The sequence below is a fragment of the Dipodomys ordii genome, unplaced genomic scaffold, assembly GCF_000151885.1.
Source record: "Dipodomys ordii isolate 6190 unplaced genomic scaffold, Dord_2.0 Scaffold17, whole genome shotgun sequence".
In the NCBI taxonomy this organism is placed as follows: Eukaryota; Metazoa; Chordata; class Mammalia; order Rodentia; family Heteromyidae; genus Dipodomys; species Dipodomys ordii.
The window spans coordinates 19,010,498-19,132,930 of record NW_012267233.1 but is presented as its reverse complement, the minus strand read 5'-3'; the positions used below and the strand labels follow the sequence as shown (position 1 = coordinate 19,132,930).

Here is a 122,433-nt window from a genome sequence, read left to right as displayed (position 1 = left end):
GCGGGAGCCGAGGCGGCGCCGGAAGGCGGCGGGAATGGACCGGAAGCGTCGCCCGCCGAACTTTCCACACCTCAGCGGCTCCCGGGAAATCCGGCCCCCGTTCCCCGCTCCTTCCCGCACTTACCGGGGGCCGGGGCCCTGAGCAACTTCCACATGGTTCCGGCGCCCTCGAGTCCCGGCGGAGCACAGCCGCGGATTCCCGGCCCTCCGCCGGGCGCGGGCTCACAACGCCCCGCTCCGAGACGTGCGCGCTCCGGAGAGCGGGCGAGCCCCGCGCAAACTGGGACGTGGTCGGCGTGCGACGTGGCCGCCAGGGCTCCCCCTGCTGGCAGGGGAGGAGCCCGCGCTCGGAGGCGGGGAGGGTGCGTCCGGATTCGCCGCGCCGAGGATTGCCTGCTACCGGCCGGGCTCCGCGGCCTCGGCCTGGAATCCCACCGGCTTAAAACTGGGCAGGATCTGAGTGCCGGGCCAGCCTGGCAAACTGAGGAGAGCTCCTTCCCCGCCAAAACAGAGTGTGGCGTTCTGGGGCCGTAATCCCAGCTACATTGGAGGCCATAGGTAGGAGGATTGAAATCCTCTAGGCCCTGAGCAAACCAGGCCAGACCCGACCCTACCTGAACCATAATCGAGAAGAAAAGACGTGCTGCGTTCACATGTTCAAGTGCTGTGCCCAAGTGCAGGCCCTGATTGAAACCCCAGGGCATCCACAAATAGTTTTCTGTAATTGTGACTGGAAGTTGGAAATCAGCTCCAAAGCAATCAAAGTTTCAAATTAACTACATTGAAATCTGACCACGTATGTAGTTGCATGAATGAATTTACAATGACTCAAATGGCAGTCATTCCTTTGTAATAATAACAGTGAAGATAAGCATTTCACCCCAAAGCCAACTCTTTTCCAAGTTGGAATCAACTTCTTCTAAGTTCTCTGTTTTGTCAGGTTCCATTCTAACAACATTCTAAACAGACTTTCCGGTATTCACCTGTGCCTTTAATAATCCAGCAGCCTCCAAGACATCACTACCCACTTCTCACATTGAATTTTTATTTTGATTGCTGCCTTCTGCCTGATGTTCCTGATACCACAATACCTTTTTGTTCTGTAGATGGAGTTTATCTCCTTGTTTTGTTTTTCCACTTATGGCTGTCATATCCTAATAACTGCCTTAAAAGCTTTCTCTTGTTCAGAACTGTGGGTGTCACTCAAATCTTGACATTCATTAGGATAATTGTACCTTTGTGGTGGTTAAGTGCTACTACTTAATTTCTATTACTTCAGTATTCTATCATCCCCACTTCTTTTATCATCAATTATGACCTACGGAAAAGAGCTACTATTAGCTACTCAGTGGTGCTGTTGCCCTTTTCATTTGGGAATTCTTGTCACTTTAAGATTCTGTAGGATCCAAATGAGAACTTTGGAGTTTCCAACTTTGCATGGTAGAACACTCTAGCACAATTACTTTGTGCTATATGGTATAGCACATGGTATAGTACATCTCTACTTCTTTTAGTGTGGCTTTAACACTTTTTCTTTAGTTTCTAAAAATCATAGAAGAATGACAGCAATGTTTCTCAGAGTTCCTTGCCAGGGTGTTTAATCCTCTAGCCCTGGAAAATGCTTTCAATTCATTAAACTTTTCCCTCATCCAAATTTATTTTCCTTTCACCTCTTGTACAGTATCCCCAGACTATCGTCCTGTATACTCTCCTTGTTTCTATCAATTCATTTTGGCTAGGTCCTGTCTTTTTTCAGGGGAAGAGTCACTGCCTTACTTTAGCAGTCCTAGTCCTTCCCAATAGTTTAACTTACCCTGTTTACTCTCTGGTTACCAGGTAGAAAGAGAGCAGTGGAGAATGATAAAGAAAAGTTGAAATCCCGTGCTTTCTATTTTTTCCTTGACAATAGCACAGACCTGTTGTCACAAACCAGTTGATTAGGGTACTGCTCTAGTGAGAGAGAATGTGGATAGATGAGAAGCTCTCCCAAATTTTCTTAGCCTTTAGTAGGTTTTTGTAATCCCAAGGAACAACAAAGATAAATAACAGCAAGAAATGAGAGGTTCAATCCTCTAGTCTTGCAGCTTCCATCCTCCTCTTTGGTGGTTGGGGTCTTGGGATTTTAGACATCTAGAACAGCAGCACTGTTTTGCATACTTGAAAGTGCTGGAGACCCAAGAATTTTCATGGCCTACAGAAAGGGCAAGAGTTACAACTCTCATATTCCACAAATGCTAGTTTCATTCTTGTTCCTGCTTTTGTTTCATTCTCTTTTGTCACATCCACTGCTGCTGCATGGATTGGCTACAGAGGCAAGCCCTGCTCCTGCTGCTTTGATCAGGCCCTGATGGTCCTGATACCATGGGAGGTGCAGTTGGTTGTCAATCCCCTGCTAATGCAAGTAGCCCAGGTCAGCTACTATCTGCTTCAATGCTGCTTCTGCTGGTGGCTCTTGCCACTAGGGAAGAGAGCTTGTCACCTCTCTTGATCTTGTTGGGATAATATCCACTACCCTGTTGCTGCTCCTACCTCCATTATTTGCACTTTTCTTCTTCTTATTTCCACTCTACTAATGTTGAAAATAAAAAGAAGACAAGGAAGATCATTTGATCAAAGGTTTTATTTTTGGGCCAGTCCTAGGACTTGAACTCAGCATCTAGGTTCTGGCCCTGAGCTTTTTTTTTTTTTTTTTCTCTCAAGGCTAATATTCTTCCATTTGGGCCACAGTTCTACTTCTGGCTTTTTTGGTAGTTCACTGTTGATAAGGGTCACATAGACTTCTCTTCCTAGTCTGGCTTTGAACTACAACCCTCAGATTTCAACCTCCTGACTAGCTAGGCTTATAGGCATGAATCACTGGTGCCTGGTTATTTACCACAGATTTTTATTGGACCTTATGTTGAGATATGGGGCATAAAGCAGCATAGGCGACTGTCCCTCAATGGATGCTTCAGTAGCTTGAAAGCAGGTGTGACAAGGACATCTATTTGTGCAAATGAAGGATTGTGCTTGTACCAATCATGGCACAGTCATTGCTATCAGTCAACCAATCATGACACCTATTTATGCAAATGAAGATCTATGTTTGCACCAGTCACAGACCTTCTGCTGGGCCACTAAGGGAGCCCTCTTTCTCTTTCATATGTGGAAATAGTTGCAAGGTCACTTAGAGTTTGATAACGTTTGTGCTGGGAGAAAGTCTGGTTCAAGCTGGTGCTGAGATAGCACGTTCAGGAGCTAGTAATAAACCCTGGTTTTCATACATCTTCCTCAAGATATCCAGGGAGTTGTTCAAAGTATCTAGTGCAGTCAAGCTGATAGTGCTTTGCTCAAGGCCACAAAGGCCCCAGGGAATGGTCTAGGAGCTGTTGATAAAGGAAGAAAACCACCCCAATATCTCAGCCTACGTAGGAAAAATTTAAAAAAATAAGGGGTTACAGTAGAGGCTTATCAGGAACAATTCCTTACCAGTATTTAACAGAGCACTGATAATGTTTAACTCCTGTCCTGGTTCCCCAGGGAGAGGTGGTTTTCTAATATCTGTTCCCTGGTAATTAAAGTCTAGAAACATTGGAAAATTTCACATTGGAAAATGTATCAGTCTCTATTTTCCTTGCTACCCAGACCAAATACCAGGATCAATGGCTTGATTGTTGTTTTGTTTTATACAGCTTATTTCCACACTGCATGTAGCTCACAGAACTGCTTTTACTCTCACATCTCTTAGTTCTCTCAATTATAGCTCAATTATCTACAAATCCAAACAAATTCTACAACAACCTTTTCTGCAAAGGTTCTCATTTGAAATCTCTGTCTTTGAAAATATGAAGCTAAAGTAAACCTATAAGCTGTAAAATCGGTTGTATTACAGACCAAAATTCATCAGTACTTTTTCCTACTTTTAAGAAAAACCATTATCTATCACCCTGATAAGTATTTTACATCTTTGTCAAGCTGCTTAAGTCTTGTTATCCTTTTCCTGCTAAGAATATGGTGCCAAAAATGTCCTTACAATTTCTGATCCTACTCTTCAAGATAAAGTTCTTTTAAAATCTAAACCCACTTCTCATCCTTGCTCTTATTTCTAGCTTTGGGATATGATTGGATTTTTAATTGCATGACTAATTCCTATTTATGCTTATATCATTATGTTCTTACTTCCCTTGATATTTTGCTTTATCAAATTCTCTCTAGTATATCTTCAATTCTTGTAATCTGATTAAGATCATTTGGAAGACTATCTTGTTCTCCCCCTAAACTGCTTCAGTCTTGCTAAAAATATCTAAAGTTTGGTTAATCTATAGGTTTAGTAGTGCCAAGATTTAATTGTTTCAAGATTATACAATGGCAGCTAACAAAAGTATCTCTTCCCCCGCCCCACCCCTTCTTTATAAGCAAGATTAAGCAATAGCTGCTTGGCAATATTATTGTTAGGATTAAGTGAAACACTATCACAGTAATCCTAGCTACTGTCACAGCAGTCACAAAATAATTACTAGTGCTTTTTTATTAAAAAAAAAAAACACCTTTCTTGAGGGTAGAAAGGAGTAGTTTGTAAGTTGTGGTGTTCCTAGTCTAATCACATTCCTATCTGTAATATCTGTCTGATTGATGGATGCATGGCAGGTATATAACTTTTCATTCAACTTTACTACTCATGGAACCTCTTTTACTTCTCTTCCTGATTGTTCTGTTGGAAGTGGAAGGTCTGGCAGAATGAGAGGCATGTGGAGAACCAATGTTCTTGTTGGAAGTGTGAATAAGAAAGTATAAAGGTTAGAAGCAGATAGAGAACAAACGTTGATCCAAGGCATAGTTTTTGAACTGAAACCCCAGTGAGTTAGCTAAGTCAAATTGGCTATTTGACCATACTTTATTTATTGTTATTATTACTGATGGGAATCTGCTTTGTTTTCATTATAGCATGTTGCTCCCTTCTTAGCCCAATTCTTTTTATGTATCAAAGACCCTATAGGAAGGACTTGCCCGTCCCCTCTTGGCCCACTCTTTCTGTGTATACAAAGATGGAATATGAAGGGTTGACTCCCACTCAGTTTTCCCAGGTGCACACAGATACCAGGCAACCCACCAAGGATAAGTGCAGACTGCCTGACTCCAGCAGGGCAATCTATCTAAGCCTGGCTGTAAACATTCCATTGTGGGCCCAACTGAAAAGCCCCCCACCGGGGGCTTTTCATTAAAACCTCTGCCTCCTTGCTCAGACCTCTTAAAAACCCAGCTCCTGTCCCAGCTCCCTTACACAGTCTCCAAGCCCAGGGGAAGGGAAGTCTGTGTCCCTCCCTGCTCTATCTCAATAAACAGTCCTTGCTTGTAGAAGATGAGTCCAGCCTGTTTCCTTCTTTTCTCCTCCATTTCCCTAACAATGATTATTATTATTTTGTCTGTTGTGGGGCTTGAACTCAGGGTGTGGGCCCTGTCCCTGAACTCTTTTGATCAAGGCTAATGCTCTACCACTTTGAACTACTGCTCCACTTCAGGTTTTGAGTAGTTAATTAAGATAAGAATTTCATGGGTGAGGACTCTTTTCTGCCGGGACTGGCTTCAAACTGTGATCCTCAGATCTCAGTTTCCTGAGTAGCTAGGACTACAGGTGTGAGCCACTGGCACCTGGCTACTTTATTTTTTAAATTGAAGATAAAATAATGTCAAATATCAAATAATAGACTGACTTCTTAGGATGAAAACAAGCCTTTGTAGTGGGATCATGAGTAAACTTTCAATGTAGAAGTCATTAGAAGAAGCTAATTAATTGATGCAAAGCATCTTAAGAACCAATGCATTCTAATGATCTAAAATGTGTAAATTAGATGAAGATTCAAACACCAAAGATCCATAAGACAGGTCAGTTATTTTATCTTAATAGCATATTTTGACTTCTTAGTACCACATTAGGTGGCCTATTATATTTCTTCAAACTATATTTTTAAATCACAAATTTTTAGAAATGCAGATTTAAAAAATTTATATCATTGCCCCAATTATAAAGGAAGCCAGTTTATAGTAGAGTCATAACAAGAACAAAATGAGAAGTTACCTGCGTTTCGGGGTAGCTCTCTGTGGTTGCCTTCAATCCCAGACTTGATGGAGTCTTTGGAGCAGTACTCTTGCTCAATCCCTGTTATGTGCAGCTCAGACAGAGAATGCTAGATCATAAACAACATCAAAATAAATAACTTTAACTTCCTTTTCTAATGCTTAGATGTGTATCTTAAATTTTTTATTGTTATTTTCATGGTGATGTACAGTTACATAAGTCAGGTAAAGAGTCAAATTCTTTTTGGACCATGTCACCCCTTTCCATGTTTTCCCATTTTTTCCCTCCCATCCCCACCCACAAATTATACAGGTCATAATTAATGTAGTATCCAGTGAGCACCACTGCTGAATTTTTCACCTAAAATGTGTACTTTTTTTTTTTTTTTTTTTGGTCCAGTCGTGGGGCCTGAACTCTGGGCCTGAGCGCTGTCCTTCAGCTCTTCAGCTCAAGGCTAGTGCTCTACCACTTGAGCCACAGCACCACTTGCGGCTTTTTTCTTTTTGCTTATGTGGTGCTGAGGAATCGAACCCAGGGCCTCAGGCATGCAAGGCAAGCGCTCTACCACTAAGCCACATTCTCAGCCCCTAAAATGTGTACTTTAAGGATACCACCAGTCTGACATTTCCTACTAGAAGTAATGTACTGCTGCCTTACAGCTAGGCTTTACTGATTATACCTCAGTTATGAGACAGAAACTAATCAAAGAATTCCTTGGTCACTTTATTCTCTCTCTACAGGGAATAGAGAATTGCTGTACATTTTTCTAGCCATTTTCAGAAGACATGGTTCTTCATTATCCAACTATCCAGGCAATGAGAACTACACAACTTAATACTAGGCACCAGAGTGTTTGCCTGAAGCTCAGTAATATTGAGAAAATAAAAATACAAAATCTCAAATTTCTCCAGAAAACCTTTCCACAAAGGTGGAAAAGAAACAGTTTTATTACTGAATAAGAATTGAGCCAGAATTTCACACTGTTAAAGAGATTGCAAAGATAGAAAAAGTGGTTTTTTTTTTTAATAGAAGCAGATAAAACATCTTTGATACATTCTTTTTTTTTTTTTTTTGTCGGTCGTGGGGCTTGAACTCTGGGCCTGGGTGCTGTCCCTCAGCTCTTCAGCTCAAGGCGAGCACTCTACCACTTGAGCTACAGCGCCACTTCCGGTTTTCTGGTGGTTAATTGGAGAAGGAGTCTCACAGTCTTTCCTGCCCTGGCTGGCTTTGAACTGCGATCCTCAGATCTCAGCCTCCTGAGTAGCTAGGATTACAGGCGTGAGCCACCGGCGCCCGGCTCTTTGATACATTCTTGTGAAAAGCAGCTCAAGGAAACTTTAAAACCCAATCTAGTTATTGCAGATAAGGGAAACCATGGGATCTTTGGGTTTGGCTTACTTCACTTATTTTTTCTGAGTCTTTCCATTTCCTAACAAATGGGGCTATATCATTCTTTCTGTGGAGGCATAGAATTCCATTTTGTGTGTGTGTGTATGTGTGTGTGTGTGTGTGTGTGTGTGTGTGTATGTGTATCACATTTTCTTGATCCATTCATCTACTGAGGGGCATCTGGGTTGGTTCCATATCTTAGCTATGGTGAATAATGCTGCAATAAACATAGTTGTGCTGGTAGCTTTAGTGTGGTCTTGTTTGTAAACATTTGGGTAAATGCCCAAGAGTGGGATTGCTGGGTCATAGGGGAGCTCTATGTGGAGTCTTTTGAGGAAACTCCATACTGCTTTCCAAAGTGGTTGAACAAGTTTACATTCCCACAACAATGCAGTAGGGTTCCCTTCTGGCCACATCCCCTCCAGCATCTGTTGTTATTAGAGTTCTTGATTATAGACATTCTAACTGGGGTGAGGTGGTGTCTCAATGTTGTTTTGATTTGCATTTCTTTTATGGCTAGTTAGGTTGAACATTTCTTCATATGTCTATTGGCCATTCTTATTTCCTCTTCACAGAAGTCTCTCTTTAAGTCTTTAGCCCACTTATTAATCGGGCACTTGTTTAAGGATTTGTTGTTGGGGAATTTAATTTTTTGTGTTCTAAGTATATTTTTAGATATGAGACTCTTTTCTGCTGTATGGCTAGTGAAGATCTTCTCCCAATCTGTGGGCTTCTATTGATCTTGCTTGCTATGTCCTTTGCCATACAGAAGCTCTGCGGTTTCATGCAATCCCATTTGTCCAACCTTTCTTTGATTTGTTGTGTTTCTGGGTCTAGTATATGTATAGGACATGCAGAAAAGGTCAAAAGCTATGTACATATGAGCATATAACCTGATGCTAAGTGAAATGAACCCCAAGATAGGGACACAAGAGATTTTATCTTTCTTGTTGTTCTTTTTAATGTACTCATAAAGTACTATGTGATTTTTTTTGTGTTTCTTTGTATGTTGTTCCCTATGGTACAACCTCTGTTGTCACTGTATTTGATTCCAGTGTCCTGCATCTTGTATATGCATTTTTCTAATTTGGGGAGGGGAAGGGAAATAACAAAATGCTGAAATAAGGATACAGATTGACCCATTGTAACAATGAGATGTACAAGACAGTATGCTGAATTCGAACTTTACAATTTTGTGGGGTGGGGGAGTGGAGAGAGAGGAGTTGGGGAGGTGGGAAGGAAAGGAATGGTAGGGGAAAAACAAAGGAGGAGGTAACAATGCTGGATAAGAATGTACTCATTACCTTGCTCATGTAATTGTAACCCCTCTATACAGTATCTTTACAGTAAAAAAATATATATAAAAAAACAATCTAGTAGTGCATGCCTGTCATCCCCATATTTGAGAAGCTGCAGCAAGAGGATTGTGGGGTCTAGCCTGCATAGTGAAACCCTGTCTCAAAAAATAAAAGAATAGGGTTGGGAAGGTGACTCAGTGGTAGAGTGTTTGCCTTGCATGCATGAGGCTCTGAGTTCAATTCCTCATCGCCACATAAGCAGAAACGGCCGAAAGTGGTACTGTGGCTCAAATGGTAGAGTGCTAGCTTTGAGCTGAAGAGCTGAGGGACAGTACACAGGCCCAGAGTTCAAGCCCCACAACCAACAAAAAAATATATATATATAAAACAAAAGTAAAAGAATAAAAAAGGGGTTATAGCAACATTTGTCATATATAATTTGCCTTAAATTCACATGGAATTGGAGTGACATTTGTGGTAGCTAATGGTTTGACCCAAAGGAAAATTAAAGTTCTCATATCTTTACGGAGGAGGTAACTTTGTAACTTGGAGCCAAGGAACATTAGGCTCTTATTCTTAAAGGAGATAGGGGTTCTATCTTCCTTTATGATTACATATAAAGGGATGGTTTTTAAGTCCTAATGAAGGTATCACACTGTGTTGCAAGCTGGCAGAGACTTACTTAGCCTTAAAAATATTTTTATACATTAAAGGCACAGAGAATTTACAACGAGAAGTAGTGTTATCCAGCTTTTCTTTACCTTAACAAAATACACAAGACAAATAGCTCATCAGAACAAACATTTATTTTGGCTCAGAGTGTCAGAACTTTCAGTTTGTGGTTGTTTGGCCCTGTTGCTGTGGGCCTGAAACTTAATAATCAACATAGTACTTAATAAAGGGAAACATGGCAGAAGATGACTGCTTACCAGTCATGGCATCAAAGAAGCAAGAAAGAGAGTCAAGAAGGTGTTAGGATACCAGTAGCTCCTTGAAGAGTTGGTGTTTGGTGACTTAAGTCTCACAAGGCCCCACTTCCAGTGCCACTACAGGCTGAGGACCAAGCTGTTGATAAATGGGCTTTGGGGACATGTAAAATTAAAAAACACAGTACAACTATCACAAAATACAGTTACATCCCCCACCTTCTTAAAATTGACAAGTCATGGGCCCTCAGTATCCACCAGGAATTTGTTCCAGCACCTCTGCGGATATTATGCTCTCAGAATGCTCAAGCCATAATCCATTCCTTATGGAATGGCCTTTTTTGTTTTTCTTTAGTCCTTAGTGGCTCCAGTCAATGTGAGGAGTTCTCCTCTAAGTTATTCTTTTTTTTTTTTCTTTGTTGGTCGTGGGGCTTGAACTCTGGGCTTGGGTGCTGTCCCTTCACTTTTCAGCTCAAGGCCAGTGCTCTACCGCTGGCCACTTCCGGTTTCTAGTGGTTTATTGGAGATAAGAGTCTCACAGACTTTTCTGCCCTGGCTGGTTTTGAACCACGATCCTCAGATCTCAGCTTCTTCAGTAGCTAGGATTACAGACGCCCAGCCTCTAAGTTATTCTTATGGTACCATATTTAGAAAATAGCATCAGCAGTGGTGTTTGTTCATTCATTGAATACGTTTGTTGAGGGATCACTATTATGCTAGATATGGTGAAAAGGAATAGTAAATTTAAAAGACAGTCCTATTTCCTCCAAACACTGTACTAATACCTACTATATACTGACAAAATAAACATCTGATTATCATATTCTCTGTGTATTATGTATTGCATACAGTAGGAGCTGAAGAACTAAGAAGTGAGAGATGCTATAGATTGTTTTAAAAGATACTTACCATCTGGGCTTACTGAAGGACAGATCCCTACAGCTGATTGTATGCAGCTCTTATTCAATACTGTGGCTTGACCTTCTCTTACATTTCACATGAAGGCAATGGCATGCTTATGATCTAACTTTTGATGAATTAAACTTTTAAAGGCATAATATCCCAAATAAGTACTAACCAAACCTTATCTTGCTTAGCTGCCAAAATCAGAGAAGATCCAGAACTGAACGGGTGGTCTGGCTATAGACTATAATTTTACTTATATTTTATATTTTACCTTACTAAGTGAACATACTCTTTTCACATTCGATATATACCTTTTCCTTCTATCTATCTTTTATTTCTTTCTGTGTTCCCAGAATACATTTATTTTATTTTTTATTTTTTGGTCGGTTGTGAGTGAGTCTGAACTCTGGGCTTGGGCGCTGTCCCTGTGCTCTTCAGCTCAAGGAGAGCGCCCTACTACTTGAGCCACAGGGCCACTTCCGGTTTTCTGGTCTCACGGACTTTTCTGCCCGGGCTGGCTTTGGACGGGGATCCCCAGCTCTCAGCCTCCTGAGTAGCTAGGATTATAGGTGAGAACCCGCTAGCGTACACTTTTTGGCAGGTCCCGGCCCCTCTTCCCCATCCCGCCCAGATCTCAAGTAAAAGACAAGTCCTTTAAGTGGACTCATGCATTTCCAACCCCTGTTCTTCAAGGGTGAATTGTTTAGGCGTCTGCTTTGGCTTTTGTAGGCGCTTAGCAAAGGGTGGACGGTCTGAGCCACAACTCGGCAATAGGCGGCGTTGTGTCCTTCCAAATCTCGAGGTCTGGGAGGGACGGCTTACCCGCCCCCCCCCCAACCCCCCACACACGGAGAAGCGAGGCCACGTTTAAATCCGAGATATTATCCGGGCACTAGGAGATGCTCTACTACATGGATTTAAGGCAAACATGAATTACTGCAAAGATGCACTAACCCTCGGTGGACGGCGCGCGTCACGTGTTCCTGCAATCTGGCAACTTAATAAGGCATCAAAGTGTCCCCACTCACAAGGACACCTTTCCCACCGCCCTCCAGCACTTGGGGCCCAGGGCGCCCAGGGGGAGCCGGCAGCAGTGGCTGGGCGGGGCCCGGGGCGGGCGGAGGGCGCGCCGCGTAGCCTCCCCGCCCCGTCCGCCTCCGAGAACTCTGTCCTTTCTGTCCCGCCTCCGGGCCTTGCAGCTTCTGCGGGCGACATGGCGCTGCGCGGCCTGGTCCTCTGTGCTCGGGTGTCCCAGCTGACTTGGGGCCTTAGTCCACAGCGGGTAAGGCGGCTGGAGAGGTTGGGGGCCCGGCCGGGACCCATGGTGCCAGGACCAAGGGGCTGGACGCAGAGCTCAGGGGTTGAAGAGCGGGTGTCCCGGGCGTGGAGAGCTGGGCTGGGACCCTAACTTCATCATTAGGGGAGAGATGGGGGCTTGGGCGCTGGGAGATTGCAGAGATCCAACTAGGAGGGGTGAGGCCCACGTGGGGAGCGAGGACGCCAGTTGGCGTCTGTGCTGTGTAGGAGATAGGTGCTTTTCTAAGTTTCTTATTACCCGCCTTCTCCCCCCTCCTCCAACTTTCAAAGCTGTGTGTAAATCGGTGGAAAGATAGGGAAAGAACAGGGAACGAAGGACAGGTCACAACTACTGCCTTGAAGACCAAGGGCTGGGCTGTGTGAACAGCTTTGTAGGTGAACGTGGGTCTTAACTGAAATCTTTTTTTTTTTAAATGAGGATTTACCTATGTGTTCGTGTCATTAATTCAAACTTCAGACTTAAAAATATAGAGATCAGTCTCCAATAGACATTTTGAATAAACAAGAGGATTTTAATCCTAGACATAAAGTCACAGGCTGAAGGGCCCCACAAAGTTATTCTGGAATGAAGTTCATTGGCACTTTGCCCACTTGTAGCTATTGACAAACGCTTATTGGCAGCAGTCAAAAGCTGGTCTTAAGGTCGAAGTGGGAAGTTCTGTAGTTGTTTGGAAAGAAAAATGTGTTCCAGAAGGAGCAGGTCATTTCTTCGGGTTGGGTCTGTGGTACAGTTCTCACAGCATGCATTTCTCCCTGCCCCTCAACTCCATCTCAGTGGATATGACACTATATGATTCCATTTGTATAATGAATTTTCACAAAACAAATCCACATAAAAAGGAAACAAAAGCAAAACCTAAGGGGTGAGCTGAGTGTCTCAGCTACTCTGGAGGTGGAGATGAGAGTGCGGGAAATCTGTTTGAGGTTAGCCCTGGCACAGCCAGATCTCACCTCAACCCACACATAGGTGGGAGGATCGTCCAAGGGCAGGCCCCAGCAAAAAGGGAAGACCTTATCTGAAAAACAGCCAAAGCAAAAATAAAAATATCTGGAAACATGGCTCACATGGCTGCCTGTCTAACAAGGGAAAGGCTTTGAATTATAAACCTCTCTGCCTGGTCTCAGGGAAGGAGGCTTCCTGGAATTTATCCTAGAACTGGCTTTTGAATCAGGAGTTGGATTTTATAGGTCCTTAAGTGTAGTCTAGACCTAAAGGATGGTATGTGTGTAGAAGTTAAAAAGCTTTGTTTTCTTTAACTGATTTGGTGTTATAGAGTATATGACATATTAGAGCATGTTTCCATAGTTAGATTTTTTAAAATGGCCATTTACTGTGTGTTATGTACTCAGGATGTGTATATGAGAAGCAAAACCTGATTTCTCCTTATAGCCTAATGACACCACAGGTCTTTTGATTTTGTGTGTGTATGTGACTTAAAACACAAAGCTCCTGGCCTTCCTGCTGGGCCCTGTGGTGGTTCGTGATCTTTCCTGGAAGATGGCTGTGGTGTCTGGTGGGGTCTGAGCCCTCTGTCCTGTCGAGATGCTTCAAAGCTTTATGAAAAATGTCTGGGTCCCCCTGAAACTACTACACCCAGGTTTACCAGGAGATCTGGGTAGGGATGGGGTTGATGGGCTTCATTGTGTATAAGATCAGGCGTGCTGATAAAAGAAGTAAGGCTTTAAAAAGTTCCACACCTGCAACTTGTCACGGCCATCATTAGCCAGGTCCTTTGAATGCACGAAGCGACACGCCAGTCTGCCTGCACGTTTAAGCAAGCTTTGTTAGATGGAACACAGAACATTGCTGTATATATACTTGTAGGAGCACCACTTCTTATGTGGCATGAATAAAATGTGTTTGTAAGATGCAAGAAACAAACAAAAACAAAGCACCTTGTTTTTAATCTGTAAAATGAATCCCAAGAATCACTTTTTTTTTTTTTTTTGGCCAGTCATGGTTTGAATTCTGGGCCTGGGCCTTGTCCCTGAGTGCTCAAAATCAATGCTCTACCATTTGAGCCTCAGCAAGAATCTTATGGACTTTCCTGCCAAGCCTGGCTTCTTAACCACAATCCTCAGATCTCAGTTTCCTGAATAGCTGGGTTCACAGGTGTGAGCCACCAGCACCTGCTCCTAAGTATCACTTTTTTTTTTCCTTTTTGTCTGTCTTGGTGCCTGAACTCAGGGCCTGGGCGTTGACCCTCAGCTCTTCAGCTTAAGGCTAGCTCTCTACCACTTGAGCCACAGTACCACTTCAGTCTTTTTCTGCTTATGTGGTGCTGAGGAATCGAACCCAGGACCTCATGCATGCACGGCAAGCACTCTACCACTGAGCCACCTTCTCAGTCCAGAATCACTTTTTTTTAAAGGACTTGTTCTTACAGCCAACTGGGTCTGTTATCTGGACATTGCCTCAATTTGGCAGCTTTGGCTTCTTAGGAAGAGTTTGCAACATTTTTCTCTGGGAACAGCTAGTTCCCAAGAGGCCATTTGTCTAAGCCCTAGTCCTCCGCAATGAGAGTAGATAGACTCTAAGTTTCTTAGTGAGTTCAACCATCTCTGTTGCAACAAGGTGGCAGAAAGAAGGTTTGAGTTCCTTAACTGAACTCCCCATCAGGACTGGGGAAGAAACAAGCACTGCCCCTTTAGGGATTGTTTGGTTTTCTAGGGGTATTTTTGGTATATGTTTAAGCTGTTATCAGACGATGAATAGGAGTTACCAAGGCTTAAGTAAGCTCTAGGTGGGGGAGTGGCCTGTGGAAGGCCCAGACTTGAGGTTTTTGGTAGCGAGAAAGCAGGTGGCATGAGACAGGTTATTGAACAGATTAGGGGTCCCATGAAGATATTAAAGCTTTATCTTGAGGTAGAGGAGTGGGTCAAAGTGGAAGTAAGTGGCAGACCTTTGATGATCCTTTTTCCATATGAGAAGTGAGGTGATTCTAACAAAAGTAGTATTGGTGTGGAGAGACTTTAAGTAGAATGATATTTAGGAGGTAACAGAAATCTTGGTGGATGGTTGAAGACAGAGGTTGTGAGAAGGAAAGACTGACCTGTGCTGGGTTGATACAGTGCCATGAAAATTATGAACAGGAGTTAGGTGTGATGACAGACCTGTCATCATAGCTACTGGAAGGCAAAGAAAGGATGATCACCATTAAGTTGGGGCAAAGCCGGAGACCCTATCTGAAAAGTCCCACCTGGAGAGCTGTGTAGGAGGTTTGGGGTGTGCAGAGACTGGAGGCTGGAGACCAGAGGAGATCCTCAGGATCTGTGAATGTTGTGAGGTAACAGACCTTTGAAATCAGTGGATCCAAAGGGAAAGACACTGTGTCATAAAAGGAGTGCTGAAACTGTAAGCTCTCACAATCACTCACATCATGAAATGCTGCTGCCATTTACCATTTGCCCTGATTTTTTCTTCATGCTTCAAAACGAATTACCTTAGATATTGCCATATGTATATTTTAGACAGGGTACTTCTAACAAAGAGCTCCTTATCCTCACTATGGGCTTCCTGTCTAGCAGTCATTTCATCGACAGTATCTTCCTCTTATTCATCACTTCTATGTACTGAGCATGTGTGTACAGGCTAATTTACATGATAGTTTTGTGTGTAGAATATGCTTTCCCCCCTCTTTATTTCTGCCACCCTCACCAGCTGTCATTTAGAGTAACGTCTTCTATTTGAAGTGTCTGTCACTCCTATGGTCTTGATCTTTTCAATGCACCAGAGATATGTTTATACACTTTTAGTGAAAAAGGTCAAAATTTTATAAGGTTGGGCTTCACTGAAGAAGAAGTATATGGAACTGGTCAATATTTTCCCAGTGATAATTCATTATATCCTCACTTTCAGGACCTTCCAAGTAACTTAGTTTGCCAATTTCCCACCACTTCCGTTGATAGCATCGAGGTTTAAGCTGTCATCTCTGTATGGCCTGATCTGCAAGTGCCACATTGTCTCCCTGTCTCTAGCTCTACTCCTCACATTCTGTTCTCAACACAGAATCCAGAATAATCCTCTAAGAACTTAAGGCAAATCCTGTTGAACTTCTGCCACCGGCGCCCAGTGCAAATGTTTCTTACTATGCATGTGTCTACTGTGGTGACTTTGGACTTCACGATCTGGTCCTCTTTGTCTTGTTGACTTCTCCTTCCCTCTTACTTCAGCCATACCACCTTCTTGCCATTTTTCCACTAGGCCCATTTTCTTCTTAGAGCTTCAATTCATATTCATCTCTTCCTGGGAACTGTGATTCATCCTTCACCTCTTTTAGTATTGTGCTGAAAATGTCACTGCCAGAGAAGCTTTCTCTGACCACCTATTTAATGTAGCAGTGTTCTATCCTTTTTGTTCTCAATGTTTTTTTTTCTCTTTTACTTGCAGCACATATCAGCTTTTAATATACTGTAAATTTCACTTTATTTGTTCCTTGTCTTTCCAGATAGAATCTTCCTGAGGGTTTAGTTATCTGTTTTTGCTCAATACTATATTGCCATTGCCTGAAACAGTGCTCAAGACACAGCAGATGCACAGTAAAAAGTTGAAATAAATAAAGGAAGGAATTCTGTACCTAATTATAATATTGTGTTTTCCTTAATATCTTCTCACAAAAGTAAATTCCCAAATAAAAAAGGGCAGAAGTTCTGGTTTTTGGTTCCCCCCCCCAAATCATGTAAGGTTTGACTCAGGTAACAGGGTATCAGAGAGAAGTGACTCACAAGGATGATGTTAGTGAAGACTGGTTAAATACCTTAAGTTGCCTCCTAATTTCTCTTCCTAGATTGCATACTATTGGGAAGAATCTGTTCAGTCTACATTTAACTGCAGACAGATAATAAGTATCATAAAAGTTGAAAGCACACCCTGTAGCACAGAGAAGCTACTTTTTCAAGGACCCTAGTTCATTGCTATATATCATTACACACAAATGTAATTTGGCCTTGCTACCAGCAACTGTGATTCAGACTAGGCATTTAGCTTGGAGTCCAGCGAGGCACTTTCTTTTATATTTGTTCTGCCTTACCTTCAAGTTGCTGTGGCAACGAGATCTGTGCTGTGCAGAAGCTTAGAATCTCAGCAGCCTGTGCAATGCCCCCTCTTTTAAGTTAAAGCATAGACATGGTCAGAAAATCCACAGATGAGAGCATGAGCTTAACGTGGCCTGTGTCTAGCCATGCATATGATAGTTTGGGCACTTCAGTTCTTTAACGTTTGCAAGAGCACTATTGGCATTTGGATTGAGGCAATTCTTCATTATCCAGTACTATTCTTTTCTGCACATTCACTAGAATATCCTCTATAGCTTTCCTTCCATGTTCAGATGCCTCCTGCTGGGAACCACCCCTTGTTAGAAGTGGCTATGGTCTGGGCATGAAAAGAAAGCATATATAGCACAAAGAAGTGACTTCTAGCATCTGGGCAAAATGAATTAGGAAATAGCTAGGGGAGGCTTAATATATAAGGAATATATATAGAAAAACATGAGGTGTTTTGGGAATTCAATAACTTGCATTCTTCAAACTCATCCTTTGAAAAATACAGTTTTCTGGTGTTTATTAACCTGACATGATAGTTAAGGCCTAGCCTGTGGAAGCTTTTACTCTGAAAGTTGTATAGTCACTTTGATCTAAAATAATTCATTTGACCCAAACCAATAGACACTGAGAATCTGTCTCTAAATAAATGTGGAAGTATATCATTGTCTATAAGTATACAGAAAATGTTGAAGATAAAGTATTTATACTTCAAGTAAGGTGCATATGTGTATGAAACTTATTCTATTCCATTTTTTCTTGTATAGCTTTGATTTCTTCTATACTCCTATATTGTGGCCTTACATATATGATTATTTTGTGTTAACTATTTTAGTGAAATACTAATTAAAGAATATGTTGAACACTCAAGCAGTATGAAAAGATCTCAAAAGATCTCAGTTGGCAAAAAGCCAACTGGTATTTTGATAAGGATATTGTTAAATCTCTAGGTCAATTTGGGAAATATTGGCCTCCACACAAAATGCAATTTTCTTAATAAATAAATAAATAGGTATATATAATTTTTTTTTGTTTATGTGGCCTGGCCTCATGCATGCTAGGCAAACATTCTAACACTAAGCTACATTCCTGGTCTCCAAAATGCAGTTTTCTAATTCATGCACACAATATATATTAATTTCTTTAGGCTTTTTTTTATATGTATTTGTAATACTGAGGGTTGAACTCAGAGTCTTGAACTTTCTAGGCAGGTGCTCTATACCAATTAATCCAATAAATCCATGCCCCCAAGCTTTTTTTTTTTTAAACTATACATATTGTTTTGGGTAGAGCTTCACACTTTTTGTCCAAGTGGGTCTCAAGGACCTTAATATCTCCAATCTCTATCTCATCTTGCATTATAGAGATTATAGGTGTATACCCACATGCCCAACTTCTTTAATTTCTTAATGATATTTTATAGTTTCAACAGATAAATATTGCATTTGCTTTATTAAATAATTAAAGCATGAATTTCTGGCTGAAGGGAAAGTTAAGGCAAAGGCTAGTAGGTAAAAGATTTTCCAGTTTGAGGAATGCTGAAGGATTAGTAAGTGCAGAGCTTATCTCTCTGTGGTAAATTTGAAAAGCCATGGAGTTATGAAGGTCGACTGGGAGCATTATATACTCAATTGAACATCTTCCTCAAGAATTGATTTTTTTTGTATTATTGACTGTAGAAGACATCAGTAGTTTATTAGGATGGATTTCATGACTAACCCAAATCCTAAAGTAATTTAAGTATAAATATCCTTGATACACAATTTTCATCTTCTAGGGAAGGAACAGGGTCAACACTTTCACATATTTCCACTTGAGAATTAGAAGCATGATAGCCACTTGCTAGTTTTGGTATTATACATTAGGGATATGTGAAGATAGAAGATACTGTTTATATGGTGTGGAGACTAATGAGTTACAGAGGTGGAGGTAGGTGAGAGCCAGTCTGCTTGAGGTGGGTTTAGAACTTCTAACACTAAAAATAAACATTGCTCAAATTGAAAGACTTAAAGCGAATTTTGAAAATTTTGTCACCAAAGATTTATGCAGAAATCAGTCTTGATATGAAGGGTATTGTTCCCATTTTTCAACAACTTATTTCTAGGCAAATTATTTCTAAAAAAGTCATCAAACAAGATTTAAACATTGTTGAAAGTGTATTTTAGTTTCATTCTTTAAAATTTAGAAACAAATGGCCAAATCAAACTGTGGATTTTTTAGTATGGCTTTTGGAGAACTAGAGAATCAAGTGTGGCATAATTCATTAAGGCCTGAGCATTTCTGTTGTCTTAATATTGAACAACTTTTAGACCAAAAGATAGCTGAATTTTTATTCATATATATGTTGTGAACTGTGAATTAAATAGTGTGTCAGATTTTTTTTTCACTTTTGGATTGGTAGGGAAGTAAAATCCTAAGATCAGTATTATTTGAATAAAATAAGGTAAATAGGTATGCCTCATGTAATGATCTTGTTACATTATAGGCACTAGGATTGTTGTTGCTATTAAATGTAATATATTTTGCATTAAATCCTATAGCAGTTAGGAGGTCAGAAGAAATACCTTTAAAAAACGTTTAACGGTTGTACATACATATATTGATTATCTCTCATAAAGCCTCACATCAAATTCTCTATACAAATTAGAACTGAATAAGTAAAAATTCATGATAGAGTCTATAAATTTAAATGCATTTTTTCATTATTATTAGGTAGTGACAAATTTACCAGCCTATTCTTGAAAACTTCCTGAATCATCATATTAAGTTAATAGTTCTGGGGGCGGGTGGCAGCCGTAAAACTGCCATTTATGTAGAAAAAGATTATTGTAGGTTGCTTGGATTATTATGCCAAAGCATAATAATGCCTTGTCAACATGAAGCTGTGAGAAATATGATGGCTGGCATGGAACATGACCAGATTTGCAAATTTATCTTCACCAGTTAATTTATATACATTCTAAAATTTTGTCCATTAATACTGTTATTTCCCAATTATGAAATAAACTATATTTATTGAGAAAAATTTTAAAAACACTAAAACCCAACTAAATGGAAACAACTAAATGGAAACAGGTAATTGTCTGTAATACCATCATTTAGAGGTAATAACCATAAAGGACAGACTGAAGTCAAACAAATTGTGGATTTGAGTCATTCTTCATGACTTAGTAAATGTTATTTGACTTTTCTCTACTCCAATTTCCTTTATAAAATGAAAGCAAAATTACCTTATTAAAAGTATTTTTATGTGATGAAAGATCATTGGGGACACTGGCATATGTTAAGATTCACTCTATTGCTTACTAGTATTTTCTTCTAGTCTTTTCCAATAATTTATTTCTATGTTAAAAACATGTTGCACGTTTCTTTTTTTTTCCAACCTTAGTTGCTATTACACACATTCTGAGCATTTTCTTGGGCAATTTCCAGTTAATTTATTCTGTCATTGTCCATGTTATTAGGGCAAATTTCTAGATAACCTGGATAAAGTGATGGTAGCTTATTTAACTTACAGAAATACTCTGGTAGGGACTGATAAACTGCAGAGCTTTGATTTTGCTACCATTAACTAACAGGGGACCTAACACAATTCCCTGGTGTAATGTTGTGATCATTAAGCTTTGCAAGTGCTCAGAGTATAGACATGGGCAATATGCAAGGTAGTTATAAGAAAACCCAGGAGCCTGCCAACCTATCTGTGAATGTTGGTCCTAAGCTTTTTCAGTGTTTTTGACTACTCTGAGTCCTTCTTGTGTAATGAAGTCAAAACATGCCTATTTCATGTAGTCACTGGATAATCTTGATGGTTATAGCACCTTAATAAATGTTAGGTCCTATTGTTTCTTATGGTCAACACTTAAAATTTGTTTTTGTAATTAAGATGGGAAAGAATATAAGTGATATTCAGAAGTAGTATGATATGGAAATATAAGTGTAAACCACCTGGATTCTTCTCAGATTTTACAAATGAAATTATTGCATTCTAAAAAAATAATTTTACAGTACAAAATACAGCAATATATTTTTTATTTAAAATAAATTGTTTTTCCTTTCTATTTTAGATATAACAGATATTTCATTGGTTCTAAATTGATTGGCATGAGTCAGGCATCTGTGGCTCACACTTGTAATCCTAGCTACTCAGGAGACTGAGATCTAAGGGTTGCCATTCAAAATTGTCCCAGTCAGATAAATCTAAGAGATTTTTTTTTATATCTCCAATAGCCAGTAAGAAGCCAGAAGTGTACTGTGGCCCAAGTGGTAGAGTGCTAGCCATGAGGGAAAAAAGTTAAGCAAGAGCACGAGGCCATGAGTTCAAGCCCCAGTGCTGATACAAAAGAAAAGGAAAAAAAAAGCAAGCCAACCTTTGATTTGATAAACTTTATAAAGGAATATTCTTTTTTAAATTTATTTATTCATTTTTTTGGGGGGGTCCAGTCATGGGGCCTGAACTCTGGGCCTGGGCGCTTCCCTCAGCTCTTCAGCTCAAGGCTAGCACTCTACCACTTGAGCCATAGTGCCACTTCCAGCTTTTTTCTTATGTGGTGCTGAGGAATCGAACCCAGGGCCTCGAGCATGCAAAGCAAGTGCTCTACCACTGGGCCACCTTCCCAGCCCTAAAGGAATATTCTTTTAACAGACAAAAATATTTTGTGTAAGTTTTTTTCCTCTGAAACTTTAAGCAAGATACATGTAAATCATTTATAGAGTGCTCAATATGTGCTATGTTATTTAACTTACATTAACATAGGTAGTCCTTACAGTATTCTATTAAGAAGGTTCTTTTATTGTCCTCATATTACAGATGAAAAAAACTGAGACACAGAGGTTAAATAGCTTGATGGTAGTTTATTATTATATGGAGGAAATTCTACCACTTCAGAGAGTAGAATTAATAGACTAGACAGAAAATCTCTCTTTCCATGCCTGCAAGCTCCTGAGTCTGTTCTTTTGTTTTGTCAATTATGGAGCTTGAACTCTTGGCCTGGACCCTGGACCCTTTCTCAAGTGCCCTACCATTTCAGCTACAGTGCCACTTCTGGTTTTCTGGGGGTTAATCGGAGATAAGAGTCTCACAGACTTCCCTGCCCAGGATGGCTTTAAAATCATGATCCTCAGATGTTAGCCTTCTAAGAAGCTAGGATTACAAGCGTGAGCCACCAGCACCTATCTTGGAGCCTGTTCTAAGCCACTTCCTCATGTTACTTAACACTGAAAAAAAGAATAATAATTGATTTTATAATATATAACATATCATCTATAATATGTAATAATTATATGCTTACAAAGAGTTTGCATTCATCCAAGAATTTGATTAATATTGAATTTGTGAATAAATCTTAAAATTTCATCTTACTTTTGGCAATATATGTATATGTTTTAATTCATTTTCTCTTCGTTTTAGTCTTTCAGTTATGGAACAAAAATACTATATCAAACTACCAATGCTCCACAGTCTAAATTTTTTCCACCACTTCAAAAACCTATGTTACCACCTAATAGTTTTCAAGGAAAAGTGGCATTCATTACGGGAGGAGGTACTGGTCTTGGCAAGGCAATGACAACTTTTCTATCCAGCCTGGGGGCTGAGTGTGTGATAGCCAGCCGGTAAGTGAATATCAGTGGGTACTTGAGGGTCTATTGGAAAAGTTCTCTACCACAATACTGAAGAAACTTCTTTGGGTTGTTTGATTTGTATCATATGCAAATGATGCAAATTTGCATGGTGCAAATCATGTATAAAATAGACAAATTAAAATGATAAATTATATAAGTATAATCTATAAATTTTATAAAATATTATACAGATTAAAATCTGTACAGTATTATACAGATTAAATAAATCTTTGAAAAAATCAGGTATTCATTTGAAACAAAAATAATGACAATTATCAAAGTGATGATGTTTACATTTAAAACCAGTGATAATGTTACAAAGTACAGTGAGGATGCTTTGTTTCTAGTGGTAGTGATTGTGATTATTGCTTTAATTGATAGTTAACCTTATACTAGGATAATGGCTATAATCCTTCTGTTTTCTTTAAGATGGCAGATATTTCAGAACATCTATTGTATTGAATGTAGGAAGGATAAGAGCATGTTAAGGAACTTCTTATTGAGGCATATCCTAATATCGGGTAACTATGTAAATCTAGAGCTTTAAAAGCTAGTCAAGAAATTTATCCCTCCCTCCAATTTTAAATAATGTACCTTTTTCACTGTGTCACACAGAAATGCAAATTGGCTAGAACATTTTTGTTTTCATATTGTAATGTTTTAAAACAGTATTTTTATTTTAATACTGTATAGTTTATATTTGTAGTTTATTTTTGTATTTCTTTAAAAACATTTTATTGTCAAGGTGATGTACCAGTGGGTTACAGTTACATGCTTAAGGTAGTATTTCTTTCAAGCACATGAGACTGAATGAATATAGGTTGTCTAACCTCTTAAGTTTAGGCTGAAACCTACTAATATTACAAATTGAAGGTTCAAAATGGCCTGGGTAAAAGAACAAATATAATGATTATTATTAAGTAAATATAGAAAATGCCCAAGTAACTGATGTAGAAATGACTAATTCACTGAATTAGTAACAGGTATATGAACATTATTTAAATTTTAACTTTTTTTGTGTGTGTGTTCGTACAGAGCTCTGGCACTGTTTCTTGAGTTTTTGTGCTCAAGGCTAGAGTTCTATCTCTTTGAGTCACAGTGCCATTTCTGGCTTTTTTGGTAGTTAATTGGGGATAAGAGTTTCATGAACTTCCCTGCCCAAGCTGGCTTTGAACCATGATCCTCAGGTCTCTGCTTCCTCAGTAGCTAAGATTACAGGTGTGAACTGATGCCTGGCCTGAATTTTAGCTTTTGAAAGATGCACTCATTGAAAGTGATTTGTGTGTAGATATAATTTTTCATGCTTTATCAAAAATGCCTTTCTTAAAGCTACAGATACTCTGTGTTCTTTAACTTACAAATTTAAAGTAAAAGTATAATGCAAAACTTATACAAAGTTCCATGTGTTTATTTCTAGGAAGATTGATGTTTTGAAAGCTGCTGCAGAAGAAATTTCTTCTCAGACTGGAAATAAGGTACATCAAGACACAGTCATCTAAGTTAAATTCAGGAGTTGTAATGTCTTTAAATAATTTATTCATGCTTTTGCTTTAGGAAGCCTGGAATATGTAGGGCTCTTTTTTCTTTGTTCTTTTGCAGGTTCATGCAATTCAGTGTGATGTAAGGGATCCTGATATGGTTCATGATGCTGTGTTGGAACTGATCAAAGTTGCAGGGCATCCTAATGTAAGTATAATGGAGAGGAAGCCAAAACACAAGCCTTTTGATGTTGAAAATACCCACCAAGATACAAAGGAAATAAACTACTGATGTGAGCAAGGGTTGCATTGAAAGGCACTTACTTTCTGGCTTTAGGAAAATCCCAACTTTGCTTAAGGCAGAGAAATGATCAGCTGGACTGCTACATCATTTCCTTTCAGAAATACTTCAAAAGCACATTTATAACCGTATAAGAAACTTGATTTTACTTTATTTAATAAGATTATGAAATAATGAGAGCAGTTATCTAAGAGCACAATATCTAGTTTAAATGATTGATGACTTGTGTGTCTTTTTTTAATAACTTTTGATTATTTCTTGTGGTGGTGGAGAATAATACAAACAAGGAAAATTGAGGGAAACGCCACATTTCTCCTTGTAAGACTTAAGACATGAATATTTTGCTGTTATTGGTTCATTTATTAGAAAGAGAAACCATTCTTCTAGTAATCTCAAGGAGAGCATTTTTCTGTTAAAGATTTTCAGACAGGCTAATTTTATGGAATCTGCCATAGGACTAAGCAGAATATTGTTAATGAAGTGGTCACTAATGAAGACTTTCACAACGTTAAAATGACACTGGAATTATAAGGTTTTGTTTCTTTTTAAAATTTTTTTCTGTACTGGGGCTTGAACTCAACCCAGGACCCAAGTGCTATCCCTTATTATTTAACTTTTTTGCTCAAGTCTGGGGCTCTGTCACTTGAGACACAGCTCTGCTTACAGCTTTATGGTAGTTAATTTGAGATAAGAGTCTCTATGACTTTCCTACCTGGGTTATTTTGGAACCACAATCCTCAGATCTCAGACTCCTGAGTAGCAGAGATTACAGACTTAAGCCACTTGTCCCTGACTTTTATAAGGCATTTCTTGAGATACCTTGAAATAAAGTATTTTTAACCTGTATTTGTATTCTTGGCTATAGAGTCTACCCTCACTAAAGACAAGGGTTAGGATTCTGAAATTGGGAAATTACAGGAGGTTTTTAACAGACTCAAAAAATATAGAACCAAAAAAAATATAGAACCAACACATATCTAATGGTATTATTTTGTAGCTGGCTATAAACTTCAGCTGTATTATATTATTTGAATTAATAAGTTGCACAAATAAAAGTCCTGGAGCATTGAACACTTTCTGTGACTGGCCTTATTCATTTATTAGATTGTGATAAACAATGCAGCAGGAAACTTTATTTCTCCCACTGAACGACTTTCTGCTAATGCTTGGAAGACCATAACTGACATCGTTCTAAATGGCACAGCCTATGTGACTCTAGAGATTGGAAAACAACTAATTAAAGCACAGAAAGGTATGTTTCTATATATTCCCACATTTATTGGGTCCAGTCATGCTGAGATTCTGTTCTATACCCCGGGATACTTAAAAAAGTAAAGGAGACAATCTGTTCTTATACAACTCATAATGTAATGACAGAGATACTTAAATAACTACCATAGGTTATGACATAATTAATAATAAATACATATTTCAAGTGCATTGGACATTGAAAGAGAAGGATGAGATGTAATTACAGCTGAATTTGCAAAACTCTAGATGTGGAGAAAAGGGAGGGAACGCAATATAAACATTCCTGAATAAAGACCTGTTTGAGGGGAAAACAGAAGTGTTTAGGGAATTACAAGGAATTTGATGTGGATAAAAGAGGGAGAGAGACTAGGAAATAACTAGTAAATAGGAGGGTTGAAGTGTAACTAGGGAGTTCGATGTTAATCCTTTTCATTGAAATTTTATTTTTTTGGGTTCAGTCGTGGTCCTGAACTCTGGGCCTGGGCGCTGTCCCTCAGCTCTTCAGCTCAAGGCTAGCACTCTTTTTGCTTATGTAGTGCTGAGGAATGGAACCCAGGGCCTCATGCATGCAAGGCAAGTGCTCTACCACTGAGCCACCTTCCAAGCCCTTCATTGAAAGTTTTAATGAAGAAAGTAATTTGATGTGACTGGCACAGTAGAGGATAGAAAACTTGTTTGGTTTCCTTTTGAAGATGACGTAGGAGATAAAGTAGCTGAAATTTACAAGAGCTAAATACCTTACTTATTAGATATAGAAGTTATTGCCCTGGTGAATACTTTGGATAATGAGATTGAGAATACTGGAGACAGAGTAGATTGAGATGAAAGTCATTAGAACCATTTTGTTAATACTGTGAACAAATTTCTTAATGAAAGTTTGTACTTACATAAACATGAGTAGAATTTCTATGTGTAAGTATACATGTATTGTATAGAACCATTTATATAGACACTGCTGAGTTTCCTGTGTCAGATCTCATTCTGCGTGATTCAACTAGAGATAGCCAAGACTCTAGTGCTCTGTAGATTGAGGACTTAAGAGATGAGATATTTTCTCAGAGATAATGTCACTAAATGAGTAAGGAAGACATACCTCATGCCTTTTAGGTATGATCTTGTACTGAGGTTTGAGGAAAGAAGGAAAGTTCTTCTTTAGGAGCCTCTGTCTTTGAGCTTCAGTTCCTTTTTCAGTATACCATGGCTAATACCTAAATCAGCTTAAGAGAGGAAATAGAAACAGAAGGATGGTACTGAGAATTGACTGTTCTTTTGTAATGCTGGTAACTTCCATCCATTTTCTAAGGACTCATTGAAATTGAAGGCTAAGACAGCGAAGTGAGTCTGCTCCACATGTGGAGTTTGGGCCAATCACCTCTGTCATTGATTTTGCAACTTTTCTCCATCTCTGCCTTCTGTTTTTGTAAATACTTCATTTTTGGTTCTGTTTCTTTCTAATCTCTGTCTTAGTCATCACTTTGTCTTTCTCTGCCTGATTCTCTCTTCTGTTTCTTCCTTTTGGCCTCTTATTTTTTTTTTCTGTGACCCTAAGATTTCTGTCTGACTCTCTTCTCATTATTGTGTTTCATTTTAACATAGACTTTGATCTATTTTTATTCATCACATTGGATTAAAATTCTATGGGTTTTATTAAAAATAGATTAGGTAAGACTTTTTAAAAGATGGAATCCAGTTTTTATTCTACCACGATTTCTGACAGTTATTGATGCTGTAATGTGACAGAGTTTGGAGAACTTGGACCCCAGGGCCAGAGAAGAGCATCTATTTTGGTAATGGATCTACAGTCAAAGGACTAAAGTGCTAATGATCTCTCAAGTATATCAGTGTGGATGAACCTGCACGTCAGGTGACACTATGTATCTGTATACCTGTGATCAAAAGCATGTTAGGTGATCTAGCATCTTGGAAGTTTAGTCATAGAGCCAGTTAGATTGGCAACGGTGAGAGCACCAACCACTACAAGACAGAACCTCACTTGCTGAGGGTAAGAATTGCTGACAAGGTGCCCTGGAAGGGGTCAGCAGATGACCAGGGTCAAAGCACTGTGTCTTTATTAGAGGCAGAGAAGCTAAGTAGAAGGATAATCAGATTTGGTGAACAATGACCAATTATGAGTTAAGAAGCTTTTAAACACCAATTCCTAGCATGCTAAATACAGTGTTTAGATCATAAATGAAGAGTATTTGGTCACTTTCAAAAGGTCTTTCTTTATAACTTCATTCAGTTCTCACAATTACATTAAAACTTGTTTTTTTTTTTTAATGGGATCATTTGTCTTTTTACTGTTGCTGTGTAGAAAGTCTTTATGTTATCTGGGTTGATTATTTTGCCACATATCTTATGCATTTAGAATATTTTCCTTTTAACTTCATGAGCAGCGCCTTTTGATGAATATAAGGGAAATCTAAATTTGGACAAATTGCCAAACTATTTTCCAAACTGGCTATTCTATATTGGATTCCCAACAGCAATTTGCATATTGTAGTAGCTCCACATCCTAGCCAACAGTTGGTATTATTAAACTTTTTAAGTTTTAGCCCCCTAAGAGTTGAGTAGTTGTTCCTCATTTATAATGAACACTTTCCTGATACAAATGAAATATCTTTTTTTTTTGCAATTTTCCTTTATTGGGATTAAGTGATTACATACATTTTACAAATTTCACAGTATTGTGGGATAGTGATACTTAGTTAAAGTCACAAACACATTCTAACCTTCATGAGGCCAATTGTCTTTATCATGGTCTATAAAGTTTATGAGTTCTATGAGTTTTGACAATACAGTTATTTCTTTTCTTCTACATCGGGTGATATGTACAGAAGATATCTTTTTAAAAATTTATTTATTTATTTATGTTTTGCTCTTCAGCTCAAGGCTAGTGCTCTACCACTTGAGCCACAGCACCACTTCTGGCTTTTTCTGCTTATGTGGTGCTGAGGAAGTGAACCCAGGGCCTCATACATGCAAGGCAAGCACTCTACCACTGAGCCACCTTCCCAGTCCTGGAAATATCTTTTTTATATATGATCATACATATATATATATATATATATATATATATATATATATATATCACATAGCATATATTCTTCGTGAAGTTTTTTGTTTGTTTGTTTTTTAGTTTTGGTTGGTTGTGGGGCTTGAACTTTGGGCCTGGGTGCTGTCCCTGAGCTCTTCAGCTCAAGGCAAGTGCTCTATCACTTGAGCCACACTACCACTTCCTGTTTTCTGGTGGCTAATTGGACATAAGAGTCTCATGGACTTTCCTGCCTGGGTTGGCTTTGAACTGCTGTCCTCAGATATCAGCCTCCTGAGGATTATAGGCATGAGCCACCAGTGCTTCTTCATGAAGTTTATGTACATTTATTTTGGTGTGGGGAAGCAATACTAGAGATTTCAGGGCCTTGCACTTGCTAGGCAAACTGCCATTTGAGCCAGAGCTCCAAATTTTTTTTGCCGTATTTTGCTTTTCAGACAGAATCTTCAGCTTTTCCTTGGGCTGAAATTGAACCATTATCCTCTCACCTATGTCTTTCAAGTAACAGAATTACAGACATGTTCTACCATGTCTGGTTTATACACGTTTCTTGTCTGATTAAAAAATTGTTTTTCTGACTTTTTGGTATTAAATTAAAATAATTGTTTTAAATTTCTTACAGAAGTTATTTATCCATTATGAAATACTTGTTTTGAAAAAATTTCCACCAAGACTGTGATTAAACTGTTCCTTAACAATTTTTTCTGAAGAGGAAAGTTGTTTTTGTTTTTTTTTTTTAAATTGTGATGTTGTCCAACTATCCCCCTATGGTTTGGCTGAGATTTACTTATTTATTTATTTATTTGAGGTGCTAGGGGCTGAATCTAGGCCATGACTCAATTCTATGCAAGCCCTTTATTACTGAGCTATGGCCCCCCCAGGAATTTTCCCTTTGCCTAATCTGAAGTCCTACTTAGGACTTCACCATGTTTGGAAATTTTACAGTTTCTACTCCTGCCATTTCAGTCTATGATATATTTTTTCATTAATTATGAGGTAATAATTGAGATCTTTCTCTTTTTTTGTATCTTTATCCCTTCCTACTTGAATTTCCTTGGAACTTTGATGGAAAAATGACTTAATCATACATATATGAGTCAGTTTTTGAACTGTTCATTCTTTCCAGTGATATATGTGTATCATTGTTTTGATTATATGTCTTTATAATATGAACATGTATTTTTTATACATGTTGATTCCTCCCACTTGATGTTAACTTGAAAGAATGCCTGTGACCTCCAGTTTTATTTTATTTTTTGTAAAAATTGTTAGGGTTCTTTTATGACTTTTGTATTTCCGTGGAAATTTTAGAATTAACTTGATATATTTATGAAAAAGCCTATGGGAAAGCCATTTTTGTCCAAGGTTGTGTTAAATTTATATTGAGAATTGTTATTTTAATAATCCCAAGGTTATCTATCTATTGGGATGTCTCTGTTATTTTGGTCTTCCTTAATTTTTATTGGAGATATATTGCTGTTTTCAGGACATATATTTTGTAAACTTGCTCCTGAAGTTTGTTTTTAATCTTTAATGCTAGTGTGGATAGTGTTTTCTATATTTTGCTTCCAATTGGTTGCTTGTAGTATTTAGAAACACAATGGATCCTTTAGTGCTCTTTTTCCTGGGAGCTTGCTAAACTCACTTAATAGTACTTTTACTTTTCTGTTACAGCCCTTTAGATTTCTTCATGATAGTGTTACTAATGAGGAGAAACAATTTTTCATCTTCCTTCACAGCATGTATGCTTTTTACTTTTCTTGACCCTCTCCCTCCCTTCAAAGATAAAACCTCCACTGCAATGTTAAATGTCCACAAGCCTTGTTGGCTTTGGAAACCAAAGAATCAGTCAAATGTATTTCCTCCTGACATCAGGAGAAAGTACTTAGTGACATGTACTGGTATTCTGAGATAAAGTCTTGCTTTTTGCCCATGCCCATGCCTGGACTTTGATCCTCCTATTTTATCCTTTATCTCATAGCTGGGATCACAGGCATGGACCACCATCTTGAGCTGCTTTCTGATAAGATGAATTTCATGGACCATTTGGCCTGGCTTAGCCTGAAACCATGAATCTTCCAAACCATGCCACCCATGTAGCTAGGATGATAGGTATGCTACTGTGACCAGCTATTTATTAAGAATGGGTCTCAGGGATTTATTTATTTATTTATTTTTGGTCAAGGATGGCTTCAAATTGTATTTCTCCAGAGCTGAGTCTCTCTCTGTCTCTGTCTCTCTCTCTCTTTTCTTTTTTTGTCAGTTGTCGGGATTGAACTCTGGGCCTGGGCGCTGTCTCTCAGCTCTTCAGCTCAAGGCTAGCACTCTACCACTTGAGCTACAGTGCCACTTCTGGTTTTCTGGAGTTTTATTGGATATTAGAGTCTCACAGACTTAACTGCCTGGGCTGGCTTTTTGAACCATGATCCTCAGATCTTAGCCTCCTGAGTAGTTTGGATTACAGGTGTGAGCCACCGGCGCCCAGCATCTGACCCAAGTCTCTTGACTAGCTATGCTCACAGACATGATCCTTGTCATCCAGCTGGGGCCATCAAGCACTTCTTTTCTGGATGCATAATAAATTGTTTTAAACTAGTACACTACTGTGCTATGAAAAATTAGAATTTATTCCTCCTCTCTAATTGTATTTTTGTACCTATTATCATCTTCCTATATCTCCTCTACTTCTTACCCTTTTCTAGCCTTTAATATCAACTAGTCCTGCAAATTTGTGAGTTCTTAGTTTTTAGCTCCCACATATGAATGAGAACATGTGGTGTTTGTCTTTTGTTCTTGGCTTATTTTACTTAACATAATGTTTTCAGGTTCATCCATGTTGCTGAAAATGATAGGATTCATTTAATGGATGAATGGTATTCCAGTGTATGCATAATTTCTCTAACCACTGATAGAACCTTTGGTTGACTCCATATCTTGGCTATTATGAACAATATTGTAGTAACTCTGGGAATGCACACTGATTTATTTCCTTTGGCTATGTATCCAGTGGTGGAGTTGCTGGATCATGTGTGTAATGTCCACCTGCAATCTGTAGTTCTATTTGTAGTTTCTTGAGAAACTTCCATACCAGATCCATAGTAGGTGCATTAATTTATATTACTACTTTATTGTGTGAGTTCCCTTTCTCTATATCCTTACCAGCATCTGTAATTTTTCAATCTTTTTGATAGTAGCCATTCTAAGAAGAATAGAATGATATTTCATTGTGGTTTTACTTTGCATTTCCTTGATGATTAGTAATATTAATTATTTTTTATACTTTCTAACTAGTGTATATTTTCTCCTGAGAAATGACAGCTTACTAGGTCTTAAGTCTTAAATTGGATTTATTTAGGATTTTGCTTCTGGTTATTTTTTTTTGAGTTCTTTGTATTCTGCATATTAAGTCAGATGAATAGACTTTGTATTTTCTGTGTTTTTGCAGCTATATTTTCTCTCTGTCATTTCCTTTGTTGTGTAGAAGCTTCTTAGTTTGCTATAATCTTATTTTCCTATTTTTGAATTATCTTTGCTTTTGAGGTCTTACCCTCCACATTTTTGCCTATATCTCTAGTCATGAAGTATTTTTTTTTCTGTTCTTCTAGCAGTTCATAGCTTGCAATCTACATTTAGGTATTTGATCCATTTTCAGTTAGTAGCATATATAGTGAGAGACAGGGTTGTAGTTTTATTCTCTGGCATATGAATAACTTATATTCTCAGTAAGAGACTGTTTATGTCCCCATTGGATATTCTTGGCACTGTTGTTAAAAAAAAATCAGTTAAATGGAACTGGTGGCCTAAGTAGTGGCCTTGAAGTGTAATGTTTATTTCATTCATTTACCATTGTCTCTATTTTTTGAATTTACTAAATAAAAAAATTTGTTTCTGTTTTCTGTATTGGCCTGTTAGAAAATTTACTTGCCATTTACAAACCTCTTGCATGGCAATAATTATAATGAAAATCATTGCCTCTTATATATAAAAAAAAGTATATCTGTAACGAAACCAGGAATCTGGCAATTCTACATTTTGAACTTTTGGCATCATTGTTCTTTTTTTTTTTTTTTTTTTTTGGGTCCGGTTGTAGGGCCTGAACTCTGGGCCTGGGCGCTATCCCTCAGCTCTTCAGCTCAAGGCTAGTGCTCTACCACTTGAGCCACAGCACCACTTCTGGCTTTTTTCTTTTTGCTTATGTGGTGCTGAGGAATCGAACTCAGGGCCTCATGCATGCAAGGCAAGCTCTCTACCACTGAGCCACCTTCCCAGCCCTCATTGTTTATTTTTTGAATTCCCAGCTGGTAATTGTTCCACCTGAAGCATTCATTCCTATTAGAATAATATATCTGAATATATAATATTCAGATTGTTTAGGCTAAAAAAATAAACTGACAGGGAAAAAGAGAAGAATGAAGTACCTTTCATTTTAGCATTGAAATTATATGATGAGGATGTAACTCCTCCCCTACATATGGAAAAAGATATCTGTTTAATCTTAACTGGAAGGTGGCACATTTGCTTTGTGTCGGTAGCTGTCATTATTTAAGTAGCTTTTATAATTTAGCTGTAAGGATGATGCAGTTGGCATCTTTCATCATTGCTATAATGGAGCCCACTGATGTTCTACATCTCTCATTTTTCCCAGAGTAATAACTTAGAAGCAAACTAATTTTCAGAGATCTGAAAAACTGAGATTAGTATATGAAGAGTTGCCAGAATTACTAATGTAACCATACTTATTTCTCAGATGCTAAAAATAGTGGACCTGCCTCCTCTCTCACCCCCATATTTTCTAGAGCATGATGAATTTTGTTTTTTTTGTTTCTATTCTGAAAAAGGATGAGGGAAGGAGAAACTAAATGTGGTAGGAGAGCATTTACTTGGGTGCTTTTCAAAATACTTTTCTACTAGTCTTTCAAATTTCCTTAATTTTTGTTTTAGGATATGCATGCATCTATATTCATCCTTTTGTAAATATTAAACTTAGAGAGAACTTCTTATTTAGTATTTTGCCTAAGGGAGTATAAAAAATAACTGATTTCTCAGAAGCTGAAGATTATTATTACTACTACTACTACTACTATTATTATTATTATTGCTGGTTGTGGGGTTTGAGCTCTGGGCCTAGGCACTGTTCCTGTGCTTCTTTTGCTCAAGATGACTGCTTAACCACTTAAACCACAGCACTACTTCTGGTTTTTTTTGAATCGTTTATTAGAGATGAGTGTCAGGAAATATACTTACTACCTTACTCATGTAACTGTATCCCCTCTGTACAGTATCTTTACAATAAAAAATATATTTAAAAAAGAAAGAGTGTCATACGGACTTTTCTGCCCAGGCTGGTTTCGAACTGTGATCCTCATATCTCAGCCTCTTGAGTAGCTAGGATTATAGACATGAGCCTTTTAAGATTATTCTTTTAATCTTTCATTCATTTAGTTCATTCACTGAAAACTTACTATGTCCTAGATACTTTCAATTATTCTAGGTACAATGTCATTATTAATATTCCTTTTAAAATTGGCATCTTTTAAAATTAGCATATATGTTATAAATATCTATTGGTGTGTATGTGTGTGTATGTGTGTGTGTGTGTGTGTGTGTGTGTGAGAGAGAGAGATCTCAAACTTGTGATCATCCAACTTCAACCTCCAAAGGTTATTACAAGTGTATGCTACATGGCTAGCCTGTTATTAGTGTATGTCAGTTGCAGACCATACTGGGATGTGGAAAATACTTACATATATACATAATATACTTTAATAATGTTCACCCTCCGTTACTCTCTTATCTCCCTCCTCCCTCTTCTGATGCCTTTCTTCCCAAATAGTCCCCTCTTCTACTTTTATATTATTTATTTATTTAGATGGTGCTGTGATTTGAATTCAGGGCCTTGAGTTCATGTTCTACCATTTGAGTTATGCCTCCAGTTTTTTTTTTGTTCAGCCGTGGGGTCTGCATTCTGGGCCTCGGTGCTGTCCCTCAGCTCTTCAGCTCAAGGCTAGCACTCTACCACTTGAGCCATAGCACCACTTCCGGCTTTTTCTGCTTATGTGGTGCTGAGGAATCGAACCCAGGGCCTCATGCATGCAAGGCAAGCACTCTACCACTGAGCCACCTTCCCAGCCCCATGCCTCCAGTTTTTAATGAGGACAATATTGGGGTATGAACTTGCTAGGCATCCCTCCTACCACTTAAGCTATTTCTTAACATATACATATATGATATATATGATATATATTATATATCATATATACACATATATATCTATATATTATATATCATATATATTATATATCATATATACACATATATATCTATATATTATATATATATGATATATATCATATATATTATATATCATATATACACATATATATCTATATATCATATATATGTGTATATATACATTTCTTAATTTAGATTCTGTAAATTAGAAAAACATGCAATATTTATTTTTCTGAGACTGTTTTATTTTGTTTAATATATCTTCAGTTTATCTATTTTCCAACAAATGATGTAATTTCATTTTTCTTTTAGGTTGAATAATACTGCATTGTATGTGTGTGTGTGTGTGTGTGTGTGTGCGTACGTGTGTCTGTGAATATAATTTTCCTTATCTATTCATCCTCCATTGGTGTTAACCTAGGCTAATTTCATAACTTGTTGATTGTAATTCATGCTATTATAAATATGAGTGTGCAGGTATCTAGTGTAAGCAGACTTACATACCTTGAGGTATATCTCAGGAGTGCAATGCAACATTTTTGTTGTTGTTGTTGGCTGTAGGGCTTGAACTCAGAGACTGAGTGCTGAGCTCTTTTCCTCAAGTCTAGCACTCTACCACTTTCAGCCACAGCTCCACTTCCAACTTTTGGGGGTTAATTGGAGATAAGAGTCTCACAGACTTTTCCCTGTCTGGGCTGGCTCTGAACCAGATCCTTAGATGACAGCCTCCGGAGTTAGGAGTATCTAGGATTACAGGCATGAGTCACCAATGCCCTGCAATAGTTCTACTTTTAAATGTCTATGGATTCTCCATCCTGATTTCCATAGTGGCTGCTCTAATTTACATTTCACTAACAGTGGATCAGCACATCTCCCCCCCCCCCCCCCTTCCTCCCTTTCCAATTCCCCCCCCCCCCCCCCCCCCCCCCCCCCCCCAGCGCCCCCACATCCTCAGCAGCATTTGTTGTTTGCTTTCTTGGTGATAGTCACACAGATAGGAAGGCAGGGAGGAACAGAAAGCCTGGATATTAATAATGTTGCCGTGAACTCCCATGTTTGAACACTGTGTGAGGTCTGATAGATATTTAGCTTATAGTCCTGAAAGTTGTTTTTTTTGCTGGCTTCATAGAATTTTACATCAATTTGCACAGCTTAACCCTTGGTCATATTCAAGGAAGGAGACTCTACAAAGATTAATGGACTATGTTTATTTATTTATTTATTATTTGGGTCCGGGTCGTGGGGCCTGAACTCTGGGCCTGGGCGCTGTCCCTCAGCTCTTCAGCTCAAGGCTAGCACTCTACCACTTTAGCCACAGCACCACTTCTGGCTTTTTTTTTCTTATGTGGTGCTGAGGAATCAAACCCAGGGTCTCAGGCATGCAAGGCAAGCACTCTACCACTGAGCCACCTTCCCAGCCCCTGGACTATGCTTATTGCAGCATTATTTACTATAGCTAAGATATGGAACCAACCCAGATGCCCCTCAGTAGATGAATGGATCAAGAAAATGTGGTATATATACACAATGGAATTCTATGCCTCCATCAGAAAGAATGACATTGCCCCATTTGTTAGGAATTGGAAAGACTTGGAAAAATTATATTGAGTCAAGTAAGCCAGGCCCAAAGAAATATAGGTCCCATTGTTTGCCTTATTTGCAATAACTAGTGTATGTCAGAGTCAAGCAGAAAAGGTCAGATAAGTTGATGTTAGGGGAATGAACCCCAAGGTAAGTATTCAAATGTTTTTTTCCCTTCATGCAATTGTTTCTAACATATTTATAAGATTATTTCTTTGTTGTTTTGTATGTCCCTCCCCCATGGTATACCCATGCTTTCACTGTATTTGATGTTGGTATAATTTGTGGAGGGGAAGGGAAAAAACAAATCGTTTAACTAGAGATACAGGTGGACCCATTGCAACAATGAGATGTACAAATCGTTATGTCAAAAAACAAACTTTACAACTTTGGTGGGGGGTGGGGGGGGGGTTCGGGGGGGGGGAGACGGGGGAATATGGGAAGGGATGGGAAGAGGAAACACAGAGGAGGCAGCAATGCTCCATAAGAAATGTACTCATTATCCTGCCCATGTAATTGTAACTCCTCTGTACTGTATTCTTACAATAATAAAAAAAAAAAAAGATTAATGGAGCTCTCCCCCAACTACTTTCCTCCTTGGAGCAATTCTTACAAATCTGGTTGCTCAACAGTCTCAAGCTCTATTTTCTGCTTGTTTTTCTCTACCTGCCACAGTCTTATGAAGTAGCTCTAGATAAATGTTAGATGATGTTAGCTTTGTTCCTTTTGTTTTTCCTTCCCTTAGTGTCCTCTACCTGTTGTATCGGTATATCATGTATCTTTAAAAAGTTGCATTATAAAGGTGATATGCAGAGGGGTTAGTTTTATAAGTCAGGTAATGAATAGATTTATTTCTGAACCATGTCACCCTGCCATGTATCTTACAATTTTTTTTGATGTTTGTGGCAGAAAGGTAAGTTCATCATAGCTGGAGGCAGACACCCTTGATAATTTTAATTCTGATTTATTCTTCTGTAAGTGGTACTTAGTTAAGACCCTGATTATTTAGGGTCTTATGGAAGTATGCACTGATATTTGAGCTGTGTAATGACTCCCCAGGTGTAGAATTTCCAGTAAGTACAGATCATTTTAAAGACAACAAGATTAGTAGTAGCAAGATACAACAGTTTTATTAGGTTATCCTTTTCATTAATTAGGGGCTGGTGAATTTTTTTTTTTTAAGATTCAATACCTTATTTCCTGATGCTAGTTGGTACAGCCATGAGGTTAACAATATCCTTTAAAATTTCAGGAGCAGCATTTCTTGCCATTACAACCATCTATGCTGAATCTGGGTCTGGCTTTGTAGTACCAAGTTCTTCTTCCAAATCAGGCGTGGAAGCCTTGAACAAGTATGCATGGCTATAATAATCCTGTTGTTGATGATAAATAAGTGCTTTGGTAGTTCATGGAACTAAATTCCTGTGTTCTCTCTCTCTCTCTCTGTCTCTCTCTCTTGCCTGTACTGGGGCTTGAACACAAGACCTCACATTCTTATTTAGCTTTTTTGTGGCTTGTGCTCTACTACTTGAGCCATTCTTCTACTTCTTGCTTTTTGCTGGTTAATTGGAGATAAGAGTCTCATGGATTTTTTTTTTTTTTTTTTTTGCCCAAGCTGGCTTTAAATCAAAAGCCTCAGATCTCAGCTTCCTGAGTAGATAGGATTACTGTTGTGAGCCAATAACAACAGGCAAAAGAATAATTTAAATTCACCAAGAGACTCATATTTTTGTTTGTTTGTTTGTACTACTACTGGGGCTTGGGTTCAGGGCCTGAGAGCTATCCCTTGGCTTTTTTTTTTTTTGCTTAAAGCTGTTGCTCTACCACTTGAGTCACAGCTGCACTGTCTGGCTTTATGCAGGTTAATTGGAGATAGGAGTTCCATGAACTTTTCTGCTCAAGCTAGCTTGGAATTGAGATCCTCAGATGTTTTTACCTGAATATCTAGGATTATAGGTGTAAGCTGCAGTACCTGGAAGAGACTCTTTCTCCTAGATAAGTCCTTTGTCTATGGTACCATCCAATGGAACTTTTTATAGTGATGCAATGTTTTCTAAATCTACTATATCCAGTAGCCAAAATGTAGCCATTGGACTCTTAAAATGCAATCACTGTGACTGAGAAACTAAATAAAAAATTGTTTAGTCGCATGTAGCTCTCGTCCCCTAATTAGGCATAGGAGTCAAATCTCTTTCTACTTTCCTATATGTCTTCCCTGTTGCCTTTGTTAACCTTTTAAACATATCTTCACCCTCTTTACTAAACTACTGTCTATAACTACTATATACAATTAATAGTACTAGCATAGATGAAGAACACTTGTCAGGTCTGGTGGCTTTTTCTTGTGGGAGCATAATTACTCTTTAAATTTGTTTCTCAGTGGCCTTTGCCATGGTATTAGTTGTGACAGGAGTTCTTACCATTGTCTGGCTTATGCTACTAATCATATCATTCATGTCTTTGGTACCAGTTTTTTTTCCTATTTTGTTTACATTACCACCAGAATTAACTTTTTAATGTGTGTGTGTGTGTGTGTGTGTATAATATTCCCTAGCTAAATATTTTAGGTTCTCTCATTATTCCATTCCTCCTCCCCCTGTACCTCCATCCCCTTCCTCCTAACTGCATGTGCATGCCAGGCAAGTCTTCTTCTTCTGAATTACATCCCAGCTTTTTTTCTTTACCTTTTCTTTTCTTTCTTTTTCTTTTTTTGTTGGTTGAGAGGTTTGAACTCAGGGCCTGGGTATTGTACCTGAGCTTCTTTTGCTCAAGGGTAGCATTACCACTTGAACTATCGCTCCACTTCTCACTTTTTTTTTCTTTTTTAGGTAGTTTATTGGAGGTGAGAATCTCACAGACTTTTCTACCCAGGCTGGCTTTGAACTACAATCCTCAGATCTCAGGCTCCTGAGTAGATATGAACTATCAGTGCTGGGTTATCTTTCCTCATTGGAATAAAAGCCAACTTGCCTCACTCTTGTTTATTAGTTGAGATACTGACATTATCCTTAGTCCTTTTATTTACATAAATAAACACACATGCATTTATATATTACCAGTACTGAGACTTACACTCTATAACTTGAGCCACTCCACCACCCTGGCTCTTTGCTGGTCAATTGGTGGTGGAATCTTGTGAGGTTTCCTGTTCAGGCTTGTTTTGAATGGAAGTCCTCTTGATCTCAGCCTCCTGAGTGCTGGAATTGTTTGCAGGGATAAGCCAGTGGCATGTGGCTCCTTTATCTTTCTCTTTTTCCCTCCCTGCCTCTACCTTTCCTTCCCTTTCTAGTATATTTTAATTTGTATTATTTGTATGCTTTTAGGTGGCCTTCCTTAAACTTGTTTTATAAACTAGATTAAGTACACACATACAAAGATACATATCAATATAAGTTTATAAAAATAAGCTTAGAATGAAAGATAGGTAGATCTATCTGTCATATACACATTTTTTTTTTTTTTTTTTTTGCTGGTCATCGGACCTGAACTCTGGGCCAGGGCACTGCCCTGTAGCTCTGCAGCTCTTCAGCTCAGGGCTAACACTCTACCACTTGAGCCACAGTGCCACTTCCAGCTTTTTCTGCTTACTTGGTGCTAAAGAATGGAACCCAGGGCCTCATGCATGTGAGGCAAGCATCCTACCACTGAGCCACCTTCTAGGCCCCAGTGAAATGTATTTTTAAAACAGGTTGGTCCTGTGTTTGCTATTAGTATTCCATTTTACTTCATTTAGTAAGATTTTGTTAGGTTCCTATTTCCTTTGAAGTTCACTTTAGCAATTATATTAAAGCCTAGTTAGACATGGATGTGGTTAATATTTTAAATCTATATAATTCGTCTCTTATTCAATTAGAGTACTTGTGATGCTTCAGACATTGTGACCATAAGTAAAATTATAATGAACTGTGAGTACAGGATTGAACTCCAGAAAATGTGAGGGAAGGTTATAAAAGTCTCATGTTTTTATATGAGTCATGAGTATCCATTCTAAAAATCTATAGTGATGTTGGGTTTCTTCTAAATTGTAGAAGCCAGGTTGTATAACATAGAGACTAATGATAGTAAAAAATGAATGGTAGGTCGTATAGTAGAGTGATTAAGGGAACAGACTCAGGCTAGACTACTTGAGATTGACAAATTAGCCACATGGCCTGGTGAAATTGTATTAATTCTCAGTTACCTTATTTGCAATCTAGGCAACAGCAATAACACTTACCTCTTGGGATATAATCTCTGGCATGTAGTAAGCATGCAGTGAGTGTCAGCTACTCATGTTTTTAACATGTGGTACAATATTTTGGAATACATTGTGTTTATTTCAATTTTTAGATCACTTGCAGGTGAATGGGGTAAATATGGAATGCGATTCAATATAATTCAACCAGGGCCAATAAAAACTAAGGTAAGTCTTAGTTGTTATATTGTGACACTGAATGATCCAGGAACAGTATAATAATTGATTTTGTGTGAAGAATTTCCCAGGAATGTATGGGTTTGAATCCTTGGTTGCCATTATCTAGCATAAGAAGTAATGAGGGAGTCAGGGATATTAACAGCTTTGTAATGATGTGGTAAGGTCTGTATCAATCTCCTAATCTTCTAGGATTCCTTGTGCCATCCATCTTAAGCTTTTTTCCTTTCTTTTTTTCCTTTCTTTTTTCCTTTCTTTCTTTTTTCCTTTCCTTTCTTCCTTCCTTCCTTCCTTCCTACCTTCCTTCCTTCCTTCCTTCCTTCCTTCCTTTCTTTCTTTCTTTCTTTCTGTCTGTCTTTCTCTTTCTTTCTTTCTGTCTTTCTCTTTCTTTCTTTCTTTTTTTCTTTCTTTCTTATTTGCTTCTGTTACTGTAAAGTGTTATTGTTCTGTATTTCTTATACCATATGGTAAAGATTCTTATTCCTTTGATCTCCTTTTAAAAAATTTTAATTTTATTGTCAAGGTCATGTACAGAGGGGTTACAGTTACATAAGTAAGGTAGTGAGTACATTTCTTGTCTAACTTGTTGCCCCCTCCCTCATTTTTCTCCCTCTTTCCCTCCCCCCAAACACCCCCAAGTTGTACAGTTTATTTGGAACATATTGTCTTGTGAGTATTGCTGTTGTGTTGGTTACCTCCTTTGTCCTTTGTCTCACCATTTTATTGTTCCCCTTCCCTTCTCTAATTCAGATAAACATATATACAATACCCAGGATGCCAAAATCAAATGCAATGACAACAAGGGATAAACCATAGGGGGAAAAATCACAAAAGTAAAAAGATATCATGTAGTACATTAAAAACAATGACCAAAAAAACCCCTCTTGTGTCTATGCATTGGAGTTCATTTCACTTAGCATCATCTTATATTTGACCTCCCTTTTTAAATCATGGAAATGTAATTATATTTTCAGTTTAAGTCATGCTCCAGAAACTTATCATGAAGGTTCGGCTTTGCTATAGGTAACATTTTCTTTGAGTCATACCCATGCTTCTGCACTTTGTCAATTATGTGTGTCATCTCACTCCTACATCTTTGTGATTGAAAAATCCTTTTGATGGCATGATTTTACCTATTATTAATAACCTTATAGACCTCATTGCGACAGATAATTATCACTAATAATGCAATTACAGATGTTTCTCAGAATGTCCACCTTTTCTGTTTTTTCAGATGATCTCACAGGTAACTTTGCCATCACCTTTCTTTTTGTTTTCATGAAAAGCAAGAATTTATGATTGCTGCAAACCCAGTCAAAATGCATAAATGTAAAAGAATTAGTACAGTGGAACATTTAGTAGGTTGTTCTGGGATGTTAAATATTCACATGGAAATGGCCACATTACTTTATTTAGCAACTTAATGGGTGATGATTGGAAAGAAAATTATCTGAGCAAGAGAAACTTGATTTAAAATCTTATCCAACACATCAAAAATAGTCTAATAAAATTAGTGGGAAAATAACTCAAAAGTATATATTAAGACATGACAGGGGGGCTGGGAAGGTGGCTCAGTGGTAGAGAGCTTGCCTTGCATGCCTGAGGCCCTGGGTTTGATTCCTCAGCACCACATAAGCAAAAAGAAAAAAAAAAAGCCGGAAGTGGCGCTGTGGCTTAGGTGGTAGAGCGCTAGCCTTGGGCTGAAGAGTTGAGGGATAGTGCCCAGGCCCAAAGTTCAGGCCCCACGACCGGACCCCCCCCAAAAAAAAAAAGACATGACAGGGTATATCTCTGCTAAGCACTATTTGAGAAGAACTGCAGTCATAGAGGCTTCTTTCTTTGGTATGCAAGAAAGATCACCTGTTAGAGTTACCTAACTTGTATTTATTGAGTACTCACTGTGAACAAAGGTACTCAAGTGATAGAGTTCTTCCTGTCAAGGAAGTTATCTCTAGCAATATAGTCATGAACTGTATTCAAGTAATAGGTATATTTTTTGTTGTTATTTTTGGTGTGCACGTGCACATGTATATGCATGCACAGACGCATGCCAGTCCTGGGGCTTGAACTTAGAGTCTGGATGCTGTCCCTGAACATTTTTGTTCAAGGCTAGCCTTCTATCACTTGAGCCACAGCTCCACTTCTGACTTTTTGGTGGTTTAATTGAAGATAATGGAGTTTCCTACTTGAGCTGGCTTTGACCCACAATCCTCGATCTCAGCCTCCTGAGTAGTTAGGATTATAGCTGTGAATGTTTAAAAAAACATTGAGGTAGAGAAACTAACAAGCTTTGATAGAATGAAAATCTTCCAGTTGTTATCTTCGTCCAAAAAGACTCCGGAGGGTTTATAAGGTGCCTAGAGTCTGTGTTGTGTTTCCTACTGTGTTGCTGAAGCAAGCAAGCTTTCACCCATGTTTCAAGGCTTGAATAGAGAAAAAGCTAGCTATTGTTATTAGTGTACCTAGACTTCATCTTGGCCTGTCTCTGTCTTTCATCAGTACAAAACAGACTGGGGAGCAAGTTTGCTGAGGGTTCTTTTCTTTCTAAGATCTACTTATGTTTCATATCCTTATGCCTGTGTTTTATTTCTTTTCTGTTATTTTGGGAAGCAAAAAGAAGAAAATGAACCTTCTTATAAAAATTGACTAACCTGAGTGACTGGTCTGTGTTTGCTGAATGGAAGGATAAGGTTACCACTCCCTGTACCACACAGCACCCTTCACAGATTTCACCCTTCTTTCAAAGACACTGGATTATTTGATGTTTGTAACAACTTTGTGAAATTAAAGTAAATATCTTCACCTTATACAGCAGAAACTAGGAAAAAAGGTTACATTTTTTTCTTGGCTTCTTTTTCCTTCCTTCCTTCCTTCCTTCCTTCCTTCCTTCCTTCCTTCCTTCCTTCCTTCCTTCCTTCCTTTCTGCCTTCCTTCCTTCCTTCCCTATTTCTTTCTTTTTCTCTCTCTCTCCTTCCTTCCTTCTCTTTCTCTTTCTTTTTTCTTTCCTTCCTCCCTCCCTTCCTTTTCCCCTTTGTTCCTTGTTATTGTTTTAGGCTAAATAGAGGTATCAGGCCTTGGACTAGAGTGAATGTAAAAAAATTGGTTAAAATTCTGTGCCTCACAAAGCCTAAGGTATGAACAGGCTGCTATGGTAGTAGCTTCCCATTTTATACAAATGGGCTTAAGTAGGAAAAGGATTGCATTTAAACACATACACATGTCCACACAATATAATTGCATTTTTTTAATTCCTAAGGGTGCATTTAGTCGTCTGGATCCAACTGGAACATTTGAACAAGATATGATTAACAGAATTCCCTGTGGTCGGCTGGGGACTGTGGAAGAACTTGCAAATCTTGCTGTTTTTCTTTGTAGCGATTATGCTAATTGGATTAATGGAGCTGTAAGTAGTTTTGTGTCTTTTGTTTTTTGGGGGAAATGGGAAGCCCTATTTTAAATCTAGTTCTGGCAATGCTGAATGTAAATAGGATATAAATACTCACTTAATATAAAATACTACATATAATAGTCTTAACATTTTCTCAATAAATATGTCTATCTACTGATAGACATGGCTCTAAAATGATCCTTATGATTGAGCTAAATCTTACTGGGAAGAGAATCCTAATTATTATTCAATTGAGGCTTAATCATCAGTTTTATTTTTAAAATCTAGGGGTTTCATTGAAAGTGCCAAAGAGATATTCTATCCAACTAAGATATGAAAATAACTTCTTTTTAAGGTCATTAGATTTGATGGTGGAGAGGAAGTATTTTTATCAGGTGAATTCAACAGCCTGCAGAAGGTAATGCCATTTCATTATAATACTAGCAGCTATGATGCTAAGCTTTAAAACAAACAACCCATATTAATTGAAGCTTTCTTTTTGTGTCAGATTACCAAAGGGGAGTGGGATAAAATAGAAGGACTCATTCGGAAGACCAAAGGCTCCTAAGGCAACTTGAGCTTTCATCTTGAGTACAGTAAAAGTTAGAAGCAACAAATGATGCACACTCTGATCATTTGATCAGATGTAAGATGAATTTGATCATTTGATCAGTGTAAGATGAATAAATTGTTGTCTGATTTGGTTTGTTTTGGCTATTTTTGTGGTGTTGGACTTAAACCAAGGGCCTCACACATTCTAAGGTTTCTACCACTGAACTATATCCTCAGCACTAATAAAAACTTAGCAAACATTACCTAAATCTTCTTATGTGTCAGGACAGTGGTAGCAATTGTTCAAAAATCAGATATTTCTCTACAATTTTTTTTGTTTGTAGCATTTATTAACTGTACAACATAATGTGCTTTTGCTTTTTTTTTTTAATGATCCTTTAAGCAGTTGTACAAAGGAGTTTCAATTAAAGATGTCAACTTATGGGTACAATGCATCTTGATCAATGTCACCCCTTCCATTGTTCTACAGCTATCACAACCTCACGCATCCTCTCAAGTAACCCCGTTCCATTTTCACAGACGTACATTGAATGTTATAGTCATCACATCTCTTCCTTGCCTTTATTGTTCCCCGTTCCTGCAAACACATGTTTTAGCTTCCTAAACTATAAGTTAGTGTTCAAAGAAGTTATACCATTGCAGTTTTCCTCTATACATACTTTATTTAATCAAAATGTTTAGGAATATATCATATGTTTCCATATGTGTTTATAGTTTCTATGTGTCCTTTTGTTTTGCTGAGCCTGACTAACTTGGTCTAACATAAATTTTCCAGGTCCATCAACTACCCTGAAAATGACATAATCATAATATTTTTTTCTTGGATGGACCAGTATATAAAATATATGAGTTTCTTTTTTTCTTTTAGATGATTTTTCTTTTCTTTTTGTCCTTAATATATATATTTTTATTGTAAAGATACTGTACAGAGGGGTTACAGTTATATGAGCAAGGTAATGAGTCCATTTCCTATTGAGCATTGTTACCCCCTCCTTTGTTTTTTCCCTATCATCCCTTTCTTCCCTATTTCCTCAACTATTCCCTCCCCCTGCAAGTTGTAAAGTTCATTTTCAACATAGTGTCTTGTACATCTCATTGTTACAATGGGTCATCCTGTATCCTTATTTCAGCATTTTGTTATTTCCCTTCCCCTCCCCATGTTAGAAATATATATATACAAGATGCAAGAAACCAGAATCAAATACAGTTACAGCAGGGGTTGTACCATGGGGGAAGAACAGACAAAGAAACCAAAAAGAAAAAAAAATCACATAGTACACTATAAGTACATTAAAAAGAAAAACAAGAAAGATAAATCTCTTGTGTCCCTATCTTGGGGCTCATTTCGGTTAGTATCAGGTTATATGGTCATATGTACATAGCTTTTAACCTCTTCTGCTTGTCCTACACATATACTAGTTATTGCAGAAAAGGGTAACCATGGGAACTATGTTTCTTTGAGTCTGGCTTACTTCACGTAATATAATTTTTTCCAAGACTCCTTTGTTCATTATCGAAAATGTAGGCTGGTGTGTGTGTGTGTGTGTGTGTGTGTGTGTGTGTGTGTGTGTATGCACATTCATGTGACTCAAGGCGCTAACACTTTACCATTTGAACCATAACTCCACTTCTGGCTTTTCTGGTGTTTGAAGATAAGAGTCCTACAGACTTTCCTGCTTGGGCTGCCTTTGAACTCTACAATCCTCAAATCTCAGTCTCCTGAGTAGCTAGTATTACAAGTGTGAGCCACCAGTTCCTGGCTGTTGAGCTCTTTTTATAACTTGGCTATGACTAATAATGAAGCAATGTAAACATGTTTACTTGTAATCTTCTACATAGATGCCGGACTAGTATTGCTGGATAATTGAGGTCTTTGATCCATTTTGAATTGGTATTAGTACAAAGTAACAGACAGGGATCCAGTTTCAATCTTCTGCAAATGGCCAGTTTTCCCAACACTACTCATTGAAGAGACTTTTTCCAATATATTTGGCTCTTTTGCCAACATCAGATGGCTGCAGGGCTGGGAAGGTGGCTCAGTGGTACAGCGCTTGCCTTGCATGCATGAGGCCCTGGGTTCGATTCCTCAGCACCACATAAGCAAAAAGAAAAAAAGCCGGAAGTGGTGCTCTGGCCAAGTGGTAGAGCGCTAGCCTTGAGCTGAAGAGCTGAGGGACAGTGCCCAGGCCCAGAGTTCAGGCCCCATGACCGGACCCCCCCCTCCCAAAAAAAAGCAAACAGATGGCTGCAGGCATATGGTTTTTTTTCTGAGTCTTTGAATCTTCAGGACTATTTCTTTTTTAGTACCAAACAATTTTTGTTACTTTAGCTCTATAGTAATGATTGAAGTCTTGAATTGTGATACCTCCAGCATTTCTTCATTTTTTTGCCTATAGGTTCAACTTTCTCAAAATCCATATATATATATACATATATATATGAATGTAGGTAATTATAATTTTTCCATATTATAAATAAAATATACCAAGTTTTTTTTTTGTCAATCATGGGGCTTGAACTCTGGGCCTGGGAGCTGTCCCTCAACTCTTCAGTTCAAGGCAAGCACTCTGCCACTTGAGCCACAGTGCCACTTTCTGTTTTCTGGTGATTGGAGATAAAAGTCTCATAGACTTTCCTGCCTGGGATGGCTTTGAACCGTGATCCTCAAATCTCAGCCTCCTAAGTAGGATTATAGGTGTGAGCCACTGGTGCCCGGATATATCAACATTTTGTGCATAAATATTTTTTTTTTTTTTTGTCGGTCGTGGGGCTTGAACTCTGGGCTTGGGTGCTGTCCCTCAGCTCTTCGGCTCAAGGCAAGCGCTCTACCACTTGAGCTACAGCGCCACTTCCGGTTTTCTGGTGGTTTATTGGAGATAGGAGTCTCACGGTTTTTCCTGCCCGGGCTGGCTTTGAACCGCGATCCTCAGATCTCAGCCTCCTGAGTAGCTAGGATTACAGGCGTGAGCCACCAGCGCCCGGCTAGTGCATAAATATTTTTATCATCAGGATTTTTTTCTTATCACAGATTACTAGAAATAATGTAGGAATCAAAAATTATAAAACTTTTACTTTGATAATATATTTCTGATGTTTTTTATTCCAAAAACTTGCATGGGTTTATAACCCCTGAGTAGTGTGAAGACTGTGATTTCAAGAAGTATTTGCCAATTTTATAAGGAACAAATGACAGCTCCTTTAAAAACATGTTTAATAGGTAGGGTTTGGACTCAATAGTGATCAATGACTGTAGTTTGAACCACACAGGAAATTCTTGTTTGTAACTTTACCTGTTCATGATTATTTACTGTATTTGATTGAGTTTGTATGCAGTTTTTTTTTCTATTAGTCACCTCATTTTCTCATTATTCCACGTCTTTACAAGTGGTGAGTAAGATGAAATGATTGTCCCCACTAAGAAGTTGCTTCCAGAGTCTGAAAGAGGAACAAGTATTATTAAAGTATTATTGAAGTCTGAAAGGGGAACAAGTATCACACTTTCTCTGTGACAGTCTGCCCCTGGGCTGTAACCACATGCGTGTTAATCAGTAGCCTCACCCTTAACTTATCCTTAAGCATTAGTGCTGTCATGCTCTTCAGTGCCTTTTTCAAGAGTCCTGCTTCTAATGCACTAATGGAGGACTTAACACTTAAAGTGAGGATTATGCCATGTGATCTGATAGTTAACATGTGGAAATCCCCAGGAAATATTTCAGTTCCTGAATGACAGTCATTATTTCCTTATTGATCTTATAGAAACTAAAGTGGCATGAACACATTAGCCGGGTGCGGGTGGCTCACGCCTGTAATCCTAGCTACTCAGGAGGCTGAGATCTGAGGATCACAGTTCAAAGCCAGCCCAGGCAGGAAAGTCCATGAGACTTAGAAAAATGGAAGTGGCACAGTGGCTCAAGTGGTAGAGCGCTCACCTTGAACTGAAGAGCTGAGGGACAGCGTTCAGGCCCAGAGTTCAAGCCCCATGACCAACAAAAAAAAATGTTTATAGTCATAGAATTTAAGTTATAGAATTTTAGGGCTGGAAGTTAAAAAAAAATGCCCAATGCCCAAGGTAGCTAGATGACTAACCCTAAAGAACACTGTCAACCTTGTATCGCTATCCTAATCGGATATCTGTAGAGTTCATAACTTAGAAGATAATAACAGTCTTATGAGCTATACATTTTGCAAAAACTTTTAAAGGGAAAATTCTATGGATTTTACATTGTAATTTAAGAAGTACAAAAGTCATGAATTATCATAAATCAAACATATGCACGTAATACCTACACAGATGAAGAAGAGAACATGACCCGGAAACTAGAAGTTTCTCATAAAATGTTTTACCTTCTCCCTAGGACTAATCATTGTCATGACAACATCTTGCAGTATAGGTAAGCTGCCCTTTCAATTTATATAGAACCATGGATTAGGTACTCTTCTGTTTCTAACCTTTCTGTGTAGCAGTTGCTTGTGCGTTCTCATTGTTCTATAACATTTCATTTATGGTTTATATGACTAGACGGTCTTGTGCTAGTTCTGCTGTTGGTGAACATTTGGGTTGTTTCTAGTTTGTAGCTCTATCAAATACAGTGTAACTGTGAAGAAGACAGTTCTTTGGGTTAAAAATACATACGTCTTTCTCTATTTGACTGATAATTCCTGAAAGTGAAATTGCCAGATTATAGGATGTTGATAAATTCAAATTTCCAAAGTGTAATTTAACTTTCCACCAACAGTGTGTGAGAATGTCCACTATACTACATCTTAACCCATGGTCAGCAGTCAAATCTTTTTTTAATCCTTTCTGATCTCATTTTCAAAACTTATATTTCATTAGATAAATATTGAGGCTGAAGACTTTTTGTGAGTTCATCAGACATTTTGATTCCTCTTTTTGTGAAATGTCAATTCTACTTTCTTACAAGTTGATCAAATAGGTTCTGTTTTTAGTAGTAATGTTTATGTATTTTAGATATATAGTTTTGTCAATCAAATATCTTTTCCCATTCTGAAATTCGATTTCTCTCCTCCTCTCTGGTGGTATTAGGGGGTTTTGAACTTATGGAATCATGTGCTTGCTAGGCAAGTAAGCTATTACTTGAAAGTAAGCTATTACTTTTTTGCCCAGTCCATTTTTCAGATGAGGTCTCACAATTTTGTCAGCATCTACTCCTGCTTACTATCTTACATCTGCTTTCTGAATAGCTGAGATTACAGGCACCTGCCACCAAGCCCAGTTTTTTTTTTTTTTTTTTTTTTTTCAGATAAGGTGTTCCTAACTGTGTCTGAGCTAGCCTTAAACCACGATCCTCCTGCATAGCTAAGATTACAGGATGAGCCACTAGGAGTCTGACTTTCCACTCCTAAAAGTATCTTTTGGGACACTTATTTCAATGGAGTACAATTTTTCCATCTATCTCCTATTTTATTAAGAAATATTAAGCTAGGTAATTTTTCCACCTCTGCATACCATTTATATTTAGTTGGGAACTAGGAATGCATTTTGTTTATAGAGTGATATAGATGATATCTTCCTAATCTTTCATTTACCTTTCTAGATTTACTCCCTCCCACCCCCCCCTATTTTTCATGCTGCTTTCTGGCCTACAGAATTAGAATTGTCACATGCATGCAATGGTTACTAAATAGCTGAGGTATAAGAATTTCTTGGTCTTAGAGAAGTCTATATGTAGTGGCTCATATCTGTAATTCTGTCTATTCAGATTGTGGCTTGAGACCAGCCCAGGCAAAAAAACCCTATCCTACCCAACAAGTCAGACATGGTGGCATATACTTTTATCCCAGTTACATTAGAGGGCATATACGAGGCATTCCGGGGTTAGCCCTGGACAAAATAAACACAAGACATTACTTGAAAAATAAAGCAAATACATAAGTAACTAATAAATGTAGTGTTGGCAGAAGGCTTAAGTGACAGAATGCCTTTCAAGCAATCCTGAGCCCTGAGTTCAAAAGCAACAATACCACCAGATGAGACAGAAACACAGAAAGAAGAATAGAAAGAGACAGAAAGAGAAAATTTCTTCTTCTGAATCTGATACTATTCAAGAGATTAATTCCACTATGGTAATTCCAACAGTGCGAGGTTTGTGACCATTGTTACTATCAGCTCTCTAGGAAGTCTCCAGAAATACCACCATTATTTTAAAACTCCCAAACCTAGTAGAGTTTTGATGTTGTGATGAACAACCATTTTTTTCTATAGATGAAATACAGGAAAATATGTATGTTCTTCTTACTCTCATGTATATATAGTTATATATATCTGTCATCTGTCTATCTATCAGCTGATGTGGTCAACTATAGCAAACATTAGGATGTTTTGATATTTCTTGCCCAATAATAGTGTTAGAAGCACTTCTAATACAAAGAGTCATCGAATAATTTATTGTATCAGGTTTTCATTTGTCTCTTTCTTCAGGCAATAATAATTTGACCATCTTACATTTCTGTCTTGTTTGATTATGGATTACATGTCAGCTAATCTTTTTGAGAAGAAATAAATAAGAGAGATTGATATTATTTTCTTCTTTATTTGTTCTTTATAGTTATAATATCAGTATTTCCATTTACACACTACAGGCAAAGCCAGTCTACTAATTCCATCATTTGATAACTTTTTAATTTTTGGCAAATCTCTTTTCTGTTCATTCTTGAGGGAAAGAGATAGCTCGCATTTTTTGTTATTTTTATTAATGAAAAAATGTGTAAAATGAGAACTTTGAAGCTGATGTAGGACCATCATTAACTCTTTGCAGTAACTATACATTTTACAGACATTTCTGTCCTTGTTCCCTGCTTCACAATCAAAAGATCTAAAACCATCAACCATTACAAGTCAACTATAACCAGGATAGGATATTCTCGCTATAAATATGTGAAACTGTCACTTAGATATAGATCAAGGGAGGTTTGGGAATCTCTGGCTAGATAAGATAAATAATTATACTAGCATTTCTCTTCAGATGCTACTATGAACTCGTTTGAAACTATTTGCAGATAGAAACAGCAATTTTGATTGCTGATCTCAGTATGAAATAGAGAATCGACAGAATACACAAAAGTATTGGCGATAGAACATTCAGTCATCAAGATGCTATGAATCTTACATAAAATTCAGTTATGTAGTAAAAAATAGAGTTGTTATAGCTAGAAAAAAATATTTTCAGAGGTGGAAGTTACCCATGGTGGAAATGAACAGTTCTACATAGAAAGAAAATCCAGGAAGTATGCAAACTAGACACTAGGATACTCAGCATCATAAATTTAATTGGAGATTACACACAAGACTTGACACAAGACAGCAATTTACTAGAATAATTATAATTTGAAACACATGAAATAGTTTAGAAAATTGAATAACATCATATTTTCTGACAGTGGACATGTAGGAAATATCAATGTCAAATCAGACAGATTTTTTGGGTCATCTGGTGCTGCCATCCCCTGTTTTCAGATCAATTCGAGACAATCATTTGATAGTGATTCAAATGATTGGCAAATTTAATCTCTGGGGAAACTGTTGACTTCTGAAAACCACAAATGATTTTTTATTAATATCTTGATACTTAGGTGTTTTAGATGTAAAAGTATATTTTTCCTAATAGCTGTGAATAATAGCTTAGTAAAATTTTATGGAATAGTCAGATGATTGTCTAAGAAAGCTTGGCTTATCATAATGATTCTCTTATTCAGTGACAAATGTGCATTTACACACCAGAGTATAGAGTTTAAAATATTAATTCTGATGAAATATTTGGAAAAATCAACATCCAACTGTATGCATGGAAACAAATATATAGATATAGATTTAATTGGGTATACTGACTGGTCTAAGCATAGGCTTTCTCCTTTTTAATCATATAGTTACAAAAACTGTACATTACAAACAGTATAGAAACAAGCAGAAAAGAATATGCCACACATCCTGGATAATTATCTATATGCAGTGAAATTTACAGATATAAAAGAAAATACAGCCTACTCCTTTATAGTGCACAGTTATTTATTTTAGATACAATGTATCACTAGCTTGTGGTTGTTGTCACCAACTCTAGTTGTCTCCAGTAGAGAGAATAAGAGCCAGGTCTGTTCGGTACAGCTTCCCTCCATCTGACAAAGCCATTATATTCTTCTTGTATGTTGTAATATTATTGATATCCAGATCCTGCACAGAATATAGATGGCATTGTAATCCAGTTAAATATTGAATTCATCAATTATTATCCAGTGAGAAATTGTGAGATGCAAGCTGCCTGTTACATCAATATATTAGGAAAAAAGCTGGATTAAAGCATTATACAAATGTGAACAATTGTGAGATTTTTAAAAAATACCTGTTTAACATAGATAATGATTTAGGTCAGAACCAAACAGCTAAAAATCAAAATCTAGGGAAGAACCTCCATACCACTTTCCAGACTGGTTGGACATTCCCACTAACAATATAGCAGCGTTCCCTTTTGGCCACATCCCCACCAGCACCTGTTATTGTTAAGTTCCTCAAAGACTAAACATAGAGCTTCCCTATAACCTAGCAATTCCACTCCTGGGCATTTATCCAATAGAACACAAATGACACCACACCAAAGCAACCAGTACAGTCATGTTCTTTGCAGCACTGTTTACAATAGCCAAGGAATGGAGTCAACCCAGATGCCCTTCAGTGGACAAATAGATGAAGAAGATGTGATTGACACACACACACACACACACACACACACACACACACACACACACTGGAATTCTATGCTGCCATTAGAAAAAAATGATACCACTTGGAAAAAATTATATTAAGTGAAGTAAGCCAGACCCAAAGAAACATAAGTTGCATGGTTTTCCTCATTTGTGGTAAGTAGAAGGTGTCTATAAATCTTCAAGTAAAAGACAAAAAATACACTTGGACATGATAAATTATACAGAACTCTAGACACAGTCTTAGGAGAGGATCCCAAAGGCTCAATAGCTATGTGCATATGATCATATAAAATGATGCTTATTGAAATGAACTCAAAGAAATGGAAACAAGAGGATTTTTTTTCTCCCTAGTTGCTTTCTCCTTTTTGATTTCTCTATCTGTTGTCTTGTTTGTAAGGTTATATGTGTTGGAGAGAGTATGGGGGAACATAGAAATGGTGGGACAAAGGATGAACCATAGAGGCAGTGATACTCACTATAGTATGAACATGAACTATACAACTTGTGGGGAGAGGGTCAGGAGGGAAAACCAGGGAAAAAATGATGGAAGAGGTGACACTGTTCAAAAAGAAATGTACTTATTAACTGACTTAAGTAAGTGTAACCCCCATGTACATCTTCTTTACAATAACAATAAAAAAGAAAAAAAACAAGATCTACTGCTGCTCTATAAAATTTTAAAGTAAATTTCTAAAATGGACTTGTAGTTTCTTGGGGATGGATCCTCCATAAAGACTGCTTAGAAAATGAATGGCATAATAAATTACCTGTTTATTCTTCTCACAGAGGTCTTTCAGTAAAGCATCCAGTTCATTTTCATCTATGTATCCATTGCCATCCTGAGGGAGGAGAAATAAAGCAGTCTACATCTAACTGCATCCACAGTGGGGGAATAAGTACAATGGAAAGAGTTGCAATACTTACAAAAATCTCCCAGCTGAATACTTAGTGGAAATTCTAACCTTTCACCGGGTTTATAGCTACTTTACAGTTGCAAATTGGGCAAGTGACTCTCACTCAATACCTTGAATTTAGCAAAGGATATAAAAGTCAACATCCAAAGATGTCCATTGATAATAGATAAAGGAGATATGTATCTATATCTATCTCTGTATCTCTGTATGTATATGTATGTATGCATGATGTATGTATGTATGTATGTATGTATGTATCCTACTGAAATGTTACTCCACACTAAAAAAGAAGAAAATTCTGCAGAACCTTGAGGACATTATGTTGAGGGAAGCAGGCTAGTTAGAGGAGGATATATACTTCATGTTTCCATTTACGTGAAAATTCCAAAATAGAAACATGGAAACAAAGTAGAATGGTTGTTGTCACAAAAGGGAGGATTTTATGCCCAATTATTAATTATACATGAGAAATAGGTTCTAAAGATTGTTTCTATAGTTAACAATACTATATTTTAATTTAAAAAATTGAAAGCATAAACTTCATGCTAGGGGTTGTGTCACCACTCACAAGGGTGAAGAAATCAGAAAGAAAGCAAAAATAATGATTTACCTGATCATATAACTCAAAGGCCTTGTTGAACTCTTTTCCACACATTTTTATTCCCTAGGAGACAGAGAAGAGAACAAAAGTTAAAATACTATTATTATATTTTAGTGTATTTTTATTGATAAGTCTCCTATATTCTATTTAAGGATACTAATATTTACTGTAGAGAAAAAAGTTAAATACCTGAAATTTAAGAAGAAAATTCTCTTGCACTGGTAGTAACCTTTAAAAACAGAATATTATATTGACAAGTTAGATTTTGGGACAAAGGCCATCTTATTCTGACGACACTTCCAGAATCCCCAAACTCACCTGGCCATCTCGGTCAGCTCCAACTTCCCATCATTATTTGAATCAAACAGTTTTAGCTGAAAGAAAGAACATTGTTATTCTAGCTATTGAGTCATAATGTGTAGAGTGAAGGAGACAGCATATAAAATTAAGCAGCTTGGGTTACCAAATTCTTATGTAAATAATACAATTTTAGAAATTAATATTTTTTTCTTTATTTGTTTGTGGGGGGTGGGGTGGGGGACTGGAGTTTGAACTGAAGTCCTTGAGTTTCTGGCAGATGCTTGAGCACATGGGCCAGGATCCTGTTCTTTTCTTGTTTTAGTTATTTTTCAGGTAGGGACTCATGTTTTTACCCAAGGTTGCCCTTTGACCAGGATCCACATACCTGAACACCACAGAACTGGGTCCATAGGACCATATCACCATGTCCAGCTTATTGGATGAGACGAAGTCTAATTTATTTTTTCCTGCGTCAGCCTGTCATTGGGATTCCCCTAGTCTTTGCCTCCTGATCTCTACAGCCTGTATAACTAGTATTTCTAGAATTTTTGATGTGAGCACTTTTAATGTAAACTTTCAATTCTATAATTTGTGTCAATTGCTGATGAGACTATAGAATTACTAAACAGATAATGTAATGTTCTTAACTAGACTTCTAGAACATTATGATTTATTTATTTTGCAAACTGTACATTTGTATGTACATCAGATCATGAGAATGATACCTGGTAGTAAATGGTATTTCCTTAAACTTTTCAAACAGTAACTTGAAAACCGCTGTTCACTTATCTGTCTTTCTTTTCTTGTGCTTCACCTCTCTATCTTTCCTTTGTAGTGCTGGAATTCCAAGCTCTTGCACATGCTAGACCAGCACTCCACCACTGGGCTACATCTCCAGTCGTTTTACTCTTTTAAAGCACAAAAAGTAAACTAAGCAATATGCAAATAACATAAACTCTGTAGAGAAAATAGTATTGCTGAGTAATTTTGAATTTATTTTCCATTGAATACTAGATACTCAATAAAACTCCCTAGTTTCCACTGTACTATACATATACTTTACATTGAGATGCATCAAGACATAAACACACTCAAACTTATATTTGTGAAGCATTCACAAATTTAGAAAGTAGCCACTAATGCTATACTATGTCATACAGAAGTAGCATATATGAAATATGTAAAAATGTAGCACTGTTTGTATTTATGAAGAAAAGAATGTGATACAGCAATAACGAATATAGGTCCATGATATCTTTTTGAAGAGGAAACAGAAGACATTTAATGGTTTGAGATGTTCTAAATGTTCTTTGTTGAAAGCAGAATTTTTCCCAATGTCCTACAGTGATACAACATTTTGTAATCCATTGATCATAAATTTTAGTGTGGTCACACTGTCTACTGATACAGTGGACAACTAGAGCACACAGTTTAGTGCCCATGGGGAAATGTTGTCTCATCTATATATTTAAATTTTAATTAGTTCTTGATTAATTTGCTTCTTGAATTTGAACTGGTTTATGACATTTAATAAGATCTTCTGGGCCAATTCAACAGGGGAAACTCCCATCTGGGTGGTTTTTAAAGGCTGCTTCAAATTTCTACGTGGAAAGGAGACTTTACTTTAAATAGATATCCCTTAAGATTGAGACAAAATAGAAAATTGATAAATGTAGGTTATTGTTCATCCCCATTTGCTCCCCCCCACACACACCACAAAAGATTCAGAGTTTAGATTCATGCATTGTGACATGTAACCAAAAGTCGATTGTGTATTTGTTAGCACTATTACACCTGGAGGTATAATGTGGAATTAAAGAGAACTAGGGAAAGAAACTCCTTTGATGGTTTTAAAATTAAAGACAAGTCCTGCTTTATCATAAATATCACTGTTTGATGAACATGGCTGTAAAGTTCCAGGGTTTTGTATTTGTTTTTCTGGAATTAAGTTAGGCTGATGGGCTGAAGATAAAACACAGCTACATCAACACACCCCAGCTCTTTATAAGATTATTTCTGACTACCTAAGATTTAACTTCTTTATCAATCTATTGTAGCACAGCAGATGTGATAATAAACATCTATATTTTGGGGCCATTTATTCCTGAGAATTTATAGCATTTGTAAAAACATGTACCTTTTGCAAGTCCTAGTCTTATGAGTTAAAATGAGCAAACCTCACCCATTTCAGAAAAAGTGACTACATGAAAGTTGGCCAAATTCAAGAGCCTCATTAAAACTTATTTGTTTCTGAAACATTAGGAGTCTATGCTTAAAGAACTTTTCATGGCTCTTTTTATTTATACTTATAATAGATCTTTGTTGTAATATTTACCAAAAATCCTGTTTAAGGTGCATTTCAATTTTTTCACCCATAACACCAACAGAATAGAAAAGAAAAGCAGCTCATTTTAAGTGACTGAATGAATAAAGTCAATACAAGTTTTCTTTAACTCTAAAGAAGCCTGTAATTTCCAAAGCAGTGATAAAAGTAGATTCAGAACCTGTATAATGAGTTTGGGATGGTATAACTTACAATATATGATTAATATAAGCTATATAATTTACTGAATTACATTTGTTTTGTGAGAAAAATAAAACAATCTTTTAAGAGGTAACAATGCCTTAATTATGTAGCATTACAAGGAAAGAGGTGTGCATATGTTTATACGATAAAGCTAATGCCTATGACACTCAATGTGACAAGATATAATCACAATTCATGATTTCAATTTTCTAAGTGAAATGATAGTTATGTGCATGTAACATTGCCACCATGGTTGTTGGTACATTTCATCCTATGTGACCTTCAGCAACAGCATAGTGGAATTTCATGAGCTCTTGGCTAAATCTTTTCAAGATCATTCTTACCATTAGGTCTGTGTACTCAGCTAGTTTTGTGTCATCAACAGTCTTGTTTGCTTTTTCTAGCAGGTCTTTTAGAAAGTTCTGTTAAAACAAAGAACACTCAGATAAATTTCATCAATAGTGTGCAGGCTGCTTCTGGTTCCACATGTCTTGAAAACAACATACAGGAATGCAAAGGAAGCCTATTTTTGAGGGTAGAGCCAGTGAGGAGAGGATCACAGAAACAAGATTGAAACATGATCTGTGTGGCATTTCAGTAATAAAACGCCTGTGACAAGTATAATATCTGCTTTTTACTGAGATAGGATCTGTCATAATCTGAGCTATCTGATGCTTTTAGGATTTCAATGAAAAGAGGATCTGTATTGTGTAGAGATCGCAATTCAAACTTTAAAAACAACCAGCTCAATGGAATCCTTTCTACTTATATGATATTTCCAAAAGAACTCATGTGACTCTTCTGTAAGAAACACAGGGCTCTGTAACATGTGTGAAAAATTATCAGCAAACCAGATGGAGAGCTACCTCCAATTTCAAATGCATTTTATGTTCCCGTGGGCTGTATTTACATATCAGTTTATAGCTAGTGTGAAGCCTGTTTCTCTAAAGGGCCAGGTGGTTAGCTTTTAGGTTTGACATAGTCTAAATAGCATCATTTAAAATGCTTCAGCGAACAGTACAAACTAAAACAGTTGGCCACAGATAATGGCATCGAATCTTTGAAGGATATATGAATCATATTAAAATTAAGATTAATGTGGGAAGGATGAGAAAAGATGATTATTAACTTGACAGTTGGAGCCTGAAGTGAGTTTAATTTTTTTAGGCAGACATAAATTGAAGTTTATTTTGCAAAGGCATGACATATAAATGACAATGGAAAGAGTTAAGTATCTCATAGTCTTTCATTTTGACCAATACTGTTCATTTGTAATTCTTTTTATTTTCTCAGAAAATAAATGAATGCAATTATGACAAATGAGTAGATTCTGTCCCCACATACTCCTGAAGGATTGAGTTTCTTTGAGTACTTCTGCTTGGCTGATTTGACATCCCTCTTTTCAAGAAAGGTGACATTCTTGGTTTGATAAATTTGTTTTTCACTTCAAATAATATTCTTCAAATCCAAAGTGAAGCATGGAAAATTCAAAGCTATCTAGTGAGGGTGAGTTTTATTTTTGAGCCTTCTGAGTCTTTTGTCAGAGATTAATTGGGTTAAAAAGCCTCATCAGAGACTAAAATGGTGGTCACAAAAATAGCCTAGGAAAAACCTTGGGATGCTAAGATTCAAAGTCATGTCTGAGAGCAAGTGAGCAATGTTTTACTCTATTATGGATCTTAAAATTAGCTTTCTTGAAAGATCCATTAAAAAAGAATGCCAACTTATCTTCAAAATTCCCCAGGGAGGAAGACTTCTATTTAGAATCTCTTTCTGAGAAGAAAATTTAGAACAAAGGAGGAGACTTTTAGAATATTTTGAGGTCACTGTTGGAAAGGAGCTGAGGGTTTCATTATAAATGGAGATGATTTTCAAAGGATTTTTTTGGTTTGATAATAAAAGAAGCATAATAGTGCCGCTGTCACCTCGCATTCTCTGTTTGCAGAGCTGCATGGATGTGAGAGACATTGGTTTGGTTCACTTCATATTAAAACTATTTACACTTTCCAAAGACTGCAGTTGAATGTTTTTCAAGTTTACAATGGTGCAGTTGAGTGTTTTACATGTTTGCAAGTTGTGCAAATGTACAGCTTTATTTTTAAAGTGGTATTCTTTTTAACTTTATCACATATTCTAGTCTAAACCTAGGTCCTCTTTCCTAGGCAGCTGTGTAATCTTGAAAACATTATTCAATCACACTGAACTTCAGTCTCTGTAAACTTGGAATGATAAAAACTGCCTTGCAAGTTTTCTATGAAGTTTAGATGTTAAAAGGAAATACTTCAAATACATAGAACTACACATATTCAGATGCTCAATAAAACTAACTTGCTTCCTTTTTAGTCATTTTATGTTTTGATCTAGAGGAAATAATATCTTTTGGACTGAGATATCTTAACGTTGGTTTGAGGAATGGAAATTAAAGATAGATTCATGTTTCTGGAAAGGCTAATGGATTGAGTTCATGTATAGTATGATTATGCTTTGCATTTCACTAAACTTTCATATGCACTTACTTAGGGCTCATAATACCTCTGAGAGGAGGGTATTATTGTTCCCCTTCTAAAGATGAGGAAAGACTGATGTAGACATTTGCACTGAGGTTAAAACTTTATTTTAGATCTCTTTTCCTTTATATCCTCATCTTCCCACACCACCTCCTCAGTACCTCTGAGATGTGAATTGATAAATTTGTTTTCAGCATTGTGGTGTTTCAACATTTAATCCTATTAGGATTTCGTTGACCTTGCTGAAATAGGATTTTGTTAAAGTTGCTGAGTGGTAGCAGAGACTATGGAATGTCTTGTGCAGCCTTTACTAGATCACTTAACTTCTCTGAACACTTTTGTTGCTGGACTTAATAGTAATCTCATGGAGATCATGCAAAGATTAAACAATGTAGATAAAGTAATTGGTAAACATTAGAAATCCCCAAGTTTTTGTTTCTCTTTTAGAAGAGAAATGATATATGTTTTATATATAAAATAATACTTCAAATTTCAATGAAAAAAGGTGGCTTACTGAGATTGTATCATATCTATCTGTCTTGTCTACCATCTGCCACATCTTTCATTTATCTATCCATCTATCTACCACCTTCTAGCTATTGATCTATCATTTATCATCTATCAATCTGTCTCACTAACATTTATTCTCATCTATCTGTCTGTCTGTCTGTCTGTCTAACATCTATCTTTCTATCATGTATCTTATATAACAATTTGTATATAACACAGAAAATGCTAATTTCTCACTTTGCTGAACAGAATTTCAAGAAGTACTTGGAGTTTCTTTTTCGATCTGCTATTTCATTAATGATGTGAAAGAGTGGGTGAAAATGTGCCATTGCTCAACATTAGTTTCTTTTGTGGGAGGTATTTTTTTTAAAGCAGTGAAGCCCTTAGAGTTCATAATTGCATTTCAAGGGAAAGAAAAAAAACTTAGTATATATTTTCATTTCCTTACCTTAAGCTCCTCAGTTTCTATGAAGCCACTGTGATCAGTGTCATATTTTCTCCAAGTCTGTAAGTAATTTGGAAAAGGAAAACAAAATCTTTAAAAAGCCAACTAATTTCCTATTTCCACTAGCTTTCTTAAAGTGACACTTCTCTACTACCTTCATGAATTCCTCGCAGGACTTCAGCTGCTGGCATCGGAAGAGCAGCAGGAAATTCTCTTCTGTGGGTAACACATGAGCCAACTGGAAAAATTTTTACAGAGTGAGAAACAGTGGTAAGGAGCTTGAAAACAAGTCTTTGCTATAGCCTGCTGCTTAGTTTTGCTTCAACATGTTCCCTAGGAGCAATTTTATCGCCTAGAAAATTAGGAAAAAACAACATCAGTTGGTTTTCCTGTCTGGTATTTTTCTATTGTGTGTTCCACAGCATGTGTGCTCTGGACTGCTTGGTTCTTAGGGTCAGAGAAGGGTCGTAGCAATGCCTGGTGCACATAGGAACAGAAGCATCGAGGTACACTCAAGGGTACATACCACAGCCAGAGATTTTGTGTGAAATGAAAGAAAAGAGAAGCCTGAATATAGGGGAAATGCAGTAAAAAAATGCATTCTCAAGTCAGGGAAGAAAGCTTTCTGTGAGGTACAAAGGGAGATAGACTCAAGACAGTGTAAAGCTTTAGAAAGAGAGCTGGAAAAACAATTCATGAAGAGCAGTAGGAAATTGAATAGTAAGAAATGTCCATTGTAAAATTGTTGGTTTCTGCTAAAAGGAAATCTCCTGCTTGACTCCAGGGCTTAGGTTAAGTTTTGATCTTCACTATGTGACTCTGTGACATTTTCCCCTTAGATCTTCATTCCATGACCTCAATACTTCTCCCCTTTATTTATTTATTTTTTGAGGTTAACAGGACTAGATACCATTTTTTAAGATGAATATAATCTATCTATTCAAAGCAGAAGAGGGAGCTAGATTGATGGCCCCACTGCAGATGTGAGTTCTATTTCTGGCTCAGCTGCTAATGAGCTGTGGTCCCCAGCAACTCCCTTGCCATTTCTGACCTTGGCAACCCTTATCACTGAAATAAGGAGGTAAAGGAGAAAGCAATGTCTCTTAAATGTTTTTGGTTCAAAACACCTTCTATTGGAATTACTTTATCTTCACCACCAAATAATGAATCCCTCTTCCTAATCCATTATATTTTGACTAATTTTCAGAAACTGATAACTTTTCCAATGCACAGAAATGGACCTTCATCCTTAGAGTTCAGACCAAGAAATTGTAGTGTAGGTCAAGGTCAGTATAAGTTCTAAAAGTTCTACCAAATGATAGCAAAGATTATAGTAGTATAGTATAGTACAGTACAGTATAGTATAGTATAGTTCTACCAAATGATAGCAATGATTATAGTATTTAAATTTTTTCATCTTTTTCAGCCAAACCCCTAAATTTAACATAAAACATTTTATTCGGGGCTGGGAAGGTGGCTCAGTGGTAGAGCGCTTGCTTTGCATGCATGAGGCCCTGGGTTCGATTTCTCAGCACCACATAAGCAAAAAGAAAAAAGCCGGAAGTGGCACTTTGGCTCAAGTGGTAGAGCACTAGCCTTGAGCTGAAGAGCTGAGGGACAGTGCCCAGGCCCAGAGTTTAGGCTCCACGACTGGAACCCCCCCAAAAAAACCCCAGAACCCCATTTTATTCAACTGTCCTGTTTTTAGATCTTTGAAATAGTACCTCACATTAAAATAGATAGTTTTATAGGCTGTATATGTGAAGATGATGCTAAGGGAAAGGGTCTTATTAGAATGGGTTTTATTCAACATTTCATTAGAATGTTTATTATGAATCAATCAGACAATATCCTATGTTGAAGCACAGGTCACTAGAGTACATAGATAATATGTGGATGAATCTAAAAGGTGAGAAAAAATGTGTAGATTTGCCAGTAATTGACATTTGTTCCATAAACATAATTTATACTACCACAGTATGTGTGTGTTTTCTAGGTCTTACTAAATTCAAGACTCTTCTGTGTCCTTTGATTTCTTTGAATTTTTGAATCATAAAATCCAATACCTGAAGAATAGCCTGAAATCCTCAGATCCCAAATCTTTTAGTTGATCCAGAGAGGTTGAATGACTTGGTTTGGTGATTGGCAGAATTTGTAAGTGGCGTCAGTGTGATTCTTAGTAAATTAGATCAACAGCATGATAGAATGTAGTGGTAGTTCCTTCGCTCTTGAAATGTACTTGGAATGCAAGAAATGCTTTTTCATGTGGTTTTTACATGTAACAAGATAGTCTGGCTTTGTTAGGCTATGTTTCCACTTATTGAAAACCAGAACCATCTTCCTTATCAAGTCCTTTTTCCTCTTTGTCTGTAAGTGGACTGCTAGTGTAGACAGTAGCTAATAGTGATTTTCATTATTAAAGTAGCCAGATACTGGATAAGTCATGTCAAGAGTAGGTCAGCACCTAAAGCTAAGGATGAAGGGAAGAAGGAGAGAGAATGGCAGTGGGAGGATTGAGCATGAAGGTCTTCAGAGGAGGCCTCTCAGTTATAATAAAATTTTCTGTAGGGGTTTTTTGAAACATTTAAGACTTAACAGAAGGTGAGGAGAGCTGAGCGCTGGTGGCTCACGCCTGTAATCCTAACTACTCAGGAGGCTGAGATCTGAGGCTCACCGTTTGAAGCCAGCCTTGGCAGAAAAGTCCTGGTGAAACTCTTATCTCCAATAACCACTCAAAAACTGGAAGTGGAGCGGTGGCTTAAGTGGTAGAACACTAGCCTTGAGCACAAAGAGGCTCAGGGACAGCACCCAGGCTCTGACTTAGAGCCCTACAACTGACCAAAAAAAGGTGAGGAGAAAAGAAGAACAATAGAGGAAACTGGAGAGAAGAGAGGAAAATAAGAAGCATATGTCTGAAAGAGGAAAGAAATATGTAAGAGGCAGAAATTTTAAAGAACAAGCTGGCTGATAGAACTAGATGGGACATGCACATTTTAGGAGGTTCTGTACAATACTGGATGTCTGGTCATATCATACAATGGTGATGATGAACAGAAATAGGAATTAGCCAATAACAGTACCATTAGCAGGAGATAACCAATACCATTAAATACCTTAATTTAATGGCATGTACCTTTTAAAGTTTGGGGTGTACCTTCTCCAGGCCATTTATTTCAGTAGAGAAGTTTCTCATCTACGTCCCTGAGAAGATGTAAGCTGTGTAGGCCCAGTATGGTACGTGCTTCAAATGAATGCCGTAGCTTGATCGATAATTTTATTTCATTAAAAAAGTACATCCTCACAATCAGAGAGACAAACAGCAAATGTATTCTCTCATATATGGAGGTTACATCAAAAATACTCAGACACAGTTGACCAAAGGAGATACTATTAGGAAAGGAACAAAAAGGCAAAATGCCTATGTGCATCTTATTATGCAAATAGTTATCAAAATGAATTCCAGGAAATGAAAACAAGAGGCTTTTATTTTCTTTGTTGCTGTTTTTGTCTTTTTTGTTCATTTATATGTCTTTGGGAATGTAAAGAGAGGCACAGAAATGGAGGGACAAAAGGTGAACAAATGCAACTGTGGTACTCACTAGACACTATGAAAATGAATTAAAGAACTTGTGGGTAGGGGATGGGAGGGAAAAACAAGAGAGTGAGGGGAAGGGTAACATTATCCAAAAAGAAATGTACGCTTTATCTGTCTTATGTAACGGTAACCTCTCTGTACATAATCTTTATAACAACAATAAAAAAATTAGAAAATGTATTTCCTTAGCATGCTGTATAGTGAATATGTTTTTTACTATCATCATTTTGCCTTATCACTTGAGTTTATAGTTAATGTTGAACAAAAATGGAAAAAAGTTCTCTTAAGAAAATGAACTTCTCCAAATCCACTAAATACATAAAAACAAATACATAAATTCATAAATAAAATAATAATTTGACCAGCAGTGACTAACCATAAGATTAAGGATATTCAAGCATCTTTGTTTCATAAAGTTCACATAATTCACCTAAAGTTCAGAGGTCTCTAGAATGTCAACTACAAAGAAAGTCAAATTGCTTTTCATGTCTGGTGCAAACTTAAATGTTTCTTTGCCTGTGATATTTTTATCTTTGATTATTTAGAAATGCTGATTGAAGCTGGAGGTATGACTCAAAGGATAGAGCATTTGGCTAGCTGGCACAAGGGCCTGAATTCAAACCTCAGTGTTATCAAAAGATAGGGATTGTATCTACATACAATGTATTAATTAGTTTAAAATTTCATTTGACTGTTGATGTGAGCAGAACATGATAACTAACATCTATTGAACTGTGAATTCTATGCTAGGCACAATACTATCCTATCTTACAAACATTATAAATAAGTCTTAAACATGTAAAATATCATTAAAAACAAATTAGCCATTAAAAAAGCAAGGAATATATGTGGTTAGGTTATGGCTATAGTAAACATCAATCTTTTTACTGTCTGTATCACAATGTGGCGGCTCTGTGTAGACAGTTGCTTCTACCAATGCTCAGGAATCAGTATTCAAATTTCAGAGCTGGGTGTGGAAACTCTCTGGTTATAGCATCTAACACAACATCTAAAACCTGCCAAAGGTCTTTCATAGGTGGTGAATAGAGCTGTATTATTTTTATATTTGCTGTCATGGCTGTCCATAGAAGTGCCCAGTACTTCCTATGCCAACAGTGATGGTGATTTCTTGGTCCTTGGCCTGCTTGCTGCCCTTTTCAGGAATTCCAAACATTTTTTCTGGATTGCAGAAGAGTGTGGAAGATATTAAGGGTATAGGGCATATAGCTGCATCCACAAACACAAACAGAATCCCTCAGATCTTCACTTATGGATATTCGTTGCTTGTTCCTGAGAATGAATGTTCCCACTTGTCTGTCTCCTTGTGTTTTGCCTTCTGTTTATGTGTCCAGCAACTACAGAATGTGAATTTGAATTGATTGATGCAATTAAGGAACTGACTATCTAGAGTTGGCATAGGCTGGAAATAAGTGGAAGTAACGTTCTGTTGTAAACAGTTCAAATAATTTATTTCTGAGCTATAGATAAGTATTGGAGTAGGGAGTGTGATTTTCTACCTAGAGCTCCAATTGGGCTCAGGCAGTGTGGCTGTTGTCTCAGCTGTCAGGCCCCTTGGAGAGATTGCCTAGGCTGAAGACAGCTGCATCCCGAAGAGGCCACATCCTACGATTAATCCATATGGGTATAAAAGGCTGGATATTTGCAGTCAGAAATTAGGAAATCTCTGAAGGGAAGGTCGCTGCTTTGAGTGCCAGTGGGGTGAATTGAAATTTCTGTTAAGACTGCTTGCCCAGTATTTTCCTTTTCCCAGTGCAGTTCTCTTCACCCCTCCTCCACAGGAAGTATTTCCCCAAGCATTTTGTAATCATCCTCCTTGGTGCCACTCTTCCACTCAAATCTGCTTCCAGGCAACTCAACATTAAAAACAACAAACAAACGTTCCCCCAATTCTTCTTTTCCTAGTGCAAAATGGATCCTTCACCCTATGTTTTTGAGTAGGTTGAAATCCCTGACGATAGCACATCTAATTACTAAACAGTGGAGCAACTATGATGATTGGTGAGAATTTGCAGTCACCATCAATAAGAATCTTAAAGTGAGACAGAGGATTTCAAAATAATTTTTTTTTCTTGACAACTTCAAAGCATGTTGTGGATGCATTGCTAAATCACTACCTTTAAGAAGGGTGAGTTCATTAGAAAATAATGACTAAGATAGATATGTTAAAATGTATGGTAGGTACAATTCCTAACTTTTTTGGAATCTACACTTTTCCTGGGGCTTGAATTCAGGGCCTGACTATTGTACTGTCCCTGGGCTTCTTTTGTTAAAGGCTAGTTCTCTCTCTTTTTTTTTTTTTTTGGGTCCGGTTGTGGGGCCTGAACTCTGGGCCTGGGCGCTGTCCCTCAGTTCTTCAGCTCAAGGCTAGTGATCTACCACTTGAGCCACAGTGCCACTTCCAGCTTTTTTCTTTTTGCTTATGTGGTGCTGAGGAATTGAACCGAGGGCCTCATGCATTGCAAGGCAAGCGCTCTACCACTGAGCCATCTTCCCAGCCCCCTAAAGGCTAGTTCTCTACTACTTGAGACACAGCTCAGCTTCTGGATTTTTCATTAGCTTATTGGAAATAAGAATCTCACAGACTTTTCTTGCCCAGACTGGTCTCAAACTCCTGAGTAACTAGGATTACAGGCCGCTGTCAGACGATAATTCCTAAACTTTTAAGACAATTGTGACAAATGTTAGCTTTCTGGAACACATATTAGTCAAGCATTCATTTTTTTCACTTGAGAACCAGAAAACATTCTTCCTGATAAATGAGAAGTGAAGACAGAAAAATTTAAAGGCAAATAACTCATAAACTTAAAGCTATTTGAATTTAATCATTTGGATTAGATAAATTATATAAGAGGTATGGGCTGGGGGAGAGTCTTAGCATTCAAAACAATAGAGTTTTCAGTAAGTTTTTGTATTTGATAATAACGGTAAATACATTTATTAACTTTTAGAGTCCTCCAAGGTTTATCTGTTTGTTAGAAGAATAATTTCATTTGATGCTAATACTCATAACAACCTCATTAATTAAGTACATATTTACATGTTTACAGCTTAGGAAATAGTGGCTGAGAGAGGACCAATAGTCTGCTCTCAATTAGATTATATTATGAGGCAGACTTAAAGTCAGACAGTCTGATTTTTTTGAGTTTGAAAACCATCATCACTTTCTACTAAAATCTATTAAGGGAAGTTTTTTATTAAAAAATAAATTGTTAGATTTTATCCAATGAAATTCTCTCTCTCTCTCTCTCTGTACGTATGTTTGTGTGCTGGTCCTGTGGCTTGAACTCTGGGCCTGGCACTGTTCTGAGCTTTTGTGCTCAAGCTCAAGGTTAGCACTCTAACACCTCTGAGCCACCGCTCCACTTCCAGCTTCTTGCTGGTTAATTGGAGATAAGAGTCTCATGGACTTTTCCTGCCTGGGCTGGCTTCAAATCAGAATCTTCATATCTTAGCCCCCTGAGTAGCTGGTATTACAGGCATGAGCCTCCAGTACTTGACTCCTGTCTAGGGAATTTTAAAGTCAGATTACATGTTTGTCATTTCTCCAAATTCTCCACTATTCTGTCATGAAAATTACATTCACCCTGGCTAAACCTACATGCTCAACTCCTACTACAGAAAACAAAAAAAGAAATCTTCTGAGAAGATCATGACAGTCTCAGGATTAGAATAGCTTTTAGAACTTAAAAAAATTCAGTTGATGCACTAATGCGGACAGGTAGAAACACTAAGACTGGAATGGTTGGTAGGTTCCCACACATTACCCAAGGGAAAGAGAAAAGGTAATAGATTTGACCTCCAGCTAAGAGTAATAGGTGTACTTCAGAGTGAAAGCTCAGAGAAGAAAATTCCATTCCCTGTTAAAACATTCAGTCTTCCTAGTTAATGATTTTAATCTACCTTCTTTGCAATAAAACTATTAATTTGAATAAAATTGGAACATGTTTTACTGTCTCAGTATTTGTTAGATTATATCTGAATATCACTGCTTCTGTGTTGAGATCATGTTAATACAAAACTATTTGTATTAATTTAAAAATACATGTAAAGACATAAAACTACAATATCAGAGTAAATATATGTTTTATATCACACACATTTTTATATGCTGCTTAGTAGCAAATTCATGATGGTTGGAAATGTCACTCAACTTTATCAGGTCAGAACTTAGAAAATCAAGCACTATGCTTTTCGACACTTTAACATCAGTTTGGCTGGTTCTAACTGGGCAGGAGACTACTGCATGGATATTAATTTACCTTGATTAGATTTTGGTGAGTACATAAACATACCTATTAGGTGAGTGTAACATATAAACAAATCCAGTATCTTCCCTGAAAACAACAAAGTTATATGGTGTGATTGATGTAAAAAGGAAAGAATTCGCAATTTTGGATAACATAAGGTTTTATATTACTTTATAGCATTCAAGGATTTGAATGTTTATGACTAATATTGCATATAGGATTTCTAGGCAAGTAGTATTTTCTCATATTAGATATTGAATGAATAAACCTTATTTAATATAACTTTTTATTGTATGAAGTTCCACCATACTTCTCTTTCCCTTTCCAATTTCTCTTTCCCTTCTCCAATTTCATAACTTGAAATTCTTTTTTCTCCCAGCGATTTTTTAAATTCTCTCTTTTCTTGACTCCCACTTAACTCTAGACTGCAAAGAAATGTGCATAGGAGCTATAATAACAATTCTGTTTGTGCTCTTATTCTCTGATTCTTTTTTGTCTAATGAATTTCACCTTCACCACACATAGTTCTTGGCTTCTAACTCAGGTTATGAAAAGAGTTTTGGAATCAGGTCAGATCTAGTTCTGTATATAGTTATTCCTCTTCCTACCAGTGGGATCTTGGAGACATCATTTAACCCTTGTGGGTTTTAGTTTCTTCAGCTCAAAATGAGAATTGAGTTAGTTTTCTCCCAAGGGTCCCATCTAGCAAAGAAGTTCCATGTATGTGAATACTACTACCCATACTTACATGTTTCTTCTCTCCCTTCAGACACTTCTGGTTCAAAATGATCTGAAAAGTTCTGTCTAAATAATATGTGAAGTGATTTGCCCAAAAGACTTCTTTCTATACATGGCCCACAGGATAGTTGCACTTTCATGATGGTGCAAAGCAGTACACATTTAGATGAACTGGATTTCAGATTTTGTTATTTTTCTGGGCTAGTAATATAAAGCAGGATATTCTTTTGTGATACTGGACTGTCAAAGTGAATCACAGTTTCCAGTCAGCCATGCAGCCTTGAATGTCAGCAACTGTACTTAACAGTGTACCGTGTTACTGAATTGTGACCTTGGTAAGCTAAGTGTATTCAGAAGCTTATGATGTTTTCATCTTATGAGAGTTCATTGACACACACCCCATTTGAGAATTTAGGAGTATCTCTCCTGTGTGAGCATATTTAACCTAGCAAAACTTAAAGGTCTTGCTGTCATAGAAGCTTGAAAATAGTTTCTGTTAGTACAGAAAATGTGGAGATTATCTACCACTTTAAATTATCTATTACTTTAGTGGCCATCTCACATTAGTTCTTACTTCTAGATACTAGGCAAATTCTAACGAGGTTTCCAATTCTCAACTATAAAATATAGCCTCCCTTTCTAATTACTTTCATTTGTTGTTATGAGGATCAAATGAGATAATGTTCTTGAAAACACTTTATACATTTTATAGTATCCTGCAAATGTGAATTTATGTAGATTCTTTCTTATTTTTATTGCTACAAAAATTCCTTAGTTCTTTACTTCAGCCTTTGTTACCTTCTTTAATCTCTTAACCTACATTTCCCTATTTTTCTTCACAGGCAACCTTTTCTTATCTCAATTCTTATCTCAAAGTTGTGGGAAAATGTCTTTCATCACATTTCTAAGACAAGGTACTGCTCTAGTGACCCCCAACGTCTCATTCATAGTAAGACTCACACAAGACACAAATGACTAGACAATATCATATACAGTAAAACCTGGATTCAAAATATATTCATCCATTTTGTCCTGATAGAAGCCTCACTATATAACTCAGCATCCCCAAAGAAACAAAACAGAACAAATAGCTAAGGCCGCTCATATCCTTTAAGAATAAAAAATTAAAAAAAATAATAAATAAAGGTTAAAAATAAAATGACTGTCTTTACTAGGATTATAACATTCCAAACTCTGAAATAACAAAGCTAGAATTTTACAGATGTCAGATTTTCAAACTAGTTTTGAGTAAATTAGATTTATTATATTTCATTTAGGTTCATTTTAAATTTACTTCATTATTTTTAAGACAAATTGCTTTTATTTTTGTTTGTTTATTTTGGGCCTTCTTACTTGGCTCAGGCTGACCTCAAACTCACTGCATAGTTCAGGCTAGTCTTAAACACTTGATCCTTTTGCCTTTACCTCCCTATTTGTGGGATTACAAGTGTATACTACCACCATGCCCAGTTATTCTGTTACTTCTGATTATTTCATATCTTGATTAGTTAGCTTCTACATCAATCTATTTATATAATAATGAGTTACACATAGGTGAAGGAGAAAGCTTATACTCCGGAGGGGGGGAATTAATTGCAAAGATAATAATAGAATGCCCTCTCATTCTATTTGTAGTAACTGTTTAAAGTGTATTTTATACCAGCATCATAAGTGTCCTAATAGGAACAATTATTTGAAAACCAGGTTAGTTCTCTTCATCCACGATAAATTATAACTAAGCTTTTTGAGAGCCAGAACACTTGACAAGTTAATATGCTGGGAACACAATATAAAAATGTAATTATACTTGTGATTTGGTATATTGCAAAATATGACCTTATTCACTTTTCTGGCTAAATATTTCTACTCAATTTCTTTAATAGGCTGTAGAAATAAAGACAGAATTTGAGATAACATTCGAGTTTGGTAAAGCAGAAATAAGGAAAGCAACAGCTTTTTCACAAATCTGAGAATACAAAATGGATTCATCCTCAAAGTTGTGCTTCTTTATTTTCGGACAAAGCAAACTACTCTCACTGTCAAAAGTCATTGCCAAAAGATATAGATAAGTGCTTTATCAACTATGCTGTGATCCTAGCTACACAGGAGGCTGCGATCTGAGACTGTGGTTTGAAGCCTGGGCAGGAATCTGTGAGACTCTTATCTCCAATTAATCACACACACACACACACACACACACACACACACACACACACACACACATATTCCAGAAGAGAAGCTATGGCTCTACTGGCAGAGTTTTAGCTAGACTTGATCAAGTAAAAGCTCAGGATCAACATCCAGGTCTTGAGTTCAAGCCCCAGGAATGGTACACACACACACACACACACACACACACACACACACACACACACTAAGATCTGATTATAGCTTTAATGTTTACAGATTCCAAAGAGGAGCTTGAAGGACTTAAAAGAAATATGTGCGTATAACAGATCATAAAATATTCACTCACGTTCATCAAACTCTTATGTTTTTACTAAGGCTGTGGGTCAATCCGAAGTAGAATTTCAGAAACCAGAATGAAGCTTTATGCTATGAAATCATCACGGGGACTACAAATATTCATTTATTTATTTTTGTCAGCTGTAGGGTTTGAACTCATTACCAGGGCACTGTTCCTGAGCTCTTTTTGCTTAAGACTAGCACTCTACCACCTTGAGCCACCACTTCCGTTTTTCTGATGGTTTATTGGAAATAAGAGTCTTGTGGATTTTCTTGCCCAGACTGTCCTTGAATCACAACTGTCAGATCTTAACCTCCGGAGTAACTAGGACTACAGGCATGAGCGACCAGCGCCTGACAAATATTTAGTTTTTAATTTTAACAAAAAGATCACATTGTTAAACAGTCACAAATACTAATAAATCAAGTATGTAGAGGCCTTTTGGAGCAAAGGAGGGGGGGTGCAAGGTATGGGTGCTCACCCCAGAGTTGGGACTTGTTTGTCTAACAGAAGCAGTGCCAGCAAACAGCTGCATGACAAAAGACAGGGTCAAGTGCTTTTCATTCTCCAAGCCTCAGTTACATAATACATATTAAGTGTAAGCTTCAAATTAGGCACACTCACATGTTCCTTTCTAGGTATTGTTTGACTTGATAATTTTGAGCAGAAGATATATTACTTTGGTTAAATAGGCTTTGTTTCCCATATCATGCTTGATTTGGATGCAACTTCAACATTGAAGCTAATTTATTCATTTTTAAGTGGGAAAAACACACCAGTTCCTTACCTCTACAATTCCTATTTTTCCATCATCTCTCTGCCCATAATGTTCCACAAAAGTTTTCATCTCAGGTGATAATTCCTAAAATTATATAAAAGCAGGTAAGAAGTTCGCAAATCAAAAACAATCATCTATACTTGGTGTTAATAAATTATTGGAAAGAAAAAAACACAATTGGAGCCACATAGAATTATTCACATTGGCGAAACTTGTCAAGAAAATGACAGATATAAATACTACAGAGTATGTATTGGATTTTGTAATTATGATGATCGTTTTAGAGTCAATCACTGTGATTTATCATCTGTTATTACTTTTGAGAGTGAGCTGCTCTTTGCAAATGCAGTCAGAATTATTCAATTCACAATCGAGTGAATTTAAATGCAACAATGGCTATTACTATAATTTAAACACTTTTTATCACTAGAGATTGGTTTGTATTTCCATAAGTACTCATCCTATAGCACTTTCCTATTCTAACATAATGTTTTATCCATGTAAAGTGTGAATATGCATGTTTAGTTTGGACAAGTAAAAAACGTGAGGTTAAGTCACTTTATAAGCAAAGTGACTCCAGCACAAAACACGTGATTTTTTAATTAAATAAATTAGTTATTAGGGGAAATATGAGCTTAAAAAAGATGATCAAATTTTACTTTGGCCAAGAGACATATGATACTGATGACCTTCTTTTTGGAACTAATTATATGCTTATAATAGCTGCCTTTATCTGGAATGTAGGGAGTGATTTACTGAGCTGACTTATTATGATTTTGGTATAATAAAATATGCCTCAGAGTGACAGAGCAAATACTCCCTTCTCCTTTGGTCCACCCTCTCAGAAGGTCCTATTACAATTATAATATTTTTACATATTGACAAATTAGAGAAATATGAACTATAAACTAGTAATCTGAACACAGAGCTAGTCATCAGGAAGTTCAATTTTTTTACCCTTGAATCTCAAACAAAGCCCATTTAAAATACCCTTGTTACATTCACTGAAGTTCATTTAAAATAGACCAGCCTTTACTAATATCCCAGTCTATGTTCGTGGGATAGGAAATTAAAGTCTCAATTTTCATTGCCCCTAACTGGATGGTGGTTATCTACCATGCAAGTTTGCTGTAGGTATTGAGAGGTTAATATAATTTAAGGATATATTGAGGCTAAATTTCACAAATTACAAAATCCTTTTTAAATTAATGTAAATATCTTTAATGGCTCTAAGGTAACATTAAGAAAACAATTTAATTATATTGTAATCTTTACATGATTCTTTTATGTGGCTAAGAAGCAATTTGCATTATTTAATTTTATTACAGGAACCATCATAGAAAATGAAAATATCACGCTTGGCAACTGTAGGATTATCAGTCCTCAAGCTTTTATACCTACTTTAAGCAAACACCAAAGCATTCATCTCAAATCTTAAAACTGTTTAATAGAAGTAACAAACTAACACACTTGATACTTAGTTTGTCACATTTCTGAGGAACAATTGTGTCAAACATGCTTTTAAACAGTGCAAAACATGCAATCAATTAAGAATTTATAAAAAAAATGGAAATTTAAAAACTAGACACTATGTTTAGAGCAAAAGAGTTGTAGTTTCAGAAATTTATTGAGTTGTCATTATGTTACTGATGGTATATTCACTTGGTGATGATTTTAATGTTCTCATTATTAATATGGTAAACAAACACATGTCTCCTTCAATGCACTGAAATCTGTAATAATACAACAAGAAACGATAAAACATTTGGCTTATATGGCTAACATTTGTGTTTTTTTAAAGAGAAGAAATACATAGATATAGGATTACTCTTGAGAGCATAGTGAAACATGTGTCTAGTAATATGAACATCTCAATCCAGAACTTAATTTAGATTTATATTATCCAGTGCCAATTTATGCAATCCAGAAAAATACCTCAGAATCATGATCTTAAGTGACTTGATATAACACGGTACCTCTGCTCAACTTTAGTACTATTGGGTTATAATCTAATAACTAGTTCTTCATCTATTTCAAAGCTGGATCCAATGCTATAGGGGAAAAATTAAAACCTAACCTCTTGGTTGTTTACAAAGAGATGAGGATGAGGAAAATCAAAATTTGAAAAATGTATGCAGTTCATAAACATTTCTAAAATGAAAACAAATCTCAATATTAAAGTTGCCGCAGGGGAAATTTAAATATAATCATTTAGCTTCTGGAAGTATCTTTCAAGGTTTTCATTCTGAATTTTATAGAAGGTACAACTTTCCCAAGCAGAATTCTTAAAATACACATTCTCAAATAGAGAAGAAAACTGCTTTTGGTTTTACTAGCCCAAAGTCCATAGAGCTATGATAGCCCTCCATGAATTCATTCATGTGATAATGCATAAAGTGGCAGGACAGTAGAGCCTATAGTTATTTTTATTTGATCCCATTTTATTATGCATCTAGATTTATATTACATTAAATCTGGGTAGAAAGAATCCCTAGTGTATGACCTGGCTTAAAATCAATTTGTTCAAATGATTTTAGCCACTGATAGTTCTGTAATGCATTGTAGTACATTTAGAACCCTCTGGGGTTCTTTTGAATATGTTATGTAAAGATGTAAACTATGCAAGTTTCAATTTATATAGAACAAAATATAATTCTATTACTTCATTGTACATCTATTTTATTTTATCACTCAGTACTAGAGATAGTATTTGCTATATTTATATGTGTATATATGTATATTTAGCATCTGTAATATAAAAATTTCTTTCTAATTACAGTCCAAAAGGCTCATAGCTGTTAGCATCCAACTAGCCGAAATCCAGCATTGACTTCTGAAAGCCAGACTTACATAAGCCCCATTAGGTGGGTAAAATTGTTAATCTACTTTCTTCTATACAGCAATTTCAGCTGTTTAAAAGCTGAGTGTATTTATTTTACTTTTTATGCTGACATCATTCCTTGACATTTATTGTCAAAGAATAAAATTTATAATTAATATGAATTGTCATTCACTTAATTAACTAGTGTCTTAAACCACAAGTGGAACTTATTTCTTGAAATCATTAGTTGCTTTCCAGCAGAGTTTTCCATCAGAATTTCTCTGTTTTTCTACAATTCGTTTCTGGTTTTTTTTTTTTATATAAAATTCTTTTTCTTCTCTGACTTTCAGGTGTTTCCCCTTCAACAAAATGAGAACGTTTTCTTGCAAAATTCTTGCTCGTTATGATGTTATACATTGACCACCTTTCCCAGGTGAGGAGGGTAAAGACAGGATATTTTCTCATCCCCTCCCCACCCCTCAGCTACATCAACATCACAACATCTCTGGCAAGAAATCCATAATCTGCAGATCCGTTTCCTGACCACCAAGGGGCAGAGATGTATTTCTACCCCTTACTTCTGTAAGCAGTAAATGGGAAGTTAAATCTTCCCTAAGCAACCCAGTGGTAGAGGTGGTGATGTGCTAAGCGTCTCATGTTATCCACACTTTCCTTTTAAGACCTATTAAAGCAAGGACAAGTGTAGAAAATGTGTTTATTTTAAAGTCTGTTTAGAAATTGTAAGGTTTTTATTTTTTTTCCCCTTTAGGAAATTTCATTCTCTTTTCTCTTACTCTCCTCCCTACAGGTCTCTCTCTCTTTCTCTCTCTCTCTCTCTCTCTCACACACACACACACATACTCTCTATCTTTCTCTCTCTCTCTCTCTCCCCCTCTCTCTCGTCTCCCACCAACCACTCCTTGTGCAATTTGGAAAGATATTCTCTCTCAATCTACAAACCTCTACACTCCCTGTGAAAGCCCTTGGCACCCCAACTTGCTCGGCTCATCTGGCTTTTTTTTTTTTAATAAAAACCAGGAATGTGTGTGTTTTGGCCTTCATCACGTTCCCCTGTGACGAAGTTGAACCTACCAATCCAGCCTTCTTTCGCGCTTGCAGGAGCTCCTGGATCAAGTTCTGCAGCTCCTTTCCTTCCAGGTAACCACTTCCTGCAAAGACAAAGAGGCGCCCCGGTGTCAGATAACGCATTCCAAGTTTCTTCTCCGACCTCTTTCCCATCCCAGCTACCTTTCTGGCAACCTGGGAAGTTCTGCCTTGCCTGGACATCGATGAACCAGAAAAGGGTACAGCCGCCGCTCTCTTCCCGGGGTGTCAAACTTTAGCTGCTCCGAGGACCAAAGAGAGCAGATGGGGTGCAGCCACAGAAACTTTTGGGGACAGTCTTTCTTCCTCCGCCCCCCTCCCTTTCCTGGCTTTCTCTCCCACCATTTATCGTTCCTAGAAAGACAAAGTTTAGGGTTTGGAGGTTGCATATAAGCAATATAAACTTTCAGGCTGATGGTTCTACAAGCAGTCGGGGAATATGAGGGAGAGGGAGGGACGCGGAGGGGATAAAAGACGGGAAGGGAAGAGAATGGGGTGAGGAGGCTCAGCGGAAGGTGAGGAATGGAAAGGGGACTGGAAACCATTGGAAAGAAGATAGTCACCATCAGCGTCGAAGTGGAGCCAGATCTCGAAAAACTGTGAGGCTGTGATGAGGGATGATTGCAGGTAGGATTCTGCCATGGTACCGCGGCGGTGTGTCTGTGCGTGCGAGTGTGTGAATGAGTGTGAGTGTGTCCGTGCGGGGACCTCGGGGTGGGTGTCAGGGCTGAGCAGGAGGAGCTGGGCGGGCGCTACCGGGCGCTGTCCGCGGTGCTGCTCGGCTCCGGCGATGCTCCCGCGTTGCTCCCGCGTTCTCTCTGCACCCCGCACCCAGTTCTCAGCATTTATCCCGGCCCCAGGCCGGGCCACGCCTCCTCCTGCCTCCCATTCCCCACTCCCCGCCTCTTGCTCTCGCCAACCTTCTTCCCCTCCCTCCCAGCCTTCTCCTCGCTCAGGAAAGCTGGCTGGAGCAGGAGTTTGGCAGTCTGGGAAGCAGCAGGTGGTGGGAGATCCTTTGCTCAGAGATTGCACTTGGAAAACAGACTCATTTTTCCTCCCAGTCCCCTAGTCTAGGGAGCATCTCACCCCAGGACATTAATACAAAAAAGGACATCCTGAGAAGGGTTTGAATGACCGATGGAAGGGAAAAGCTGATCAAGAGTAAAACCACAGAAATGATGACGATGTTGGCATAGTCCAAGACAAGTGTTTGCCTAAGCAGAGTCAGGTGAAAGCTTGGTGAATACAAACTCGATTAATCCATTCAATAAATTGCTGTCCGTAATCACGCCGATGTGTGCTTGTAAAGATCATGTGAGTGTTTCTTAGTGTGGTTTTACAAACTAACTTTACCATAGATTATGGTTCCCTCACCCGCCCCCCCCAACCAAATTGAAGTGGAATTGTAATTCCAAAGCAACAGAAATAAATTATAAAACCTTAAGATGTTGCAGAAAGAAGCGATGCGAGAGACACTATTAGCTACAGCCTTAAAGTTGAGAAAGAGTAAACTAGAGCCAAGGAAACATAGGACCTGGTCCCTAGATAAATTAATGAACCAACCACACAGTTTACCAGTCTTAACATACACACTTTTTTTTTCTATCCCTGGTAGATAATTTTTTCAGAAACTGGAAGTCTCTAGAATTAAAGATAACTTACAAGTACAGGAAATCTTAAGTATCAATACAATAAAATTTGAACTTACACATACTGCTGACATGTTTAGTGTTTGATTTTCTGAGACTTTAAAATATGTGGTACAGGTATTCCAAGTTTCCGATTACAGTACTACAAAAATAAAAAGGAACAAGAGAAAATTCAAACTTGCCCAGCATAAACTTGAAGTGAATTCATTAAGCACTGTACTTTTTTTTTTTACCTTGTGTAATTGAATATGTAAACCTTTAACTGTGTTTCCAAGATTGTACATATTTCCAGTAGTGGGCTTGTAAGTCTTTTTCTGATCACTATTTTCAGAGACAGCCCTGTTTTAATCATCTAAATACAGTCCTCATTGTCATAATACTTTGCAGTTCATAAATATTTTCACTTTAGTCATCATATTTGATTTTCCCATAGTGTCTCTGAGATTAATATTACTGAAGAGATAAGCTGGAATTCAAGAAGCTAATAACTTCATGTTCTCTGATTTAAAAGGACATTCCTTAAATGTCCATTTATTTACACTTTGATTCATCCAATGGACAATTATTGACAACTATTATACAAATGCTAGAAGTATTGAAATAAAAGACAAAATCTTCACCTTCTTGAGGCTTGAACATATGGGAAATTGTAGTCACATAAACACACGTGATTGTGCAAATGTGCTCAAACTCTTTTCATGCATATACCTGTTATGCAGGTGGGAGAGTTGATGTTTAACTTAGTTAATTTATAGTTCTATATTGAAAACATTATTCCGTGGTAAGTTACAAGGGAAAAAAGGTCATGACAATGAAAGGTTAGCAGCTTGTTTAAGTCTATTCTAATTCTTGGAAAATCATTCATACAAAGGGATTGCTTGTTTACTACATTTGGGTACACAATCTTTGAATAAAAAAATATAGCATATGAAGATACATTTTGAAGAAAGAGAGGGATTTGTGTGTGTGTGTGAGAGGGGGAGGGAAGGAGAGAGGGGGGGAGATTGAGAAGCAGAGCAGAGTATAGAATGATTTTTGAAGGCGTCCTTTGACCTTTGTAATCCTGATCAGAGCTGACAATGTCTCAAAGTTTTAAGACCAAAGAAAAATTCAAAAACAAAACAAAAATAGGGTCCATGACTACATGAATTGATGAAAAAAAAACCCTAACATTTCTTTTTTTTCTTTTTTTTTTTTGAGAGTTTATATGAGTTTATTTGTATAGTTATTACAAAAGAACTTGTCACTTGTAAAAATTGTCATTTTAGTTAACCATGTAATATTCAATACGTTTTTAAAAAAAGCAAATTTTAAGCAGAAAACTAACATAAAATTGATTTTTAGCAACATTGTCATCACAAACAAACAAACAAAAAAGAATCTTCACATTATTACCAAACTATTACCAATTCATTACTGAATTACTGCATTTCATTCATTAGGCTGCCATATCTGACAACACTTAAGCTTTGGCAGAACTGTCAATTCTGTCTCAGATATACTTTAAACTAGTTACACAATTATTAAACCCAAAGCGAATTATACTTCCATAAAGATTATTGCTAAATAAAGGAATTTCCTCATGTAATAAATACCAAAATAGAGACATGAAATTTTTCTCTAATATGAAGAGAATTGTCTGCACTGACGAACACCAAGACATATTTTATATATTTCAATGGTTTGACATTTTTATAGAGTTCTCAAATAACCATTAAAGAAAAAAAAACAAATCATTTCTATTGGTCTTATGTGTTCAGTAAATACATTATTTATAAATGCAGACTGATCAGCTAATTCTAACATTAATAACAATACACTTTAACATTTACTTGGTAGCACCACACCATTTTTCCATTTATAATTACAAGAGATATATTTTGCATAATGAAAATCCATACAAATAGCAATAGCTCCACAGATTAAGTGAAGAAATTTAACTTAGAGCTTCTAGCTTATTAATTGTATCTCCACCATTTATAACAGGTTTCAGAAGAGTATTAAACTATTTTTGACTCTGAACACTTCTAAATAAAAATTGTGTTTTGATAGGTTTGTTCAGAAGTGAACTTTAGAGCACTTAAAGCTGGTCACTGGTGGCTCAGACCTGTAATCCAAGCTACTCAGAAAGCTGAGACATGAGGATCACAGTTCAAAGCGCCATCCTGGACAGCAAAGTCCCCCTAAGACGCTTATCTCCAGTTAACTACTGAAATACTGCAAGTGGTGCTGTGGCTCAAGTGGTAGAGCACTAGCGTTGAGCATAGAGGCTCAGGGACAGTGCCTAGGCCCCAAGTTAAAGCCCTGAACCATCACCAACAGCAATAACAACAACAAAAAACACTTAAAAATTGCTGTTGAATTCTTCTTGCCATCTCCTTCAAATATACACCAGCTCGACTTCCAATGTTAACATCTGAAAAACCCTAACATTTCTATTTGTTGTTGTTGTTGTTTTTCTGTTCTGGGGTCTTGAACTCTGGACCTAGACACTGCCCATTAACTCCTTATACTCAAGGCTAGCACTCCACCACTTCAGCTATAGCACTATTTTTGGATTTTTTCTGTGATGAATAAAAGATAAGAGTCACACTGGACTTCCTGCCTGGGCTGGCTTTGATCCTCGATTCTTACATCTCAGCCTCCTGAGTAGCTAGGATTACAGTTGTGAGCCAGCAACACCTGACTTTTCTATTGTTTTGGTTTTTTTTTACAAGTAATTTTCTTCCTGTAAACAACAACAATAAAAAACCTCACATGCTGTGGTAAAATTCATAAATATTTTCATCCACTCAGTACTTTTTATTTTAGAATTTCATCCTCAATTCCAAGTATTAACAGACAATGTTAAAAGGTTTATAAAGTGATATGAAAGGCATTTTTCAGAATTTCAGTTCCCCTCAGAATTTTCCTGCAGGTTAGGTTATGATTTAGGGTGAGGGTGAAGGAGCATAAGTTCTGTGGAGTTCTGGGCAAATGTTACATTTTTTTCCCCTGTTTTCTTTACCTGGAGTGATTTGGAGGAGATTGCAATTCTTCATATTGCTACTAGCCTGGGTAATCAGTATGAAAAGCCCCATTAAATTTTTTTTAAAATTTTCTTTTTTGGTACTGGTGATCAAACCAGGATGTTGCACTTACTAGGCAAGTGTTTTCCCACTGAGCTACATAGTAGCCCAAGCCCCAGGCTTTTGCAAACAAAAATATACATGTATGAATTTTGTAACTTTTTTTTGTTTTACAGAAAAGGGACTATGTTCTCTATTTTAGATTCTAATTCATTATCAATTAAAGGTTACTCCCGCAGTATTAATATCAAAATCGATTTCATATTTTTATAGTTGAATATCTTATTAACTAACTCTAATGATAGTCATTCCAGCTTTCCTTGTGTTTTGTTGTAAATGCTGCCACTCGAAACTTTATACATGTGTTTAAACTCACATGTTTTCTCATAATGAAGTCACTATTGTTGGTTCAAAGCAATGTGTACTGCAAATTTTAATGACATTACTAGTTATTCCTCCAGTTTGTAGCAAATCATACCCAAATTCACAAAGTATGACTATTATTTCCCTTTGAGGTTTGTTTTAATGTAACAAATACAGAACAAGAGGTTACCCTTCCTTTAATTCATATTTACTACTAATTATTAAAATTTATCTTTTATATTTTAAGATATAATGTCTATCCCTTAATTATAGCAGAAATGTAATTTATTAGTTCTTTCCTTTGAAACTCTTATTAGCCCCAGATTGTTCATTCAAATCAATACCTCTTTTCAGCCTTATATTTCAGATAATTTTAAGCTTAAAGTCTACTTTAGGGTTGGTACCAGTAAAGAAGTATATTTTAGATCCATAGATTTGAAGAAGGTTGAGAAATGATCCATTTTTTAATCCTCCAAATCCTTCAATTCATTAATCAAGATAGGAAAGACTTCCCAATTGTTCATGAATTCTTTGGTTTCTAGGATTCTGGGAAAAGCACAAGTGCTTTTAGTAATGAGATTTTTCCATAAGATTGGAGTTTCTAAAAACAGCAGTGCAAACAAAGTACCTTTATGACTTGGTTTATAGGCCTCAGTACCCAACATTGAGGTGACTGGGTTCATGATCTCATTTTGTCATAAAAAGTAAAAAAAAAATCTCCAGGATAATTAAACTGTACTTCCCATAACATGTTACTGAACTACTACATTGCCATTCATATTCAGACTACAGCTGACAGTTCCAATTCACTATGTAAGTTGGAGGACACAGGATTTCTCAAGTTTAATGAGTGTTTACTTAGCTTTCATTCAGAAAAGAAAACTCTTTTAAAAGTTTTTACTATAGGTTCAGTTGCGGGGGGAATATAACCAAACACTCTTAACCACTCTAGTTTATCTCATATATGTCCTTGATTAAGATTAATTAAGTTTTCTGTGGGGGTGGGGGTTGCTCATGGCTTTACCCACTAGTATCATTTGAAACATCGCTCACCACCCACATCTTTCATTTTGATGTAATTTTCTCAAGGGTTGAAGGTCTGCATAGATTTAGTAAGAGAATTCTGTCTCCTGGTCTTGCCAGGTATCATGGGAAATACATTTCACTCTGAGTACCAACAGTTTTAAAAGAACTGATCAGATATAGCTATAGAAGAGAAAGTAGGAAGTCCTGGAAACAGGAGTATATAAAAGTTTTGGAATGCAATTAGAAAGTTTGGAGAAGCTACTTGTTTCATCAGGATTTATCTAAATACAGACATAACCTTTACCAGAAGGTACCAGAGGTATCTTCTACTGACGTTGAAACAGACTTCTCCAGGTCTTCTGCAAAGATTGGCATTTAAACAACAACAACAATAAATAGTGGTAAGATTCCCTTACAAGGATGCTTATTTATTCACTATTGACCACAATTTCTTTTTCCAAAGGGCTTCAATGTTAAAGAAAACAGAACATCTTTGTTTAGCAGGGAAGATTATAGAAGCAGAGGCTGAGTGACTGGCAGGGAGAAGTGGGTATCATCTACATTGGGGGTTGTTTTTGGTATTCCTGTTTCTGTGATCCTTCCAATCTTTTTAGCTCTATAAGTTTGTGATTGTTTATTGTGGTTAGTTTTGTGATACATAGGATACATGCATAAAATAAATTGCTTTTTTTTTTTTTGGTCAGGTCGTGGGGCCTGAATCCTGGGCCTGGGCGCTGTCCCTCAGCTCTTCAGCTCAAGGCCAGCACTCTACCACTTGAGCCACAGCACCACTTCCGGCTTTTTTTCTTTTTGCTTATGTGGTGCTGGGGAATCGAATTCAGGGCCTCAGGCATGCAAGGCAAGCGCTCTACACTGAGCCACCTTCCCAGCCCATAAAATAGATTTCTAATAAGGAGTGTGGACTGTGGCCATGAGAAGAACGGTGTTCCCAGTGATAAACTGATAGACATGATGATTCTGAAGGTTTTGTCTTCATTAATTCATTAACTTCTTGAATTACAGACACTGGTAAATACTACTAGGAATTTGTTAGTTTACCTTAACTCTGTTGTGTGTTCACTCTTTGGAAGCTCTTGGTTTAGAAATAGAAAGGGACATAAAAAGAAAAGGCAGACTTTATTAAATCTGTTTCTGATAGTGATATGTGAAATCAACAGGTTTTCACCACTGATGGCTATTTCCATCAATTCTACACTCTATTCTTTCCACATGTTCATATTTCTGAACTGTGATACACCTTACAGTTACTTTTCTATGCTTATCAGGTTGACATGCGATCATCAAATATATTAAACCTTTTGTATTTTAAACTTGAGGAAATTTGTTCGTTCCCTTAAAAATGTCTGAGTGGATGACCATTTATACAAAGAGCTGTATTTAAACCCTTAGGTCTAGAATCCCAACATGTGTTTTTACCCTTATTTTAATCTTACCCTATCATACCCAACATTCCAGCCACAAAACCCACCTATATATTTTGAGAATGGGATGGCTCATGTTACTCCTTTTGTTTGAGAAACTTGCTTTGCTTTCCTCCCCGCACCCCCACTCTGCTTTAGCATTTCTTGGCTGGATTGGTACTCATCAGTAGGCTTACACAAGTGTAGGTCTTGTCAGCGTATTCTCTTGTTCTCTCATCAATGGATAAACACTTCTGTCTTTAGAGTAACTTTGAGTAGCTTCGTGTTCTGTCTTCTCTACTTGGCCTCTCAGCTGAAATATACAGTCATTAATTAAATAGTTTTGAAAGCCAAACTGTAAGGAGTTATGTTTAGAAACCATATTCAGCAAATAACAGCTGGGGAATTTATCACATCTTAAAAAAATTATTCTGAATGAATACCTGATTAGGAAAAGCCATGACATGTTAAAAATATTTGAATGCATGATTATGCTTTTTTCAAATAGATCCTTGGACATTTTAAGAAGTATGAAATACACATGTCTAATGGAATGTCTTGATTAATGCATGCAATAGTTTAAAAAAATTGGTCTTGTAAAAATGCAATAGGTATTGGAAATAGGTAAGTAGTTACTCAAGGAAAGAAAGGTGTACTATTCAAAGTTTTCAGTCTGCTGAAGTCTGGTGTATTTGTTTTAGACTCCTGTCTTTCCAGACACTGCTTGCTGGTGCTCTATGCCCTGTCTGTACTGATTCTTGTTCAGTTATTTAAGGCTCTCTTTTTTTTCTACAGGGTCTTTGTCCATCAAGTTCTCTCTTCCTAAGACATCTTCAGGCACTTAGCTGGCCTAATGTTGTAATCATTTGAGACTATAGTCAACATCACTTGTTAAAAATAAAGTCCTTTAATTTTGTGTGTGTGTGTGTACATGTGTTTGTGTTATACAGCACTGCTAAAAGAGCATCCTGTGTACTTTCTGGATCATAACATTCATAATTTGATATCTTACTCTCTTCCCCCCACCCTCAAAGGTTAAGTTCTTGTGAAGACAAGAATCGAATTTATATTTTTTCCTGGTTTTACAAGTACCATAATAAAATATCAATTTAAAAGTTTTTCTCATGTTTTGAGACAAGTCTTGCTTGTTATTTAGTGCCAAACTTGCTATTCATCACAGGTTGGCCTTAAACTTGTGATCCTCCTACTTCAGTCTCCCAAGTGTTGGAATTATAGGCATGCATCACTGTGCAGGTCTAAATGAATATTTTTAAGATGATTTATTAAATTCAGGAAAAAGATATAGATAGATCCATCTTTCTTTCCTTCCTTTCCTTCCCCCCTCCTTCCCTTTCCCCTCCCATCTTCCCTCCTCCCTCCCTCCCTCCCTCTCTTCCTCCCTCCCTCCCTCCCTCCCTCCCTTCCTTCCTTCCTTCCTTCCTTCCTTCCTTCTTTCTTTTCCTTCTTTCCTATGGAATTAAATCCAGTGGGTTTAATTTAAATGTACTGGGAACTAAGCCCAGTGCTTCCTATATACTAAGCAAATACTTTATGACTTAAACCATGCCTCCATTCCTTTTGGTTGTATTTGTTTTTTGAGATAGAAACTTGTCAGGTTTTTTGGATTGGCCTTGAACATTCAATCCTCTTGCCTTCACTTCTCAATTAGTAGCTCATTTTACAAATGGGCACTACCATATCTGGCTGTATTTCTTATCCTCTGCTTTTTCTATGGTTTAAATTCAAATGGAGATGAAAGACAGACACAGGTGGAGGTAATATGCATAGGGAAAATGCATAATAATTCATTGAAAACTAATATAAAAACTAATTAAATAACCACATCGAGGTATGGCTGAAATTAACTCAGGATATTAAAACCACAGAATCCACAATTAAAACTGAACTCATTATATTTCAACTTCCATTTACCAGTCTGCTTCCATCCTGTACTTCATAGTGGTTAATAGTTACTTAGATCCCAAGCCACATGTCTAGGAGTATTTTTGGACCTGTCTGTCTATCATATCCAATTGAATTGTTCCAAAATAATTATAAATTCTCTTCTTCATCCCATATTTCATCCTTGTGAATTACAAGATTATTATAGCTCCCTTTTATTTTATTTTATTTAATAAGCTTCTTTAGAGGTATAATTCTAATAATCAAATGGTACAGATTTAAATGGTGCATTTAACAAGTTTTGATAAATGACATTGTATTGAAAATGTAATCACAATCAAGATAGTGAACATAAAACTACCCTCAAAATTTACTGTGGCTCTTACGTCTATTCCTTACTTCCTACTTCTTTCAGCCACCTACCTCTTACCCATATCCAGCCAACTACTACTGTTTTGCTGCTTGCTGTTACTATAGATTAATTTATTAAACCATTTACCTGGTGATAATGATTTGGCTTATTTTCTGTTCAGCACCATTAATGACACAGTTTCTATGGACATCCACAAGCATGAATTTTTTTATATGTACATGCTTCTATTCAGCTCAGCAATACATTTAGATGTAGCATGACAGAATCATAGGGGAGGTTTTTTAAACTGAATGTGAGATTTTAATTACAAGTATTCTGGGCAAAAGTCCTTTATTGCCTATATCATTTGTAAATATTTTTTATCAGTGTATAACTTGTCTTTTCAATTATCAAAAACAAGAAACAAGAACTTTAAAATTCAATAAAGTCTACTTTATCAAATTTTTTCTTTTTAAATTTTATTTTATTGTAAAGATGGTGTACAAAGGGGTTACAGTTACATGAGTAAGGAATGAGTACATTTCTTGTCAAACATTGTTATACCCTCCTTTGTTTTTCTCCTACTATCCCTTTCCTCCCCCACCTCCTCCACTCTCCCTGCCCCAAGTTGTAAAATTCATTTCCAACATAGTGTCTTGTGAGTATCATTGCTGTAATGGGTCATCCTGTGTCCCTGTTTCAGCATTTTGTTATTTCCCTTCTCTTCCCCAAATTAGATAAATGTATCTACAAGATGCAGGGTACAAAAATCAAATACTGGGACAACTGGGAATATACCATAGGGGAAGAACATACAAAAGAAACAAAAACAATTACAATATAAATACATTAAAAACAACAACAACAAAGAACCACTTGTGTCCATATCTTGGGGTTCATTTCACTTAGCGTCATCTTATATGATCATATGTACATAGCTTTTGAGCTTTTCTGCTCATCCACCTTACCCCAGTTAGAATGGCTATAATCAAAATTTTGTTTTATGTATGTTATTTTTTAATATTTCATCTAAGAAATCATTGCCTGATGCAAGATCGGTAAGATTTCGTCTTCTCCTTTCTTCATGGCTAGAAGGGGAAATGTTATTCATTATTTAAAATATTACCAGTTCTCTTTTTAAAGAACAGAGATGGCCGTGTCCCTTCCATTCAATGGCTTCCATTTCAATGCAATGAAAGCCTATGTAATTTTATTTTGACTCTCATTACTTCTCTCAATGTTCTCCTTTAGTTTTTGTGCTGGTTCTGGGGCTTGAACTCAAGGTCTAGTCACTGTCTCTGAGCATTTTGGCTCAAGGCTAGTGCTCTACCACTCGAGCCACAGCTCTTCTGGATATTTTCTTTGGATGGTTAACTTGGGGAGGGGCAGGGAAAAAATTGTTTAAATAGGGATACAGGTGGACCCATTGCAACAATGAAATGTACAAGATGCTATGTTGAAAACCGAACTTTACAACTTTGCTGTGGGGGAGTATAGTCGTGGAGATGGGAGAGGGCAGGATGGTAAGGGAAAAACAAAGGAGGAGGCAACAATGCTTGATAAGAAATGTACTCATTACCTTGCTCATGTAATTGTAACCCCTCTGTATTGTATTTTCGCAATAAAAACAACTTATTAAAAAAAAAAGAGTCTCATGGACTTTCCTTCTGGGACTGGCTTTGAGCCTGTGATCCTAAGATCTCAGCCTCTTAAATAGTTAGGATTACAAGCATGATCCACTGTCACCTAGCTCCAAGGATCTTTTTTTTTTTTAAAATCTTTCTCCAGCATTTCCTCTGTAATGAATTACTTGCTTTTGCCTCAAGTGTTTTGTGCTTTTAATTTTCCCCTAGTATCAGGACTTGATCTCACTGCCTTGTGTTCTCACTTGTTTCCAGGCCAGCTTTGGCTGGTTAGTTGGACAGAAAGTCTCACGGTCTTTTGTGCCTGGGTTGGCTTCATTTCTGTGGCAAAGACCATTGGATTTGATAAGGATTCTGAACATTACTTAGTGTGTTTTGGACACATGATGTTAATTCTTCCTATTCACGAGTCAGAGACATCTTTCCATTTAATTCTGTCTTCATCAATGTTTTTATAGTTCTCAGTGTGTAGATCTTTCATCTCTTTGATTTAATTTATTTTATTGTTTTTTGATGCTATGGCAAATGTATTTTTTCCTCTTTGGCTTGAATATTTTTGGTATAAAGCCATGCAGTTGACTTTTGTTTAGTGATATTATATTCTGCACCTGTACTTCAATTTTTTCTCTTAGTTCTGACAGCTTCCTCATTTTTTTAGTTTTTTTAAGGTTTTTTTTTGTTTTTATGTTGTACATTTTTATTGTAAAAATACTGTACAGAGGGGTTACAGTTACATGAGCAAGGTAATGAGTACATTTCCTATCGAGCATTGTTGCCTCCTCCTTTGTTTCTCTCCTACCAACTAAGGGTTTGTTTTATTTGTCAACAAAGATAATTTTACTTCTTTCTTTAGGATTTGGATGTTTTTGGCATTAGAAAATTTGAGTACGTTTATCTCTTTTCTAGTATGATTGCCCCTGCTACTAATTTACATTCCAACCAACAATGAGGGTTTGCTTTGCTCACATTCTTGTCAGAACCTGTTAATCATTCTGATAGTACTGAGTTCTTAACTTGGACTTATGCACTGGGCCTCTAGCGATTTGTCAACTACAATTCAGGTTTGCTTTTAAAAAACCAAAACCAAAACCAAAAACAAAACCAACCGTGTCGGTCCCCATAGAAATTCTTAAGATTCTCAACTCCAAATGGATCAAAGACCTTGGAGTCAAAGCAGACACTCTGGAAACATTACAGGATGGAATAGGAGAAACCCTAGGTCTCCTTGGCTCAGGCTGAAATTTTCTGAATAGAGACCCGGAAACACAACAAATCAAAGAAAGGTTGGACAAATGGGATTGCATGAAGTTGCAGAGCTTCTGCATGGCAAAGGACATAGCTAGCAAGATCAATAGAAAGCCCACGGATTGGGAGAAGATCTTCACTAGCCATACAACGGACAAGGATCTCATATCTAAAATATACTTGGAACTCAAAAAATTAAATCCCCCAACAACAAATCTCCAAAGAAACAACTGCCCAATAAATAAGTGGGCGAAAGACTTAAAGAGAAACTTCTCTGAAGAAGAAACAAGGAGGGCCAATAGACACATGAAGAAATGCTCAACCTCTCTAGCCATAAAAGAAATGCAAATCAAAACAACATTGAGATACCACCTCACCCCAGTTAGAATGGCAAAAATCAAGAACTCTAACAACAACAGATGCTGGAGGGGATGTGGACAGAAGGGAACCTTACTTCATTGTTGGTGGGAATGTAAACTTGTTCAACCACTTTGGAAAGCAGTATGGAGGTTCCTCAAAAGACTTCACATAGAGCTCCCCTATGACCCAGCAGTCCCACTTTTGGGCATTTATCCAAATGTTTACAAACAAGACCACACTAAAGCTACCAGCACAACTATGTTTATTGCAGCATTATTTACCATAGCTAAGATCTGGAACCAACCCAGATGCCCCTCAGTAGATGAATGGATCAAGAAAATGTGGTATATATACACAATGGAATTCTATGCCTCCATCAGAAAGAATGACATTGCCCCATTTGTTAGGAAATGGAAAGACTTGGAAAAAATTATATTGAGTGAAGTAAGCCAAACCCAAAGAAAAATAGGTCCCATGATTTCCCTTATTTGCAATATCTAGTATATGTATGAGTCAAGCAGAAAAGGTCAGATAAGGTGATGTTCGGAAAATGAACCCTAAGATATGTATTTTAAATGTTTTTTTTTCTTTCATGCATCTTTGTTGCTTTGTATGTCCCTCCCCCACAGTATAACCCATGCTTTCACTGTATTTGATGTAGGTATAATTTGTGGAGGGGAAGGGGAAAAACAAGTCATTTAAATAAGGATACAGGTGGACCTGTTGCAACAATGAGAAGTGCAAGTTGTCATGTCAAAAACGAACTTTACAACTTGGGGGGGGGGAGGTTTGGGTGGGGGGGGAGAGAGGATGGGAAGGGATGGGAAGGGTAAACAAAGGAGGAGGCTACAATGCTTGATAAGAAATTCACTCACTATCTTGCCCATGTAATTGTAACCCCTCTCTACAGTATTTTCACAATAAAAAAAATTAAAAAAAGAAATTCTTAAGATTCTCTGCTTACATTTGTAAGTTTCTCTCCTCACCTGTTATCTTTCCACTCTTCAGACAGTGATCTACCATTAATTGCAATAGATCAGGAAGAATGGTCATTTTGTCCAGATCTGCTCTTTAGTTGCTGCTAAGATAGAATGGAAACTTCTAAATTCCTTACATGCAGAACCAAAACACCAGCCATTAAGATTTTGAGAAAGAGGGAAACTTTGATTATTCTCTTGCTTTAGAAATTTCATTTTTCTCATGTAAAATATTATCATTAAGTAGTTGCCCAAAGGGGTTTTGATATCTTGATCTGGGCTGGGAAGGTGGCTCAGTGGTAGAGTGCTTGCTTTGCATGCATGAGGCCCTGGGTTCAATTCCTCAGCGCCACATAAGCAAAAAGAAAAAAGCTGGAAGTGGCGCTGTGGCTCAAGTGGTAGAGGGCTAGCCTTGAGCTGAAGAGCTGAGGGACAGCGCCCAGGCCCAGAGTTCAGGCCCCATGACCAGACCCCCCCACCCCCCAAAAAAACCCCAAAAAACAATCTATCTTGATCATTGTAACTCCTCCCATCATCCTTATCACCTCTCTCTAAAACCCATCCATGTACTATAATTATCTCCATCCATTTTACACACACACACACACACTGATAAAATGGCTGTATTCAACTGTCTTTCATTGTTGTTGTTTTTGTCAGTCGTGGGGCCTAAACTCTGGGTCTGGACACTGTCCCTCAGCTCTTCAGCTCAAGGATAGTGACCCACCACTAGAGCCACAGTGCCACTTCCAGCTTTTTCTGCTTATGTGATGCTGAGGAATCAAACCCAGGCCTCATGCATGCGAGGCAAGCGCTCTACCACTGAGCCACCTTCCCAGCCCCAATCAACTATCTTTCTTCTCTCCATTCACCTGTTCCTCCACTAACCCCCAATTACGTACCAGCCCTCTCTGATAGAATGTTTCAGCTTCCTGGTATTCCTTTTGTTATACTGTAATATATTACACCATTGGGGTCCTCTCAGTGACACCCAGACTTTAGTCATTTTGTTTATGTGTATATGCATATGATCCTGCTATGTTTTCATATTTATTTATATTTAGGTCTAACTTCTACATATGAGAGAAAATATGTGCCTTTGGTTTCTTGGAGCCTGACTCACATTACTTAATGTAATTTTTTCCCAGGTCTGTTTTCATAATTTCTTTAGAAATGCTAACCAAGTTCCTGGGGCTTCAAGCATACTCATAGCATAATTCTGAAACTGAATTTACCATTCAAATAAAAATTTAAGGCAGTATACCCTAATATCTTCTTTCAATCAGATTCTCCCATAAAACATTTGATGTTTTTCAATGAATGCTGTCTTATAAATACTTTTGCTTTACATATTCGGTGGTATTCAATCTTGGTTTGGTTTTAAAATTTCCAAGGAACCCTATAAGAAAAAGGCTTTTGTTTGCATGACAATAGAAGAAAAGGAGGAATCTATAGTGCTGCCTTCTAATCATGTTGTGCGAACACAAAATATACTTGACTTTGTACATTTCAGTTTTCTAGCAGCCATCCAATCCTGTAATTGCAAATACAAAGCAGGAAGCTATGATAGCTCACATCTTGTGTACAAGAAAGTGAAGAGATCAAAATCCAGAAAAAATATTTTTTAGGGGAAGTTTCTGTTTAGTGGATGCATACCAAGAAACTTGAGGCACACGCTAGCAGAGAGAGAGGAACACATGTCCCTTGTTGTCTACAGCTGGCCACTCAGCAGCCATAATAAATTCTGAGTTTCAAGAGTTAATAATAATTTAAAATCAAGTCAATCACAACTTCTGACACAGAAGACTGAACTATAAAAGAAAGGACATTCCTTTCATCTTTTCTCCAAAGCAAACATCCTGAGTTAATGACGTTTCTCATTACTGTGACCGAAATATCTGCTAAAAAAGCATCATAAGGGAGTGAAGATGGAGTTGGGCTCACAATTTCAGTGTGTTCCATCCGGCATGGCAGGAAAGATACCCAACAGCTCACAGCACAGTGCATGGGAAGCAGAGAGAGAGAACAGATTGGAGACCCCGTATCACTTCAAAGGCATGCCTCCTGACATACTTTCTTCAGCTTGGCCTCACCTCCCAATGTTTCCACAACCTCCTCAATTAGTGCCACCAGCTGGGGACCAAGGGTTCATAAATGATCCTATAGGGAACATTCCATACCCAAACAGCAACAATCTGCTCCTGTCTCTCAGAGGTGCACAGTCACCTGAAATGTAAAATGTCTTTGGGTCCCCAAAATCCTAACATTTTCAACATTGTTAAAAAAGAGGAAATTCAGAGTCTTTTGAGTCTCTGTAAAATACAAGAGAATGTCTATACTTCCAGTGCACGATGATACAGAGCAATCACTCCCATTCTAAAAGGGGGAAATGGAGGGATTGAAAAGAGGACTGGAGTTGGACACAACTGGTGGCTCGTGCCTGTAATCCTAGCCACTCAGGAGAGTTAGATCTAGAGTATGGAGATTTGAAACCAGCCCACACGTTAAAGTCCAGGAGATGGCAGGATTCAAGGAGAGCTCATGTGGTTTACTGTAAGACATGAACAAACTAAGTGAGCACAAATTCCAAGTTAAAAAAAAGAAATATGAATGGGACAAAACAAGACCAAAACTTATCAGTTCAAATTTTTACAATATTTTAGATCTATGGGTTATGGTGTTGTGATCTGAACTCCAGAGGGCTTGTTATGTACTTGCTGTTTGCATCCCAAAAGGTCTCTTTGGCAGATTTTCTCGGTAACTGTTCTATGCTTTTGGCATTACCCAACATCAGGGCTGTCCATTTTAACTTAGGCTTCTTAGTCCTCACAGCTTTACATGCTGCCCTGGTCCAGGAAAAATGAGGGTAAAGGAAAATGATGGAAACGGAACAAAAACCCAGGAAAATCTGCCTTATGAGAATCAAAGATTATTTCCTCATCTTTGTGAATATATTTTCTGGAAATTCACCTCTGGATATGTTCCAGAAACATTAAAGATGTTCTCTAGCTATCAGGAGGCATTTAAAAGTTGGGCTCTTCTCTTCTTTGTGTCTTAATCCAATTTTTTGTATGCTCAGGGCTGAAGCAGGCTGAAAGATTTTACACTACACCTTTAATTCCTCTGGGAAAATCCTATTTTTATCACTTTTATTTTCTTTAAACGTCAGGCTTTCGCCCAGGAAAAGCAGTGATGAGCACTGAACAAATACCTCATTAGCTAGATGGGATGCAATTATGATGTGCTTAGAAGTACCGCATTCAATACTCTGGCATTTGGTGCCATGGAAATTCAAATTAACTAAAACACCAAAATTAATGTTAATAAGGATGGACATTGTTGTTTAGAAATTATTAGAACACAACTTGAAAGAGCTTTATCTATAACTAGAGAAATATATCTAAGTATATAAGTATCATGCAAGTTTATTTGGTTAGAAGCCATTCTTTCACTTCATGAGGTATATTAGTATTAATAAGGTTGCATACACTGATTTTTCCATAAAGCAAATAATATTTTCTAGCCTATCCCCTTATATAGTTGGAAATGTTGTTTTTATTCCCGTAGAAGATAACAAAACTAAGGGACAAATATTGAATTAAATTAAATGTATTTAATTTACTGATTGACCCCTATTACCTACTCTTGCTTTCCCCACCCTCCTACCTCAATGGATTTTAATGAATTCTATTTTGCATTCCTCATTCACAGATGCAATTTATTTTGGCATTGTTTATATCTTTTAACGTCTTCCCTTTCCTCTCTCCTGTGCCTCTCAATGCAAACAGTCCCACAATTACACACATACTCTCTATGTACATATGATACGCTGTGTGCTTAGGTCTACCATCCACTTGTGAGAGAAAAACGTGATCTTAGTCCTTCTGAACTTGACTTATACTGCTTAACATGACACAATTCCATTCTTCTTTATGGCTGAATAATACATCATTGTGCATATATGCCACAATATCTTTAATCCACTCATCAGCTCTAGGGTAGCTGGGCTATTTCCATATCTTGGCTATTAGGAGCACTGCAGCAATGAATATGGGTGTGCAAGTATTTCAATTATATCCTGATATAAATTCCTTCGAGTAAATGCAGATGAATACTATCATTGGATAATATGGTAGTTCTGTTTTTAGTGTTTTGAGGAGCCTCCATACTGATTATATTGATAATGATCACCTAATTTACATCCCTCCCCCTAGTGTCATAGGATTCATTTCCCCCCACATACTTGCCAGCATTTATTGCTGTGTGTATTCTTTTATGTATCTGTATGTGTGTCCGTGCTAGGTCTTGAGTTCAGGGCCTCATGTTCTCCTTTAGAGTTTTGCTCATGGCTGGTACTTGAGTTCTGCCTCTTCTTCTGGCTTTTGGTTGGTTATTACAGGAGTCTCAAATTTGTCTGCCCCAGCTTGCTCTGAACCAAGATTCTCAGATCTCAGCCTCCTGAGTAGGTATGAGCCACTGCCCAACTACTGTTTGCATTCTTTTTTGGCCATTGAAATGAAATCTCGGTGTTGTTTGATTTACATTTCCTTTATAGCCCGGGATATTTATTAGCCATCTCTATTGGCTGATTTTACATGACTAGAAGTTGAATGAATAAGAGGCTTACAAGCATCTGTAGGTATTTGACAACTGGATCTTGACCGTAATATGAAACTATGCATCTTAGTTAAATCTTAGGAGGTAGTGAGACTTTTCTGTCATGGTACCCAAGAACAAAGAAGGATAGAACCTCATTACTATTTCACAGAAGGTGAATGATGGACAGGTCTCCACCTAGCCTCCACTGGAACTTCAGAGTTGGAGTAGAGTCTTTTTTTATTGCTAGACCTGGGTGGAATTTTTTTTTTATTGTGAAAATACTGTACAGAGGGGTTACAATTACATGGGCAAGATAATGAGTACATTTCTTATCAAGCATTGTAGCCTCCTCCTTTGTTTCCCCTTCCCATCCCTTCCCATCCTCCCCCTGCCCCCCTTCCCAATCCTCCCCGCTCTCCCCCACCCCCTGCACCAAAGTTGTAAAGTTCGTTTTCAACATAACGACTTGTACTTCTCATTGTTGCAATGGGTCCACCTGTAACCTGGGTGGAATTTTAATCTCCCAGCTAAGCCATGCTGATCCCACTCAAGCTGGGAGGGGATGGAAGGCTTTCTGTTCCTCACTGTTCTCCACTGACTTCATGGGGATGGTGGTTACTTCACACAGGGATGAAGTCCTCCTCTCCCTGCTGCATCTCACTGGTGAGAGTGGTCTACATTCTTCAGGGATGGGATGTGGCCATAGTTTTTTTTCTCTCTCTCTGATACTAGAAGTAAGTTTTGGAGAAAGTTTTGTGTTCTTATAGATGCTAAGTTTGGGTCTTTTAGTTAGAGAAAGGTGGTATTTCCTGTTCCTATCCCCTGTTGTTCCCAGATTGTTGGTTTCTTTAGCACCTGATCTGTCCTACGCTGCTACATATCTTTTTTCTTTTTAGACAAAAGTTATCTAGAAGGCCAACAGATAGAAATTTAAGGATTTTTAATTTCAAAAAAGTGATGAAAAGACTAGATATCAGAAATGCCCAGGAATGGAATCTTGGTAAGTGGGATTTCTATATTATTGCTTGGTAAGGGAAATTCAAGGATCAGAAAGGAAGCTGGAGTAATGCTCAAGGAATTTTACAACTTCTATTTTATTTTATTTTTTGAGACAGTGTCTCACTACAATCCAGGGTGGTCTTGAGCTCATGACTCTCTTACCTTACCCCTCTGATTGTGGGATTACAAGTGTGTGCCACTGTACCATTCCAATTCTAAAATTCTATGATATTCTAAAACCAGCATCTGTAGAAAGCCACTGAAGAACATGTGGTCATGAGGCACTACAACTTGAATGTGCATCCCACGATCCTTCTATCACATTGTGTTTTCTTCTCTAGTCTCCCCTCCCTATAACTCTAGTGGGGGGAGATAGAAGGGTGGAGAGGATATTAAGAAGCTGTTCATCATGGAGAAAGAGGTAGCAGAATTACTTAAGTGGTAGAACTTCAGCCTAGAAAGTGTGAGGCCCTGTGTTCAAAACCCAGTACTGCCAAACAGAGAAAAAATATCTACCATCACCAATATAGAATGTACATATTTAAGTAGCTTGAAATAGCTTATGAGACAAAATATTTATATTATGTTCATCGTGCAGAACAGCATGAGCATTTATACACCAATATTTTCTAGTATAAATCTTAAATCACTTTTGTATATCTTTTAAAATCCTTTAGAATAAAAGTGGCATTACTTTCTGTAAAATTAATGCAATTGTTTATTTATTTTAAATTAATTTTTAAGTTATTATGAAGGTGAACTAGAGAGGGGTTACAATTACATAACTCAGGTAAAGACCACATTTTGGGTGTACAATGTCATCCTTTCCCTAGCTCTCTCCCAGTTTTTCCCTTCCACCCCCCACTCACAGATGTGTAGTTCATTTTCAGCATAGTGTCTAGTGAGTACCATTGCTACATTTGTTCTCCCTTTGGCCCTCCATTTCTGTGCCTCCCAAAGACATATAAGATTAAACAGAACAAAAATGAAATAACAACAGCAAAACATTTGCTCATTTATAACAAAGTATTTAGACTGTTTTAAGAACACTTGCATAGTCAATAAAATATGAAATTTGACTGCTATACTTAATGTAATTGTACTATGCACCTGTCTGTATGTGAGAGCTCATAATTATTCCTTGAGAAAATAGCAACAGGTTGGACCTAGAAATTTTCTTAGTAAGCAGTAGCAGCCCTGAAACAAATTCTGGGAATTGTGAATTATGTAATCCCCTATGATGATGCTTTTATTATGGAGATAGGTCAATTGCATGAGATTTAAAAGCAAATACATTGTAGGGTGGGCATCTCCATAAAGTTTTATATGGAAAAATCTAGATTCTAAAGTACACAGCCTGAAAAGGTTAACTGGTTCATCCTTTAACCCTATGAACTTGAAATACATCTATATTGCCACAGGGGATGATAAGGAAGCTGGTCAGCATAATTAAAATTGTTCTAGTGCAAACTTCTTACTTGGTTGTGGAATTACCTCAAGGACAATTATTTTCCATGTTAACATCTATGGCTCAACTAGCCACACTGGGGTCTCCAGCAACACTAAAGACCAGTTTGAACTTGTTCCCAAGTGTCGTTTTCATTAACATTAGTGAGTGTGAAGTGCAAAAAATGAAGGAAAAATTGTTTGCATTTTCAGCTTCGATAAACTGCAATAGGAAAGAAATTATGAAATTGAAATATTTATTTCTTTACTCATTTGGGTTATATGAGTGTATTTTAATCTCAGGGCTTTGCACTTGCAAAAAAAGTACAGTAGGTAATCACTAGGCAATGACTGTAACTGTACCCCATTTCGCTTTAATTTATTTTTCTGGTTGGGTTTTAGACTTTTGCTTGACTTGGCATGGACTATGATCCTTCTACTACTGCCTTCCACATGGCTGGGATTGCAGGTGCATACCACTATGTCCAGTCTGGTTTTCAAATAGGTTCCTTGTGTGAAATCCGAGACCCCATTTTGCATTAGCTTATTTTTCAAGGTAGGGTTTTGTGCTTTTGCTTCACCTGGACTGGACTATGATTCTTCTACTTCTGCCTTCCACATAGCTGATTTGCAGGTATATAATACTATGCCAAATCTGGTTATTGGGTTCTTACTCATTTTTTTTTTTTGCCCAAGCTGGTCTAGAACCATGATCCTCCCAATTCTACTTCCTACATAGCTGAGATTACAGGTGTGAACCACATCTAGTCCCTAAACATGTCCCTAGTCCCTAAAGATTTGATGAACTATTAATATTCTTAGAGGGTTTTTGTTACTATTTCATAGAAAGATCTGATTTTTCAATATTTCTTTATATTTAAGTATGAATCTTATACAATTTTGATTACTAATATACACAGGCAAAGATTAAGTAACCAGAAGTAAATGCTGATTAGGAACTTTATTGGGCTAATAAGACAGCTCTGCAGAATTGGCATGTAATAGGAATGAAAATTTATCTACCTATTTAGTCTCCATCAAATTTGAAACAAAGTTAATTCTGTTGGCTTATTATTATTGTTTTTGGTGTGTGTGGTGCTGGTTTGAACCCAGAGCTAGTTCATGCTAAAGTGCTTTACCAGTAAGTTTGTTTTTTCAGTTTTTTTTTCAATTAATGGTTTAACTTTAATGGTTATTTTCAAACTTGATATTGTACAAATTTGATACTTGTATTACTTCTAAATATCTGTAAATTTGGATATAAAATTTCTTTATTTGTAATTCAAATTCCCAAATCAATGGTATTTGTGTTTCTAGCTGGCCAATCAGGCCTCTGAAAAGGTGTATGAGAGGGCTCAGTATTTTCTAAAATTATATATTATTGTGATTTGAATTTTTATCTGCTTTCCTCACCATGTTGTTTTGTTTGCTTGTTTTTGTTTTTGTCAATAGTAATAAGGAAAAATATTTCTAAAGTAGAAAAATTTAGGTCTTGCCTATGAATTCTAATTTAGGTGATAACAAAATTCATAGTATGAATAGAATTCTATGCTTCCATCTGAAAGAATGACAACGTCCCATTTTTTAGGAAATAGACTTGGAAAAAAATCATATTAAGTGATGTAAGCCAGACTCAAAGAAACAGATCCTATGGTTTCTCTTATTTGAATAATTAGTATATGTCTAGGATAATCTTAGCAATGAGCAAAATAGCTCAACAGCTATGTACATCTGACTGTATAAGATGATGATAAGGAAAATGAACTCCAAGACATGGACACAAGAGGTTTTCTTTGTTGTTGTTTTTAATGTATTATCTGATTTTCTGTTTCTTTGGTATGTTCTTCCCCCCTTGTTATCACTGTATTTGCTTGTATTATATATATATACATACATACATATATGTATATATATACATATATGTATATATATACATATATGTATGTATGTATATATATATATGTTTATTTGGATTGGGGAAGAGAAGAGGAACAACAGAATGGTGAGACAAAGGACATGGGAGGAACCAATGCAACAGTGACATACACAAGATAGAATGTTGGAAATGATCTGTACAACTTAGGGTGGTTAGGGGGAGTTAAAGTAGGAGAAAAATGAGGGAAGGTAACAAGTTTGACAAGAAATTACTTATTACCTTATTTATATAACTATAACCCATCTTTATATCACCTTGACAATAAAAAAATAGAAATAAAAACATCTTGTGGGAAAGCCAAAACATTCATGGCATGTTCTTAGACAATCATTTTATTTCAGTATGTCTTATTTTACTCAGATGAGAATTGAAGAGGTAGGAATAGGCTATGTTTTAATGCATTAATGTAGTTTACAAATTTTTAGAATTATAGGAATGGATGTAACTAAATCCTTTGAGGATGCAGAAAGTCAATTCTCTACTTACAGCCCATCTTTGTTCTTTTTCTTTTTTTGACCTTTATCCTTATTCCAGCATGTAATGACCTTCATTTAAAATGAATTTTTTCTTATAAATAGAATTTAAGCCTCTTTCTTCCTGTTCTTGGCCTGCTGAAGAAAAGAAATGCTCACATTTGATTGCTTTTCCTCAGAAAAATTGAAGTATCTCACCCCATTGCTTAGAAAAGATTAAATGCTTCAAAGTATTACTAATATGTGATGATATTTCACCATCATGGAACAGGTTAGAGTGAAGAATACTTATAAAAAGAATTCAAATCAAATGATCATGGAGCAAAGGCATGTTTAGTAGAATGACATCTTTGATTTTTTTCATGTTTGTTTGTAAGCTTTCTAGTCTGTAAAATGTGTGAATTTGCAATGGTCTTCATCGTTTATGTAAGTTTGCATGTGAATATCTTCATCAGTGAATTTAAAATAGCCAGAGAAAGAATTTAATGAACACCAGGTAGAGTATTGCAGCCAATGGGACACTGCAATGCTACAAGATGTCATGCTTTTATTCAGTGAGTACAAACCCAAGCATTGTGCCAAAAGTTCTCTGAGTAGTAGAAAATCTCTTCCTTAGAGCAAGATGGGGAACTTCTCTATATCTCTAAGGCACTACTAGATATAGTGCAGGGAAAAAGCAAGTATTGGAATCCCAGAAAAGAATTTGGTTAGCTACATTAGTTACCTTTTCTCTTTTTCCTCCTGCAGTTCTAGCGGCTTGAAAGCAGGAGTAGAGCTACTTATTTCTTAAAAACTTGAGCGATTTTATTTAACATGTCATAATTTCTCCCAAATATCAAATTAGTTTAATTTTCTTCTTACCTCATTAGTAACAATGGAGATGGAAATTAAATGCCCATACTGTATAGTCTGAGACATATTGCTTAAAAGATCTAGCCTGAGCTATGTGAAGAAGCATGGCAAAGAGAAAAAGGCCTGGTTTGCATCCTACTCTAAAGTCTCTGCGGAAAATATTTCATTTCTTTTTGTGCCTGCTTTCTCTTTTGCAATATGGGTATCATAAATGTATCTAAGCCATCGTCAGATGAGTGGGAGGGGCATGTGGTTTATGCTGGTGTTTTTCTGCTTCTTGTAACTTCTTTGTCATTAGTGACTGAACTAACATTTATGTTTCTATCCACTCATAGCGCCTCCAAATATAGTCAACCCAACTAACAACTATCTATTATTTAATAATTAGATAGCTAACCAATGCCAAAGATATTTGAGAGTGAAATTCTACTCAAGCCTTTGTTTTAAAAAATCAAATAACTATTCAACCTACATTTCTGTCAGATTGGCTGCCATGTCTAATAGTTAATCCAGATAATAGATAATGCATGTCAGTTATTCAGTAGGTTTGGATGTTAAGATTATTGCTTATAAAGATTATGAGTTTGTATTGTATACACCAATTAGTTTACTAAAGAAGAAAACCATCAACCAAATATTTGTTTAGAACAAAATTGCTTATACAAAATGAATTGAAGCTCAGATTCCTCTAGTTTTCAAATAAAAACATTCCATTCTATATTTCTGCTCTTGTAGAACCAGTTATAAACATTTTTCACATAAATGCCTTTTGTTAGTCTATCACGATGAAATCTAAGATTTAAAGGATAAGTATACAACCATGAACTTTCAGAGACTATATACATTGCACAGAAGACAGTGCTATTTTCATGAACTATTGTACTTGAGGGGGTAAATATATCTTTGGAACATAAAAAAGCTTTTACACTGCTAGGCATAGAACATTAACAGATTACACAATGTTAGAGGTACTCTTTTATGGATGAAAAAAATTTTCATCTGTCTCTTGGTTCTGTCAACAAAATTTTATTATAAGTGAAAATAGAATAATATTTTGATGATGCTAGTTTCAAGAGACTTACAAAGATAATATATTCGGTTGACATAAAGCGTGCTCTTTTCATTCAAGCAAATGGATATCTCTAACAGAAACAACATAGGCAGTATGTTTTGGTCAATCAGATGCAAATTCACATATCTCTGATCCTGTAAATGACTTCATTGGGTAGCTAATAAATGTAAAGGAAGAAATAAGTTATTGTGTCTTACATAGTTAAAATGCTTAAGACAAAAATTGGTCATTTTCTCATGGAGAAAACACTAAGCTATCAGTTTTATTTTCTCTTCTGTTGATTTCTCCTCAGCATTAACCTTCAAAATTGAAAGAAAAAAAATAACCTTGGTTATCATTGTGTGCATAGTTGCTAAGAGTTTCTAGTGTTTTGCAGCTATAGATATTGTTTTGTGACTAGACATTGTTTCTGAAAATCATCAAAACTCCACTATGTTGTAGGATCACTGTCAAATTTGTGCTTGGCTTCAAGTTATAAGTATATTCATAAGCTCTAATAAAGATCCATTATTTTACAGCTGCTTATGGATAATGTAAACATTTATTCAACCCAGTGACTTCATTGAAAGGAGTGGAATAAAATCATGAGCCAAAATGACTTTCCCCCAAATATAAATATTTCATATATTTTTCCCTTTCTCTCTCTTTCTTTCTCTCACAAATGTCACAGTGAAGCTTATTAATTAATATATTATATTGATATATTATTATATAATATATATAGTAGAATTAATATATATATTAATGACTGTAATAAAAGCATTTAGAAAATATGAAGAGTTCTCGATCTTTGACAACTAATTTAGTATTTTTCAACAAAGAACATTTCATTTGATGTTCTTTGCTATTATGTTTCACTAAACATCCTTGTGCATATACCTTTGTCCTATTATTTCTACAAGTATATTCTCAGAAATAAATCACCAGATTAAATAGTGCTTAAGTCTGAACGATTTAATTTTCTCAAACTATATTTTCATAACTATGTATCTGTGTTTATTTTCTTACATTCTTGCTAGTACCGTGTATCTTAAAACTTTTAAGAACTTTGTGTCTAATACTCTGAAAGACAGTAAAACATTTAATACTGTTATTTGAATTTTTATAATTAGTGGGAATTTTTTCATATTGTTTTCATTTGGATAATTGTTTTTTCTCAGACTCTAGTATTATTAAATATAGCATAATACCAAGATATACAATACTGAGATGTTAAAATCTATGTATCTTTTGCCTTTTGCATATATTGTGGTATTTCTTTGTTTAATGTTTTCATTATATTCATGTTTTATAAAGTTTTTAATTATTATATAGTTAGATGACTTTGTAGGATGGAATTTTTTTTTGCTTTTTCTTCTTCTCTCTCTCTCTTTTTTTTTTTGGTTGGTCCTGGTGCTTGAACTATGGGCCTGGACGCTGTCCCTCAACTCTTCAGCTCAAGGCTAGTGCTCTACCACTTGAGCCATAGTGCCACTTCCGGTTTTCTGGTGGTTTAGTGGAGAGTAAGAGTTTCACGGTCTTTCCTCCCTGGGTTGGCTTTGAACCATGATCCTCAGATCTCAGCCTCTTGAGTAGCTAGGATTATAGGCATGAGCCAACGGCACCCCGCTGGGAATTTCTTATCTAAGAAAGTTGTCTTCGTCTTTCTTCTTCAGCATTGAAATAATAGTCTTTTAAAATAAAGATATTTTACACTAAAATTTGAATATTCATTTATTTGGATTTTATGTGGGTACAAAGACAGTTTTACTGACAGGTCAAGTATGTTAAACTTTTTTTTCTACACTAATTTGAAATATTATATTTATGAAACAAAAGTTATATATATTTAAAAATCTGTATTTTGTCTTTTTAGTCTCTTTTCCTTTGCCAGTGACAAAAAAATGATAATTACTATGGCTTTTTTTGATCAATTGTGCTGCCTAGTAAAGCCAACTCCTTCTGTGTTCCTATTCTAATATATATTGGTCATCCTCATGAATATGTTTTTCTTCAAATAATTCACAGCCAGATTGTCAAATTGCATATCTTGCATTATTTCTACAAGGAAGTTAATTAGCAGTGTATTGTATGTATAAATTATCTTAGAGAAAACTGACATCTTTATAACTGTATTTAGTCTTGCCATCAAAGAATCTGTATTAAACTTATACAACTTTATTCATGGCTGTCTTACTTAATTCTTGCTAGGCTATCTCCAGGACTTATGCAATCATTGCTTTAGTAGGATGGTGAACAGAGTTTTTTTTTTTTTTTTTAAATTCAAACATCTAAGCAAGTTTTTCTAAACTTTTATATTTACTGAATTTTTTGTGTCAATATGTTAGTTACTATACTCCATTTTTGCTCTGAAAGTTTTTCATTTTGTTCTCTTGTCTTTTAAGGGTAGAAAATTACATTATTTGCAAATCATGGTAATGTGCTTGTTTGCTTTTCCATGTTTCTTCTTGATTCATTGTATTGACTACAAACTTCAGAGCAATGTCAAGTAATAGAAATGACAGCAAATATTCTTCTTTTATCTCTGACTTTAATAGAAATCCCTCTGATTTTTTTCACCACTGAAAATAATAATTCTAGTTTTTTTTCTGTTAGTCTGAATTATATTAGGGAAGTGCTAGTTATAGTATAGGGATGGACAAGTTACATGTAGGGCCTGTTTATAATGCATAGAAACAAGCCTGTGGTTTCATTTGTTGATTCTAATAATGTAAATGAAATACAGTGCTGAACTGGGTTTTCTAAGCTGAATTATCCTTCATTGAATCTATCCTCGAATCAAGGCAGCGTCATCGTGTTATAATATGCTGTTGCTATAATAATGGAGTTGGAATTCTGTGTTTAATTAACAATGTTTTTCATTGCTCTCTCAAGTGGAGTTATTTTATAGTTAATATGTAGGTGAGTGCCTCCTCACAGAATACAATTTTGATAGCTGTAAAAATTAAGGCTGCATAAAATTAACAGCAAAATCTTTGTAATGGCTTAAATACCATGAACAGAATCTACTTTTGGATTGGTCTCGAGGTCATATTGGCCTGGAAAGGTTGCCTTCGTAATATTCTCCTCTATGTAAATAATTGTATCCCAATTTCTTTTTTCTGAAGTTCTATCATTTGCTGTGCCGTACCTCCTTCCTCTATCAGATTTGGAGGGAAACATGCTAAAATTTCCAATTGCAATTGTTGTGTCCTGTCTTGATAATAGTTTCTTTAAAACACATTATGTTTTATTGTTTGAAGAAGAGCTCAGTTATAGGTTGTGTTCCAGGACTCCAGGGTAAATAATGTGTAGGAAATATATACAGGACTGGATAATTGAGACAGAGAATGTAAAAAAAAAACACTGAAGGATGAGTTATCAATCAACGTATCACCATGAGCAATTAGAGCTTTAAGCCCTCTGGGAGATTCCTGAAAGCAAGTGTAGAAAATATACTTTAGAGTTTTCTTGAACATTGACGGTGAGAGCTTGTGAATTTATTGATTCCTCTGGTCATTATTGATTGACACCTACTCCATGGGTAGAAGACATTAAATATCCATTTTTGAAATGCTTCACCTGCCATAAGCATGGGCTATAGCAGAGAAACTATCTTGGTGTGTGTGTGTGTGTGTGTGTGGAGAGAGAGAGAGAGAGAGAGAGAGAGAGAGAGAGAGAGAGAGAGAGAAAGAGAAAAAGAGCAAGAGCGAGAATGTGAGCAAGTGAGTGAGCAAGAGACAGAGCTATCTGGCTGTAAGGAGAAAGTGCACCTTGGCTAGTGGTGAAAACTGTTACGTTTTTAATAATGTTTGTACCTATTATTAATTCATCCTTTTCTTGAAAAATGTTTTTATGCAAAGAATGACTATTGACATATTATAGATAATTTTGGGTCGTTCTTTTACTGGAAGAATTTTCCCAGTCCTTATTCATAGGCTTGGATTCAGAGGGATATATTTTTCTGCTGATCATTGCATTTCCCTCTGGTAGGCACTGGTACCAGTATGTGCATAGTTTTGTGCTCTCTTTAACTGTACACTTGCTCATGATGTGAGTGGATGAGGTGGTTGCATCTGGTGGCAACAGTTCCATTTCACTTGGAATGGTGGGTACAAATGCATTGGCCACGCTTGCTTTCTGAGGACTTAGGATATGTTTCTGGAAATCTTTCAGTCTGGTCTCTCTAGTTGTTTCCTGAAGCTTATTTTGTTAGAAAAGACATTCTGTTAGCTCCATGATTTTTCTTCCCCAGACTCCCATATCATCTAGGGAGATTAAACTGCCCCTCAAAATGTTCTCCATTTATCTATTGTGACTAAGGCCTGAGCTTGTGAGATGGAGCTTAACTCTCAAGATTCAGTCAAATTTTCATCATTGTTTAAAAGATTTTTACAGTTGGCATATGGAAGGAACCCTTTTTGGCATTAACGTATTTGAGTTAACCTTAGAATTAAAAAAAATTATGGATATTGTTGAGATGTTTACCTATCTTGTGTCTTCTTTATCAAATGATGTACCTTCAGCTTTCACAGTTTTTTGTGTTTTCATATATATTTTTATTGCAAAAAATGTACAGAGGAGTTACAGTTACATGAGTAGGGTAATGAGTACATTTCCTATGGAACATTGTTACCTCCTCCTTTGTTTTTCTCCTACCATCCCTTCCCTCTCCACCTCCCCAACTCCTCCCTCCCCTACCCCAAAATTGTAAAGTTCATTTTCAACATAGTGTTGTGTATATCTCATTGTTACAATGCGTCAACTTGTATTGTTATTTAAGCATATCTCTTCACCTCCCCAAATTATAAAAATGTGTATTCAAGATGCAGGACACCGGAATCAGATAAAATGAAAACAGGGGTTATACCGTGAGAGAAGAACATTAAAAAGAAACAAGAGAATCATATAATGCATTGAAGTATGTTAAAAACAATAGCAAGAAAGAAAAAAACTACTTATGTCCCTGTCTTTGAGTTCATTTTGCTTAGAATCATCTTATATGGCCATATGTACATAGCTTTTGAACTTTTTTGCTTGCTCGACATGTACTAGTTATTGCAAATAAGGGAAACCATGGGACTATGTTTCTTTGGGCCTGGCTTACTTCACTTAATGTAATTTTTTCCAAGTCTTTCCATTTCCTAACAAATGGAGCGATGTCATTCTTTCTCATGGAAGCATACATACACCACATTTTCTTGATCCATTCATCTACTGAGGGGCATCTGGGTTGGTTCCATATCTTAGCTCTGGTGAATAATGCTACGATAAACATGGTTGTGCTGGTAGCTTTGGTATGACCTTGTTTGTGATCATTTGGGTAAATGCCCAAAAGAGGGATTGCTGAGATATAGGGGAGCTCTATGTGGAGTCTTTTGAGGAACCTCCATACTGCTTTCCAAAGTGGTTGAACAAGTTTACACTCCCACCAACAATGCAGTAGGGTTCCCTTTTGTCCACATCCCCTCCAGCATCTGTTGTTACTAGATTTCTTCTTCATTCTAACTGGGGTGAGGTGGAATCTCAATGTTGTCTTGGTTTGCGTTTCTCTTATGGCTAGAGAAGATGAGAATTTCTTCATGTGTCTAATGGCCATTCTAATTTCCTCTTCAGAGGGTCTCTCTTTAAGTCTTTACCCACTTATTAATCAGGCAGTTGTTTCTTTGAGGGTTTGTTGTTGGGTGATTTAATTTTTTGAGTTCTAAGTATATTTTAGGTATGAGACCCTTGTCCATTGTATGGCTAGTGAAGATGTTCTCCCAATTCATGGGCTTTCTATTGATCTTGCTAGCCATGTCCTTTGTCTTGCAGAAGCTCTGCAGTTTCATGCACTGCCATTTGTCCACTCTTGCTTTGATTTGTTGTGTTTCTGGGTCTCTATTAAGAACATTTTGCCCTGTGCTAAGGAGCCCTGGTGTTTCTCCTATTCCTTCCTGTAATGTTTCAGTAGCTTTCATAGTTTTTAAGAAGGGGTGATATGAAAATTTATACAATTGTGAGGAACATTTATTCAGTGAAAAGGAAAGGAGAAAGGAAACATGTTTATTGAGTTCCTTCTACATATTGGAACAGATAGATTATTTGAACTCTGTAAGGCTTTCTAAAGTTTAGTTTCCTATGAGATAAGAATTGTTGGTTGCCTTTAGCAGGTGGGAAATAAGGGTTCAGAATGTTTGACACCTTGTTCTTTGTCATATAGTTAATTAGCAACAGGACTCAGATGGAATATGGATCTGTCTAGTTTCACAATCAATAATTTCTTTTCAATAGCCTACTATTTTTTATAATGAACTTATTGAATAGCCATATTTCTTTACTGTATATTTAATGAAAACCTGGAAAATTACTTATGACTTATTTGAATGTTGTTATTTGAATAAGGTTTGGATATTTTAGATGCTTAAGCAGAAATACTAATCAAAATCTTTCTTTGATTCCCCTCTTCTAGCACATAAAAAATTTGAACAAATTGGAATTTACAGGCTCAGGGAGCTTCATGAATCTGATATCTGTCAGTGGACCTCAAAATAAAGTGTTGGATGAGGAGAAGGATATTGTCACTATTGATCCATTTTTAATATATAACTTTTTTTCTGAGACCCAATATTTAGTGATGCATAGGATTCTTTCTGAATTTGGGTAGATATTCTTGGATACTGGTAGTTTACAGGACATACAACTTTCTAAGCATAACTTTTGTTTTCAGTGCACCATCTAAAAAGCCTTGTCTTTAAGAGACAATTAATACATATGTAATATATTTTATTGACTGGTTTTCACTTCTTATCATTGGTTCTCCAAGCTTGCCTTTAATGTTTTATTTCTTAAACTACCCTAGCACCAGATGTTTCTCTGTTAAATTACAGTTGAGTCTGATGACTTCCCTGACAGGTGATATAACTTAGTAATTTATTAGTTTGAGTCTCTAGTCTGACAAGAATTTCAGGTGGCTAAATCTGTGTAGTGATTTCTCATGAGATGGAAACATTGATTTGTTTTGTGTGAATCTATCTGGATTTGTAAACAACTATTATGTAGGACTGAAAATGAAAGTGTTCTGTTTTTGGAAATATTTATTAGAAAAAGTATTGAATTTAGTGGGAGAAAGACAATAAGTTTGTCATTATTTTATACATTTATAAGCACATTATATAAGCCATGATTGAAATACTGTTCCTTAATAAAATTCTTTAAGCACACAGAAATGTTTTAATGGCCACTGATTATGGTGTATACATTATTGAAAAATATCTACTGTTTTATTGTTTCTTTGAATGCCGAGTTGGACTTGTTTTCGTTTTTGTTAGTTCTGGGTCTTGAATTCAGGGCCTGGGTACTGTCCCTGAGCTTCTTTTGTTTAAGGCTAGCACTCTACCACTTGAACCATAATACCATTTCTTGCCTTACACTGGTACTGAGGAATCAAACCCAGGCTTCATGCATGCTAGGCAGGCACTCTACCACTAAGCCACATTCCCAGCCCCCAAAGTGGACTTCTGATGGATTATGGTCAGGCATAATTTCTTTGCTCTAGAAATTACAAAGTCAGGCTCTATGAACAAATCTGAGTGACATCTATGACAACTGAACAAGGGTATGAAATTATTTGATAAGGAAACATGAGTCACCCTCAAACCAGCTATGAGATAAATATAGCATTGACTTGATTGTTTTGTTTTGACTGGGTAATGCTTTAAACCTACTTTAAATTAGTTATTAACATATAAAAGTTGGACAATTGTTCAGAAAATCAGGGTTTTTGTATTTGAGTTAGAAAAATTAGAAGATCTGGAGTTATCAGGTCCAAATAAAGTTATTGAATTTAATCTTCCATGTAACATTGTAATAAAGTTATTGAATTCAATCTTCCATGTAACATTGTATGTCTTTGTGTGTATGTGTGTGTGTGTGTGTGCACGTGCGTGTGTGTGCGTGCGTATGTGTAAAGGAAGATGATTAACTTCTTGTATTTTATCAAAGGGAAAATAACTGATTAGCTGAGTGGGTGGTTTATATGAAAGAGCATATTTCCTTCCCAAAGTGAAGATTATTCCATTCTTTTGTAAAATACAATTTTTGAAAAAGAAAGCAACTTAAAATACTATTTTGTGAGCCATCATACTTAGAAGCATGATTGATCAAGGAGAACCTGTTTAATGAGAAACTTACCAGTTTGAGAAAAGGACTCATTTTTCTTAAACTGGTTCTATTTATGAACTAAAAAAAATCTGAGCAATACTACTGTGAAATTCAGTTTTTATCTCCAAGAATTAGTTTTACTTCTGGACCTTTGTTATAAATTGTGTTTATGAGAGAACATATGCATCAAAGACAGAATAAATTAGCTTAACCAGAAATAATTTTTTCATTTTTTAATTTTTTAATCTAAGCATTTTTAACACTATTACATATTGAAGATGTATCACATGATTCTCTGATATAAATATAGTGAAATGTTTATGGTAAAGTAAATTCATATTTCTATTATCTCGTAGTCATCTGTGTGTGTGTGTGTGTGTGTGTGTGTGTGTGTGTGTGTGTGTCTAGAGTATCTAAAGCCCACTCTTTTAGGAAAAATCCCAAATATGATACAACATTATTAACTCTAGTTCTTATGTTGTAGCTCATTTTCTGGAATTGTTTGCTTTTTATATCAATTGACTTGCCTCTTCCCATGGCCCTACTTAAGTGAAACAAACCAGATGCAGAAAGAAAACTATAGTACCATCTTATTTACATGTAGAATATTGAATAAAGAAGTCTGTTCTTACTGTGGCATAGTATGTCTTTTTTCTTTTTCAGAAACAATAATTTGCTGGGCGCCGGTGGCTCACACCTGTAATCCTAGCTACTCAGGAGGCTGAGATCTCAGGATTCTGGTTCAAAGCCAGCCCGGGGAAGAAAAGTCTGTGAGACTCTTATCTCCAATAAACCACTAGAAAACAGGAAGTGGCACTGGGGCTCAAGTGGTAGAGAGCTGCCTTGAGCTGAAGAGCTGAGGGACAGTGCCTCCGCCCAGAGTTCAAGCCCCATGACAGACCAAAAAAAAGAAAAAAAAGAAAAAAAAAAGAAACAACAATTTGAATTGGAAAATTTAATTCCAGTTAGAAATTTGAGCTCAAAATATTGAAGAAACAGTTGAGAACCTCATGATAGTTTGGAAGGGAAAATTGAAGTATTTCAGTTAGGTTCTGTTGCTGCTGAAATGTATCACAAACATATAGCAAATATTGCATATATCATAAATGCCACAGATCAGCTATTTACATATCTTAGAAATAAGAATATACTAGAGACTGAAGAACTTCTGTATATAAGAGGTACAACATTACAAGACAAACTATCAACAATTAGGTGTTTTGAAATTTAAAATCTAGCCAAGAATATTAGAGATTGACTGTAGGTGGTACCTTCATGGAAGCATAGGTTCATATCACATTTGTAGACAAACATCGCCAGTGGTAAAGCTTGGAGGATATGTTTATGTTGCTACTTGCCAAGAATTTAATTACACAAAAATGATTTAAAAAGATGGAGCCTGTCTTGGTTTGCAAGCTGGAAATACTCCTGCCTTGCAGTATAGATTACTCAATACTTGACCCACACAGGGTGGGGAAAATTCAGTGTGTATGGTGCTATGTAGAAGCATAATTTGGTTGGTTGGTTATGCACTTTAGTCAAGTGTGTGTAACAGTGCCAGTCTTGGGGCTGTTCCTGAGCTTTTTTGTTCAAGGCTAGTGCTCTATCACCAGAGTTCTACTTTTGGCATTTTTGTGGCTAATTGGGGATAAGAGTTTCCTGGGCTTTTCTGCCTGGGGAGGCTTTGAACCACGATCCTCAATCGTCAGTCTTCTGACTAGCTAGGATTACAGATGTGAGCCACCAGCACTAACTTGGTGAAGATATTTTTTAAGAGTTGAAAGAGGTTGACATACAGAATATTGGGTAAACCTTTGGTAAAGCTCACCACAGACTACGGGATGATAAATCTTGGATGCTTTGTATTGATATTAAAATTCATATATATATTATGAAAAGAATCTTTAGAAGTAATTAGAAATGATTTAGTGCACCATTTGTAGCAAAATATATCTTTCTGAAACTCACACAGGAAAGAAATATTGCTTTACATTCCCTTTTTGGAAGTGTTTTCCAGAAATGACAGTTATGGCTTAAACTATACACTCCAATTTTTGAAGTTGAGACAGAATTCCAAACAGCATTATCTGATTTTAAGGTTTAAAAATAAGTTAACATTTAGTTTTAATATAAATTAAGCTCTCCAAATTAATTTAATTCATGAAAGGAGAATGGTCAAATAAAAGTTCCTTAATTTCAGAAATAAGTGGTTGATAATGGGATAGAATCCCTAGTATGATAGAAATGTAGAAAAATTATTGTGTAATCATTTTCTTAAGGGAGACATGATTGTGCAAAGATTTTGTGCATGTCTAGATACATTTATCTTTGTGAATAGCAATTCTATTCTCCAACTAAAATGACCTAAAACTTTTCAGTGAAGAACTTATGGCTAAATTCTGTATTGCATAGCCATCTGGGTATGAAAGAAAAGGGACAAATTTCCTAGTTTACTTCCCTCCCTGAATAAGCATTAACATAGAAGAAAAAAAGTAAGTAGTTAGTGATTTTGATTCATTATACTGAGTAACTTAATATGCACATCTAATATGTGATTTATATTTTCAGCTATAAAATATGTTTGCATAGGAGTTTGAGGCATGGCTTAATTGATAGAGCTCTAGCTAGTAAGTGAAAGCATCAGGTACCAAGTTTGAATCTTGGTCTTATACCTAAAAAAAGACAGAAAGCAAAAAACAAAGAGAAGAAAATGTTTGTATTATTACTTATTTGAGCCATAATACAGCAGAAATAAAAATGACAGAGCTGTTGTACGGCTCAAGTGGTAGAGTGCCCACATAGAAAGCGTAAGACCTAGAGTTCAAACCCTAGTACTGCCAATAAGTAAAAAAGTAAGTATGCAAATAAACAAATAAGGTTATATATTTAGTAGTTGATTTTTTTTTAAAAAAACTTAGTTTACTTACTCTTACATTACCATCCTGAGTCATGGACACCTGCATTTGAGAACCTTGACTCAGCGTTCTGACTTGGCAGATGACAAGAAGAAATGTGGTTTGGCTCTTTAAATATCTGTAAAGCTGATGCTGATTGACTTCTCTGGATGGGTATTTGTCATGACAGTAGCCTTTGGCTGCATAGTGGCTGCTTACTTCTTCATTCATCTCTCCTTAGAATTGTTAAAATTGTTGGTGTTCCTTTTTTTTTTTTCCTGGTTGTGGGACTTGAACTCTGGACTGGGTGCTGTCCCTCAGCTCTTCAGCTCAATGCTAGCGCTCTACCACTTGAACCACAGCGCCACTTCTGGCTTTTTCTGCTTATATGGTGCTGAGGAATGGAACCCAGGGCCTCATGCATGCAAAGCAAGCACTCTACCACTAAGCCACCTTCTCAGCCCATGGTGTTCCTTTAAAAATGTTATATAATTCAATAATTTGAAGCAAGACTTGAATCAATGCATGACTTATGCATTGTCAAGCATTCTTTGCCAGATAAAAATAATACAATTTTGTCTTTCAGAAAAGTTCATATACAAATAATAATATCCTTAATAATTTCAGGATGACATTTCCTGCATTTGTTAGAGTTTAGTATACTTAATAGTCATGATTATTGATAACAATTTTATTTTTTCTTAATTTTATTATGAACTCCACAAGTTCAGCTATAATATATATGTATATGTATAAATGGACATATTCTAAATATCCAGTATAGTGCCTGGCTCATAGTAGTTAGTCAATAAATGTCTGTGGAGATATTACTTCAAGGAGAGCTGAAACAAAGCCTAAGATTTGAGTAATGTCTACTGGCAAGGATAGGCAGAATTGTGGTATTGGCAACAAACTTTGAGTCTTAGTGATTTAACATGTTAAAATACATTTCTCGCTTCCACATGATGTTATGAAGTTTGACAGGGCTTTGCACTTGGTTGATGATGTTTTACAGGCATTAGTAGTACCATATAGAATAAAGGGAGATTGGAGGATCATGCCTAGGCTGTTTTTCATTTGTTTTCTTGGCTAAAAGTATGTGTATGCCTTTAAGAAAGTAGGTAGGGAAATGTTTAGGAATAAATATTACAATCACTATTATAGGATAGTGTGAAATCTAGAAGATATTGAGGGCCAGCAAATGTCTTACTTGGAAATATTCAGGAAAACAAAGTTTGATGGCCAGCATGAAGACTGAGCACATAGGTAAATGTTTCTATTTTTTATTTATTTTTTATTGTGAAAATACTGTACAGAGGGGTTACAATTACATGGGCAAGACAATGAGTACATTTCTTATCAAGCATTGTAGCCTCCTCCTTTGTTTACCCTTTCCATCCCTTCCCATCCTCCCTCCCCCCCAATCTTCCCTTCCACCAAGCTGTAAATTTCGTTTTTGACATGACAACTTGTACTTCTCATTGTTGCAACAGGTCCACCTGTATCCTTATTTAAATGACTTGTTTTTCCCCTTCCCCTCCACAAATTATACCAACATCAAATACAGTGAAAGCATGGGTTATACTGTGGGGGAGGGACATACAAAGCAACAAAGAAATAATTTTATAATTGCGTTAGAAACAAATGCATGGAAGAAAAAAAACATTTAAAATGCATATCTTAGGGTTCATTTTCCGAACATCACATTATGTGACCTTTTCTGCTTGACTCATACATATACTAGATATTGCAAATAAGGGAAATCATGGGACCTATGTTTCTTTGGGCTTGGCTTATTTCATTTAATAGAATTTTTTCCAAGTCTTTCCATTTCCTAACAAATGGGGGCAATGTCATTCTTTCTGATGGAGACATAGAATTCCATTGTGTATATATACCACATTTTCTTGATCCATTCATCTACTGAGGGGCATCTGGGTTGGTTCTATATCTTAGCTATGGTAAATAATGCTGCAATAAACATAGTTGTGCTGGTAGCTTTAGTGTGGTCTCGTTTGTGATCATTTGAGTAAATGCCCAAAAGTGGGACTGCTGGGTCATAGGGGAGCTCTATGTGGAGTCTTTTGAGGAACCTCCATACTACTTTCCAAAGTGGTTGAACAAGTTTAAACTCCCACCAATGCAGTAAGGTTCCCTTCTGTCCACATCCCCTCCAGCATCTGTTGTTGTTAGAGTTCGTGATTTTTGCCATTCTAACTGGGGTGAGGTGGTATCTCAATGTGGTTTTGATTTGCATTTCTTTTATGGCTAGGGATGTTGAACATTTCTTCATGTGTCTATTGGCCATCCTTCTTTCTTCTTCAGAGAGGTTTCTCTTTAAGTCATTAGCCCACTTATTTATTGGACAGTTGTTTCTTTGAGGATTTGTTGTTGGGGGATTTAATTTTTTGAGTTCCAAGTATATTTTAGATATGAGACCCTTGTCTGTTTTATGGCTAGTGAAGATCTTCTCCCAATCTGTGGGCTTTCTATTGACCTTGCTAGCTATGTCCTTTGCCATGCAGAAGCTCTGCAACTTCATGCAATCCCATTTGTCCAACCTTTCTTTGATTTGTTGTGTTTCTGGGTCTCTATTAAGAAAATTTCGGCCTGTGCCAAGGAGACCTAGGGTTTCTCTTATTCCATCCTATAATGTTTTCAGAGTGTCTGCTTTGACTTCAAGGTCTTTGATCCATTTGGAGTTGATTCTGGTGCAGAGTGATATTTAAGGATCTAGCTTTAGTTTTCTACAAGTAGTTAACCAATTTTGCCAGCACCCTTTACTGAAGTGGATGTCTTTCTTCCATTCTATTTTTTTAGCTCCCTTATCAAAGTTTAGATGGCTATAGGTCTGTAGGTTCATTTCTGGGTTTTCAATTATATTCCTAAATGCTTCTTGTATTCTTATCAAAACATATAGATAAGTAAAAGCTGGTAGGAGTTTTAAACTCCAGGAAAGTCCCTCTTGTATGCCATGCTTAGATTCTGTGTATCTTTAGAGTATGTGCTACTGTTTTTTTTTTTTTTTTGACAGTTCTTGGGCTTGAACTCAGGGCCTGGACACTATCCCTGTGCTTCTTTTGCTCAAGGCTAGCACTCTACCACTTGAACAACAGCGCTACTTCTGGCCTTTTCTGTTTATGTGGTACTGAGGAATCAAACCCAAGGCTTCATGCATGCTAGGCAAGCACTCTACCACTAAGCAACATTCTTAGCCCTGCTACTCATTTTGAAATGGTAAGTATATCGATCTTGATTTTGCTGTGATGTGGTCAGTCCTTTCTGAAACTTATGTTGGAGTTCAATTTCCATTGTTGACATGTACGTAGGCAAGTGGAAATACAACAGAAGACAAATACCTGGAAATTACATCAAATTTGCATTTGTAAAATTTAAGTCCATTGAAAAACCTAGTTAGAGTGTATACTTCTGTAAATATTTTTCTACTGTACAGAGAGGTTACAGTTACATGAATAAGGTAATGAGTACATTTCTTGTTGAACATTGTTACCCTCTCCTTTGTTTTTCTCCTACTATCTCTTCTCTCTCCACCTCCCTCCTTCTTCCTCCCCCCTGAAGTTGTAAAGTTCATTTCCAACATAGTGTTATATAAATATTTCATTAGCAAAGAACTTCAACTGTGCTCACAAGTAGAAAAAAGTCCATTGAAAAATTTAGAGTATATACTTCTGAAAATATTTTGTTAACAAAGAACATCAATATACACAAAAATATGAACAATAGAAACAAGCCATCAGGATGTTATAATGATCATCTTCATGGCTACTCACAGAGAATAACTTTTAAACTTAGTGAAGTAAATAAAAAATTTAGGATAGGAAAAATGAGGTTATTGTATGGCTGCAATAAAATTTTAAATGTCTCACAAAAACCACCTATGTTCAGGACCTTTTGCTCTTTAACATTTTTATGGAAAGAAAACATTTGTCCATCACAGTCAGGGACATACTTCTTTAATAAAAGCAACTTCTTTAAGGACTAGATTTCTCTCTTGATTGAATTACTAGCAATTGCACATTTAGGAATACTCAACTCAGCTTCACAATGAACTGACAATGCACACGCATTGCCTAAGGGACTTAATTTCACTATCACATAACCTATCCAGCAGCTTCCAAGATAGCTCTGCCCAAATTACAAAGAGAAAAGACCTGATACTGAGTTACCACAAGCATCAGCGGAGGCTCTAGTTACAGGATCTGCTCCATGTTGCTGAATCAGTAAGAAGATGTGGTGCACAATATCTCGAGTGCAGTCTCTGCAGGAGGAATGAGGGCATAAGCATTCTTCTAGGTAAGGCACACACTTCTAGCAACATCAGGATTAGAAGTGGTGCTGTGTAAGTGCTTTATTTATTTGAATAATGATATTTGTGTCCTCTAAGAGGAAACTCATTTCACCTCTGCAAAATCCCATACAAGCATTCATCCATTGTAATAAGAAGAAAACCTCTGTGAGTAGTAACTCACACTTTAGTGACTAGAATAGGGGAAATAAATATATTCTGAAACTCTGAAACTCTACCATTGAAAGACCCCAGACTCCTGGGATACTTTCGTCAATGGGAAGGTGCCCCAGAAACTCAGACTCCAGGCCGGGAGATGCAATAAGTAAGAGGAGTTTATTTGACGTTTGCGCAAACGGACTCTCTGTCCCGGTTAGTCAGGGAGCCCCGAGCAGCGGTTACAAGCCCTTTTTTAAAAGGCAAAAAACCACAAGATTAACGCATAACACAAAGCATCCCATGATTGGTCCATTTAAAGGTCACCATATACACCAACAATCACTTTGCCACGGCGGGAAATTTTGTAACACTCTTTGTAAAATGATTGGCGTGGGGGACTCAAGGGGGGTGGTTACTTTGGACAATAAGGGTTAGGGGAGTTCACATAGTTACAGACTTGTGATTGGTTGACATTTGGCTTAGCTTGTGGTCTTGCCAGGTGATCGTTATCTCAAGGTCCTGTCTGGGGAATTTCTAAATGGGAACTGAGGAACACGTGCTGTCTGTTCTTTATCTACGACCACTGACTTTGTCCTGGGGCAGGCATCTGGTCCCTGAAACTTCTTTTCTGGGAAGGGAAGGGTCAGTGCCAGCGTAAGCATGTTTACAGAAGCAGAATCAGCAGTTAGCAAATTGTAAAATGGACGCAGCCCTAATTTTTCTAATTCTTCACCATGTCACTAGTTTTCTTACATTTTAAGTAAGGCAATGAGACAGAAAGACCACTACTGTGATCTCTCTCTCTCTCTCTCTCTCTCTCTCCCTTTCTCTCTCTCTCTATATATATACTTTACATATGATATGTAGGATATATACTTTATACTATTACTAATGTAGTAGTATTTATGCATATATTTAAGACACCATAAGAATTCATCACATGTTTTTTCTGTTCTTAAAACAATAACGATGAGTATCTTGAAATAAAGACTCTGGTTTTGTCTCCACCTTCAATTTTTTATTTTGATCCCTCCCCTTTATCATTTATTTTAGGCAGGTTTTCATCACAACAATGAAAACCTAATGGAGTCTGCTTACTATATTCTTTATCTGACTTATGTAATTGTAACCCTTCTGTATATCACCTTTACAATAAAAATAATTACATTACTTTTAAAAAGAAAAAGAAAAAATCATTTTTTAAAGTGGGACACAAAGAATGGCACAGTATCTCTTAAAATCCTTTGCCAGATCAGTCTTTCCTTGGTCATTATTGTCAAAGTCACTACCATGAATATGCTGATGGATACTAACTTGAGAGAGCCATGTTCAACCACCAATTGTCCACCAGGCTTTTCATGACATCACATTAGTGGACTGAAATGGGCCACAGTGTGTGCATTTACAATATGAAGACACAATAAAAATAATTCATCTTCCTATCAAAAAGTTTAAAAATATTACAAATATGAATTTACTTTCCAATGAAACTCCAGGTATTTAGAAAATATGAGTTTTTTCAATTTATTATTTATCATTCCCTTTCACACATTTGTCCTTTCACAGTCTAGGTCAGAATACCCCAGAAGGCTCCTAAATATGTTTGTCATTTAAGTAGAAAAGTTGGGGCAAGAGCAGTTCTGTCTTCAAACACTAGTCTTGTAATCAATGGAATTGATTACATGGTCAAATTTTCCTAAAGTAAAAATTGCCCTGATTGCACTAAAGAAATAAGTATTTTTGTTTCTTAGCATAATTTCGACTCTGACAGTTTTGGCTAGCTGTCTTCTTGACAGTACTTCTGAGGTTGACTTAGCTTATAGTTTCAGAGGCTGAAAATCCAAATGATGCAGCTCACCTAGGCAAGGGCTGTCGTATGGCTGTATCACCTCATGGTGCAGAATGCAGTGGTGAGCTGTGTGTGAAAGCAAGCAAGTAATTCCGTCTCCAAACAGGAGCAGGGATGATTAGAAGGGTCATTCTTTTTCTAACAGCCTTCTCAGGATAGCTTTTGGAGTAGCCCAAGATTTAACTTCAAAAACCATATCCATTGACCCAGGCACTTTGCTAGGCCTTGTCTCTTTTTTTCTTTTTCTTTTTTAAATTTTATTTTCTTGTAAAGATGTTGTACAGAGAGGTTACAATTACATCAGTAAGGTAATGAGTACATTTCTTGTCAGGCATTGTTACCTCCTCCTTTGTTTTTCTTTTTTTCTTTTTATCTGTCATGGGGCTTGAACTCTGGCCTGGGCGCTGTCCTTCAGCTTTTCAGCTCAAAGCAAGCACTCTACCACTTGAGCCACAGCACCACTTGATTTTCTGAGTGGTTTATTGGAGATAAGAGTCTCATGGCCTTTCCTGCACGGGCTGGCTTTGAACCATGATCCTAAAATCTCAGAGCCTCATGAGTATCTAGGATTACAGGCGTGAGCCACCTGTGCCCGGCTCCTCCTTTGTTTCTCTCCCACTATCCCTTCCCTCTTCTACCTCCTGACTCCCCTCTTTCCAAAGTTGTAAGGTTCGTTTCGGACATAGTATCTTGTGAGTCTCATTGTTGCAACGGGTCATCCTGTGTCCTTGTTTCAGCATTTCGCTATTCTCTTTCCCCTCCCCAAATTAGAGAAAGGTATAGGCCCTGTCTCTTAAAGATTCCACCCAATACCAGCAATAAGGGAACCCATACCAGCAGCAAGAGAACCAATCTTTAAATCTATTGTGTTCTTGGAGGAACACAGTTAAATCATAACCAACCACAACATGTGCCCTACTTAAATTTGCTCTGCTACACTGAACTCCAGACTTTGAGGTAGTCTTAGTGTTATGTTATTAAAAAATTATCCCATAACCCCTGATTTTGATTTCCTCTTTGTAAGGGATACTCTAAAGAAATAAGATATGGTTTCATTTTTCAACTTTCTACTTTCTTAAGCATATTTTTCATAAGTAAATCTTCCACATATTTTTTTCTGAAGAAAACCAAAATAGGAAGGCAAATGTGTCCAGGACAAAGAGCACTACAGGGGGGTGTTATCATGGACAACAAGTTATTTATACCTCTTTTTGACCTTGATGACATTAGAAACATAGGAATACTTAAATGGGCCAAATTTATTTTTTACTTTACTACCAATGCCTGAATTGAACATTTTAATTCTTTCCTATAAAATACTAGATATTTCCTATGCTATCCAAGGTAAAGGCATTGCTCATGAGGTCCTTATAGAATAACCACTACCTACTGAAGTGCTGGCTATATGAAGAAAGGAAAGATTTTAAAAGTTTACAATCTAGGAGAGAAAATAGCTCATCCAAGTAGTATAACAAGCATTGGAACATTACCATGAATAATACTAGCTTATTATACAAAAGACATGCTGATCAATTATACATGGTAGTGATGAAAATATATTTTACTGCCTTGAGTAATGTATATATAATGTTTCCACACCTTAAGAACCTGGAATTACTGAATATTGGGTAAGAATATAAAAGGTATCACATAGTAGAGGTACAAATTTGTTTCCCAATAAATATTTGTTTCTCATTTACATGCAAAGATTATGGATCATGTAGAAGATCATAGACATAATTATGGAATTAAATCATATAATAAATTACATGTATCCATCAACAGCTTTTGCTTAGACACAAAAATCTGGAAGCATGTCAGAATTTCATATGACCTCAGATAAACTTACCAGGTAACGATAGGGTTATTGTTCTATTAGTGAATACCAAATTTCTCTTCAAAAAAGGAAAGCCCTTGATAAGTCAATGTAAGATGTTTTAGCACATGGAACTATTACTGCTTCTAGACAAAAGTGGACAAGGACATCAGACTATCATTGGTGTGGGAGATTGTTCCAGCACTCACACTAGCAAGGTGATCTTTAAGCAGAAATGAATTGTGCAGGTCCTGCCTCTTAGGACCTTATTTCAGACTAGAAAGAGAAACTTCCCCTAGACAAACTGAGCCTTCATCCTTCACTTTGGGCCCACTTTTAACACATACTCTCCATGACCCACTACCTTGCATTAGAACCCTTCTATTGATGTTGTAATATCAATCAGTTACTTAAGGAGTATTTTATTTTATTTTATTTTTTGGGGGGCTAAGGAATTTATTTTATTTTTTTTGAAATTTATATGACACTTTGAATGTTTTTTTTTAATTGTGAAAATACCGTACAGAGGGGTTACAATTACATGGGCAAGATAATGAGTACATTTCTTTATTTTTATTTTTATTTTTTGTGAACATTCTGAACAGAGGGGTTACAATTACAATTACATGGGCAAGATAATGAGTACATTTCTTATCAAGCATTGCAGCCTCCTCCTTTGTTTACCATTCACATCCCTTCCCAGCCTTCCCCCGCCCCCCACCCAATCCCCCATCCCCCACCAAAGTTGTAAAGTTCATTTTTGACATGACAACTTGTACTTCTCATAGTTGCA

General features: G+C 36.8%; 3 protein-coding genes across 3 annotated transcripts in view; 1 reads left to right on the top strand and 2 right to left on the bottom strand.

Moving 5' to 3' along the window:
• Nbn (nibrin) overlaps nucleotides 1-293 on the bottom strand; it is a 57,503-nt gene extending 57,210 nt beyond the window's left edge. Inside the window, exon 1 of the mRNA XM_013012404.1 lies at nucleotides 125-293. Coding sequence (XP_012867858.1) covers nucleotides 125-155 — 31 coding nt within the window. The 5' untranslated portion in view covers nucleotides 156-293. The remainder of the gene's footprint in view (nucleotides 1-124) is intronic.
• Nucleotides 294-11,760: 11,467 nt separating this feature from the next.
• On the top strand, nucleotides 11,761-44,897 carry Decr1 (2,4-dienoyl CoA reductase 1, mitochondrial). The gene is made up of 10 exons (XM_013012415.1): nucleotides 11,761-11,856; nucleotides 22,339-22,541; nucleotides 23,968-24,025; nucleotides 24,150-24,236; nucleotides 25,434-25,581; nucleotides 37,700-37,799; nucleotides 40,777-40,849; nucleotides 44,115-44,261; nucleotides 44,602-44,664; nucleotides 44,755-44,897. Exons 1-10 carry the CDS (start codon nucleotides 11,788-11,790, stop codon nucleotides 44,812-44,814), a joined length of 1,008 nt encoding a protein of 335 aa, XP_012867869.1. The 5' UTR covers nucleotides 11,761-11,787; the 3' UTR covers nucleotides 44,815-44,897.
• A 7,192-nt stretch (nucleotides 44,898-52,089) lies between these two features.
• On the bottom strand, nucleotides 52,090-77,930 carry Calb1 (calbindin 1, 28kDa). Its single transcript, XM_013012522.1, has 11 exons — nucleotides 77,676-77,930; nucleotides 77,101-77,177; nucleotides 73,197-73,271; nucleotides 61,496-61,579; nucleotides 61,345-61,401; nucleotides 58,224-58,301; nucleotides 55,371-55,426; nucleotides 55,242-55,281; nucleotides 55,062-55,115; nucleotides 54,305-54,376; nucleotides 52,090-53,007 (listed from the first exon to the last, which is right to left on the bottom strand). Exons 1-11 carry the CDS (start codon nucleotides 77,752-77,754, stop codon nucleotides 52,894-52,896), a joined length of 786 nt encoding a protein of 261 aa, XP_012867976.1. The 5' UTR covers nucleotides 77,755-77,930; the 3' UTR covers nucleotides 52,090-52,893.
• Between the last annotated feature and the right edge of the window lie 44,503 nt (nucleotides 77,931-122,433).

Bases quoted from the DNA above. Each gene is read 5' to 3' on its own strand.
- Decr1 (XM_013012415.1), top strand. From the start codon at position 11,788: ATGGCGCTGCGCGGCCTGGTCCTCTGTGCTCGGGTGTCCCAGCTGACT. The intron at 44,262-44,601 runs GTAAGTAGTTTT...CTTCTTTTTAAG, and splicing joins CTAATTGGATTAATGGAGCT to GTCATTAGATTTGATGGTGG. The intron at 44,665-44,754 runs GTAATGCCATTT...TTTTTGTGTCAG, and splicing joins AATTCAACAGCCTGCAGAAG to ATTACCAAAGGGGAGTGGGA.
- Calb1 (XM_013012522.1), bottom strand. From the start codon at position 77,754: ATGGCAGAATCCTACCTGCAATCATCCCTCATCACAGCCTCACAGTTT. The intron at 73,272-77,100 runs GTAGGTTCAACT...ATATAATTTTAG, and splicing joins CGCGAAAGAAGGCTGGATTG to GAATTATCACCTGAGATGAA. The intron at 55,427-58,223 runs GTAAGAATGATC...TCTTTCTTTCAG, and splicing joins CTGAGTACACAGACCTAATG to CTAAAACTGTTTGATTCAAA.